The sequence below is a fragment of the Vigna unguiculata genome, chromosome 9 (genome assembly GCF_037176805.1).
Source record: "Vigna unguiculata cultivar grain cowpea cultivar isolate G323 ecotype 2 chromosome 9, ASM3717680v1, whole genome shotgun sequence".
NCBI classification, from domain to species: Eukaryota; Viridiplantae; Streptophyta; class Magnoliopsida; order Fabales; family Fabaceae; genus Vigna; species Vigna unguiculata.
The window spans coordinates 34,903,758-35,025,653 of record NC_140800.1 but is presented as its reverse complement, the minus strand read 5'-3'; the positions used below and the strand labels follow the sequence as shown (position 1 = coordinate 35,025,653).

At 31.4% G+C, this 121,896-nt stretch overlaps 12 protein-coding genes and 1 long non-coding RNA gene across 19 annotated transcripts; 8 read left to right on the top strand and 5 right to left on the bottom strand.

The window, feature by feature from the left end:
• The first annotated feature begins 1,091 nt into the window (after window positions 1-1,091).
• On the top strand, window positions 1,092-3,935 carry LOC114162650 (Thioredoxin superfamily protein). Its single transcript, XM_028046607.2, has 10 exons — window positions 1,092-1,436; window positions 1,556-1,621; window positions 2,073-2,153; window positions 2,241-2,294; window positions 2,376-2,444; window positions 2,931-2,993; window positions 3,117-3,199; window positions 3,290-3,355; window positions 3,450-3,532; window positions 3,624-3,935. Exons 1-9 carry the CDS (start codon window positions 1,206-1,208, stop codon window positions 3,490-3,492), a joined length of 756 nt encoding a protein of 251 aa, XP_027902408.1. The 5' UTR covers window positions 1,092-1,205; the 3' UTR covers window positions 3,493-3,532; window positions 3,624-3,935.
• A 3,158-nt stretch (window positions 3,936-7,093) lies between these two features.
• LOC114162241 (uncharacterized) lies at window positions 7,094-11,063 on the bottom strand. Its single transcript, XM_028046069.2, has 2 exons — window positions 8,126-11,063; window positions 7,094-7,763 (listed from the first exon to the last, which is right to left on the bottom strand). The coding sequence occupies exons 1-2, from the start codon at window positions 10,929-10,931 to the stop codon at window positions 7,300-7,302; spliced, it is 3,270 nt and encodes a 1,089-aa protein (XP_027901870.1). The 5' UTR covers window positions 10,932-11,063; the 3' UTR covers window positions 7,094-7,299.
• Window positions 11,064-17,719: 6,656 nt separating this feature from the next.
• On the top strand, window positions 17,720-20,654 carry LOC114164415 (uncharacterized). The gene is made up of 6 exons (XM_028049086.2): window positions 17,720-18,146; window positions 18,258-18,402; window positions 19,618-19,705; window positions 19,792-19,843; window positions 20,169-20,223; window positions 20,418-20,654. The coding sequence occupies exons 1-6, from the start codon at window positions 17,784-17,786 to the stop codon at window positions 20,450-20,452; spliced, it is 738 nt and encodes a 245-aa protein (XP_027904887.1). The 5' UTR covers window positions 17,720-17,783; the 3' UTR covers window positions 20,453-20,654.
• Window positions 20,655-23,363: 2,709 nt separating this feature from the next.
• On the bottom strand, window positions 23,364-24,631 carry LOC114162832 (uncharacterized). The gene has a single exon (XM_028046811.2). The coding sequence runs from the start codon at window positions 24,543-24,545 to the stop codon at window positions 23,685-23,687; it is 861 nt and encodes a 286-aa protein (XP_027902612.1). The 5' UTR covers window positions 24,546-24,631; the 3' UTR covers window positions 23,364-23,684.
• A 16,844-nt stretch (window positions 24,632-41,475) lies between these two features.
• LOC114196214 (protein MKS1) lies at window positions 41,476-43,022 on the top strand. The gene has a single exon (XM_028086779.2). It carries the CDS (start codon window positions 41,760-41,762, stop codon window positions 42,555-42,557), a length of 798 nt encoding a protein of 265 aa, XP_027942580.1. The 5' UTR covers window positions 41,476-41,759; the 3' UTR covers window positions 42,558-43,022.
• A 6,198-nt stretch (window positions 43,023-49,220) lies between these two features.
• Window positions 49,221-56,213, top strand: LOC114163857 (Galactosyltransferase family protein). Of its 2 annotated transcripts, XM_085666853.1 has the most exons (13): window positions 49,227-49,325; window positions 49,364-49,534; window positions 49,612-49,675; window positions 50,052-50,101; window positions 50,250-50,443; window positions 51,448-51,511; window positions 51,599-51,671; window positions 52,324-52,447; window positions 54,443-54,530; window positions 54,626-54,676; window positions 55,299-55,370; window positions 55,446-55,558; window positions 55,698-56,213. In XM_085666853.1, exons 2-13 carry the CDS (start codon window positions 49,419-49,421, stop codon window positions 55,718-55,720), a joined length of 1,032 nt encoding a protein of 343 aa, XP_085522979.1. In that variant the 5' UTR covers window positions 49,227-49,325; window positions 49,364-49,418; the 3' UTR covers window positions 55,721-56,213. The 2 variants fall into 2 exon arrangements, with proteins under 2 accessions (XP_027904020.1, XP_085522979.1); XM_028048219.2 differs by having other exon boundaries at window positions 49,221-49,534.
• Window positions 56,214-56,311: 98 nt separating this feature from the next.
• Window positions 56,312-59,270, bottom strand: LOC114163858 (uncharacterized). The gene is made up of 5 exons (XM_028048220.2): window positions 58,973-59,270; window positions 58,787-58,845; window positions 58,364-58,528; window positions 58,052-58,153; window positions 56,312-56,655 (listed from the first exon to the last, which is right to left on the bottom strand). The coding sequence occupies exons 1-5, from the start codon at window positions 59,085-59,087 to the stop codon at window positions 56,521-56,523; spliced, it is 576 nt and encodes a 191-aa protein (XP_027904021.1). The 5' UTR covers window positions 59,088-59,270; the 3' UTR covers window positions 56,312-56,520.
• A 109-nt stretch (window positions 59,271-59,379) lies between these two features.
• LOC114162295 (uncharacterized) lies at window positions 59,380-61,199 on the top strand. Its single transcript, XR_003599182.2, has 3 exons — window positions 59,380-59,795; window positions 59,909-59,972; window positions 60,989-61,199. It is a non-coding gene; the product is annotated as an uncharacterized LOC114162295 (long non-coding RNA).
• Window positions 61,200-62,392: 1,193 nt separating this feature from the next.
• LOC114163312 (hAT transposon superfamily) lies at window positions 62,393-66,918 on the bottom strand. Of its 4 annotated transcripts, XM_028047543.2 has the most exons (5): window positions 66,722-66,902; window positions 66,227-66,272; window positions 65,441-65,496; window positions 63,865-65,187; window positions 62,393-63,012 (listed from the first exon to the last, which is right to left on the bottom strand). In XM_028047543.2, exons 4-5 carry the CDS (start codon window positions 65,174-65,176, stop codon window positions 62,606-62,608), a joined length of 1,719 nt encoding a protein of 572 aa, XP_027903344.1. In that variant the 5' UTR covers window positions 65,177-65,187; window positions 65,441-65,496; window positions 66,227-66,272; window positions 66,722-66,902; the 3' UTR covers window positions 62,393-62,605. The 4 variants fall into 4 exon arrangements, with proteins under 4 accessions (XP_027903344.1, XP_027903341.1, XP_027903342.1 ...); XM_028047540.2 differs by having other exon boundaries at window positions 63,865-65,496; window positions 66,722-66,918; XM_028047541.2 differs by lacking the exon at window positions 66,722-66,902 and adding an exon at window positions 66,449-66,703 and having other exon boundaries at window positions 63,865-65,496.
• A 5,571-nt stretch (window positions 66,919-72,489) lies between these two features.
• Window positions 72,490-76,443, top strand: LOC114196066 (Leucine-rich repeat protein kinase family protein). Of its 3 annotated transcripts, none has more exons than XM_028086570.2 (3): window positions 72,490-72,812; window positions 73,427-74,688; window positions 75,415-76,443. In XM_028086570.2, the coding sequence occupies exons 2-3, from the start codon at window positions 73,470-73,472 to the stop codon at window positions 76,074-76,076; spliced, it is 1,881 nt and encodes a 626-aa protein (XP_027942371.1). In that variant the 5' UTR covers window positions 72,490-72,812; window positions 73,427-73,469; the 3' UTR covers window positions 76,077-76,443. The 3 variants fall into 3 exon arrangements, with proteins under 3 accessions (XP_027942371.1, XP_027942370.1, XP_085522571.1); XM_028086569.2 differs by having other exon boundaries at window positions 72,492-72,819; XM_085666445.1 differs by lacking the exon at window positions 72,490-72,812 and adding an exon at window positions 72,870-73,073.
• Window positions 76,444-76,986: 543 nt separating this feature from the next.
• Window positions 76,987-79,463, bottom strand: LOC114196067 (myosin heavy chain-like protein). The gene is made up of 4 exons (XM_028086571.2): window positions 79,168-79,463; window positions 78,632-78,932; window positions 77,465-77,523; window positions 76,987-77,302 (listed from the first exon to the last, which is right to left on the bottom strand). Exons 1-4 carry the CDS (start codon window positions 79,325-79,327, stop codon window positions 77,271-77,273), a joined length of 552 nt encoding a protein of 183 aa, XP_027942372.1. The 5' UTR covers window positions 79,328-79,463; the 3' UTR covers window positions 76,987-77,270.
• A 1,163-nt stretch (window positions 79,464-80,626) lies between these two features.
• Window positions 80,627-83,586, top strand: LOC114163067 (ubiquitin-conjugating enzyme E2 28-like). Its single transcript, XM_028047128.2, has 5 exons — window positions 80,627-80,835; window positions 80,935-81,013; window positions 81,998-82,125; window positions 82,500-82,604; window positions 83,166-83,586. The coding sequence occupies exons 2-5, from the start codon at window positions 80,944-80,946 to the stop codon at window positions 83,307-83,309; spliced, it is 447 nt and encodes a 148-aa protein (XP_027902929.1). The 5' UTR covers window positions 80,627-80,835; window positions 80,935-80,943; the 3' UTR covers window positions 83,310-83,586.
• A 22,077-nt stretch (window positions 83,587-105,663) lies between these two features.
• On the top strand, window positions 105,664-107,601 carry CRF3 (cytokinin response factor 3). Its single transcript, XM_028045949.2, has one exon. It carries the CDS (start codon window positions 106,229-106,231, stop codon window positions 107,246-107,248), a length of 1,020 nt encoding a protein of 339 aa, XP_027901750.1. The 5' UTR covers window positions 105,664-106,228; the 3' UTR covers window positions 107,249-107,601.
• The last annotated feature ends 14,295 nt before the right edge of the window (window positions 107,602-121,896 follow it).

The window sequence follows — 121,896 nt, the reverse complement described above, 5'->3', positions numbered from 1 at the left end:
TTTTCTTTTTTACATTTTTTTCTTACTAACTATAATTAATGCATTTTTTTTCTTATTTTTTGTTCTACCAAAATCTTAATTTCTTTTAACCTCAATATTTATTGACATTCTTTAAATTAATAGTTATTTAATTTTTCAAAAGATATAAAATATGAAAAGTGCAGAAAAAGGATGCAAATAGTAATCTGATAAGCCAGCGATGAAGAGGTCGTAAAAAATTACCCAAACGGATTCCACAATCCGTTTAGCAAAAAAACAAAAAAAAAGTTACCAAACGGATTTCACAATCCGTTTTTGAAAAAAAATAAATAAAAAGGAAACGGATTACAAAATCCGTTTCCTAAAAAAAAAAATAACCCAAACGGATTCCACAATCCGTTTAGAAAAAAAAAACAAAAAGCAGGGGAAACGGATTCCATAATCCGTTTCCTAAATAAAAAAAAAAACTCGAAAACCCTCTCTCAAATACACAGACATCAACACAACCCACCTTCCACATTATTTTCGAAACAGGTTTAAGACAAAACAACAACATTCAAAGCTACAACTAAAATCAATTAAAATCAACATACACACGTACCGTGAAAAATGGAGAACCGGCGGGAAGAGAAGAAACGCGCTTGCCGACGACGCTGGGGAGAACAATGGTGTGTGGAGAAGAGAAAAGGATGGCGTGGGTGTTGTTGTGTGGGAGAAGAGGGAGAAGGTGGGTGGTGTTGTGTGGGAGAAGAGGGAGAAGAAGGAGAAGGGGATGAAGAGTGTGTGGAGGGGGTGCAGAGAGTGCTGCGCAGAGAGTGCATAAAATAAAGGTCAAAGAGATTCCATGTGCAAGGGGTGCAGAGAGTGCAGAGAATCTGCTTTTGGGGGTGCAGTACGGTGAGGCACGAAATTTTGGGGGTGCACTGCGGTAAAAAGCATTAACTCAAATTTTAACCATGGACAAAGATAGAATTAAAGTAGATTTTAGGAGTACAGGAGAAATTATTGGAGGTGCAGGAAGAAGCCCCCATAATTTATTTATTTTATATAATGGCCCTTCTAATTGGGTTTCAGTGATGACCCATTACAATAAAGGCCCATTATGAGTGTGGAATAACGAAGACCAGAAAAGAACGAAGGGGTGACGAAAGAAGAGGACGATATTGATGATGATGATGATGGAGAATTGAGGTTGAGGTGAATGTTGGAGTAAGAGTAACACAGCAATGGCATTGAGACTGAGACCGAACATATTTTCTGTTGGGTCACCTTTTGTGCAGTTTGGTTCTTCTGCAACTGCCTTCTCATTATCACAAGCATGCTCTGTTCCAAACCTGGGTTTTCATCCCCTACGCTTGCAACGCAGAAAAAATCTATCCCCAACAACATTCTTTGTTCGGGCTTCTAGAACCGAGTCCAAAGGTGTTACCTTGGGATTCAGGGCACCGGAATTCGAGGTTTTTACCTTCCCCTCTGCACCATTTTTTTTTAGTTTTTGTTTTCTTTGGGGAACATGGAATGGAGTAATTATTATATGATTTATTTATTTATTTTGGATGGATTGAAATTGTATTAGCTTCCGGAGCCCCTTACTGGGAAGGTTTGGACATTAGAAGATTTTGAAGCATATCCAGCTCTACTGGTAAGATGCCACTATCTTCATTTTTTCTGCCTTTTGTCAACTTTGTTTGTTTTTCTCACTTCATTGATTGTTCATTCTTATGTTATGTTTGGAGTCTTTAATATATAATTGGGAAGAGTTTATTTAACTGTCCAAGTGTTAGCATTTTCATGCAACTTTTGTATTAAAGTAGATATTGCAGAATAATAGTTGCAAGTAAGTAATTCCCTTTTTGCTTATGGGATGCTTATGTCTTCGTTCGTACAAGCTAAAAGAAATTGAGGGAAACCATTTTCGTGGCTAAAATTTTGTGAAGTGTTATGGTTGTTCTTCCTTATGAATTACGATGCATAAATTAAGACCTTTCTCTAGTTCTTAATTTGGTGACATTTCGATATTCTCTAGTTGTTAAAGTAGTGACAATAGGCAAAGTAAGACCCTGCTCATCCTCCTATTTTTTGCGGTCATGCAGGTTATGTTTCTATGCAACCACTGTCCATTCGTTAAGCACCTGAAAAAAGACATTGTAAAGCTTACAAAATTCTTTATGGAGGTAGTCAAATCAATTACCCGGGAAGAAACATACTACTTTCTTCACAAGTAAAATATGTTATAAGAATATTCTTTCCTCTTTGTACAGAAAGGACTTGCTGTAGTTGCTATATCTTCAAATTCCGTAGCCACACACCCCCAGGTTCTAGTAACTTCATATCCTGGAATAAAGCTACATTGAAAGTATTGAATGACTTGTGCAACTTGGAATTGTGCCTCACAGGATGGTCCAGAATTCATGGCAGAAGATGCTAAACTGTTTAAATATCCTTTTCCATACCTATATGATGAGGTATGCTTTTACATTCTTCAGTAACATTATCTGAGTTGGACTCCTTTAGCCTACAGTTAATGACATGATCTTTTTCCATGTAAAGCAGTGGTGAATATCATGTTGATACTGGGATGATGAACCTAAATAACCAACTACTTAAAATAATATTAAACAGTTATCCAAACTCTGCCATTAAAACCTAAGACCATCTAGAAAAAGGAGGTCAATCAATTTTTTGTTTTTATTGAATTATTTAATTCACAAACTAATGTACGTATTTTTATGATGTGAATATCAGAACCACATATTGAAATGTCAATAATTTATTATTATTATCCATATGTTCAATTCAGAATGTCTTAAAAGTTCTGCATTTTCCAGATCACTATAGCATATTTATATTAAAACTGGAAAGTCTTTTCTGATAGCAATGACTCAAATTGAATAGAAGCTTTATCTGGAATGTGGTTAAACACTGATATTTGATGAATTTTTTTTATGCAGTCGCAGGATGTTGCACGGGATTTTGGAGCTGTTTGTACCCCAGAATTTTTCCTTTTCAAAAAGGCAATTACAATTACAACCATCATTATTCATTGTACTGCACATTGATCAGCATGATTTGATTAGGGGTTAAACTAAACCCTCAAGTGTCAGTGTATATATCATATTTCTATAAATTAATAACAGGCTGGTCGAAGGCCATTTGAGCTGGTTTATCATGGCCAATTTGATGATTCACGGCCAAGTAATAATGTACCAGTCACTGGAAGGTTGGTTTCTTATATTGAATTACCATTGAACAATTGTTCAAACATTTTTTATTTCTTGGCAGTAGTAACCATTTATATTTCTATATAAAGAGACTTGGGCTTGGCAATAGATCGTGTTCTTAGTGGCCAACCGGTACCATCAGTGCAAAAGCCCAGGTACTTTCTACATATTGTTGTCCTTTAAATTGTTTGAGAGTCTTTCAAGCTTAGGCCTATGTTACATTTACGTTGTTTTTCTACTTGTATAAAGTGTTGGATGCAGCATAAAGTGGCACCCAGGGAAGAAGTTTTGATCGATAAACCGTAATTATCCTGTTCAAAAGATACTATTCAGTGAGTTAAAGTTTCTTTTTCAGGCTTTTCTATGTTTTATGTAATGTCACAAACCATATTACAATCTTACACCTGCTTATTGTTTTCTCAGTGTTCCTCTCCACCTAGAATTTTGGTAAGTGTGGCATTCAAGGAAATGGTGTCATTTGTGGTTCTTATGGATACTGCTATCTCACTGAAGTTGTGTGCTACATTGAGCTGATCAAAATATTGAAACACCATTTGATCGCACGAGGTTCGGGTGTCATTGTTCTTTGTATCTTATGTTATAATTGTAATAATGTCATGAAATTTGTTTTGCAATCCTCCTGGAAATACAATCATATTTTCTTTTGTTATAAGCTATTTATGATATTTTCTAAGGGTACAATGTCCATGTACTATATATCCACTTACACAACAATCTGTGATGTCATACTGTTTTATACTGTAATGCTTAACATGTTTTCTCATTTTTAATATGTAGAACTTGAAATGGATTATTTACACTGTAATGTATAATAATATTAGCTTTTTATTTATTTTTTGCATTAATAATATAGGACAATAAAACTCTAAAAGTATACTCATAGAACCAAAGTAAACTTCATTAATATCATTTCATCTCATGTTTGGCCTCTCTTTCTGGGACGCATAATTGAGAAATCATGATGGGGTGTCCGTGTGATTTGTCTTATAATTGATACTTTCCAGTTTCCAAGTGTTGCGGTTGCTGAAGACCATCATAACATGGTCCAGTTCTTTCAATGTAAATTGCTTAACCGTTTTAATGAGGCGAAACAGGTAAACGAAGTAACTTTAAAGTACCAAGTTATGGACCCCAAAAAAGTACCAAGATATTCTGCTCCTTGTGTTTTATCTACAATTATTTACTTGTACTATCACACTCCACTACCCTTGCTTCCACCTTTTTTTATTGATCAAGCATTGTCTATTTGTCACCTGTACCCGAAACACTTTACCTATAATTAATATCTCTATATCTGCTGTTATTATTTTAGCACAGAAAGATTTGTGATGAAATTCACGAAAAGATATGATTGATTATTAAAACAATTATAGTGGTAATTAAGTTTTTAAGGTTTTCTTTATAGTAAGTTACTTTTTATGTAGGAATCTGTTATTAGTGCTGCTGTTTGTATTTTCTAAGGACGAAAATACTTTAGTAATTTTATCTTCTTACATTTTTAATTTAGATGATAATGGTTGTTAAACAAAACTGAAAGAAAAATGTCTACAAAAACTGGGAGAGAGAGAGAGAAACATACTTTAACAGAATTATTATTATAGAATTAACGGAATTAACTTGCTAACAAAATAAAACTTTATAAAAATAAATATCACTATATAAAATCTAAAAAATCAAATAAAATAACACTAATATGGGAATGATAATCCATTCGTATAGACTTTTCTAGTGAACAAAACCTTTACTTCTACGTTTTGTGGACTTTCCTAAATTCTTGCACCCTATTTCTATGGTTGTATTGTAAGTGGAGGAAAATAGAGAATGACTTTCACGTGCCATGTCTACTGCTGTTTTTTCCTACCTTTTCTTCTTTTCTTTCTGTGAATGTCCTATTTTTACCTTGAAATGGAGTGGATGAAACACAAAACAGACATCTCTAAACCTGTAATTTGTAATGTGCAGTAGATGTACAAGGGTGAAAGAGAAAATGTTATATATATATATATATATATATATATATATATATATATATATATATATATATATATATATATTAACCACAATTTTTTATCCATAGAGGAGAAAAACTCAAGATCTCTTATGTCTTCTATTATGAACTTATTAATCCAACCTTATAATTTTTAAATATTAATTGAAGAATTGAATTCACAAACTCTTTCATCTTTCTTTCTTTTTGCATATTTCCTATTTTTAAGTTCAAACACAATAAAATTAGAGAGAAAATGCTTTCCTTTGTACGATTTATTCTTTTTGTGTTTTTATCTCTCTTCATTATAATAAGTAATAAACATGAGGAAGAAGATATGCGCATAAAAATGTTGTTATATTACATGAAGTATTGTATAAATTACATTTCTTAAAATGAAATTTACACTTCTTTATTTCAAAAACCTAAGCTCACATAAAATAACACTTATAACTGATTTTTAAAATTGATTTCTGGTTCAGAACAGTTTCATACTACTTCAATAAATCCAAATCAGTTTTTATAGAAATGTATATTTAAATCCAAACAAGTTTTAATGATTTTGTTCAGAATTTTGATAAAAAAAAAAAAAAACAAACCATGCTCCAAAAGAATAAGAAAAAAAAAATCATAGACTTCTACTATTTAACACCTATTTTATATTTTCTAATGTAGTTTAGTATGAAATATTAATTAATCTACCATTATATATTTTTTTTAAATAATTAATGTCCAATATTATGCAAACATGAAACGAACATCATTGGCTGTTCCCACTGCCCCATTAGGGCACTTGAACAAAACCAGAAATTTTGTTTAGAAGCATTCACACCTTAACTTCTGAAAGTCCCTTGAATTCGAACTATAGTCATTATTACATCATTTGACTGTTTTCTAGTTCTTCAGCTCTTCTCCTGACACCAGTAGGGTTAATTTATATGTGTTTGTGTTTGTAAGAAACAAAAACACCAGTAGTTACTCCGTGCTGTCCTCTTGAATAGATTCATCTTTGTCTCCTGTTTTTGTTTCCTCCAAACGTGGTTTATTGTGCTCCATTTGTTCTCTTTGTTGCTGATGCACGCAGTTCTATATTTCCTCAAGTATATAAGGTACAAATGAAATGCTGTTCTACATAAACTGAACTACGTACAGTATTTTGTTACTGGGCAAAATAACTAGATATATTAAATATCTGATTACAGAGTTTAGTGTTGTAAGGGAAAACTAGTAGTTAATTGCTTGGTTTGTAACCAGGCATGCAGATAAGATGTATGAAACTATGTGTGGGCCAAGGATGGTCACCTATCACATGAATAAAAGCAAGGACTTCTTTTCACTGACATGGGCACGAGCTATCTCTATCTATACATAAATAATTGGTGGGAACATTTATGAAGGCTTGTGGTCCAGGTGCTTCTCTTCTCTATAATTTTGCGCTTTAGAGGTTTATGCCAGGAAAGAAGGCACTGTCAACTCTTGCTTTTCAATGGCCCATCTCTCCAGTCCCTTGAAAGCTTTGTTCGTATGCTAAGGCCCCTTCTCTAACAAGTCATTATTAGCAAGGTTAATTGAACCAAAGCTCTGAGCCACGGTACCACTATTAATTTGTTTACTTCTGCCACTGTTGTCGGCAAAAGCAGGTTCTTAGATTGTGTGAGAGGGACTAGTCCTACACCATTTTCTTCATGGATTTTAGTGCAATACAAGCAACAGTTTGATACTTTATTGCAACAACGCTCTTCTATTCTCATTGAAATGCAAGTTTCTGGCGTTATCTCACTTGTTTTTAACTCGAGTTTATCTACAGAAAGAACATAATTGTGTAGTGAGGAATTGCCATAAGATAACATATTGCTCTTGAGTAAAAAGATATCGACATGTGGTCTTTGTTGAATAGAGAGAGGCATAGTTTTTATTAAACAATTACCACCGTGGTTGTAGAATCCATCCACCAATTATGTTTTGTGCCTTTCTCTTTCTAACAACATCATATCTCCTAAAGAGAAGGATCCAAATCCATATAATACTAATCTATACAAATAATTTGTCACTTGAAAAAAAAATTAACAAATCTAGTAATCAAATTGGTGGCTAAGAAGAAGAAGAAGAAGATGTTGATTCTATTATTAATGGTTCACATGATCTGGAGAAACTTGAACAGTGAACTGCTGCTTTTGGATTCACAACCATGCCTTTATGGAGAAAATTTGGTTTTTCGAAGTCATCATTTTCAAGCCTGATCTCCTTGAGCATTGCTGTTACGTCTTTCATAGTAGGCCTTTCTTCTGGTGATGGATTCACACAGAGGAGAGCCACTCCTAGAACTTGAAGCATCTCAGAGGTTTTTGTTCCACTCTGCAATACTAGTTGCTGATCAAGGATGGATGTAAATTCCCTTCTTTTCTCTCGTATTTCGTTGCTAACCCATGTGACAATGTGGGCACCCTCTGGAATACTGTTATCAGTTGGTTCCATCCCCGTTAAGACCTCAAGAAGTACAACACCGAAACTGTATACATCACTCTTTTCTGTGATCCTTAAACTGTATCCATATTCTGCAGTTTGAGAGATAATAGGTGATTAGTCAGCAGTCACAATCCATTGGGATAATGACCCAAAATGGACAAAAATACGAAACAAGAATAAAAGAAGATTAAAGTAGGATATAGCTCTTAATTCTAATACGGTTTCAGGAACTATTATGGAAAGAACAACCTAATTTTAAAATAAAAAATCAATGTCTTAAAGTGTGCACGCGCAGGTTTTTTTTAATGTACCAAAAGAGAGAGTAAAGGAATGTCTTAAAGAATAGAAAGGCAGTGATTTTTTTAATGACTTTTTGACAAAACAATGATGTAGGACTGAGTTTTCTTAAACGGAACTTCTGTTTTAGAATGACAAAAACTTTTATACTCACCAGGAGCAATGTATCCATAAGAACCTGCAACTGTATGAGAGGCCCCTGAACACTCTGAGGAACTCACGAGCTTTGCAAGGCCAAAATCTGCAAGAAAGGCTTCAAATTGTGGACCTACTAAGATGTTGTTAGCCTTAATATCCCTGTGTACGATTGGAGGGATACAATCGTGATGAAGATATTCTAAACCATGAGCTGCTCCCAGTATGATCTTATACCTCGCATCCCAATCCAAGAACAATCTCTTTTCATGAAGCAGTCCGAACAAACTTCCATTACATATGTAATCAAACAAGAGCAATCTAGTTCTTCCATTGTCACAGCAACCTAAAAGTCTCACTATATTCTTGTGTCTTATTGATCCAAGGGTCTGAACTTCTGCAGTAAACAGATCTCTCTCTTGTGGCTCTTCCTTCTTTATTGGCCATAGTTTCTTCACTGCAATAATCTGTTTCATAGGAGTCTCTACGCGATAAACAATTCCTGAGCAACCCTTTCCGACAATGTTTGATTCTGACAACTTTGTTAAAATGTCATCAATGGAGAAGTTGACTTTCTGGAATGGAGTGAAAGCCCATTCCATTTCATCACTATCAAAATTCCTGCCAAAGTTTCCCCCATGAATACGGAGAGCTAAAATTACTCCACAAGTGACAAAAACAGAAGTTAAAACAACCCCAAGGAAAGTGTAGACAATAACATTTCTTATTGACTTGTTGAAGCCCTGGCCATTTTCACTTGTATAACATTTGCTGATGCAAAGGTCAGGGTTACCAGCAAATGCAGCGGAGGGTAGATCCCGGAAGAACTTCGTATCAGGAAGAGTACCAGAAAAGCTATTATAGGAGACATTTAAAGACACAAGATTGTCAAGACTAACCAATACAGTGAGTGTACCTGTGAGCTTGTTGTGAGAGAGGTCCAAGATGGATAGTTTTGAGAGATTTGAGAAGGTCCCTGGAATGGGGCCACTAAGTGAATTCCAACTCAAGTTCAAGAGGATATCTAATCCTTGCAAATGACCAATCTCATCTGGAATAGAACCAGTGATCCTATTGTTACTTATATCCAGCAACTGCAAATCCTTACACTGCCCCAGTGTCCCTGGGATCACACCAGAGATAAGGTTTCCACTTAAAATAAACTTATTTAGAGATTTCAGTTTGCCCAAATCCTCCGGAATGCTTCCCGTTATTCTGTTTGCAGAAAGATCTAACACATTGAGACCAACTAGGAATTTCAACGAGGAAGGAATGCTTCCTTCCAGCACATTGCAGTGCAAGTCAAGCAATTCTAGATGAGCACAGTTACCTATCTCAGAGGGAATATCTCCACTGAGTAGATTATTTGACAATTCAAGAAAGCTCAAACTTCTTAAATGACCTATTTCTGGTGGAATTTGACCAGTAAAGTTATTTGATCCCAGCCGTAACCTGATCAAACTAGTGCAACTGCCAATATCAGCTGGAATTTGACCTGAAAGTCTGTTTGATATCAGCAACAACTGAGTCAAATTCCCCAGATGAAAGAGTGCACTTGGAATAGAGCCAGTGAGGAAATTGTGCGAAAGATCAAGTGCTTCAAGTTTATCACAGTTGGAAAGTTCTGTTGGTATACTTCCATTCAGTTGATTCTGCCAAGCATAAAAGAGGGTGAGTTCCTTCAGTTGTCCCATAACAGGTGGAATCTGCCCGGAGAATTTGTTGTTGTCCAATTCAAGTTGCTTTAGCCTGGAAAAGTTGCCAACATAGGAAGGTATTTCGCCATAAATACTATTATCAGACAAAAGAAACTCCTCCAGAAAGAGTAGATTACTGAGAGTCCCAGGTATCTGACCCTCCAGAGAATTCAAAGAGAAATCTATAACCTTGAGATTTGTGCAGTTACCAAGACTTTCCGGAATGGTCCCAGTTAAATTGTTCTGCCACAGCAACACCCTCCTCAGGTTTTGCATGGAGCCCAATTCATAAGGAATGTTTCCAGAAAGCTGGTTTTCATACAGAAACAAATCCTCCAAGGCTGAGCAGTTCTGAATCTCTGCTGGGATATGACCTGAGAGATGCGCCGTGTAGACTGAAAGTGTCTTGAGATTTTTAAGCTCCCCTATACTCGGTGGAATCTCCCCAGAAACCCCAGTAACTGCAAGTCCCAGAAAAACAAGGGCCTTGCAGTCTGATATCTGCATTGGAATTTCTCCATGAATACCTGGATTTCCTCCTGCTCTAAGAGTTTCCAGATTACTCAACTGCCCTATTTCTCCAGGTATCATTCCAGATAGCTGGTTGTCGTAAAGTGCCAGATGCTGAAGCTTTGAACAGTTTCCAATTGTAGTTGGAATTCCACCCTTCAAGGAATTGGAATTCAACAATAACAACTGCAGCTTGGCTAGCATTCCTATTTCTTCTGGAATGCTTCCTGACAAAGCATTGAAGCTAAGATCCAAAGTGACCAAGGAGGACAAGTTTCCCACTGAACCTGGAATCTCACCCGTGAGATTCCCATTTGAGATCACAAGAGTGGTGAGGTGGCCAAAAGAAAGGACCTGCGTTGGGAAGCTGCTACGCATATCTATGGATGTTATTATGATCTCTGACACAAACCCTTCTTTGGAACATGTTATGTAATCCCATGTGCAAGGATCTTGGTCTGTTGGATCCCATGAAGAGAAGGCAGAGACAGAGTTGGAGGAGTTAAATGTTGAAAGCCATGACAGTAGAGAGAGGCCTTCCTGGTTCAGAGCAGAGATGGAAGGACACAAGGAGATATTAAGAAACAAGATAAAAAGAGTTAATGCATTTCTTGACATGATGAGGTGGTGTTCTGCTACTGTTGTATCTCATCCAAACATAGCAGCACTAGTCTCTAAGTTACTATGCCCTCTTTTGCACCATGGTTGGACATTGAAAGTCTCTTATCTCCATTTAAGTTTACTGATGAAGATGTAGACCGTTCCTTACTCTTTAAACACTGCTTCACTTTTATATTTGTGGTGAATTTACAGCAAAGCCCGAACAAAGAAACAGACAAATTAGAAGCATCATTAAGCAGACAGAAAGGTAGGGAAGACGAGGTACTACACGATTTTCTACTTCACTTGTCTCTGTATTATTTAACCCTTCCTAGCTGTAATCCTTATCGCTACATATTTACTGATAGCTTCTGTAGTGGGAGTGTTTTCATAAATTTAAAAGTCGTTTCTTTTAACTTGAGATAATTCTAATTTCTATTTTAAGCTCTTGAAGATTGAACACTTCGAAAGAAAACTCCTTAAAACTTTTAAATTTTATACGTCATTATTGGACGTGTTAAGAGTGTGTTAAGCAACTCTAATGATGGTTTATTTTTTACTATTCAAGCGTACACTAAGCAGTCTAAAAATTTATTTACCAGATTTCTATGAAATCTAAACATTTCTCTTGCAAGATTCTAGAGAGAGTAAGGGAGCAATATAGAAGATCTAATGCAGTAGAATATCCATTGGGAAAATGACTTGATTGCCTTTTATAGTGTCTAATGGGTCCTGTGCATCCGCTACTTGCAGAGAGATACAAATTTGGAAAATAGAATTATAGAAAAAGGGCAAGTATTGCTATAATTTGACACAACATTCTTATGGTGGATATACTTTGAAACCTAAATGTAACTGGCTATTCTGCAAGGTGGAGGTCCAAAATCTAATCTATTTTCCCTGTATGTAGTCAACATGCACAAAACAAAATGAAATCCATAAACTTGTATACCAAATTTGAATGGAAGTATAAGGAATATTACTGTTTATTCTGATTATCTAATACTTTTATCAACTCATCATTACAGAATTTCTAGTTTCACAACTTTTTACAGAAAATAAATTTCATTAATCCAACTGCTGACTTAAGAATTTTTATTCAAATTGTAAAGTTTCATATAATTTTATAGTCATTTGGTATATCATTAATTAACTTCATTTTTATGCATGGTTTATTTTTTAAATATCATTGAAGGAAATTTTCACTTAACTCCTCTAAAAGTACATGTTTAAAAATTAAAGAAATTTATTAAAAAAAGTAATCACAGTTTCTCTTACAATTAAATATGATCTATAAGATTGCATAATATACATACAAACTTTGACATAGCAGTAGTTATCAGAACATCCGTTTTTGGATTTGTCAAATTTATATGAACAGATAAATTAACTTTAATATGTGTAAGTCTTACTCTTCCAACATGTATATTGTTTTTTTTTTAAGTCTCAGATCGACTAGAGATAAAATAATTTTATAGTATATAAATAGGGTACAAACCTTACCATACAAGTTGATTTTGTGGGGTTGAATTAGGCTTAAACTCTACTTCTTAACATGGTATTAGAGCAATTTGTTAAGAAAAGTCTATCCTAGCAAGATTTCTTGGACATTACTTTTCAGATAAAGCAATTCCTCATAAATCAGTTTTGTAGTGTTGAGTTAATCTTAAACTTCACTTTTTAACATCTTTCATATATATATATATATATATAAAGGTAACTAGCAGACAGTCATCAGAAATTGCTGATACACATTTGAATGACATGACAGCAGTTCTATTTTCGATTCTTCTCCTCTTCTTTTAGGTGCAAGTGACAAGAGTTGCTGTGAATTTACCAAGTCACCACAATGATGGTTCATCTAATTTGACATAAGAATCCAAGTATTAAGATGGAGTAGCTCCACCTAATAGAAAATGAGAAACACAAAAGTAATTAAGAAGTGGTAGAAGAAGTCACATAACTACAACCTTTTCTGTTATACCTGCATGGAGAGATCTCAAATCATGTTCTATTTGATAAAGTTATTCCTTATCATGAAAGTCAGCATACGACTTTCCCAAAGAAAATATAGATACATTGTATGAATGCCTTTTTTCTAACACAAATATTCTTCTAAATCCAACTAACAGTGATGTGAATCCAGCTCTTCTTCACATACAATTGTTCCTTTAACAATAGCCTATGCTAGTAATCAGATCAATTCGTCATGAAAGTGAAAATTGTGCAGCTCATTTAATTATTTGTATTATCTTGATTGGTCTAAGAGAAGGGTTGAGTTGAGATAATGAATATAAATAATACTAAATTATTGTAGGTGAGGTTGTCTTAACTGTGTGTGATATGTTGGGAAATAATTGTTGAGAAACAGCAAAGAGAACTTGAATGTGAAGAAAGCAGACAGAGAGAAAAAATTGAAGGACAGAAAATGATATTTGAGTAACAGAGGACTTAAGGAGATGTGGAGTGATTTGGGGATGAAAACAAGTTGGTATCTGTTTAGGGATCATGTGGGCCTTAGGGTTAGGATAAGCTGGGATTTGGAAGGTGGGGACAAATGATTCCCTAACCACAACAACTAGAGATTAGTGACTAATTTCTTCGATAATTATTTTTTGTTTGCAATTACTGCTTCTACCTCTTCCTTTAATCTTTGACTTCTTTCATACCTTTCTTGGAATGTAATTGGAAATCATATGATTCTTACCTCTCTGAATTTGCTGAATCAAAGTTAAACTTAACAAACAGACTTATAAAAAAGAAAAGGACAAAATTCTTCAAGCAAAAAATAAGAAGTGGGCAGAAGATATTATAATCTCAACACTGTACATGGTTGAATACAGTTACAGTTAACTCGCTCTGGGTGGAAATAAGCTATTATGATAAATAAAATTTTGCTTAATAAATATGATTTAAATTTATCATGAACTTTTTTTTATTCGGTTTAACTTTTTTTAAGAAAAAATATCTGAGTTAATGAGATGTAAGCATGGACAACACAATTCAATCCATAATAATTTAAATTTATATTATTTAAGTCTATTAAAATGAATTTATTTTAAATCTAAATTTATATATTTGGATTTTATGTAGAATCCACCTAATTGATTTGGATCAGATTTAGACATGATATTTTTTAAATTTTGAAAATTCAAAATCAAAGTGCATCTAACTTAAATCAAGGTGGTTGAGGATAACGTCAAACCAAGTCGATCTAGGTTTAAGGTCGCAAAATTGACTCAGATTGAAGGTTGAGGTGACTTGGCTTAAGACGAAAATCAAGCCAAGTCAACCTCGATAGAGTTGACTGTGTCAGACCAAAAGGACAAGTTGAGTCGGTCCAAGTCGAAGATCAAGATATGTTTGCTCAGACCAAAGGCCAAGGTGAGTCAATTAGGACCAAAGATCAAGTTGAGTTTGCCCAGGTTAAAGGCCTAGACAAGTCGGGTTAGGCCAAAGGTCAATGTGAGTCAACCTAATCTGAAAATTAAGGCAAGTCAACTAGAGTCGAAAGGTAAAGTTGAGATGGCCTTGATCGAAGAATTGAACTGAGTCAGTCAAGGCCAAAGAATAGAGTCGAATCAACCCTAGTTGAAGAATCAAGCCAAGTAGGATAGGATGGAAGATCGAGCAGAGGTGAAGTGACCGAGACCTAAGTCAAACCGAGTGAACCAAATCCATGTCGACATTCAAATTGAGTCAAGTTAGTCTGACTCTGTCTAAGAAACCTAATAGTCAAATATATTATATCGATTTCATTATATTTAATCTAATTAACAGAGTAAATTTAATCTAAATGTAATTCAATTTAAATTGGATTAAAAAAATTCAAATCTAATTGATCTAATTAAAAGGAATCTGAATTATAAATGTAATCTGTTTTACTGAATTTAAATTATATTTTGAAAAAATCATCCGTGGCAAAGAAACAAGGTTTTATAGAAAATCATGTAAGATTTTAGAACAAGTAATAATTAGGTTTTTAGTTATAATATTATGTTTTTATAGGAGCAATCTTTTCAATTATACCTTAATCGTGTTTTCTTTTTTTAACATTCATACGGTTCGAATTTAAGATATTTATAAGGAATTGAGTGTATTATTACTTGGATCACTTGCTTACAGAAAAATAATATATTAATGAAGTAATTACAAAAAGTGTTGAAATTTCCATCTTCTGCACGTAATTGATTATTGACTGTGATAAGAAAATTTAAATTTACAGAGAATTTGCAATTAATAAAAATATTTCTTATACTTTTATCCAGCTCATTTATTCAGCAAAGTTTTCTTTAACAACGATTAATATTTGCTCAATCAAATCAAGTTTGAAATTAAACGATTTTTTTTAAAGTAGACACGATATCTTCTTGATAGTTAATTAATATATATTCTTAACGAGTATAAAGAGTATAAAAAATCTTCTATATAAATGATTTTGAAGTTGACCGTCTATCAAGTTTAATTGACAATAGAAGTAAATCAATTACATATTATCTTTTAAGATCATCAATAAAACGATTTTTTTATTATAAAATATGAGAATCTCCTATGTTTAAGTTTTGTGTTAACATATAACACTATAAGAATAAATATAAGTGAAGAAAAATGAAAGATGGAGTAAGAAGAGAGATGAGAACATGTCACTTTGATTTAGATTTGAGACATAGATTTAATTAAATTTAGTGGTGGTAGTGGTGGTGGTGGTGATAATGATGAATGGTTATGAAATAAAGGATGAGATTATATTGAACCAATTTAACTAAAACATGAACTAAATTTAATAAATTTAACTAGGATTTATTTGAATAAAACACAATCAGTCATAATGTGAACAGTGTCAACATGTACACTATGTCGTTTTCAATTTAAACAGCATCAACAAAAATGATCAAATTGAATATAATTTAACAAATCAGGGACTAAATTGAATGCAAGAAAAAAGGACCAAATTGAACAAACTGAATCAAATCAGGGACCACAATAATATTTAAACCTTTTTTTTAATGTCACATAAGTCAATCCAATTACAAACTTTCACAAACTTCACTCTCTAACGCACTCCAAAACCACCTCCAAATTCCATAAAAGAAACAACACCAACTTCAACCTCTAATTATTTTCCTCTCCCTCAAATCATTCTTCCTAAAAGAACACTGCCTAAGAAAAAAAGTGATTACCTCTCAACAAATAAACTCTCACCAAATTAAAAGAAAATATATTCGTTAAAAAAAAAATTGTTACAATGGGAACATAACTCTCTTATAAAGAGATGCTGAACAAAACCAAAGGATCTAGAACAATATTAATTGTGACACCATTTTTTTAATTTTAAAATAATATCTAAAAGTTTGTCTTTAATTCTACCACTAATTAAACTTCCTTTTTTTCTAGGTTACAAAATTTAAGAACTCAATGGCACCTAAACTTGAAAAGAATATAGAATATCTCTCTTAGTACCACATCCAAGTATGGCATATCCTATGCTTGTATCATGACTTTCCTTACTCTAAGTCACACTTCTCATGATTTGCTTGGTCCACCCCATTCTCTCCTTCACTCATCAACTCTTAATTGATTGATTATGTTTTAATTGAGGTCCAATTTAAAGTCCTAAATTAAAAAATTACAATCAAAGAATAACCTTACACAAAATTACAGACAAAGAACTTATATACTACCACTAATAATAATCTCTTGAATTAGAACATCGTTATACATATACTATTACTAATCATATAAAAACCTCATGGAAAATGAGAAGTATATATTTTAAATAAAATTTCAATTTAATATTTTTTATTTAGTTTTGATTAATATATTGAATTAGATGTGTATACTATTTTTGTACTTTTATTCTTTATATATATATATATATATATATATATATATATATATATATATATATATATATGGAATTGAAAACGATTAGAAATTTTTTAACATTAATTTATTAGATCAAATCTTAAGAATCACTTTCAAAAAAAATGTGTTAAATATATTATATCAATATTATACAACAAATTTAAGGAAGATATGATCGTTGAAAAAGATGTTAAAGGTTAATTTTATTCTATTTTTTAATTATATAGATGTAGAAAATGTTGATATGTATGTATAGTAATAATTAATGAGTGCGTGTGGAAGGGGCAGATTTGTTAAATGGGGAAGAAACAGAATAATGCAATAGTTAACATATCCCATCATGCATGTGTGTGCTTGCTGTTCTGCTGAAGGGTCATGCATACAAAAACTTGTTGTCCCTAGCATTTGAACTAATTAATTGAGTGTAGGTTTTAGTTTCCGAAAAACGAAGGTAGAGAATAAGCAAAGGTTCATTAAATGAAGAGGATGGAAAATGGGAAAGCAAACATTCTTGTGATGTGAGATCATAATTCATGATTGAGGGACCCTTGCTTGTCGTTGCATTATCTGCCACAACAATAATTTCTGTGCCCTTTCACATGTATAATCTTCCAATCACAAATGTTAACCTAAATCTAACCATTTACTCCTTTATGTCTTTCTATGTCTATCTATCTATCACACTCAACTTCTCAATTAATCATCTCAATCGCCTCAAATCACACCTTCCTTCTATAATATAACTCACAAAATGTCAATTAACTTTTGTCACTAACTCTCATTTAAGTTTAGTTCACAATTATCTCTTAATGTTTTATGTAAATGAAAAGGTTGTAAAAGATGTGGAACTTCACAAAAAGCGTGCCTCCAAATAGCATTCATTCCTTTCTTAAATGAAAAACTATGGACACTAGTTAGATGCAAAGACCACTTGGCAAGTAACTTAGAATAATGAAATAAGCGCCGAGTTGTTTCAATTCCCAAATTCGTTTTGTTTTGCTAGCCATGGCATCACTACCCCAAACGTGTGCCACATTAGGAACTTGCATAAGCTCAAAAATTAAGATCAGTGACGCACGACCATGCATTGCCCAAATAAACAACAACAACAAGAACAAGAGTACTCGTTTGAAGGGTGCGTTGTTTCCATTGACGTTGGTGGGAGAAAAGAGGCCCAAAATAGGGTTACGAAACTGGAAAGTGGGGGCAGGGGAAAGTGGTGAATTGGTGCCACGTTCGGTTATAGAGAGCGTTGTGAAAGATTTCCACCGTGCCTTGAATGATAAAAACATTGAGGAATTGCAACAGTTGATTTCAGATGATTGTGAATACCAGGACTACCTCTTCTACAGTCCCTACAAAGGCCAGGTTAGTTTCAATATTTTCTCTTCTTTTTCTCTTTACCTTCTTTCAATAATGTGCATTTCATGGTTTCGATTAACTCTAACAAATTACTCCCTGCGTTGCTTTTTGATTTAGGAGAATGTGATAAAGTTCTTGCAGAGCGTGATGGAAGCGATGGGTCCAAATGTAAAAATTGCTGTGCGAGATATCAATGTGGAAGATGTCAACGTGAAAGATGTGAGAGAGGCCAAACTCATGGCTACAGTGTTTTGGCACTTGGGTATCTCACTTCTTTTCCTTCTTTTTGTTTTCGTCTTTTTCTTCTTCCACTCCTACAATTTTTAGCTACGTCCTAATTCTCAAAATGATTATTTTATACTTTGTAAAATCTGTTTCAAGAATATCTGAAGATTTAAGTTTTCTGATATTTTTATCTTACGATTTTGAATTACCTTCTAATAAAAGAATTTTTAGAACAAGTTTTCTACAATGATAATCTTGGAAATTAATTTTTTTAAATAAGTTTTACATAATATATGAAATGAGGTTCTCTCTCCTCTTTTATTGTTATTTACAAATCTTAAAATGAGTTATAATGACTGAGTCAACCTTGTTCATAACCGTTTAGATTGAACAAATTTTATTTTGTGATTAAATTTATTCGACTCACTTAACTCATGAGTTAAAGTGGTTGATCCGCAACCTATCAATAACAATACTATTAATTTTTTTACAATATTTAATTTTTTTATTATAACTATTTACTGCTTCTAATTATATAAATTTACAATTTAATAAATGTTGCTCAATAATATTTGAATAGTTTGAAAGTTTAATTTATTTATTTGTCAAATTATATAAGTTGATATTTTAATTTTTAACTAATGTCTTTATAATAATATTTTGAGAATTGAGTGAACACTCTGATTCTACTATTATACAAAAATAAATTAAGTCAATTTACTTCCACGATTATGAAATAAATATATAAAATAAATTACAAAAAAAAAAATTATAAGTAGGTCAACTCACTAATTCAACATTTATGATTCAAAAACGAAGTTAAACTCACTCATTTTTAACTAAACTCGTGTTGAGCCAATCCATGTGAGTCGGTCGACTCACATTGACATCCTTGAACAACAGTGGTGATGTAATGTGGTGAGAGAATATTTTAATCTTATAATCAGTATGGGGTGTGTTTAGTAATAATGGACATACAGAAAGAAAACAGTCTTATTTTTTATATCAACTTTGAATCAGCATCTCTCACAACAATATCCAAATACTCTGGGTTTGTGTGGCCTTATCACTTCCTATTGGAAATTGGGTTCGTCATAAACAACGGGTGGGCTAAATCCGGACACAGTTTTAGCAAGTTTATTTCTTCTCTGACCCTACAAATCATTTACCTTTTTTAAATTGGTAATCTGCATTGTAAAACTTTAAACTTCTTTTTTTAATAAAAGAGAACACTTGTTAATGTTGTTTGCAGAGTGGGGAAACGACAAAAAGAAGCTACCCTTCTCAAAAGGATGCAGATTCTTTTGGTTTGAAGAAGTTGAAGGAAGATTGGTTATTAGGTAAATCCATGATATCTGTTCTCTAATTTCTAAACATTTTTTTTTTCTTATAAAAGGCAGATATAACTATGTGTAGCTATTTGCAGCAAGATAACGGGCTTGGAGGAACTTCCAATAAAACCGGGTGAACTAGTACTGGTATCTTCCTCATTCAAAATTTAATTTCTTTTTTTTTTCAACACAAGTATTGTTAAAGTATTTTTAAACTTAAATTATTATTTTTAGAATAGAGTGATGATATCAACGAGTAATAGCATAATTCAATTAAAAAAAATTGTGATTTTTTTTCTACTTTGTGACAAAACGAGCATTATTTATATTTTGTATGTCGGTCTATTTTAATACAATGATGATTTTGCTTTTAATTTTCTAATATTAATTTTTAAAAATAAAAAAAATTATTTTTGTGGTGAAAAAGAAGAATCAATACTTTTAGATTAACTGGGAGCTCTAATCTCTGCAGAATGCCTTGAAAGCAATTAGTACATTTTTGGACAGCTATCCACCCATGGCTTCAGGTACATATATCCATCCCTTTCTTAATTATTTCTTCTATTCATTATTATTATTAAAAATATTACTGAATAAATTTTAGGCATCATCATTTATTTTCAATTTATATTGACAATAAATACTTATATTTAATACCGTAAGAAGTTGGTATGGTATGGTATGATTCTAACAAAATACGATTCAATTTGGTGCCTAACAGCGTTGCTTAACTATCCTGCCTTTCGCGATGATTGATGACACACATGCGTGATTGGGTCGGTGAAGTCCATCACATGCTTTTAACACTTCAAATGTCCTATTTATGAAGAAACAATATTTATTTTTAAAATTTGAATTTTTTTATTGTATTTTTGGTATTGTATTGTATCTTTAAAATATTACTTTTAATATTTTTAAATATATTTTAAAGACACCATGTATGTGTCTTCTTTCTCAAGTTCGAATATTTTAATATCCAACCAGGCGTATATGGTAATTAAAAGCTTAATAAAAGAAAAGCGTTAAAATGCACAACTTTATATCAATTTATAACTTAATAGGTTAGGTATGACGCTTGTATAGGTTAAATTTCATTTGTAGTTAAAAAATTGTACATTTCTTTTATAAGCAAACAAATAATGCTTATCCAAACTTACATATACCATCAAGTCAGAAAGAAAAAAAAAAAAAGATAGAGAGTAATTATACAAATATAAATATTAGACAATCATCCTAAACAAAAACATAATCAGAAAAAAAGCAAGAAACATTAATATTTGCACCGTCTAAAACTTCTCATTGTCAAAACCTAAACCAGTTTGTTCAAAAATTATATCGCACTAGACCACACTTGATAGCAACAAATCCCTTATACATTATTTTCATAGAAGTATATCGTTAAAATAGCATGTTTTTTATTGTAAGTATCTCAAACTCTTTCGGGTTACAAATATTTTTCCATCTCTATGAATCAATCTTCCTACTTTCTTGTCCTTTACCTCACACAAAAGTACTCTGCATTTAAATCAATTTTCTAGCAACCTTTTTAGGAATTCTGAAGAAGGATAGAAAGAACAACATTAGAAATTAAAGCAACATATCTTCCGCTTCTTACGAACCTTCTCTACAATCGATTTTCACCCCTCTTCCTTTCTCTGATAACACAAAAGGGAGAAACAATTTAATATTATGTCTGCAAAAATAAATTTTACTTTCTTACATTCCAAATAACATCTTAGCAATATTGTAGTATACTAATTTCCATTTTTAGTGCTTCTCCACTTGTAATAATATATTTAAATTTTAAATAACAAATATACAGATTTTATTTTTCACAATATATATAGTGGGTGGTGTACAGCTGCAAAACCAGAAATAAAGCGAGGACATAATTGATATTAAAGTGTAAGGTGATTCCATCTGTAAATTTTCCTATAGAAGAGAGAAAACGATGGAAGGAAGCAAACTAAGTTGGAATATGGGTGGGACTCTTTTCCCTATCGTCTTTTACTTTATTACATGCATATGGACTATAACTAATTCATTAATTCTATCCCACCACCTCAACATTTTCCCTTCCAAACTGTTACCTAGAACCTACTCGTGTACCACGACTACATTTGTCGTCACCTAAAATAATCAAATCTTTCATGCCACACTCAAATCGAAATCTAAGAAATTTCATATCGAAAAATATTAAAAAATATTTTTTGACAACTAAATTTTGACAATATTTTTTTATAATACGATGATATTTTATAAGTGACTATTTATTTTTTTCATTTTCTAATTTCTTTATATTTCAAAATCACTTACAAAATGATATTTTAAGTTGTAAGAGAAAGTTATTAAAATTTAGTAGTCAAAATATCATTATTTTTTCATATTCTTCCCGGAATGCATAAGTATCTCGTGTTTGAATAACTTCTTTTAGATGTGAATAACAAGATACAAAATCCACCATCTTAGACTTTTCAGATAACAACTTGGACCACACAATTTTTTTTTCCGAATTATTATATATATATATATATATATATATATATGTATGTCGGGATTAGCACTTAATTAAGTCAGAATAATTTCAACAATTCATTCCTACGTTCGTTCCACAATAAAAAATGTTCACTTTAAAATATAGCAAATAAACTATCAAATCTTAAGTTTCACTTTAACTTGAAAAAAAAAATACATTATTTATGGTAAAGAAGTTCAAAATAGAACTGTTAGACGTACCCTCCCCACTTTCTCTCTAGATTATATGTATATATATCATGCCTGGGAACCCACACTTATCATATTTTTTATTAAGTCAAACACTGTAGTATATAAACTTAGCATAAGGTATGCGAAGTTGTAGAAATAACCAAAGCCATATTAACTCGTGAGATATTTATTCAGAACCAACAATTACATAGAAGAAAAAGTGAGACATATTAACGAACCCCATATCCATTTGTTGGTGGATGGAAGAGGAGATAGTTACAAAATCTGACTCACAAAAGGGACACCAAGACTGAGAAAAATCGCTTGAAAGGAGGATGAAGGGTTCTGAAAGATATAGTTCGTTATAAGGTAATAGTGTTTGTGTGTGTGTGTCTCCTACTCCAGTATTAGGGTTCTTCCTCATCATTGGTGTAAAGTCCACTTATGAAACACTCCTACGCAACTATTATAGGGGTCTTTCTCGTCATTGGGTGGAGTCAATCTATGAAATATACTCCATCCTAATATCAATTGCATGCACCACTCGTGGGTATGAAGAAGGTGAAGGAAACCTTACCCCAAAAATGACTAGGGTTTTGGAACAGGCGTGTGAAAAAATTGGAATTGATTAGTCAAGAGAAATTATTAGTACATGGATCTGAAAAAAAAAATAGAATCCATCACTCTGAATCCCACGACATGCATAAACCTTTGTTATCCATCTAGAAACGACTAAAACTGTTGTCGTTCGTCTAAAAACAATTAAAACACAGTTTTTACTCATTAACGTCAATAATATACAATTTTTAAATATGATAAACATACTTTTTTATATTTGTAATACGAATTAATATATTGTCGTGTTGAATACATATTAGATTGAGATGTAACTATAAAACTTTGACTGAAATCAACGGCTACAAGAATTAATGTATGATATGAAGAGTGAAGAGATTGCATAGAAAATTCAAGTTTATAGTATCTATATGATTAGTATGTATATATTCCAAAAGGTACAGATGGGCTGCGTGAACCGAGTTTCAGATCCGAGGGTATATATAGCTTTCTCAACTGCATTTCCACGACCCCAAATACAACTTTATTCTACATCCACTAAACACAAACAATTTCTATAAGATTCTACCTTTTTAGAAATATAGGAACACATGTGAGGTATTCGTAGCGTAATTAATTAACTCTCTCTGCTTCTTCTCTTCTTTTCAAATAATAAGAAGAAGATCAGATCTTATGAAGTTCATGTAAAATCATCAGATCGAATTGATCAAGGAGTTGATGAGAACACTTCCATGGCTGAAAGATCTAAGGAACCCCAACTGCTCCAGCAAGTGTCACTCATTGAATGCACGGTAGAAGAAGCAGAAGTGATGGGTAATAATTGGGCATCGTTTTCACTCAACGGCATCGAGCATTCCAATTCCTTCACGGGTGGTTCCCAAGTAACGGAAGAGGACAAGGTAGCATCACACCAGAGACCGTCTTCATCACCACACACACCCAGAAGCCTCTCCAAGTCGTCAATCTCACCCAAACTCAATTCCTCCCCACCGAAATTCTCAATTGCCACCACCGCGTCGGAGTCGGATTCAACAATGGCAGGATCCGACGACAAACCCTTGTTCGGCGACTGAACAACTGCAGTATCATTCTCGGTTTGAACGGTGTCGGGTGTGAAGTAATTGTTGGAAGAAGAGGAGGCATTGTTATCCTCTCCAACGTTTTGTTTGGGGTTCAAGAATTTGGCGAAGACAAGGGCCATGTCTATTTCACGAGAGGCGTTGTTGTTTGGATGGGTTTGATGAGAGGTGAAAGAGCGTTGGGTTTGGTTGTGGCGCGAGGAGGACTTGGCGCGGCGGTTCTTGCGGCAGCCGCCGCCGACGGGGACGTTGCGGAGAGAGCCGCCTTTGGTCCAGTAGCGTCTGCAGGCTTTGCAGAAATAGCGGGGCTGCGACAAGCTGTAGTTGTTGTAGTAACAGAATTTGGTGTTGGTGGAAGCGCAACGAGGACAATTGGGCGCGACCTCGATGTTGGGTTTCCACCTCGAACGTTGTTCCATTGGGGTGGGAAAGTGATGATGCAACATGCGTTGAAGGGCAGCCGCGGTAATAAGGGTATGTGGGAACATTTATTTGGGAGAGGTGTGATATAAGAAGGGTGGGTGGGGATGGAGTGAGAGTGAGATTGGAGAGGGATTTGTTGGTGTGTGTGAATATATGTGTGGTGGAAGCGTTGGGAGGAACGTGGGCGGTTGGGGAATCGTTAAAATTAAGGAAGGGTGTGCATGTGTTTGTGTGAGTCTTTGATGTTGATGTCAATTTCATGTTATGCTGTGCTGTTTCATAGGCGGATGGGGCGTGTCTCCTTCGACACTGGATTTTTCTTCATTGCCCTTACTTTCTGATACTGATTCAGCTTCATAAGTCAAACACTTGCTTCTCCACTCATTCTTTAACAAGCCGCGTGCCCAAAAATCATCATCCAGCTTAAAACTATGAATTGACCCACACTAGTTTGAGAATCAGAGACGTTTTATGTGTTTAAGGAAAGTTCAATATTGATTTGATGATGTAGTTCCAGAGGCAGGGTTAAATTCAGGTAGTTCTGCATTACCAAATAGATATATAAATTATTAATGTGTGAAACAATGCAGTGTACTGGATGCAGAGCAGGGAATTAAGGTTTATAGAATACTATATACAGTAATGTATTCACATCATATGGAAGCCTAGCGTTACGGGTATGGAAACCACCACCACGTGCTTAACGGGGATACGTGGCACATTTCCCATCCTTTCGTTTCCTAATGCTATAACTAAATCCATTCTTCTTTTCTTTATTTCACCGCTCACTTCATTCAATTCCACACTTCCCACAATACATTAATCTTTCTTCCCCTTATAAACTAAACTAAACAAATGACAGTAATTATATTCCTAAAATAAAAAAGCTGGGTACTCTGAAACGGAGTCCAAGTGAAGTTGGAGTGGAGAAGTTTGCAATGGTATGTGGGATTAAAATAGAAATGAGTTGGAAAGGAATTGATGTTACATGGAAGGAAGAGAAAGAGAGAAGGGTTGCGATGGTAGCATTGGAGGAGATTCGATCCAAAGAGAACATTCGAGGCACGTGGGGGTTTAACGTTGCTTTCACGAAAGATGCTATCATACGTATTCATACTTCGGGATCAGTGGCTTCCACGTCTCAAACTCCTTCCGCTATTTCTTTTCTTATGCATTATGCATGTTTCGCTAAACTTTTATTATCATTAAATCTAGCATGGTTAACGATGTTCCAACAAATCAAATTGCACTTAGTTCCTACGTACTTCACTCCCTCTAACATTAACGTACTCAATATTTCAATCTACGTATGTTTCAACTAACAATGCATCTATGAGGAATGCGTGCATGCATCAACCAAATAATTATATAGTAGCATATATAATACACACCACATGTGCTTGAAGCTTCATCAGTATTGAATTTCAGAAATCAGAAGTAGAAATAAAGGCACCATGATGGTGGACTAGACCGATAATAAGTCCCAATGACCTATTCATGCTCCACAACACCTTGTGCTCCTATCTGCTCCAAAACCGCTGTTTCATCTTTTAAGTTCAAATTTTATTTATTTAAATCATTTAGTATATAAATATTATCGCATGGGTTGTAATATATATGTATCTCAAAATTTGTTCTCTAGATTTAAAAAGTTCAACAAAGTTATCTTAAATTTAAAAAGAAAAAGCATTTTCCTCCTTAGCTAATTAATGTCTCTGTATATCAACTCCTCTGGAATTTTGTTCTGCGTGAGTGATTACTTGGCTTTTTCGGTCTGTTGCTGCCATATTAACATAAAATATCTATCAGTTTTCTCATACATTTAAAATTGACCATGAAATAAAAGAATCATTTAAGGTGTTATAAAATAGTAGTATAAATTATTTTTCCAATTTGAACTGCACGAGGAGAAGAACACCGCCAGCTGAAATTGATTCTTAGTTTATATTGAAAAATATGATTATAGATCGACCACTGTCCTAATTGCTACCTGTTACACCTTATTTTTCCCAAATAATAATCATAATACCAATCTTAATAATTAATATATATTATTCTTGTATGAAATCGAGTTGTCTCAAAAATGTTAGATCTTTTGTTTCTTTTTGGCAAGGCTTCCCTGGACTACTACTTAGCAATGTTTATGGAGGTTGGATACCTGTAACACTCCGACACTTAAGTCAATAATACTTTTAGTTTAAGTGTGAGTAAAATATGAATACAAAGATATATTCTTTACCTTGAATATTGAACCCTTTTTTATATTATTTAATCTAATCATGACTTCCTTATTTTTGTAACCGATTTTATTCTTTTTGTAAATATCAATAAAACCCATCAATGTTATGTTGTAATCATAATTGTTGTACATTTCTTTACGTTCACCATATTCTTAAATACACTCTTATAGTTCTGTATGACCCCATATGTACGGGAACATACATCTATACAGTGGTGGATTATAGGAAGAGCAGGCGGGTGGCCTGACCTCCCTATTTTTTTTTAAATTTTTTTTTAGTTATATATTTTATTTAAAAAAAGTTTAAAGTTATATATTTTATTTTAAAATGTTTTAAACTATGGATTATATATATTGAAAATGTTGAAAATTTATGAAAATTTAATTGAATATATTTTTATTTATTTTATAAAGTATAATATTTAATATTAATAAATAATAAAACATAAATTAAATATAATAAAGAATTAAAAAATATTTTTTAATTTTTTAATTTTTTAATTTTTTTCCAATTATTTTTTAATTTTTTATATATTGTAGTGATTTTTCACACTTATTTGTGTGTGTTTTTCTTTTGTTTATGAACAAAAAAATGAAATTAGACATAAACTCGTTATTTTTGTTCTCATCTCTCTCTTCACTCGTGTTTCTTTCGTTTGTTTATGAAAAAAAAAATAATTAGACACAAACTCGTTATTTTTGTTCTTATTTCCCTCCTTTATTCTCTTCCATTATCGAAGAAAAAAAAGAAGGTAAGTGTATTGTCTCACTTGAAGAAATATAAGTCTTTGGTTTATTCATTGTTTATAATATAGAAGAAAAAAATAATGTATTATATGTTTTTTCATAACCGATTTTTATTTGTAACTTGATTATCATATATTTTGTTTCTGGGAATTACGTATTTTAATTTTTATTAGTTTATGATAAATTATTTTTCAGTCTTAAGTTTATATATATATATATATATATATATATATATATATATATATATATATTGTAAAATAAAATGAAAGATGAATTTATTGTAGACCATTTTAGCTCTGATTCAATTACTTTTAGTTTTGTTTTAATTATTGATGAAAGATCTTAAGAAACTTAACTATTGGTTAAGGATCTTAAGAAACTAAGGACAATCATTTATATACTTATATATTTTACGTATGTGTGTGAATTCTTTTATAGTTACAATTATACTCATGTTTTTATTGTATTAATAATACAAATTTTGAATGTATTATTTTGACTTCCATAAAGATATAGGTTAAGATCCGCCACTGCGTCTATATGCATGAACTCATATACACTGAGGTGTACGTTTGTATTCCTAAGTTCAGATATGGATTAGGTCGAGATTTATTTGTCCCTTGTTGAGATGGGATGTACCCATCCCTATATGATCTAAGATTACATGGCTCGTGTGTATATATATATATATATATATATATATATATATATATATATATATATATATATATATATATATATATATATATATATGTGACTCATATATTTTTTTGTAAATATTTTCTTTCTTTACGAGAATCTGTTGGAGATAACCTTCGTAGATAGGGATGGCAACGGGGCGGGGCGGGGACGGGTTTCACTATCCCATACCCATCCCCGCATAAAAAATTCATCCTCATCCCCATACCCAAACTCAACGGGTATCAAACTTTTTTCCCATCCCCATCCCCACCGGGTAACGGGTATAATCTCGTACCCATACCCATACCCATGTTCTAACTACTTCAATATTAATTTTTATAAAAGAAAAAAAATTACGGTAAAGAAAACATAATATTATGAAATATTCAATATTAGGAGGATTTTCTTCGATGCCAAATACATTAAAATAAATTATAATTGTTTATATTTTATATTAGAATACCAAATAAAATTTCATGTGAACCAAAACATTTATTAAATTTGCAAACTACAACATTAATGAACTTAGTTGATAAAATTAAAAAATATTTCAAAAAAGTATAAAAGGAAAACAAATATTCAAATTAAAATATATTTTAAATATTGGTTTCCTTCAATTTTTTAAATTCTAATGAATCTCTTTTTTATACACTAATAAAAGTTATAATATATCACTTGATCAAAATGACACAAAGAACAAATATTCAAATTAAAATATATTTTAAATATTTGTTTACTTCAATTTTTTAAATTATAATGAATCTCTTTTTTATACACTAATAAAAAGTTATAATACATCACTTGATCAAAATAACACAAAAAACAAATAATAAACATAATAATAAAATTTTGACATAGATTTTGTATCTTTTGAACTTCAATATATGTTGCATAGTGACAAAAAAATATTCATAGAAATTACATTAAATTTTTATATTGTAGTAAATAAAAGTTATTTATACAATTAAAGTAAAAAAAATTACAGTATGATTAATAGTGAGTTATAAAATAACAAATAATTAGATAGAATATATCGAAATATTTTATTCTACATGATGAAAATAAACAATAAATAAAAATATTAAAAAACTAACAAATGTGTGTTTTAGAAATAATTTGAGAGACTATCGAAAGAAATCGCACAAAGGAAATCAAATGTATAATTAAGGTATGATAAAATGAAAAAAACCTTAGAGAACTAATTATTAAATTATGTTTGAAGTGGTTAAAAATAAATAGAAATATCATTAGTGACCAAAAAATTTATCATTAAATTACAAATAAATTAGTAATTAAATTGGTCACTAAATCAAGTACCGATTCGATCATTGAATCAGTCACTAATTTAGACAATAAATCAACTACTACCACCAATGACGAAAAATAGTGACTGATATGGGTTACTGACTAAATCAGTCACCATTTCATTTTTTCTTGTAGTGAATTATCATATACTATTCCTAAATATCATTATATATATATATATATATATATATATATATATATATATATATATATATATATATATAATTTTAACCACTTCAAACAGAATTTAAAGTGAAACAATTACATTATGATATATTATTCTACATGATGAAAATAAAAACAATAAATAAAAATATTAAAAAACTAACAAATGTGTGTTTTAGAAATAATTTGAGAGACTATCGAAAAAAATCACACAAAGGAAATCAAATGTATAACTAAGGTATGATAAGACGAAAAATATCTCAGAGAACTAAGAAAACTTTTCAAATATCAACATATATACTTAATGGTTGAAAAATAACGAAAATTACTTTAATGAAACAAAAGAGTTCTTCAAATTAAACAAAAATTAATAATAATAATAATAAGTAAAGAATTTTTTTTATATTACCTTAAATTGAGAGTATAAACATTCTCATGTGAAAGGAAAATTTATAATAAATAAAAATATTAAAAAATAATATAAATATTCAAATGTAAGGCATAATTTTTTTTATTAACATACATTATTTTAACATAATTACATAAAGGTTATGATAAGATAAAAAATATATTGGAGATGAGAATGAGTTTAATGACAAATGAAATAATTAAAAGAAATAAAAAATAGAATATATATATATATATATATATATATATATATATATGGGTTACTTGATTAATTGTGAATATTTTAATAATTTAAACGAGAATGAAGATATGGCAGGGACGGGTATTATGGCGGGTATATGTACATCCCCATACCCATCCCCATACTCAACTGAAAAAGTCGGGGATTCCCCATACCCATACCCATACCCAGTCAATGCGGGGATTTCCCGTCAAAACGGGGACGGGTTCGGGCAATACCCACGGAGACGAGTTTATTTGCCATCTCTATTCATAGATCATAGGGATAAGCTCGCGCTGAAGAATTTGAATAGCCTGTTTTGATAAAACAACAAAACGAAACCCACTGTAATAATTTTAAATTCCTATTATTGGATGGGATTCAATCCTAATATATTGGATTTTCTAAATTCGTAAAGATTAACTAATCAAAATCGTAAATTATGACCGAAGTCAATATCGTCAATTAAGCGGTGCAGTGACATGTAAAAAGAAAAAAGATGAAAGAAATGAAAAGAATATAATGTTAAGACTTAATAGTATATTATTTGTCTTTGTTATATTAATATTTTATTCATATGATATTAATGTATATTTAGTGAACAATTTTGATAATTCTATTAAAATATTTAAATTACTTTTAATAATATTAAGAAGAACATATCTACTGATAATTAATTATCAAAGAGTGTCTTTTATCAAGACAAATACGAATATAACCTCTTGACTTTAGAGAACACTCAGGTCTAAATGGTTAGTGGCGAGAGTTAGTGTTTTGTTAGGCAAATCCATTACAAAGTGTTTTTCTTTTCCAAGAAGAACAGGGAGTATAAAAATCTTTCAAAAATAATAACAAAATAAAAATAATAACCTCATGTTAGGACTCAACCGATTAATAAAAAATATATTAAATGGAAATACTCGAAGTATTTCAACCCTTTTACAAAAATATCAGAAAAAAAAAATTCAAAGACTAAGATTTTACAAAGAAGATTGGGAAGGAGAGAAGAAAAAAACATATAATCACACTATGATAAAAATCAAACAAAATTGGATCTTCAACACAAAAACTATAATTGATTTATGAATTAGAGTATAAATTAGTTTCTAACATTAATTATCAAAATTTTAGTTACTATTATTATTAATTTTAAATTAGTCTCTAATTAAATAATTTTGTTATCTAAAATAGTCTCAATAAAAAATTATAACTGATTTATGAAATATAGTTTAAATTAATTCTTAATATTAACTATCAAAATTTTAATTATTTATTAATTTTTAATTAATTTAGAGACTAATTATAATTATTTATTATTTAATAATTTTGTTGCGGTGTAAGTAATTATATAAGTCTTTTACGATAAAATACAATATTGACATTTTTCAATGATATTTATGAATACACAATATAATTTTTTTTCTTAAAATATAATTTTACACGTACAAGGGATTTTGTAAGAAAATAGTGCTAATAAATTTTCGTTGTATGTAAAATTGAAATGGTGAAGGGGACAGAGGTGCTCGAGAACATATGTATTTATTTAGATAAAAAAAACAACTTAAAAGTGGGAGGGGTGCTAGAAGTAAATTGTGGGATTATAGATAGAAATAGCTACTATGAATGAAAAGTTTCAGGCTTGGTACACATATTGGGCCATTATAGGATTTCACCCAAAATCCGTACAGACTGCTTTAAAATTAATATTACAGATATTAGTTTTTTTTTTTAATATACTCTCTCAAAAGGTCCGTTTTTTTTAGAGCTTTTGCTAAAGCCCTTACAATAAAATAAATAAATAAAGGAACGTTTCTTAAGGAGTAATAATAATAATTATTAGGATAAACCTTTAATTCATAAACTTTTTTATCATTCTTTTTCATTCTGAAATAATACTTTTTTCCAAAATAAAAAGGAACGATGGAATTTTCTTTATAAGGTATTCATAAAATTATTTTATCATTCTTTGCATTCTGAAATCGTACTTTTTCCAAAATAAAAAGGAACGATAGAATTTTCCTTATAAGATATATACATACAAAGAAATACCTTCATAATTACCCAAAACCCACTGTGATTTTGTTCATTTTCAGTACTTTTTCTGACTTTTAGTCAAACACGAAAACAAACATATTCCAATTTTCCTTTTCTATTCAAGTAGAGAAAAAAAAATTCATATGTTTTTAGTATGTCTCACGAACAACAATTTTTTAAAATATATGGAAAAAATTTATTGTTCACAATTCAATGAAAGCCACGTATTTGGAAGCACACGCAGCCTTTTTGAAGTATCCAAACATAATTGTTAACATCCATATGTGGTTTAATTAAGATTATCGTTCCCTCCATCATATTCATTTACGTTCTCTAATGTGCTTTCTTTGTTATTAAAAACAAGGTTGAATTCTGCCACAATTTCATAATGATTTTAATTAAGTAACAATTTCATTGACATTCATCCTTTGGACCGAAGTTAAAGTCAAATTAAAGTTTTTTGGAAGCTAGCTACCACTGCTTGTTTCCTTTCACATGTGATTACATGTTGATTAGTTCTATTCATTGAAAACTTCAAAAAGGTAAAATATAAATACGAGGTTTGGTTAGAAAATAGGATGCCAAACATATCTATATCACCACTAAATTTAATTACAATATTCATAGAGTAGGATTAATTGTACACAACTTCCTATCATTACGAATTCAAATGTTACTCTCTTTTTTTAAATATATTTTTTGTCCTTTAACTTATAGTAAAAATTGAAATTAGTCCTTCTTGAAAATTTTAAATCAATTTAGTCTTTTGTATCTTGATAAATATGTGAATTTAGTCACTTAAACTAAATTTTTTTAAATTTATTTTACTTTTCAAACGCATTTTTCAGATAACATTGAAACGAACATGTGTAAAACGATGTAAACAAACTAAAATACTGTAGTGAAATATGTTTGAAACGTCAAATAAACTTAATAAAATTTGATTAAAAAGATTAAATTTATGTATTTACATAATTGATGGACTAAATTGATTTGAGTTTCCAAAAAATACTAATTTCAATTCTCACTAAAAATTAAACGAAAAAATATATATTTAACTTTTTCTTTATCAAATCAAGCATATGAAATTAGGACCGTTTCAGCAAAGTGCTCATGACCATGTCCTTTCTAAATGTTCTTGTTTTTGGCCCCACAAATCACCCTTCAGATTCTATTTGATGGAGGGTACTACTTTGACTGAAGGAGTATAAGACCTTTAAATTCTTTTTATCACTATTTTGTGATGCAGGGTAGTTACTAATTTCTAATTACTGTTCTTTTCTTATTAAATGGATCATCTAGAAGCGTAAATCACTAAGTCCTACCTAATTAGGTGCTTCTTAAACTAATCTAAATCCAAATTCCACTCACACGATTACTTTTTATTACATAATTTTATCTTAAAAATTATAGTTGAATTGAAGTTTTGTTATTATATAAATTATGCATGTACAAGTTAAAGTCTTCCGTTGTGTATAAATAAGTAATTTGAACATCATATAAGTTAAAAGTATATTAAAACTTTTTATTTAAAGTCTTAAAATGAGTTGAGTTGAGATTAAATTATAGTCTTATACGGGTATAAATAAATTTAACACTACATTGTTCATATGGTTATTTTTGTTTGATGGTTTTATATTTATTTTATGAGAATTTATCCTCTAGCTAGCATATCAATGATACCAAAAGTTGACATGTTAAAACTTTTGATCCCTTTATGATAGACATTAATCAAGTGGACCGATATTGAACATTTATGAAAAATTAAACACGATTTCAACGTCACTTTTCATGCATATACAAGAGTTTTATCTTCCTTTTTTATTACGAAATTAATAACTTCATTAGTTGATTGAGTTGTTGCTTTCAACAAAAGATGGTTACAAAAACGCTTTCATACACTTTGATTAGATCTCCTCCTTCACTAAGTTACCACAATCAATTAAAAAACATGCATCCTTGCCTATTACGCCAAGTATAAGAAAATTCTTTTAAAAAGTGTTTTTCTAAAATATATTTTCCATAAGTTTTGTTAAATAATTAATTAGCTCTATATTGGTAAAATAAAAATGAAGTCCCCAGAACAAGATATTAATTTAGGGTTTTATGATTATTAAATATATTGGTGAAGGTATTTAAGAAATTTGAATAAAGTCATAGGCAAAACGTGTAGACTAGTGAGTAGTATTATTAGATGTATTATATATATGTGTGTAATAAATGCAAAGTCAAGCATGAATGCTATTTCAACTTTAAAGTAAAGCCGTCAAAAGAAGACTTTTCTGAGAGTCATAAGGGTTCCTAAAGGGCTGCCAAATACACATTGCTTGTTCAAATGATTAGTTTTGGATTTCTTGGAAACAAAAAGGGACAACACAATACATACTATATCATGTTTAATCGCAAACTTAATCATTACATTTCCTTTTATAGTGCATATTATTTGTACATTTATTTATAATTTCATTTTAAAATACAGTTATTTAGATGAATTTCCAGATCAAACAAATTATTATGTTTTAATGAATATTTAGAGTTCACATTTCAATTGCTCTTGTTCAATTATGTATAGCAAAACACTTCTATTGAATACTTTTTTTAAATACTAAATGTAATATTTTAGAGTTGGTAATTATAGGCTTTATTCCATGTTTAATAATCTAATCGCAAATAAAGAAAGTAAATAAATTAGTATTTTTAATGTTGTAAAATATTGTTAGTAAAAGTAATATAAAATTATAAAGGTTGTGATTAAAATCTATAAATTAATATAAATTATTAAATCGTATATTTTACAAGACGAAAATTAATGATATTTGAGAAAGTAATTATGATATGAAGTACATACTTTTAATTTAGGGTTGAATATGTTTTTTGTTTTCTAACTTTCATTTAAAATTAAAATTAGTTTTTATTTAAAACTTTGACCGGTTAATCTCCTAATTTTATAGATGTATGAATTTATTCATTTTAATCAAATTTTGTTAAATTGATGTGACGTTTCAGACGCATAATCTCAATAGACATTGAGGGTGAAATATGTATCAAACGGTGTAAACAATTCAAAGACTATTGTGAAACATGTTTGAAACATCAAATAAATTTATTAAAATTTGGTTAAAAAAACTAAATTCAAGCATTTTTAAAGTTGGAAACTAAATCAGACTAAAATTAAAAAAAAAAACTAATTCCAATTTTCACTTAAAATTGAACTAAAAATATATTTAATCCTTTAATTTACCTTCAAAATAATTTAAATTAAATTAAAAAATTAAAATTAAAAAGAACGGGTTGTAAACACTTTTTACAAAAGAAGAAAAGAAAATCACTATTTTTAACTATTTCTCAAGTGTTTCAATTTGTCTAGAGTTATTACCTAACTTGGACTAATTCTTAAATGTTGTAATTTTTTGAGTTGGTAAACCTATTAACAAATCAGTTTTTCATTAAATAAGTTTAACTGGCCTTCGTCGATTGAATCATTTTGATATTATTTTATACCTTAGATTTGATCCACTTAAGTAACATGAGTTCAATTTCATGAATCTCAATTTAAAGTGAAATACAATTGTTCAAAATATATTCAAACTTATTTTAACATGTGTAACTATTAATTAAAATCTAATGAAAATAAAAAATAATAAGTATTTTTTTATCAACAAAATACTAAATTATGATTAATTCGGTGTACAATGTACCAATTCCTGTACACGATCACAAAGAGAAAAGGAATTAAAATAATATAGAGGGTTATAATATATTTACTGATAAACTCTAAATAAATAAGGATATAATCAAGAGGTTTACATTGAAAAAAAAAAAATTCTAATACTTGTATTCTTAGCCAATAAACAGATAAAGTGTATTTGTTAACTTCTTCGTCCTTATCTAACTTAACTAAACAATTCAACTGCAAGAGAGATATTTAATTCTTATCCCATAGAGAGAAACTCAAACAGTTATAAGGGTTTAATCTATCAGTCTAAGTCCAGCAGTGATATTTAATGTTTGATGATTTTTTTTTTCATCAAAGTTTAAATTGAAAAATGCAAGTGTTTTTTCTTGTTTTAAATACTCCAGGTAATTAATGATAAATCATAAAATTATTCATTCTATCCTTTTTCTAGAGCTGTTAAAATGGATAATCCGGTCTGATTTGACTCGATCAACCACGGGTTGATTACTTAGTGAGTCAACCCAACTTGGTTCACTTATTAGCGAGCCAAAAAAATTCGAACCTGCGCCCCGATCCATCTCGGATTGATGTGTTAAACGGGTTAGCTCACATATTCACTTAATTAAAAAAAAATACAATTTGTTTAATTTTTTTCAATCAAAACTAAATTCTAATTCTAATTAAAATATAAATAAATTTTAATACAATCTAAATACAAATTAAAATCACAAAAATACAAATTATCTATGTGTTGGCTAAAAAAATAACCTAACATGACCCAAATACAAAATCCAACTTAATAAAAAATATTGTGTGACCATTTATTTGTGGGTTGATAAGCCAACCCGGCTCACCACGGGTTCAACCCGAGTGAGTCGGGTTCTAGGTGAGCCAGGTAAAAAATCAACCCGTATTAAAATTTATAAAAAAATTTTAATTCAATCCGATCCGAACTCGTGATAAGACAGGTTGACGTCGTGGGTTCCAACCCATTTTGAGAATTCTATTTTTTCAGCTTTCTTGTGCCTTGTGTTTGGTATAGATAATTTACTATTTATGAGGAATTAAATATTTTAGTGGATTGGAAACAGATTGGAGTGAGAAAATGTGTGTAAGATGAGAAAAGAGTGGAGGATTTGTCGGTATTATGTGTATAATGACTAGTTTGCTCCATCTTCATGCACCTGGATGTTTTAAAATATTGAATGTATTACTACAACACCATCTTTTTTACTATGCTTGAATAATAATATTTAAAGCTAAACCACATTTGTGTTTGCACGTAAAATAGACAAAAAGCATTCAAACATGTGAACAAAGACAGAGACAAGAAACTTCTATGGTCAGGAAAAATAAAATTTGTGGCTTCAATCCAGCAACTTGTGGTGACCATAGGTTGAGTAAGGCACCGATGTATTTCCTCCGCCCTTTGAAGTGCTACAAGTGTGGTAAAAGGGTTTGTGCTCAGGCGTGAGAAACTTTGTTAATACTCTAATTTCGAATAATTTCAAGTAAGTGTCTGATGGTTGATTTATGTGTTCACATGGTTTTTGAAGTGATTGTTGAAGTATATGGGGCCAATGATGACGTTTATGGTGGAAAAAAAATGTAAACACATATATGATGTCATTAATTATAGATGAGAGTTAATAGATTATGTTGAAGTTGGTTTACGTATTTGATTAGGGGATAAAAATAATAAATTAAGTTCGACCTTAATTATCATTGTTGCAGAATAGATATACTTGTTTGGTTTGTAAAATCAATTTAAAAATTAATTCACGTTTTTAAAAAAAAAAAACTAATTATAACTTATTTGTCATGAATCCATTCAAGTAAAATTAATTATGTAACATATAACTAAATATACTAATTGCATGTTTGGTTTCACTTTGAAAACACCCAAATCAATACCTAAAATTAATTCATGCTAATAAATTGTTTGGAGGCACCCAAATCAATTTTTAAAATCAATTGTAGATGGAAAACTCACATAAAAGAGAAACAATTCTTTCTACTTCTCCATTAACCAAAATTGATTTTTCCACATCAAATAAAATCAATTTTATCAAAGTGTTTCCAAACACACTCTAAATTGATTTCGCAATAAGCTTGTTATAATCGATTATGAGCAATTCATTATCAATTACGAAGAATTTTATTTTGTATTAATATTGATACAAACAAAATCATATTATTTGTTTTCAATTTTTCCTTTTTTTTTTGTGGATAACAAATTATGTGTTTGTTTTTGACTATACTAATTTGTGATTATTTCATATTACAATATGATATTAATTGAGGGAAATATTTAATACAATTTAAAAAATAAATAATTAAAAATAAAATTTCATTGTTAATAATATTTTTATACAATATTAATTTTAGAGGTAAATGTCTTTATGAATAAAGGATTTTTTACATTAAGTTTATTGGTTACAAACTATTTTATTATAAAATCATTTATTATAATCTACTCCTAGGTCTTTTTCTTCTATTTATAAGTGTCACTTATTTACATGAAAAAAATACACAACAAACACATCAACTTATAAAAACTGTGTTTTTAGTCTTCTTCTCCATGTTGTGTTGTAAGATAATAGTGTTTATAAGGTTCATAAATTCTTCACTACACTCAGTTGATCTAACGGGTTATTGTCTTGAAAATGATAAAGATATTATATATCTTCTGCTTTTATTTATATTGATAAAAATATCATATATTTGATTCTCTTTTATTATTATCAAATATTATGTTTTATTAGGTTTTAATTTTATTTTACATGATGAGACATTGTACTCTATATATTGAACAAGGTTCTAATAAATTAGTAAGCAAACTCTCTTGTGCATATTTTTCCTTCTCATTGCTTATACATATCTGACATGGTATCAGATTTAAATTACATTTCACATTTACTCCTTTCTTGTTGATCTCTTACCATAATGAAATAATTCTCTTTGATTCTTCAACAAGAACGTAAATTTAAGGCTATTTTTTATTCTACTTCTCAAGACTCTATATATTGCTAATCTTGCTTTTCACGAAGACATGGTAAACATTTTCGTGGTGTTTTATCTGACAATCATGGATAGGGACACTTTCCTTAGTCTAGTCCCAAATATTATGACCATAGTCATTGAACCAATCATGCTTCTGATAACTGTTGGATTAAGCATGACCTTGCCAAAACGCCAAAGTCGATTCTCCTCCCTCCAATCCCTCTACTAGTATGGTTGATATTGACTCATCTCCTGCCGATCTTTGTGCCAAGAATGATGACAAAGCTGAAGCTCAGTTTGGTTTCTTTAAAGAGCAATATAAAGTTCTTCTCGCCTTGACCTAACAATCTCAAAATTATTTTTCTCCCACAAGTGTTGTTTATCAATGTACTACCAAACCCACATGTTTTGTTTTTTCTTTTTCTTCTCGAATTTTAGATACTGACCATATATGTCCTTTTAAATTTTTATTTCAAAATCTCAAATTTGTATCTTGAGAGAGAAACACATGTAACTTTATTTTATCTTGTGCAACAGCGAGAATAATGAGAGACATTTTTTCTCTAAAGACACCATTATGCATGCCTCATGCTATTTTTACTCATTTTCTCATTTATTTTTATCTTGTATTTTTTTTTCTTTATTATAAGAATGGTTGAGTTTAATTAATATTCTTTTATCTATACCCATAAATAATTAAAATTATAAAATTCATCGATAAAATTTATTAATAAATTATGTTTTACAACAAATTTTTTTCTCAATAAAATTATGTCGATAAAGTATTTTTTTTTATATAGTATTACAAAACTTTCAATTATTGTACAACAATAATTTTAACGTATTTATATCGTCTTTCTTTAAAATTCTTCATGTTCAAAGGTTATGATTCAACTTGACTTTTTTACTTAACTTGACATTATCGTTATCAATTACCCCTTTTTTTCCTCTATCTAATATTTCATTTTTTTTAAATAATTTTACTTTCTTGTTTTCTTTTACTTTTTAATATTATTATCAATTATAAAAAAATATTAATGATTATTATTTATAAAGTAATTTATATATTTTCGTTTTTCCAACTAATATTTCTGACAAAAATATTTATAATTTAATATATATATATATATATATATATATATATATATATATATATATATATATATATATATATATATATAAAAGCAACCTATCAACATTTATAATAAATAAAATCAATCATACATAACTATTAACTTTGTAAAATTCATTATCTTTCCATTATATCAAACACTTCACTTTCTATTCACTTTACAATTCATCTTCACACACAAACAAAGGTTAAAATTTCTTACTCCATTGATGAATAACATTAAGTTACTATTAATAGTTAATAACCAAAGTACACTAATACATAGATTATTATTTTTTTAAAATATTTAAAACACGGCCAAACATCAATTTAAAGGAATATAAACCTATAGGGGTGGATGAATTAAGTTTTTAACAATTACACGAGAGAAATCACAATCACATGTCTTGGCTAAAATAAAATGCCGTGCTGACCGAAATACAATCTAAAATCTGAATAGACTGTATCCAGACCTATTTTGTCCAAACAACGTCCATCTCAAAAATTTACTATGCATGCACGCAAGTGTTCATTTTAATAGTTTTTTAAAACCTTTTCATTTCCTGATCTTATAATAAAATTGGTAAATATCAGAGGTGACACAAGTGCCTTTGTGTTAAAGGAAAATGATTTTTTTAATAATTAAATTTTGATAATTTTATTTTGCCATTCAAGATAATATCTTTTAATTGATTTTTTATTTTTTTATATTTTCAATTATTTATATTTCAAAACTACTTAAAAGATATCAGTTTAAATTCGTAAAAAAAGTTGTTAAAATTTAATTAAAAAATTATCATCATCCTTGTATTAAAAGGCATATTGTGGAACAGGTTATTTATTTTTTAGCAAAATAATAAACCTTATATATACCTGAACTTAATAAACTGTTATTTCTTTCATTGCTACTGTCTACTATTATTAACATTACTGCAAATAGAAGTTGCAATATGAAATCGATAGACTGAACAAGTAAAAGGGTATTAAAGTGGATCCCACCATGAGACTCACGCCCTTCTTCTACCTACATATCATTCAACTGGTCATCACACCAGGGTCATCCACAAATCAAACCTCGTAACCTTCTCCTACACTACCAACCAATTCCTAAAAAAGAAAAACACGGTGACAATTAGAAATTTGAAATGCATCAATATAACTTGGTTGCGGAAAGGAAGCATTGGTAACCTAAATTAACCATAAAAAAAGAAACGAATTACACATAGATGACTAAATGTAACCGAAAGAAGAAAGAAATATAGGTGAAGGACGGGTTCTCCCTTAGATTCACTGCATAGCCATGTTGCACTCAAAAGTCTTAAATTGTCATTGAATGATAGGAAATAGAAACCACACAGAGCGTTACATGGGCCAGTGTCAAGTTGTCAACACTGATCCACTTGCGTTCGAACTCTCTCACACACACCTCTCCAACCACGTCATCACATCCTACAATGACATGCCAAAGGAAGAAGAGACCTTTTCCAACTCTCCCCAGACGCGTTCAGACAACCACAATCTCACGAAACCGGCCGTAGCTCTGAAAAAACCCTTAAAAATTACCTCACAACAAGCCAAACTTTACCAATAACCTGTAATCTCTCATTAAAATAATCCCTCTTCACCATTGACCAGATCTCTTTATATGTGCCCTTATATTCCATCCCCAGATTAAAATCACAACACAACTATGCTTCACCACTCCTCAACAACATTCTCACCACTCACACCTTTCCCCTCCTCTCACAACAACATGGATCAATTCTCACACATTCCCACGGAAAGATCGCCCAGGAGAGAACTGCAACTCCAAGGTCCACGCCCCACACCGCTCAGAATAAACAAAGACTCTCATAAAATCAAGAAACCACCCTTGCCACCACAACCTTCACACCCCCAACCACCACCGCGCCAACCCATAATAATCTACACGGTTTCCCCCAAGGTTATCCACACCACACCAAGTGACTTCATGAACCTCGTTCAACGCCTCACCGGCTCCACTTCTTCCTCCTCCAACTCCAACTCCAACTCCGACCCGCTTCCCGGCATCATTAACAACGACCCTTTTAACAGCGGCGGCGGAATGGTGTCACCGGCGGCGCGTTACGCCACCGTGGAGAAGGCCTTGTCGCCTATGGGGAAGAAATCGGTGATGGGTCACGGGGATATGAATATCATAAACGCTGTGGAAGGGATAGAGATTATGGGTGATGGGGTAGTGGAGAGATCGCAACAAAACATGTTTCAAGGGATTTTGTCTCCGGGGCCGGCTTCACTCTCTCCCATTCCTTCAAATTTTTTCTCTCCTCCGTCTTCGGATCCATCCATGGTTAGCTTCCTTCACGATTTGAGTCCCGTGTTTCAAAGTGGAAGAAATTTTACGGAGGGAGCTGCTGCGTTCGTCTTGCCAAGCCCTTCTTCAAACTTCAGCTTTGTTTCACCTCATACACCTTCCATAGACCTGTTCAACTATTTCTTAGATTAGTTAGGAACTTCTTCTTATTGTTGAATTTAGTGTTCGATTTCGTTCATACAGAAGACCGGATCAAATCCAAACCGAGATCGATAGGGATTGGTTTGTGGAGTTATTGTGTAGTTCGAAAAGAGGGGGCAAAGTTGAATTTTGTTGCTCTCTCGGTCACTACATAGCTGCAACAATTTGGAAACTTCTTTGTTGGATTTCTTTTTCCTTTTTCTTTTGAGCAGTTTCTGCTCCAATTTCTTATGACCTACGCCGTTGACATCATTCTTTGGCATGTACTGTACATTGCGTTTAGTTTAGTTTGCTGATGTATGTCGGCACTAAATATATTCAATCCCATTATTCTTTGTATGATCAGAATCACATGGATGCTACTCTGGCAACCTTTGATCATTGAAACTTTGAAAGCATCTACTGTATTTCTATGGAGGTGATGACAATCTACCATACTTTTTCTTTTTTTTTAAACTTATATTTAAATTCAGTATTCTGATGCAGTAGTTAATATTAATGGCCGGCGTAATTAGGTGCGTCATTAATACGTGTTCTGCAATATTAATTGGGTTTGAAAGAGTAGTGTGTGGAGAGGTGTTACTGTGTTAACTCCTAAAAACTAAAACTATACTCTAACAACAAAAATACATGTCTGTTACTTTTTTTAATTTTTCTACTGATTCTCATTTGATATAGGTAGGAAAATTAATCTCTTTAGGTGTATAATCAAATGCTAGAACAATGTCTTCTTTTAAAAGAAAAATAAAAGTATACCCGTAAATTCCATTAGGAGATCCAAGACTATATATGCTTAAATAATTCGAAATACTCAACACAAAGTAAACCAAAATTAAAATCTCGGAAAAGCAAAAAAATATTCTTTAAAACAAGATAAATATGAAAGTGGTCATTATTGAATTTGTCCATCTAGGTCAAAACGTTGTTTAATAGAAATGGAACTAATAGTATATTTATCTCATAGGTCTATGTATTATATATATAATAGTGATGAAGGTCTATGATAAAACTTCCATTATTGGGCATCAAGATTTTATAGTAGGATTCCTTATATATGTTTATTTTTAGTCAGAAAAAAACAATGTTTATATTAACATTTGACCTGCTTATAAAATAAAGGTTGTATTATACAGTGGGAGCAAACTTTATAATTAAACAGTTAATAATTACTATATATGAAATATTCTTTCAGTGGTATATGTGTTTATAAAGAAATCTTATGTGGTTCCTTGAATCATTAATCTCAAATCCCAAACATTTAAATAATTGATAAGTTTTATCAATGTGGAATTAATACCGTTGAAATAAACTATTACTTGTCTATATTTTAATTAAAGAGATGTTATTGCTAGATAAAAAGACAACGACAAAGTAATCCGAATGATAGAGGTTACGTCTTACATATAAGTCTACTAAAAATAATTAAATGACCAATCTATAATAAATTCCAAATAATAGATTTTTCAAATTTAAAAACATCCCTTAAAAATAGTATTCATAAGATTCAAGTCATCAATAAATGGTATTGAATTTCTTTTATTTCATATAATAAAAAACATGATTTAATTGGCCATATGATCGGAAGCGTTTAAAACTTGGTTTCTGAAGGTTTAAAAGAGAATAAAATCAAATTCTATTTCTAATTATTATCTCTAATATAACGACTTTTCATAATAGAAATGGTAGATTAGCATAAATTTACCATCTTAATAAGAAGCCCCAGTATCTTATAACTTTGTCTCTTCGGACTTAAAGTCTGAACAGGAAGAAAGTAATTTATATAATTTTAGTCCAGTTGCCCTAACAGCTTACTTTTCATCTCACTTTACATTGATTTTTAAAATATATATTAGGTAATACATATTTTTCATACTTCTACTTGCGAACTTATTACGAAACTTCCTCCTTCTCTTGAAAAAAATAAAATAAAATAAAACGAGTAATTCTCCTACTTAATTTTCATTCTCACGAACAGAACCAAACGAAGTGCATAATTCTCTTTCGTCTCATTTAAACAACATACAAATGATCAATTAACAAATAAATAAGGTACTGAATATGAAAATGAAAAAGAAAAAATGAATATCTTAGATAAGAAAACAAGAACGTTGCTATTAATCCTCATGCATTTCATGCAGTGCAGGAGCCCCTTAAACTGTTACACAGAGTTGTTACACATCCCTTAGGATTCATACACGATCCCTTTAATCAATCATGTAGACTTATATATAGACATTAAAATGGAAACTTTAATTACTAATCATTTAACATGCATATGCAGAAGAGTTTTCAGCCATTGAAGTTGAACTGTTCTAATTCTGGCTATAACTCTCTCGACATGTGGTGTTGAAATATCCTCAACAACAACAACCTTTCTTCTAGAGTAGTTAATTTTCAAAGAGTAGTTTCACTTTCACACACACATTGGACTGGTTTCTACAATCAGAGTTTACAACGGAAAAAATGGAGTTATCTTTAGTACTCGACTTCTAGAAATACAAATAGAGGAACATTTTCAAGCAGGAAAAAAAACATACGTTCCTTCTTCCATACTAGACGCATATTCATGCACTATCAACATTTGGAACCGCAAAGTCAAAAGTTTAACACAAAACTCAACCAAAATTTGTTGATATCTGTGTATTTTATAATTATTTGACAGCAAGATATGGGAGCAGTTAGAGATAAAAAAACATGTTATATTATCAGTACGTAAATAAACCCTAGTCATCAAAGATGAAATATGCATTATAATAATAACTAGTGCTTGAGAAAGAGAAAATAATGGAATACAGATGTAGGATTTTGGTTGGCATCGGTTAGAAACTGGCTGGATCAGTGTGTGACTAGTTACATACATACATACATATATATATATATATATATATATATATATATATATATATATATATATATATATAATTTAAACATAGTTAGAGTGTAAGACACTTTAGTTCAAATATAAATTATTATATAGTAAACTATTGATCTTTATAATATTTATTTAAATTATATTATTATTATGGGATATTTTTTAATTAATTATTAGTTGATACTATGTGGATTCATAAATTAAACTATATTTTTTTTATTTACTTTACGTGATAAACTCTAATTTAGCATGTGCAATCATGTATAGATCATCTAAATAAAAAGTTAGTTACTACAAGGTTGTTGAAAAGATAATGGTATTTAAAAATGGATATAACGATATATGATTGGTTAAGTTACTGTGTGTTGATCTCACATTTATCTATTTATAGTATCTTAATAAATTTAGACACTTTGAATAGGAAAGAAATAATGTGTTGCATGTGGATGGATATTGTATGAAAAAAAGAATTATCTTCAAAAAGGAAAGTACGAAAATTGAGGAAATCTTCATAACCCAACCCAACATAAGGTTTGAGTCTAGGTAACAGACAGAGTTAAAAATAGTTTTGTTTTTTATCCAATCATATGTCTAAAATCCACATGGGATAAATATGATGATATAGGGTTACAAAACATGTATAATGGATAACAAAATATGATAAGGGACAGCTGCACTTAATGAAACTGTGGAGTCTATATAAAAATATTGTTCGAATTAGTGATTATAACTTCAATTGGAAACTTAAATTTATCGATAGATTTCATATTTGAATTTTTTAATAAATATTTTTGTTGATAACTTATTATAATTATTATTGATACTAAAGGTTATTATAATTGTTCATCCATAAGTTACGACTTTTATTATCGATGAATATTTTTTTATTACCTTGTCATTATATTTAATGACGGTTTCATTTCGTCAATACTTTAGATTGCAAATTTTCCAATCTAATTTGATGTAGTTTTTATCTTTTTGGCTTAAATACCTTTTTGTCTTGATTTTCGTAGTATTTGTTGCGGATGGTCCTCATAATGTTCCGTTAATAATTTAAACGGCATTACAGAAAATGACCAAATAAATCACAAATTGTAAAAATGAGGATGATTTTAAACATTCGGTAAAAATGAGGACCATTTTAAACATTTTGTCAAAATGAGGACCATCCGCAACAAACACTACGAAAATGAGGACCAAAAAGATATTTAAGCCTATCTTTTTTTAAACAAGATGAGTTAAAAGAAAAAGAGAAGAAGAGTGTGTTACGTGTACTGGTACATGTGTAATAATAAATTGAAAATAAATTGAACAATACTCCGTTAATAATTTAAATGGCATTACAGAAAATGACCAAATAAATCACAAATTGTAAAAATGAGGATGATTTTAAACATTCGGTACAAATGAGAACCATTTTAAACATTTTGTCAAAATGAGGACCATCCACAACAAACACTACGAAAATGAGGATCAAAAAGGTATTTAAGCCTATCTTTTTTTAGAGGAGATGAGTTAAAAGAAAAAGAGAAGAAGAAAATGAAGGTATGAATGACACGGTGACACGGGGTAATGTTGTTAACCTGCACGTGGAAGACACCTATGAAAATGACAATGATTATCAGAATTAGAGAATATGGTGAATAAAGAAAAAGATAAAAGACTTGATGACGAATAAGAGAAAGATGAAAGATCTTATGACAAATAAGAGAAAGATGAGACCCAAATCATAAAAATAATCTAAAGGTGGCGGCATAATAAAAATTAAAAGGAAAAAGATGAACTAATAAAGAAAAAAGAAAAGAAAGAAAATGAGGAAGAAGAAGATTTATTCGTGTATTATTAACAATTACTTTATCAAGAATTTATGTTTGTTGATGGTTCATTGATGAGCATAAATTATTGATATTTTTTTTTTATTATTGACAAATTGTGTCTATCTATGGTATGTGATTTAATGTATAGTTTTAATTAGAATAAATAATTTGAGCCCAATTTCATAGCTGATTTTGCAATACCACTCACTACCTATACATATAAGGCCTGCTGGGTTAGTAATTTGTAATTGTGTGTAATTGTGATGCAATTGTGACGCTGGAGTTAGAATATTCAAGTACTCTGTTTATAATTAATAAAAAAGTAATGGTTTATCAATTTTATTATTATAATTTCTTTTAGTAAACTGTTTCATGTAAGTAATTTTTAAACAATTTAATTATAACTCAAATGAACACAAAAATCCGTTAATAAAAACGAAAATTCATCAATAAATTATCACAGTACATATTTGTTAGTTTTTTATGAAATAAGTTCTACTGATTTTTAATCGATAAGAAGTAAAACCATCACATAAAATGTTTGAGATGTTGTTAGTATTGAATTTTCACCTAATTGGGCAAGAAAATAAAAATTCTCATATTTTTTTGTTTTGGTTTAGTCCTCTCTTTTTCTTTTTTACTTTTTCTTTATTACCAAATAGGCTGATGTTTTTCCTTCTATTCGAACTTATGGACTTTTCTTCATTTACACAAACCTTAACTGCCCCTTGTTTAGTGTAAGAACAAAATTTTCGTTTATAAAATAGAAATTCACATTCTTTTAATGTTTTTAAATTACTATTTTGAAATTTTTCTTTAAATTAATTAAGGAATAAGAAAAGTTGTATTTGTTCTGGAAGTTTTTTTTAGAGAAGCAACAAACTTGTTAAAATTTTAATGTCTTTTATCACATTTTCAATATCAGTTTAATGTCATACGAATTTAATTTCAGCTTTAGAAGTTTTCATTTCTTTTCAAATGGATTTCATGTAAAATTCACACAAAATAATAATATATTAAAAAAAACAACTAACTCGATCCAAAACCATACAAATCAAACTAATCCTAGGGATTGAAAAACATTTCTAACTGTGGGTATGTTTCGTAACGAATAATTGATATATGTGAGTATTTATTACATACGGTAATGTATATTTTAATATTTATTTATAAATTGGTTGAATGCGGAAGTATTATACTATTTGTATATATGTTATTAATAAAAAATTAAAATTAAAATTAAAATTAAAATTTAATTTATAATTTTTTTTTAATTTTTTTAATTTATAAAGTATTTTTTAAATATTTGTAAATATTCACGTGTATTTGCCAATTTTAAAATATTTATAAATATTTTTTAAATAAATATTTGACGAATAAATGAAGGTAATGGGTGAATTTTTTTGACAGGGTCCTTATCCAATCCATCAACTCAATCCAAATAAAAGAAGACAATATCCAATCTAAACAATAATAAATTAAGGAAACTCTTTCTTAAGGTTAGAATAAATATTCAAATCATGATATAATACTAAAACAGCAAGACAAAAACTCCTATTTGTTTTATGAAAGATAAAATCCTCGTTAAAAAAAAATACAAAAATAATATATCCAATTTAAATATTATTATAGATAATAGAAAAAATGAGATTCTAAAACATAATTAATAACATTATTTTTATTGAATATTGACGTATTCCATTAGCAACAAATTTCATTAGAAGTACACTTTATAGTATAGCTCAATAAATTATTCTATCAACTACTGTATTCAATGTAACTTATTTTTGATAATAACTTCATCTAAGAGGTTATAATTAAAACTATTAACTTTAATAAGAAAATATTATTTAAAAAACATTTATGGTAAATTATTTATAATTAGTTATAGTAGTTGAATAAAATATTGATTTGATTAACATTTTTCTTTTCACTCAAATAAATCCGCTTCTGGCAAGAATAACAAGGCAGAAGGAAAAGGAGTGAATCAGTGGTGACTTACTTGACCAGCAACAAGAACCCACCACACCACACCACAACACCAAATTGTCTTCTCATCCTTTTCTCTGCATCTATCGAGTTCTGAATTATAATCCAATTCTCTCTGCGTCTACATATATAACACCATTGTCGTGCATAGGTTTGCATTGAATTGAATTCAAAATGCAGAGCAGGGGATCGAGTCACAGACTCTCAAGTATGGGTAACAATCGATCCCGCATTCCCGCACTCCTCATCTCCATGTTCGCCACTTTCGCTTCTATCTACGTCGCTGGAAGGTTCTTCTCTTTCTCTTCCTCTTCCTTCTTCCGTTGTCGTTGCGCTTAATTTCATTTTGCTCAATTTTCCTTTTCAGGCTTTGGCAGGATGCAGAGAATCGCGTTTACCTCATCAAAGAGCTCGACAGGATCACTGGTCAGGTCGGTTAGTTACTGCTACTCACTCCTCACACACTCTATTTTTCATTGATCTGTAATCCTCTAAATTCTTTCCCTGCAATTTCAATTACGTCGTTATCGCGATTCCTGGACGAATCGCGACCTATTGCACTGGATTTTAATTTTTGCGATTGCGGATTCAATTAATGCGTTTCAATTTGATCTGACACTGTCAATTTTCTGAATTCGAGAACTGGTTGATGGCGTCTGTATTATTAGTTATTATTAAGGAATTAGGATTCAGTATGTGTCGTAGATCAACTGTGTGATAATATTGTATTATAAAATTCGATGCATTAGGAGATGGACACTGTTTCTACTTGTTCTGGCTAAATTAACCGCGAGGTTTTCATTCTAGGGACAATCTGCTATATCTGTGGATGATACATTGAAGATCATAGCCTGCAGGTGAGTTAAATTTACTTGAACGCGTTGCTTAAAAAATTACCATGCTTTTTTATAGATTGCTATTGGATTTTATTCATGATGTCCTTTAGACTTTGAAGGTTTGCTAATTTATTTTTGTGACTGGTACCGTTGAATTATGTGGTTGTAGAGAACAACATAAGAAGCTTGATGCCCTTGAGACGGAACTTTCTGCGGCTAGACAAGAGGGTTTTGTTTCGAAACCCTTGATAGAGACAAATGGAACTTTTTCCAGGAGAAGGCCGTTGGTTGTGATAGGTATACTGACAAAGTTTGGCCGCCAAAAGAATAGAGATGCAATCCGCAAGGCGTGGATGGGAAGTGGTATTTATTTCTTTGCCATCTCTTCCTCACACCCACATGTCTTGAGTATATATTCGTCTGTTTTCGATTCAAAATGAATAGAAGAGCAGTAAATATGAAACGTGATGTAAAGAATTTATGTGAAGCCTGAACTCTATGGTTATCGTAATTTTGATTAATGTCATGTATTGCGAAGCTATATCTTCAATCCTGAATTGTAATTTTGTATTGAATCCTAAGATTCAATTATAAAGAAAACAGTACTTAGAATATATCATATAGATAATTTATAGTTTTCATTATAAACTATCAAATTAGAAATAGATAAAATAACATAAGAAGTCATATACAACAAAATTATCAGTTAAATGTAAGTTTGTGAAGACTTTATTTTAGGAGAATGGAAATGAAACAGTTAAACAGCTAGATAGTGTATATGCATTGAATGGTGAGTACAAAAAAAGGTGAAATAATCAAATAGGATGTGCTCACTAGTGTTCTTTAAGTTCTACGAGTTTCATAGATTCAATCATGTGTCTTAAGATATAAAGTCATTTAAGATTCATCTTGGAATATGAATGGTTACAAGTCAAAATGCATTGAGTCATAAGATTCAAATAGTGAATCTTAAGATTCTGAAAAGTATGTCAAAACATAAAATTGTGGTTTTAATTCACTGTTGCTGCATGTTGATAAGGATTTTCAATATAATATCTGTTTGTTAAAAAATCCATTTCCCTTTGCTCCTCTCTTCATTTCCACACTTGAAAGAAGACTCGGTATCCTCTTATTGATGTATTTTAATTCCTTTAATATCTGTTATTGATCATGAATCATAAGAAAACTCTATAATGGAAACTCTGTTTTTTATTATATTATACCTCATGTATTGATTTTGAATGGAGTTATTTTCAGAAATCATGAAAATTTGTTTTCAAATGTATCTTTCTTGGATAGTTTGTTTACAGCTTCCTGTACTAAGATTATCATTTAGATGTGATTTTCTTAAAGCACTATCTATGTAGGTCCATCTTTGAAGAAAATTGAAGATGGAAAGGGCATCATTGTGCGATTTGTTATTGGTAGAAGGTTCAAATTCTTTCTTTTAGACTTGTATGGGTTGGGGTGTGTGGGAGAAATTGGAACATCGCTTATATCTTACATATACTTTTGCAGTGAAAATCGTGGAGACAATCTGGATAAAGACATTGATCGTGAGAATAGGCTGACTAATGACTTCATAATTCTTGTATGTTCAATTAAATTCCGGATTTTTATCTCTTCATGTGCTTCTAAACTTTTTATTTTCTTAGAATTGCAAATTGACAGGCTAGGTTTATTATTTGGCATTTGCTTTTCTGCAAAAATCATTGCTAGTTGTCTCATTCTGAATTTGGAAATAGATTCTCCAGGCTCCTGAGTATAATTTTTAGATTACATATAACGTCCTCCACATGCCAAAATTGAATCTACCTGATTGCTAAAAGTTAGAACTGTGAAAATTTCACCACAGAATTCTGATGCAAAGAATTGGTCACCAGTTGTACCGGACCCGGCATAACTGGTGCCAGTCAGGAAAAACCTGTTTAATAACTTGTCTTTTTGGCTTAGTTATTTGACTGTGCATTTTGTTATTTGATTGTGCTGTTTCCAATGGTTAAAATCTCTCTTTTTTTTTCTTCTAAATGAAACTATATTTGAGTTGGCATCAATCTTGCGTTGACATCATTATATGATGCCACAATAATTTTTTTTCAGACTGTAGTTTAGATAAGTAAGCAGATGTGGGATTAAAAAGTAATACATCTGCTGTTGCTTAACTTGGTGCTTGTAACGCATGTTGAGACTTTTTTTGAGTGGGGATAAGGTAGTTAGCTCACCTTTAAAACTTATGCTGACAGGATAATCACGTGGAAACAAATGATGCACTCCCAAAGAAGGCTAAATTGTTCTTTGCTCATGCTGCAGACAAATGGGATGCTGAGTTTTATGCTAAAGTCAATGATGATGTTTATGTAAATATTGGTAAGTTTTCCTTTGATTGAATGAAGTGATTATTGTTAATCATGTAATTTACTTAATACTTCTCTTAGAAAGTAAATTTGGACACAATTCAATGTTACAAAATGAGTTTTGTACTTATTTATATACTATAGTTGGTCATATCTCTAGTTCGACAATAAAGTATATGGGTTCCTTTTATCTCTTAATTGAACTCCTCAATTAAATCCTTCCGTGCATTAGGGAGCTTCGTTGTTACAGATAGGAGTATGATCTTATGACCTCAAGTTTGTGGGAGTCATCATATGGTTGGACATTTCCTGTAAGTGGAAATGCTATTTTATCATTAAAACGGTGCTTTTCATGAACTCAAGGAGTGGTTGGATGGGGTTTTCGAAAAAAGGAAAAAGGCACTAAAAATCTTAAAGCTCCATTTATAGCTTCTTAATATTATCCTTGATTTTTGTGTAATTACAAAATAACCATTATCCTCATCTCCATCTCCCTCCTTTCTGTGACCATTCCATGGCATGTCTGTGTCTCTTCTCTCAACTTTCCTCATGGCTTGATTTCTCTGAATCTTTAATTGGACTTGTGGCTTCTCGGACTATTGTTGTTCAATCTTGGTATGCCCCTCTTTTATTTTTCTAGTCACTTAGGTTTGATCTGATTTATAATTTCTCGTTCCTATTTGTTGCAAAAAAAAAAATGGAAAAATGGAGAAGCTATACCTTTGATTTTGAGAAACCTCTTTTTTGTTTCAGCAAATAATTTAAGTATTGAATTTTTTGTTGACTGTTCAAGAGATGGACTTGCAGTGCCCACTAGCCTCGTAAGGAGACGTTCACTATAAGTAGTGACAGTAGCTAATAATCAGGCATACGCTTGGTCTATAAGCATACTAAGGGTCATGTTTAATCTAAGTAGTGACAGTAGCTAATACTCAGCCATAGACTTGGTCTAAAACCATACTAAGGACTCGTTTGTTTACACTTTTTATTAAAAGAAAAGAAAAAGTTTTTATTAGGAAGCGAGTTTACGCCAAACTCATTCTTACCAAATCAGTAAGGTGAGGATTGTTCCTAACATATAAATTATAAATTGACCTTGTCTCTTGTTGATGTGAGATCTTCAACATTTTTAATTAAATAAATGTGTTTAAAAACTTATAACAAATATGAGGTTTATTTTTTCCATTTTGAAAGGCTTTATTACTGTTTTGCTTGGAAGTGAAAAATAATAGCTTCTGCGTAAAATTATATCATAGAATCACTGCTTTAGCCTTGAGATTTTCGTCCTTACTTGAAATTGCAGATTGCATTACATATGCAGCTGTATGTTAAGAAAATTTGATATTATAGTGTACTTTTCTGTCATCTTTATAAGTTCATCTTAAAAACAGTTTTGGAAAAATTATCAATCTTTCGGCAGAAGGTTAATACTTGTCCAATGTAGTAGTGATCTATCCTTTTCTATTTTTCTTAACCTGCAAATTCAAATCTATATTCCTTCTTTTATATATGTCAAGAACTTCATGCCTTGTGATACCAAGAACTTCGTACTTGATGAATTTTAAAACATTAAAAGTTCATGTTAAATAATATATAATAGCTTAATTCAAACATTCTCATCGTAGATGGTTGCATGCTTCCGATGAAAACTTCAACCTATTAGAGAAATATCGGAAGAAAAAAGTATTCCTCTTGATAGCAACTGATGTTCTTGTGGAGTAATTTTCAAGTTTCATCTTTATTAGACATCTATTATCCAAGATTGTATTATTAGGCTACAACTCATTACCAAGTTCTACATATATAAAGCACCAGCAAGAATAGAGGAAATATATTAAAGAAAACAAAGAAGAAAAGAATTATATAAATTGTTCTTTTAATGATTGTATGATAACATTTTATTGTGTGCTCGCCCTCCTCCCCCACACCCTATCTAATAAAATTCCAGAGAACTTGTTAACCTTTTTAGATGTACATGTGTCTTACCACTTGGTATTTCCTTGCACAGATGCCTTGGGAGCTACACTTGCTGCTCACTTGGACAAACCACGTGTTTACTTGGGGTGCATGAAATCAGGCGAAGTTTTCTCTGAGCTGTGAGCCCCTTTAAGTTGCTTAAAATGCTTTATTTTATGCGCTCTAGAGAGAATATATGTTGTGATTCTCATGCTGGTATCTTGTAATATGACAGGAACCATAAATGGTATGAACCAGAATGGTGGAAATTTGGTGACAAAAAATCGTAAGTCAAGCAACCTGCTATTTCATGACAGAAAAAGTGCATTAATTTTACTGCATGTCAAACTTGTATAATAAATTAGTCACCAGTTATGCACCCAGCTTTTCATAACTGAAAGTGTATCTTTGGTGAAACAGTTTTTTTTTTTCACGATATTCTGCAACTGAGTTTGTTGATCCAGTATGTAAAACTGCAATACATTTTTTAAAACAATATTTTTGGGATAAGCCCATTATGGGACATCGTTGATTATATAACTGTTGGAACTAATTAGCAACAAATTTTTTTAGATTATGTTGTTTTATTTTAAATAAAACTCATTGACTGATAGGATAAATTTGTTGTTAACTTTTTTCTAGACAATATATTTGAGGCAGTTTATTAATTGATAGTTTTTCTGTTTTACTCATGTTCCATAAATAAGTTGACTTAATGACTAAAATTTTGTTTCCTGCACATACAATTCCTAATAAAAAATAATCCATGTGAGTTGAATATTTCATGTTTTTATTTAGTGTTATGGTGCAAAACACCGAATGCCTTGAGGTGCACTAACCATCATAAATATTTTTCTTCGTGTCATCTATCTCCTCTTTAAATGATGATCAAATCTCCTGCTCAACAGATACTTTCGCCATGCATCAGGAGAGATGTATGTTATATCACGAGCTTTGGCCAAATTTATATCAATAAACAGGTCAGATATACTCCTATCTGCACATACAGTGTTGTTTCCGTTTATGCATTGATCTTGAATCTGTTGACTTGACAGATCTATTCTTCGTACATATGCCCACGATGATGTGAGCGCTGGATCCTGGTTTATTGGACTTGATGTGAAGCATGTTCATGACGCAAAATTTTGTTGTTCATCTTGGTCGACAGGTCTCCCTCTCTATCCACGTGTATTTCATGTGCATGTGTGCTAGTTTAAAGTATACAAGAAATTTATATAGAAAATCTACTTACCGTAATAATGGTTGACGTCGTCAAATTTTGAAGTATACATGATAATGTTTTTCAGGAGCAATCTGTGCCGGTGTTTGAATTCATTCCAGTGCATTCTTGTGAGAAGACCACAAACGTAATACATGGGAGTCATGTTACAAGGTTTGCTTCCTAATATATTTTTGTTTAATTTCTATTGGAAGAGGAGGATTCGTAGAGATGTCTTTGGAAAAGTTGTTTGATGATCGAACAACAGTTTCATCTTACTTACGAGCACAGTTGGCAAGTTGAACGGTAGAAGGTTTACTTGCAGTTATAACTGAGGCATGCAACATCGTACAGCAAATAAAACTTCAGCTTCCAGCCGCCTTTTTTTTTTTTTTTAATACAAGAGCTTGCTCCCTATAAATTGGTTTCTCAGTCTTTTCGTAGGCGTTGGGAAAGAGGACTCTTATTCGTTAAATAACTTCCAAAAATGTACTTACTGGAAAGGATTTATAGGAATGACATGGTGGCTCATAATCTCATTTGCAGTTAAGGGAACTTTGTTTTTGTACATGAAATAGGCAATGTGAATTTTGATTCATGATTATGTTTTATTCATATAAGTTAACTATTTATCATTAGAATCTGAAGATTCACAATAGAATAATGTAATTCATCGTTTGACATCCAAAGCAAAACATAACATGGGGAGGAAATCAGATCTATTTGTTATGATGTTATCTCTAAAAATTACCAATCCTTTCAAACCAAAACCAATTCCACAAAGTCACCAACATATGTGTATGTAAAACTAAGGACACCACCACCAACAGATTGCCCATGTCTCAACCTATATCTGACAATTATTTATCATTGTACAAAGAAATTAACATATTCCTCAGTCATTAACAGTCTCACGATGAACCGTTAAGGAAATGCGCTAGTGCCCTGTCGGTACGGTTGTCATTCATAACCAGAGCTTCAGCAACGCTATTTGATGAAAACCCCATTTCACGTAGAAGTGTGTAGCCTTTCACAAATTCTTGAACCTTCAAATGAGAAATACATTAAGTCAGAAAAACGAATTAATCTTACGGATCTTATGAGTGCTACTGTGACAGCTGGCAACACAAATAAAAGGATTTTAGCAATAGTCTAAATAAGAAAAGCATCAAGCCATCAGATGGTATTCAACAAACAGAAAATACAAATAAGGATTACTTCCAAAATCATAAATATGCATCCAATGTGGTCAGTGCCAAAAATAAAAAAACCCACGTGATGTAATTTACGGATGCACCCCTTCAAGACAGGTTTAGTCCTGGCCATCATCCGAAGAATGACAAAGCAAAACACTTAGAAATAAGATCCAAGCGGGGTAAGCTCTTCAAATTCTCTAATGCTAAGAAAGGCCAATAATTATATTCGATTTGGACGCAGGCTCCAAAATAAGCTGGAAAAGCTTTTAACAGAATGCAAACAAGAAGACAACTAGTCAACTTTAAATCAATGTTTTAGAAACTAGATCTACAACTAAACCAGAGAAGCCATTGGTTCACAATTTATGTTGAACCTCGATCAAACTGGTAGAAATAAAGTTTATATTTTTAGATTTATTTAATATTTTAAGTGATGAAATAGTATATAATCATAAAATTCATGATATAGAAAATTGCATATTAATATAAAAAACTAAATCGTATGTTCTATAACATAAAAAATTAATAACAATTGGCAATAATGCATAACTATGTGCAAACATATGTTTTTATTCACCTCAATATTTCAGATTAAATTCAAAAGATAAAAAAGGTTTAAAATTTTAAAATTTTGAAATACCGGTTCAAATTGATTTACAACACCAGTTCCGCACAGTTCTTTACCAGTTTGGAATTAGCTGGTTTTTTTTGGTTTAACTGACCCGTCACTAGACCAGTTCCTATGCTAAACTGATCAAACTAGTTAGTTCGGTCTAGTTCTGAAAACTGAATTGAATAGAAACTTAGGGTAAAAATTCTTCCATTTCGGCTTAAAGCATAACATGTAAGGATACCAAAGCAACCCTCCTTAATGACCATTGAGGTTCGTAAATAAAAGGAACTAATAGACTCACAGAATACCAATGCTACTCTCCTTACCAAGACTGAGAGACGTGGTAAGAAGAAGACAATCAATCAAGCGACACATCCAAAGATGTACACATTGTTTAGCTAACTATCTCTATTAAACTGATCACTTTATCATTCTTGCGAAAGCAATCAACTCCATGATTGGAAGTAAGTTCACAGAAATAATCTGGAGATAAAGTTCAGTATCAAGGGAAGAACCATTTGGGTTACAAACAATTATGTAATCAACATGGTCATTTCAGAATCATAATCATACTTTTCACTAATGTTATTAACTGAAACATGACAATGATGAGTGTCAGTGATCATAACTTACTTTGGTTGGATTATCACCATAATTTTCAACAGCAATTGGAACAGCTTCTTGGCTGAGCCCCATGGCAATAAATTTGCTCACAATGGAATCCACAGCAGTATCCTAAACAAAAAAAGTTTCATTTTATACTTGAGAATTGGACCTTGGAAACAGTAAATGATTTATACACACACAGAAAAACAGTGTTCCAAATTAATTACAAATTAAGAAATAGTAATCTATCACCTCTGCATAATAAATACAGGAAAGAAATTTATTAAACCCGTCACAACAGCATAACCTGTAACTCCTTGCTCTAAATCAAGAACAAACCTTTGCTGTTGAGGGATCAGAAACTTTGGTCGGGATATTTTCTGATCCAAATTTGCTCCAATCTGGGTTATCCTTAGCTGCTTCGGCTAAAACTTTTCTCTCTAACTCAAAATCAAATTGGAAGTTGCTCATTGGACTATCTCCAGCATAAGACGATAAATGAGGCTGCAAAATTGCCAAAACAATCAAAAGATCTTATTCAACCATCGAAACGGACCAAGTCAATTATGCAAAGCTTTAGAATTTTCAGACTTGGCATGGGAAGAACAGCCTCAAAATTCGTCCTGCTTCACCAACATCCAAAATGTACTTCACAAAGTAATTGTATCCGTTCAAATTACAAATCATTCTCACAAGCATTAAAACGTAGAGTAATTTATAAATTCTCTCAATCCACAAAAATAATAACAAAGCAAATCTTACCGGCGGTCTGATCCTATATTCTGGCCTTATAGCAACCCTAACGCCAAATCCTAATCCTGCTGCACATTCAATTCAATACGAAAAGTCAACTTTACCGGCGATGTGATCTCTTTCATTCCTGCAAATTTCAAGAAAGAACAGAAAACAAACGAAAACTTAAACCCTCAATCAGAGAGAGAGGGTTACATGAAGGAGTGTGATTCTGCTCATTCGGCGTCCGACGGTGCATCGGTGACGGTGGCGGTGGCGGACGGTACATCGGAGCTTGTAGGCCCAACCTGCTTCTGAAATCGTAGTCCATCGAACAAGCGTGTGCCGTGCCACTTCGAACTGGAGCCCGATTCTAACTTTGCCTTGTAAGTTTTGTTTTCTTTGTCAGATCAAACAAAATGTTTAATCAGATAATTATTTGAAATTTTGACTATATATCAGCTGAAGGAATTGACTAATCAAAGCTGAACCGAGTTCTAAAATGTAAAATTGTTGATACCTAAATTTGTTCAGTTAGTCAATAAACAATACATGTCCATGCACGCTAATTAATACCAGGGTAAAGTTGAAGGATTTTGTTTTTACTTTCTCTTTAATTATATTTTTATATTATCTTTTGTTTACTTAGTTTAAGTTTTATGATATCAAGTCACTCAATTAAAAAAAAATCAAACAAAAGGTTGAACTAACATTTTCAATTCTTTGAAATGCAACCATATGATTATTTGTTCAAATAAAGAGGGGGAAATAAGTTTATTATGAAGCATGAGCCGGAAAAATCAATAAAATAGACTAAGAGAGACTAAATTTAAGAACCCACTAACTACCCATTTCCACACACTCTCTTCTACCACAGAAAACACACTCCACTCTCTGTGTTTCTTCTCTCTAAAACCCCCTCACAACCTCCCTTTGAAGCAAGCTCATTCTTCTTTCTAATCACTTTCACTCTGTTGTAGTTGTTGAAACCCGGAACCAGGAGAGGAACTCCTCCTCAAGCTGAGCCATCCCCCTTCCGGTAAGACAAATTTAGTTTCTCCCAATTCTCTTCAATTCTGGGATTTTTGGGAGTTTGATACCTACCAAGACCGAATTAGAGTCTTGTACTCACCCAAAATTTTTGAATTTCAGCCCCTTAGGTTGAGAATTGAGGTGCCCTTGTGCTAGCGCCTTGCTTGTGGTGTTTTGTTAAAAGGTAAGGGAAGCTAACCGATACTTTGTTCATTTGAGCTGTAAATTATGTTTTGTATGAGATTGGTGTGTTGAATTGACTTCTTGAAAGGCTTGTGTGTGTGTATGATCATGTTGGCTTCGAATTTGCGTTATTGCATGTGAAAACAGTGAGATGATCTGTTATTTTCGCTTAGGCGGGCGGGTCTCGCCTAAGCGAGACTATCAGAAAGGCTCACCTCTGAAACTAAGCGAAATCTTGCCTAGGCGAGCTGGAGTCGCTTAAGCAAGACATACTCTCGTCTAAGCGAACCAGTTTAGCCTGAGCGAGAGTTCGCTCAGTTTTAATCTTTGCCACTGTTTGATGTCTCGCCTAAGCGAGATAGCTTCTCGCCTGGGCTAGATTACCTAGCTTAAGCGAGATTCACTGCAGTGGAGTACACCAACTTCTGTTTTAATGGAAAAACGACATGTTTTACTATGATTCTATGCAAGGAAGCTTTCATGTGTTGTTAGGTCAGTAATTTTTGTATTATGTGATGAGATTTGAAGAGTATGAGTATGTAGTGTGATGGTTGGAATGGAATTTCAAGGGAAATTCATGTGAATTGTTAGAGTGTAAGGACGTGTGGAATCCTTAATTGGTTGGTATCCTGAAACTCCAATAATCATTCACGCTTAGATAGAGTAGAATGGATTATGTCGTGAGGAGTAGCAGGAGGTCCTAGTCCTTGGACTTGACCCAGTCCTAGACGCGAAGGGGACTTACCCTGGGAACGGTCGGGTGATAACCCCTTGTGTCCAGACTCTGCAGAGTCTGGGAACCGTTGCAGGTGCAAGCCACCAAGAGCTCCAATGTCGCTTACACAATCCGGATATCGAGTCTAGAATTTTAATTATTGATCTGTGTTGTGAGTGATGCAAATGATGTTCTGTGTTATCTTTCTTTTCTCTCAGTTAGCTTACCCTTTCTTTTGTTCATGTGGTTTTTGCGCTCGCGGCTTCTCCTTTGCTATGATCGCCTATTGTTGGTGTGAGCAGAGCCTAGCCCAGATGATGATGCCCCCCTTCAGAGCAGGAACCGATCCCTCTTACTTGTTGCTGTAGTAGTTTTGAACTGTACTTTTGAAGAGTCTTAGCTTGGCAAGTTGTTAAGCCCCCTTCTTATACTTTTGGATGACTGTACCAAACGCTTATACCGTATATATATATATATATATATATATATATATGCGTATATATATATGCAACTGCTAACTCCACTATCTGCTATGCCTGATCATGAATTAATGTTTTGTTTGATAGTGTGAAAGACTATTAAATGGGATGTTACACTAAAACTGTGACGAATTAATTTTAATATTTTGATCTGATCAGTTTAGGGCTCGATCTAAATTAACTTAGTTTAACTAATATAGGTTAATGAATGGGTTGGTTTTATAAAATAATAATTATATTTAAAAAATAGTGAAAATATTACATAAATATTTTATTAAAACAATATCAACATTATAATTATTAAATTATTATGTCTAAATTTAAGATTATTTTATTAATATAACTTTAGATTCTAAAATATATATTTTACTTAGTTTTTTAACTTTTAAATGGGTCAAAATAACATGTTGACTTAACAAGATAAAAAATTTACATGATTACCTTTTGGGTCAAACTGAACTAATTTGATAATTTTAAGTTAATGTTGTTAGTTTTATAAATTGTACTATACATAATTATCAGTTGTATTGTGCATAATTTAAATTCATCAATTTAGTTGCTAAATATTTCAAAGTTAATATCGGATGAAAAAGTAGTTACATTGAAATTGAAATTTTTGAAGGATTTGATTGAATTTGGACCAAGATAAAATAAATAAACAATTACAATAAAAGAAGTAAGTCAGTTTAGTGAGAAGTGTGATATAGGTTTCTGCTTTCCTCTTCAAAAATAGCTGCACTGCATTGAATCAAATTTGAACTTGGTTTTATTATCCACAGATGCTTACTTTTATATAATTAATGATTTTATTCTTTTAAAATGAGTGAATACATAATGGAAAAGACAAGGTTTAATCAAGCCAGCGAAAACTAGTTGAAAGAGAAAAATTATATATATATATATATATATATATATATATATACTCTTCATATTTTTTCATCAAATAACAATTTGATTCTCAAACTTAATAAAAATGTAAATTTATTGTTCGATCATTTTCATATATGTGACGACTAATTTTAAAAGATTAAGACTTTAATTACATTTGATTGAAAATATATAAATAAAAATACGTTTTATTAAAAGAAAAAAATAATTATTTTTCTGAAAACCTTGACTAAACATGTGCTATAATGTAAATTTTTTATTCTTATGTAATAGTACTGTATACTTTCCACTAAGAATTAACATATTCATGTGAGACTAAATACATAAATTCAGATACAATTGTTGTGACTCCAAAATCAAATGTGATTGTTGAATTTCTATATTTTGATAAAGAAAAATTACAATTCATTAATCAACAATCCTATGCTCCCACGAGTTGGCAGAGGGAGACAAATAATAGAGTCCTGTCTTTACATCACTTTCGAATACACTCCTACAAGAAAAACTGAGAACTAGAAAGAACACCCGCTATGGTACATAATGGATACAAAATTACAATCCAAATATGGGGTCATTTGCACCAAATATAGAAGAACCAAACTGTCTCGTATTCAAATCATTGCTATCCAAGGCTGGACCAAAACGATCCAGCCACTGTGTTGGACTTGCAGTTTCGTTCTCCTCCACCCACTCAGAAGTCATGTCAATATCATCAAATTGAAGCAGATCAACTTCTGAAGACTTAGCATTCATCTGTCTAGCTAACTTCAGGTTGTAGTTTATATAAACCAGGTCATTCAATGTTTCTCTATCAATCTTGTTCCGCTTCTCGGAGTGAATTTGTCTGAAGGTACTCCACTGCCTGTGAAATGAGAAGGTGCTACAAACTTGACTTAATATTCTAATGGCAACTCGTTGCAACCCTGGAGCAGAATCACCATACTGCTCCCACCAAAGCCCTACAACGAAAAAACGATGAGTTTGCAGAATAACTAACGTACAGAGTAACGGTATCAGCACAGTTGCAAATAAATAAAATTAGTTGAAAAAAGTAGATAGAAAACAACAAAATCACGTTCTTATGAAACATGCTGTTCAAAATCCATTGCACAAGATAAACAGCAGATTAAAATAATCAGCATCCTTGCCACTGCTCATTAATACGATTATAATGATGCTTGTCAATCAAAGCATGGTCTGGCATTCGCTAACAATAGACATGTCAGAAACATTTTGTTTTGTTGTTCTCTAATGAGCAATTACAAATACCAAAAGCTCAAAGCAAAGAGCAGACACATTTCAGCTTGATGTGGACATCATCCCCCCAAGAGAAAAAATGGCATATAGATAAGAATTAAACCAAATGAAACGAGATGTTGTTCCTGGAGGCTAGGACTATCTAAGTTTCTCATATTACGACTGAAGGAGAAATCAGATGCTAAAAGTTGTACAGTGAACGAAACAAAAAAAAAGTCTTATTAATAAAAAATGAACTGAAAAAAGTCCTACAGTTAGTTTCGCATGACCTATCTTTTCAAATACATTCCATTCATTTATGATTTAACCAACTATCCTTCCACAAGTCCCCTCACACAAAAAATAAAACCCAACTTTGTCCACACTGGAACATCATAAATCCTGGAATTAGGCTCAATTACTCGATGTGCATGTTTTCTTTACCTAAAACCCAATGTTGGAGTTGGTCACTAATATTCACAAAAGTTGTTGGACTGAACAAAGCAACTTAAAATGAACCTCATCACAAAATTGACTCAGTGAAAATGTATCAAGGGGAACTATTTAAAACTTACAGGGTGCAACTGTATGCCTTGCCTCCTTTGCTAGGCTACAGCCAAACATGCCATGTGCCTTCGTAAAAGTATAGATTTGATTGGTGATGTCACGCCTCATATCTGGTACAGGAAGCAATTTCTCCAGAACATTAAAGAAGTCTTCTTTTATGGAAGAAATAAATTTTATTTCAGGATTGTATTGAATACTGGGGTTCAAAAAAGCAGCAGCAGCATGTAGAGGTGAATGGAGTTGGTCTCGCCACTTTTTATCAACTATATCTAGGAATGTCTTACACTTGTTCTCATCCATTATGTAGTATGTCCTGATTGATTCTTTGGCCCTTGTCATTAGCTCATATATGGAACCTACAGTTGGTTTCCCTTCTGATACTTCCCTCAATACTTTTAAAAAGGGCTCAGAGATGGCCACACACTCTTCCACTGTCCTCCAGAAATCACCATCTTCAGCAATTGCAACACAAGAAATACTTTGTGGTTTATTTGCATAAGAAGTGTTTGAGGCATATTCGTGGCTGTGAAACATATTCTTCAATCTTGTTCTCAACCTCAACATAGACTGTAAAGACATAAAGGTGGATACAGACTTTGTGATCCCAGTCCTGATAAGTTCCTGGCCTCCACTGTACTTCTTCATAAGATCAAGCAATGAGGCATTATTGTATATTAACTTTGAAATCGTTTGTGCTTGTAAAATACATCTAGTAACCCAATCAACCTTGGAGAATTCCTCCAAGATTAGGTTTAAACATTGAGAGGCACAAGGAGATACAAATATAGTTCCATAGCTCTGCACAATATGATTTGCAATACCAGTATAGTTAACACTGCTGTCCATAATAATTTGAACAACGTTTTCTACGCCAAATTCTTGAATTACAGAATCAAAAAGATCAGCCAGCCACTTCGTGTTCTTGAAATATGGAGAGGCATCCACAGATTTATGGAAAAAGGTCCTGGATGGTGAAGAGACTAAGAAATTAATTATGGCCTTTGATTTATAATCAGTCCATGTGTCTGCAATGATGGTACAACCTGTAGTTGCCCACTCTTTCTCAACATCTTTTGACTGTAAGCCCACTTCTGATTTTACCCTTTCCAACCATGTGGTTTTCAGGATTTCTGCTGATGGACCAGCAAATCCAGGACCACACTTTGCAATGGCATCAATCATCAACTGATACGATGAAGACCTTGCAACACTGAAGTCCAACTTATTCTCAAAAAAGAATAGAGCAATATTTCTCTCTGCATTCTCTTGGTTGTTTGTAGAGGAAGGGGTCATAGGATTACCGGTGGGGAAAATCTTCATAAGAGGGGATGCTGCATCCAAAGATACAAGAGCTTTAGTTGCCGAAAGATTACTGGGTGACTTGACTTCTGCTAGTTTTTGTTTCTTCACGCAAGAGGTTTCTTTGACCTCTTCCTTTGATGCTATTATACCCCTTACTCTATCTGTAACATCATCTCTGACCTTGCTACAAGGATTTACCCCTTTACTTGGGAATCGAGATAAATGATGTTTCAACCTACTTATGCCACCATTCAAAACTCTTTGGCAAAACTTACATCTTACCTTGTTTCCATCTAATTTCTCAGCATATTCCCAACAGACATCTTTTTCTCGAACCACTGCCGAGTTCAAATAAGAAAAGTAAATCAGCACATTATATGATAAGCTGTCTATGATTCTGTTAATTTATTATATCTACATCAGAGTAACCAAGAGTAAGTTAACAAAATATTTAGATTATAAATGAAAGTTTAGCAAAAAGAAAAATAAAATTTGTTATCTAAACCCCCTGAAGAAAATGGTATTGATATGGTAAGAAGAATATTAAAGTAAAAGCTAATGAATTCATTGGGTAATAAATAATTACTCAATACCGGGTTCCACGGTTTCAAATTATGGTTGAAGTTACAAATGTGGTCACAATTGCAGCCACTGTGATTGTGTTTGCTGTTATGCTTATTATGGCCATTGTAGCGTGAATTTATTTCATGTTTGCACCAAATATAATTCTTCGAGAATCATATTAAACATTCTACATCTCTTGTTCTTCTCCCTTCTGAATTCCACCTCTCCCTCGTTACAAGCTCTTTATCATTTTACTATATATGTAACACATAAAAAATCCCTATAAATCTAACAAAAGAGGAAGAATGAAAAATTAATTATGAGGACTATGAAGCAAGTTGCGGTCCTATGCAGCCATTTCACCGACTGTGAAGTGCATTTTCCTGTGATTACCAAAAACAGTTCAAGTGTGGTGTGATACTACATGCTAGGTCCATTAATGATACAATCAGCTTCCGTGTTGTTTTAAAAGACAGGCATAGCAAAACAAAAGCTTCAACTTACTTTACGACGCAGTAACGTAGCTCCTGGAGAATAAGTATATGACAACCTACACAATAAGATCAAACCAGAAAATAGGGTAAGCATCTCATCAGAAACGCAGCACACTGACATAAACCACGATCATTCAAGCACAAAGTGATAATTCAATGATTGAAGAAATGAACACGAATAAAAACTAAAGTGGTTCAGTGAATTTTTTCAAGAGACAGAGTAATCCATCACATAATTTAACTCTTCAGTTGCTTGTAAAAGCATTAAGTGATGTCAAGCATCAAATTCAAATCGTCTTTCATTTTACTCATTTTGCAAACACGTGAAGATATTCCAATCTTTCAAAGTAATTGAATAATTTTCCTTCCAATCACCCAGTGATCTGAATCTATTTTGCGAAAATGGATCAAATTTCATAGATACAGAAAATCAATTGCATTTAAAACAAATAAAAATGATGAAGATGAGAAGAAATAATGAGATAGCGAGAAATTTGGAGCTTACGGAGTATGAGAGATTGGTCAATCCCGACGGAGAGATAAACGGAGGTCTCGGATTTCAATAATTTTTTCGATTTATCGCGATATTTTCGAGCTAGGGTTTATGCTGCTGTGTATCCTCGCTCTTATCTTTTCCTCTCTCTCCTCCCTTGTCACTAACTTTTTTTATCTTCTCTTGTATTTTCTCGTTTTTTCGATTTTAATTTTGTTTTATTTTTGTTCTGCTTAGTAGCATCTCTTGTGCTATTGGGTCTCCTTTCGGCGATATCTCGCGCATATTTAACCAATGGTAAAGAACCAGATGGGATTTGGTGAGAGGAAGATTACGAAGTGACAAATAATCACATCAGATTAATTCGTATGAAGTAAGTATAAGTGAAGTAAGAGAATATAAAGAAGTTAAAATTAATTACGATTAATTTAAAATCACTTAATACGGTAAATTTCACAATCACTTATTGCTATTATTAAAAAAATGGAAATTTATTATTGAAAATAAATAACTTTTATTTTCACCAGTGAGTAAGAGGTAATACCTTTTAAGAAAAAGGAATAATATCTGTAAGGGGATTATACGAAAAGAAATAGTGAATAGTAATGCGAAGACATGGCTGAGTTATACTGTGGTATAATGTTGAAGTGTATAGTTACTTTTAATATTTTGATAAAACATTTATATATTTTTTTCTTTTAAAAAATTTAAAATATAATTATTTGAGTTGAGAGTGAATTCAATAATTTGATCAAGTAATAAAGAAAGATGGTACACAACCTTTTAGTTTGAACTCTAAGAAATAAATAGGCTACACGAAAATTTACTCTAATATGATTGGTACTAAAATTAAATAGTACATGTTCAGATAAAAAAGTAAAATAGGAAATACATAATTATGTAAATCTCTTTAAAAAAAATCAGGATGAAAAATATCACAACACATAAATATGTGAAAAATCACCTCCATACACCAACCATCAAATGAATGATATAAGAAAGTGGATGTGTGTAACCATTTTGTGACTCAAGGTGAAATTTAAGATAGGAATATCGTGTGAATATACATCAACACTATCTTATTTAATTTTAGATTTTTTAAGCGGCAAAGTTATTTATTAAATTTTTATTATTAAACAATTTTAAATATGGAGTTTAGTTTATTTCAAATATTATTTAATCAATTTTTATTTTGAAAAACTCCATCAATAGTTACTAGTAAGGTTATGATATTTTATAAACAATGTATGCATTTGAAAAAAAAAAACTAATATTTGTATATAATTCTCCAACTTGACAAAATGATAATGACAATAAACAATACAAAAAAAATGACATCCAAAACAAAAAATGTAAGAGTGAAATGGTCAATCTTTATAAGAAGTTAATGATTTAAACTTAAACAAGTGAAATGAATGGGTGAAGTATTGCGCAATGTGTGAGAATGTAATATTGATTAGTATATCAATGGTCAATTCTCACTTATGATATGTATGGTACTGAAAACTCCTTTATATTATTACATTAATACTAACAAATCGGACTTGTAATTTTCATGAAGCCTTTTATATATATATATATATATATATATATATATATATATATATATATATATGTATGTATGTATTTTTTGTGTAATTAAATGTATTATCTAGAGGCTCATCATTTATTTGACTAGAATTCCGAAACTCTCCCTACAATGATGTTTTTATAATTCTTTAAAATGTCCAAAGAGTCCAAACAAAATATACCAATTCAAATAAATGTTACATCTCAGTGGTTAGAAAGGAAAAAAGGGTAGAGAAGGGGAATGTTTATCCTAAAGAAAAGTAGGTAAATAAGGTTAAGTTGGAAGAAGAAAAAGAGTGTACCAGTAAATAATGGGGTGAAAACAACAACCTCCCAAATTTCGAAGCCTAAAACCGATTGTTTGATGGGCTAGTGTTATGTGGTACGGTTTGATGTTGGGCTCCCTGCAACTCTACATAAATTAAATTTTATTTTTATTTTTTTTTGAATTATACAATCTCAAAAGTATTTTTAGAAGTTAAAAATGACTTTTGCATTACAATGATTTCAAAGTAATTTTTCTTGCAAAAACCTTTTCGATTATAATAGTCAAAAGTGAAAATAATATTCGAATATGCTATAAAAAATACAAAAATTATATTTTTATTATACACTAACACAAGAAAAAATTTTATGCCTAATATTTTATATTTGACTTAGGTTAAACATAATTGTGAAAGACATAAATTTACGTATGATAAAATATTAGACATAAATTTACCTTTGGTGCTTATACAATATACATAAATTTACAATTTACGTACGAGATAGAAGCGAATATAATCCTATGTCTTTTTCCTTTATTTTTTTTGTCGATATTTACCTTTGGTAATGCATTAATGAACATAGATTTTGGAGTTTTTTTTTTCTTTTAAAAAAACTGAATTGGTTTTGGCATGAAATCAATTAAGTTGCCATTTATTCACTAATATTATATGTAAATTTATTTTTTTATGTATGAGCATGATGTACTAAACTTAAAATTTTGATTATATATATCATGTCTAAGTTTGGTACACCTTACTCAATTATAAAAGAGTATATTTACATCTAATGCTAAGGGATAAAATTTGACCATTTATTTATAAAAATACTATGGGTTATTTTTGTGTCTCATGCTTATATGTGAAATATAAATTTTGCGACATAATAAATTGTTTTTGTGTTATTGATAAATGGAAAATTTATGGAGGTATTCAGGAAACAACTGCTTTCACTTTGTTCCAAAACAAGAGAAGAAAAGTCCAGTGCTTTCTCATTAATTTTGAGCTATGTCGTGATCTACTTGCTCATCTCATTCCTCGTGTCTTATTGTGCCACCCTTACTTTTTCTTTTGAAGAATGATGTTTCGCTCACAGCAATGGCTACGATGACGAAAGAAATAATAAAAGTGCAATAATACTAGAAATTGTCATTCTGTGGTGTAAACCAGCTTTATTTATTCATAAACCAACCAACCAATTAATGCGTATTGTTGTGGATGGGGCATGCGATGGAGCCAAATTTCTTAAGAAATTTGTTTATTCCTTTTGAGATGTGAATGTGTAGGGAATGGTGCAGAGTGCAGAATGAGGAGTGCAGCATTTGACCTGTACCATGTCCCATGCATCACTCACGAGTCACCAATTCTATTATATTACAATAAATGGATGCATATTATTTTACTTCTCTAAATTACTACAACCCACCCTCTTCTTCTTTTTTAATTTTGGTTATCTACATGCATGAGAGTTATTGTTTTTGGTGGTTACAACGACAACCTATTTTTAGTCTCTTTCTTATTATTTTTATTATCTCTCTCGCCATTGGCAGGGGAAGGGTTGGTGCACGTGGCCAACAGTACAATTGCCATCAAGAAAACATTGGCTGACTTTTCATATTTCTCAATTTAAGTAAGGACAAAATTTAAGGATTATGTGTTCGTATGTTTAAAGTTTTTAAGTTTTAATTTTTTTCATAAATAAATTTAATTAGAATATTTTACTTGAGTTTTTATTAAATGTTTTTTATTTATTTGTATATGAAGATTTTATATTTTTCAATCGCATTTTTATTGTTTAATTTATTTTTGTTAATTGCAAGACATGATTGTTATATATATTCTGCTATCATTGTGTATTTAGAAAGTGAGATTTTTTTTATTAAGTTGTTATTTTGTTTTATTGTTTTTATTTCTTTTTTTTCATTGAAAAATGTGATGTTTCGTAATTAATTAAATAATTAATAATTAAAAAAATAAAAAAATAATATTATTTTATATTAATCACAAAATTTGAGATGTAAAAAATTAATGACACAACATAATAATCACTTCATTCAATTAATAAATAAATTAATCGAAAAAACTCAATTAAAAATTATAAATATTTTGAATACAATATATAAGGCTTAATTATAAGTACATAAATTTATTATTGACTTTAGTCCATTATAAACCTATTTTTCAATTAAAATTGTAATTTTATCCTAACAACTTTTATAAAAATGATGTTTAAAATCTTAATTTGTTTTTATAAATAAATTTATAACTCAATTAAAAATAATATTTTTTTCATAAGGTAGTAGCAATAAGATTGGGCGAAATACAAGCGGGTGCTTTACTGTATTTATTTATTTTAAATTTATGTATTATTTTTTATTACTTTAGTAACTAATATTTTTATACTCCGTTATTGCATGTGAAATACTGATTAAATAATTTCTTTATAAAAAGCCCACATTAAATAAAATATAATATTAAGTAATAGTTGTATAGTGAAAGAATAATTATTTAAATGAAAATAAATTAAAAAAGAAAAAGAAAATAAAAGATAAATTATTAAATTACATAATAAATTAGTGGTCTACGTGATTGAAGATGCAAGAGTACTTTGAAAAATTGAATAAACTTGATTATTGACTGAGTTGAGTTGAACAATTGAAACAAAAGAATGAAAAAATTGAAATGATTGGAAATATCCACCATAATGATAACGAGTATATATATACCATCGAAACAAGTTATTTCTACTTTTCTACTTTTGGTAAAACAAAAAGTCAATAATCATATTATATATACATGGTAAAAAAAAATCTAATTAAGAACTTTAGAAATAGATTACATTTTATTGTCAATAACCTCTCCAGTAAGAACGGTACAATACGTTACGATTTAATGGATAATAAATAGTGGTCAACGGATGCAATGCTAACAATAAAATGCAATTTGTCTAAAGAGATATGTTACACACATATATATAAAATGTGGAATAAACCCTGTCTTCCATGATGATCAACATAATGTCCATGGTGTCAATATCCAACCAGCCAATGTCAACGGGTTTCTGATACGTTTGTTGTAATATTTTTACTGTATATATACTGTGTATATGAACGTAACTTGTACAGTATCGTGTCGGTGGAATGGGTAATCCTTTAATATAAATATAATCATTAGAAAGTTTGGGAATTGATCACATTAGTTGATTATTTTGTTAACAATGAATATGGATAATTATTTTTTTATTCCGGATAAAATATCAGTACTTAAAGAAAGTACGTATTTTTATATTTTCTATAATATGCTACTTTATGGGACTTGTCCTGAAGAGATTATTTTCATTACTTCAATTTATTTCACAACGCTAAATTTGGTTACGAAATCAATTATAAATGGAATTTAAGCAGTTGCCAAAGTGGCTTACGGTATTTATTTTGGTTTATTAGAAATTATGTGTTTAAACAGTTTCTAAAGTGGCTTACTGTATTTACATGTTTTCTTTATGTTTTCTTTGTTTAAATAAGCTGAGAAGATCAAAATGTGTATCATTTTTTAACTATCAAACAGTAAAATCTTCTATATATGCATAAAGAAATGAACAGTAAAAATGATAAGAATTTTTCTGAAGTGGGTGGCATCTTCTTCTATCCATGCCTCTGCAATTTGCATTCTTCCCAACAAAGAATTCTGTAATAATTGATTCAAGTAATATCCGTACGTGAAATGCGATAAAACCAGCAGGTAGGTACACATTCCTTTTTATTTTAGCCTGAGAAGTTTCTCCGTGTGAGTTAGTGACTGAATTATTATTATTATTATTATTATATATATATATATATATATATATATATATTTGCATAAAAATATATAATTCTGCATATTTGTAGTTGTTTCATTAGTCTAAAACGCATATGCACACTGCAATTTGTGCGGCATAAAATAATATGTAATCTTTGGCTTCTAAATCATTACCGAATGAGTTTCTCTTACTTCAATTCAATTGCATGTGGCACTGCTGTTGTCGCAAGCGAATACAGCTCATCTACCATCACTACCGATACACCATCATTGCACTGACCCCAGTTTGGATTTCCTTCCTCTTAACTACTCCTGAACACAAGATGGACATGTATCTAATATGGCCCTGGACCCACTGCTTTTCTAGCTAACCCCCCAAATTCATCACTCTTTCTTTCTTCTTCAAGATTCCTGCCATGGTTTTCGAGGACACTGTGGATCTTTAACTATAGCTTGCTCAATTTTTGGATCAAGAAGTGAGTTGTAAGTATTCCATTTTTTTTTGTTCTCTATATGCTATCTGTCAACTGTCAACTGCTCTCTGCCTTCCACCTTTTTATCTGTGTTCACTTGGATTAGTTCCAAAATGCAAGGAAAGAATAAACCCCAAATTTTTAATATTTTTAATTCTTTTCTGGTGTGCACAAACGCGAAATGTTTCTGCTGTTCATGTTTCTGATTGGCTCCATATAATGGTGTGTTTGTCTGCTGTCAAAAGTCTTGGCCATCATCAGCAGGTTGCTATTGGCTGCCTGTTAAACTGACTTTTAGCTTCAAAGTTTAGGTTTGCATCGTTTTTTTTTGTAGTCATTAAGGAAAACAATCGAGTAGGTGAACAAAAAAATGCTATTAAGGTTAATTTCCTGGTCAAACATGAGCTGCTTATTTTGACCTAATAGATATACTTAGTATAGTAAAATGCACTGTGTATTCAACATGTCTTGTACACAACTGTCTTTGGTTCGGGTTTGCGTATATATTGAAAATACTCTGGTTTATTAATTCTCTAATTAAAGCTTCGATGTTACTCCAGTTTTGTTTCGTGTAAAGGTTACCAATATCCTGAGTATAGGTATTACTTTGCATCCAGGTTGTGTTGAACTGTTGATCTTCGTTTCTCACCAATCCAGAAAATGGACAAGAAGCTGCCCCTTCTGTACATTTTTTCAGCAGTGTTGATTAGTGTTGTGGCTGAACCAGTGGAGGATAAGCAGGCGCTGCTTGATTTCCTTGACAGCATGAATCACTCTCCTCATGTCAACTGGGATGAGAACACTTCTGTTTGCCAAAGCTGGAGAGGAGTGACTTGCAACTCTGACGAGTCTCGAGTCACAGCCCTTCGATTGCCAGGAGCTGGTTTGAGTGGTCCAATCCCACCCAACACTCTGAGTCGCCTCTCAGCACTTCAGATTGTGAGTCTCAGATCAAATGGTATATCAGGCCCTTTCCCTGATGGTTTCTCTGAGCTGAAAAATTTGACCAGCCTCTATCTTCAATCTAACAAGTTTTCCGGGCCACTACCAATGAATTTTTCAGTTTGGAATAATCTTAGTGTTGTCAATTTATCCAACAATTATTTTAATGGGAGTATCCCTTTTTCAATTTCAAATCTGACTCATCTCACTTCTTTAGTCCTTGCCAACAACTCCCTTACGGGTGAGATTCCTGATCTCAATATTCCTAGCCTGCAGGAACTGAATTTAGCAGACAATAACCTTAGTGGGGTTGTGCCTAAATCTCTTCTTAGATTTCCTAGTTCAGCCTTTGCTGGTAACAACCTTACATCAGGAACAGCACTTCCTCCGGCCTTTCCTGTGGAACCACCGGCTGTTCCTCCACGGGAAAAATCCAAAGGACTCAGTGAACCTGCATTGTTGGGTATCATCATTGGTGCTTCCGTGCTGGGGTTTGTGGTGATTGCAGGTTTCTTGATTGTGTGCTGCTATCGGAATGCAGATGTGGATGTGCAGCCAATGAAATCCCAGAAAAAACAAGCCTCTCTGAAAACAGAATCTTCCGGAAGTCAAGACAAAAACAACAAAATTGTCTTCTTTGAGGGTGGCAATCTTGCATTTGATCTAGAGGACCTGTTGAGAGCATCTGCTGAGATTCTTGGCAAAGGTACCTTTGGCATGACATATAAGGCTGCTCTAGAGGATGCAACCACTGTGGTGGTCAAGAGGTTGAAGGAGGTCGCTGTTGGAAAACGAGATTTTGAACAGCAGATGGAGGTGGTGGGGAGAATAAAGCACGACAATGTGGATGCAGTGAGGGCATATTACTACTCAAAGGAAGAGAAACTCATAGTATATGATTACTATCAACAAGGCAGCGTCTCTGCAATGTTACATGGTATATTGAACCCTTCTCTTATCTAAAACATTACAGATATATTATTATCTTCAGTTTCCCACACTTTTTCCAACAGGATTACTAAGGGGTAATTTAGCTTTCTGCAATCATATAATAGGAATTATTTTGTTCAGCTAGCCCAAGTCTGTACCAATAGGTGCCTGTTTGCATAAACAACATAATTGAGATCTTATTGAATAGGTACTTAGCAAGTAAGCAGTAATGTATAAGCTGGTTTAATAATTAAAACAGAAATCACACTGAATAGATTTTTGTAAGCTATTTTCATAATTTATCTTGGAGAACTTATTGAAATAAGCTGAACACAAGTTACTTAAGCTATTTTCATAAGCTTTTCTGAATAAGTTGTAAATAAGATCTTCCAAATAGAGTCATACTTGGACAAACTGTCATGTCATCCTAGTCTCTCTATCTACATGTCAACCCAAACAGTAGTAGTAGAATTAGACCCTAGAAGTATGTCGTTAGGGATGTTCTAAATTAAAATTTGTCCCTGACTGTGCATTAATGAATCAAGACTACTTCTAAATCGGTAAAACACTAAGTCTGTCAAATGGGTTGACTTTGGCTAATATCATTTGTTTTCCTAGTGCATTTTTCTTATAAGTTGTACTAAACGCTGAATTCAATAATTAGACCTCCTTCATACGTATAATTTTCTGGAAATGGCCAATGTGAACGTGTCGTTGCATGTCAATTATGCAGGCAAAGGAGGGGAAGGTAGAAGTGCTTTAGACTGGGATAGCCGTTTGAGAATTGCAATTGGTGCAGCGAGAGGCATTGCTCACGTCCACTCACAACATGGAGGGAAACTCGTTCATGGAAACGTAAAAGCCTCAAACATCTTCCTCAACTCACAAGGATACGGATGCATATCTGATATTGGCTTGGCAACATTGATGAGTCCAATACCTGTCCCAGCCATGAGAACAACTGGATACCGTGCACCAGAAGTAACTGACACGCGCAAAGCAACCCATGCATCTGATGTCTACAGTTTTGGGGTGCTACTTCTTGAGCTTCTGACTGGGAAATCGCCCATAAACAGCTCAGAAGGTGAACAGGTTATCCACTTGGTTAGATGGGTGAATTCTGTTGTTAGAGAGGAGTGGACTGCAGAAGTGTTTGATGTAGAGCTATTGAGGTATCCCAACATAGAGGAAGAAATGGTGGGGATGCTACAAATAGGGATGGCTTGTGCTGCAAGAATACCGGATCAGAGACCGAAGATGCCTGATGTGGTGAAAATGGTTGAAGAGATTCGCCGTGTAAATACGCCAAATTTACCATCTACAGAGTCTCGGTCAGAAGTTTCTACACCCACACCTCGTGCAGTGGACATACCTTCTACCTCTGTTCAACAATGATATTCTTTTGTTCTGATGAATAGTCGTTAAGATGTAATCAATTCAATTATATTCTTAACAGTAGAAATGATATCCATCGAAGGGACTTTTGGTCCTTGGGAGTTTGCAAAACATATTTGCTCTGAGTAGTTAAGCTACCAGTAACATCAAACCGGGTCCCTTTGCTAGTAATAATTGTGTGTATTATGCAGTCAGGGAATCTTTAGAGTCCGTTATGCTGTCAGTTCGTGATACCTACTATGAACTGCACACAGGACACCTAATACGGTGTTTAGTAATTATTCTCAGTCCACTTTGATTGTCGATGACAGATCTGTTCCACTAGTCAACATTAGAAAAATAAATAAATAATTTGTCCTACTTCGTACTTTCATTTTGTAATCGAGACTTTTATTATGTATTGTTTGTTAAAGCTCAACATGAAACTAATATTTACCAATTTACTTTCAGATGAATCAAAACTAAAAGGCAAATGTAATATACTTTTTATCACTGGTAGGAGAAAAAAATCTGCCAACTGCCAAAAGGGAGAAGAAATATAACATTGAAGACAACTGCCAAACGCTCATAATTCTCCGTTATACAAATATATACACTCAGTGTAAGTTTTCTCTATAGGTTGACGTCCATTGAACCTTCCATCAACAAACACTGGGAAAATCTATTAATTCCTGTAATTTCAGTGAAAGGAAGGGAGAGTGATACAGACTTTTGGGGCACGCAGATGAACCACGAGGTATAAGCCTTGTCCACTACAATAGAGAGTTCGTTAGGTCAAATCTTTTGCCACCGGGACACGAATTAGGATACAACTCACATCTGATTGTATGTTGCACTAATTCTTACGCACGTCCAACAGCAGCAACACAATTTTCCCTTAGACAACCGTAGTTTCAACTCAGTACCAAAGGAATCTAAAAGCATGGTTGTATTGCCGTTTGAAAGCTTCCAAAAATACATTTACCATTAAAAAAAAATACATAGTCTATCGTTCTTCTCCAAAAGTAAATTCAATATATAAGGAACAATAATCCAAACATGCCATAAACGATTAAAGCATATACGGTGGTAATTTCACCCGTGCAGTTTGCTTAAACTTGTAAGAAGAACCTTTTCGACACAATCGCTCAACAATCTTTTCCTGTACGTATATCCAGCAAGTTACAGACATTATCACAAAAATACAAAAGAAATTCACTTCCTCAAAATTCTTGTTTTGACACCGCCTGAAATATATTAAACAAAGTAAGATAAGACTAAAAACATGCAGCTGAAAGTACTATAATAAGAGAAATAAGAATGCAATGTCGACCTAGATCATTAATTCCCCTTCCAAGCACCCCGCCCCACCTTAAAAAAAATGGAGGAAAAAAGAATCCTCCACATACCTTCAATTTGCTCAAATTCAATCTGCTTAACCAAGTCGGATGATGCATTATACTCAAACCTAAAAAGGAATTACGAAGCATGTATTTAGTGCTAGATTAAAGTCAAGAGAATTTCGTAATAATGATTGAAAACAATACTCCACAGAATTTACAACAACGACATTGTAAAGAAGACCATACAAAACATTAATCAAACATGTTGGGTTAACGTAATATATTTGGTTTGGGAAAACCACATCTCATGAACACATTTTAGTCCTTGATTGTTAGCTTCGAAATACAGTATGGACCATGTCTATAAACAACAAACAACTCACTAGAAACAATTTAAAACTTGGGGTTAGAAAATGTTAAAGAAAGGGCATACGACATACACATAAAAAAACACATAACCAGGTTATAAACAGAAAAGAAAAACATGTCAACTGCTTATTGTCTTACATAACTAAAAGTGAGACACTCAACAGAAAAGTAAAACAGAGAGACAACAGAAAAGGGATCAGGGAATGCAGTCATGTTGCAGACATCTGCAATACAGGTCTACACTGCGTATACCCAGGGGTGACGTTTTCATGTTTATCGGGACCTATCTTGTGAGTATTAGGACTTCAGAAATGGGATACTGATCTTAATAGCAGTCAAGGGTCTAACGAATTACTTAGAATTCCCATTGGCAATGGACCATAATTCTCATACATAATCAATAAATTTATACAGCTGCCACAGACACACCAGATATCATCGTACATAACCAAGATAGACAAAGATGAAATACTGGGATGGTACAGAAAATGGATTAACTTCTTATAATCTCTAAGTGTTTTCAATGTTTTATAGTGTAAAACTTCAATCAGTAATCCACACAGAAGAATGCAGCTCAACTAAGTAGCATGAAATGTAACAAGATTTGCTGAAACAAGGAAAAAAATTCTTTTAACTTTCCAAAGCTAATTTGTAAGCATACCATCTCTATTTAGACCATGAATTTGAAAATGAAGGATCACCAACAAAGTCAATTGTTTGCTAGCATGTATATACAAAATTTCTAAACACATTCTGTAAAAATTCCCAGGGACCCACTGTAGATCGTGTAAACAATCACATACAAGTACAATTACAAAGGATGGAGCAATGTAAGAGCGAGCAATAGGTGTAAACTCCAAGTACCTATTGGAAGAAACGACCTCAGGTTCATAAGCTTCAACAAAGGCAGTGATGATTTCATTCTTTCTAGCGCTAGCTATGAGCAAATCATACTCTGTCGGAATTATAACTATAAGAAAGTTATCAGTTAACTCACTGACACAAATTTTCTCAACCGCCGCAAGGGCTATCCTCCGTCTGAGGGAATCAGTTGCAGGGTCAATTAGGTAAACCGCAAAATCCGTAATCATCAGATATCGATATTTCATCTTCCCAGAACCAGTGAACTTCAAAACTTTATCTGCAAATAGAACAATCTGATCACCTGAAAACAGAACGCCACACAACATTTAAGATTTTCACAAATTACTCTGTGTCTGTTTTTCTTCTATAACAATACATACGAGTTTCATGAATTGTAACGCGTTATTAACATTACAACAACCGCACTCTTCAATTTCATAAATAAGATGCATATTAAAATAACGGGTATAAGAGTGATAGAAATTATTTTTTATTTTGAAAAAAGAAAGTGAGGTTTATCACAGGGAAGCTTCAACCTTGCTTGTATAGAAGCTTCATCACGTTGGGGTGAGAACGGATGTCGATGTAGTCCCGTTTACGGATCTTCTCTTCCGGTTCCTCTTGTTGAACCTGAGAGGATTCATCCCCTGGAGCGTCTTCGTTTTTGGAATCGTCGATCTGATCCCCTTCCGACATCCTCCACCGTGTTAGCCAAATCAGAAAGAAAGGTTGAGATTGGAAGAGTGGTTACGAGTTATGAGTTGAGATCAATGAGTCAACTCGCCCGCGTTGAGCCGTGTGTTGGTCCAGTGGACCCCATCCAGCTGGCTCTCGTTCATTATTTCTAGCGTTCTCACCTTCGTATAGTCCAATTCCACTTTTTTTTTTTTTTTTATTTACCTTCATAATATTGATAATTAATTATTACTTTATTCTAGTTATAAAAATACAAACATCTCATTGCCAGAAAAAAATACCCAGTTTTCTCCTTGTCACCTTCCGCGGTTTGATTCTACTTCCTGTCCAAATCCACTGATTTGTGAGATAGAAGTTTCTAGAATAACATATCGATAAGGCAGAAAATTAGAGCACATGTTTTGTAATTATTCAACTATCATATATATAAAGAAAAGTAGACAATGATGTATGAAATTAATTGAATTAATTAACGTGTACCGTTTTATTGTACATAATGGAATTATAATAAAAGCATATCTTAATTATTTTAAAAGTATTAAATCATGTTTAATATTTTATTTTTAACCTAATGGTATTTATTCCTTACTTTTTCTATGGTACATGCATCTATTAACAAAATTCAATTATGCAGGCGCACACATAAACCTAATAATGCTTTAATAATTATGTGGAGTTGGTGGTATGGTAAAGTAGATTTCTTGCTCTAACTTTTGATTAATAACTAATGAAAAAAATAGGAATGCATTAAGAGGAAAAGGAACACGGTTAGAATATATTGATTGAGGAATAATAGGATAGGATCGGAAAGAAAGATGGTTTGTTTTAGGTGCCACTTTTTGACCTGGGTGGGAAAAAGGAGTGGATTTCGTACAAAAAACGCTAAGTAGGGACCCACGACCGTTCGCTTATGCTTCCTTCATGCGTCTTCGAATGACGAGATGGTCGAAAGGAGAAAAATATGGAAAAGAGGGTAATGGTTTGAGTAAAAGGAAAATTAAGGAAAGTGTTAATATTATTTTTGCTAATAAAAAAAAAGTTGTGAAGATGTCTGTCCATAATAACAAAATTATTTATGCATGTTTTTTGTAATAATAATAATTCTTTTTAATTTTAATTAAAAATAATCTTAATTATTAATAATCATAAAAACTTTTTATTTTAATTTTTCTTGTTACCTACTTTTTTCATTTTTCTTATGTCTTCGAAAGAGAAGATAGGATGGGAAAGTAAAATTAATAATAATTGAGAAAAAGAAAGAATAATTATAGCGATAAAAAGAAAAATAAGGGCGGGAGAGGAGAAAGAATTGTAAAAAGGAAAGGGGAAGGAAGAAGGCAAGAGGGAGTGGATCGATTCCTATCAGCTGCACCAGACATTTATAAAAGCACTTTTCCATCCCCAAATCCCTCACAATCTTCCATTTTTGCCTTTCTCTCTCCTTCGCCACACAAAAAATAATACAAAACAAAAAGAAAAGAAAAAACTAGAATAAGAATAAGGAGAAGGTAGAGTAATCACGTCTATCTACCGAGATCTATTCCTCTGTTTATGTTTTGTTGCGTTGTGGCTAATTAATTTCTCATCTGATTTTCGATTTCGGTTAGGTTTTCGTGATGGCGTCGAAGCGGATCTTGAAGGAACTTAAGGATCTCCAGAAGGATCCACCAACCTCTTGCAGCGCCGGTATTTTTTTTTATTTAATTTGTTTTTTCGTTTTGTTTTGTAAGTTTGGTTTCGATGAAAGAACTTTATACGATCGCTGATTCTATATCGTTGAATGATCGTGTGTGGTATTTTCGAAATTAGCATAGTAGTTTACCCGTTCGTAGATTGTTGTTACTGTATGGTAACAGTGATCTAGGCATGATTTGGGGCTTCTGACAATGAATCGATTGTGCTCATATTTTGGTATTAACTAAAATTTTTATACATGTATTTGGGACGCTTATGATGATCGGGTGGTGCTGTGTGGACGTTCAACAATTTTTTGTTATTGTTATAGTACATTTTAGGGATGTGTGATATTCTTTTTCGTTGGAACGGATTCTGTACGTGTTTTAAGCTTTAAAAAAAAATTACCTGATAAATGATGATATCATTTTCTGGACGATGCCTCTGTTACCCGATGCCTTGCTGTGTGTTTCATGGTTAAATTTGCAATAAGGAACTGGTTTACCTGCAGTTGAGGACAGCGATTGTACATGTTGTTCCTCTCTGAGTATTACCCAACAATTGGTGTGATCATAAGTATTCATGACCCTTATTCCTCGTTTTGGATCGCTGCTTGTGTTATTGTCCAACCTGATTGAAGGGGTGATCCAAACTAATTTCTCTGCTAGGTTACGTAAAATCTTTTTAAGATAGTCATATGACCTATACCTTTATTGCCAATTTGACGATTAATGGTATATTATTATGACGAGATTAATTGGTTTATTTCGAAGACGTGTAATTTTGCTGTTTCCTATTCACATGGAGTTATAAAATTAAATATAGTTGGATAAACCTGTTGGAAATTCGCTTTAGGACTTAGGAATCGATTGAACGCCTGAGATGTGCTTGTATATTGGGCCTTAGGGATGTGTTCAATCTAGCTATGTGTTGTTATCATTTAGAAAAACTTGGTGCTTATCCCACATTTGTCGTTTGTTTTTTAAAATATTGCAGGACCTGTTGCTGAAGACATGTTTCACTGGCAAGCAACAATTATGGGTCCTCCAGACAGTCCTTATGCTGGAGGTGTTTTCCTCGTGACTATTCATTTTCCTCCAGACTATCCCTTCAAGCCACCCAAGGTTTGTATATATGAGATGTCTATTTCTATAATATTTCTATATTTCCTTTAATTCTGTACCGGTTGTGTTTTAAATAATGCGATAGTACATTTTTCCCACTTGTTTAGCTTGTTTGGAGATTTTATGTTCTAAGGGAGCCTTTTTAACAGTGAATGCTTCCATGGAACTCTTATTTCTTACCAAGAATTAAATCTATTGCTTGTTCTCAATTTTCAAAATAGTACAAATTCTAGCGATTACATTGTTGAAAATTTTAATGAGAATTCTGTTTTGTGAATATAAAACATTCTGTGTTGTATAGCGTCATGAGTCCTGTGCGGTACAAGGCCTTCAGTTTATCTTGTGTATACTCATGGATTGTGAATGCCTTTCAGGTTGCATTCAGGACGAAGGTATTTCACCCAAATATTAATAGCAATGGAAGCATTTGCCTTGACATCTTGAAGGAACAGTGGAGCCCTGCCCTAACTATTTCCAAGGTTTGTTTCTTCTTGGTTTTACATAATAAGTTATTCCTTAAACTATGTTTTGATCATTCTTCCTACTTCGAAAAGTTGCTCATACTTAGATGTGTTCGCTGCTTTATTGGCACATGATCCTAATACTTGTATTCAATTTCTATATACAATATTAAAGTTGCTTTTAAGCTATGATCCTATATCTGTCTACGGTATCATTAAAGATGTTTGACCTCAATATTTGTTAATATTATAGTCATTTTTTGTGGAACGATGTAAACTAATTTTGCTAATGAAAAATTAAAATATTTGTATTTCTTTACAATGAAGTCCGAATAGACGTTTTAAGTTTGGAATTATGTTGTCAATTGAGTAATTCTCATGGAAGGAACGGCCATATATAGCTTGATGGTTGATTCTTTTAAGCAGCCAAGCAGTTGTTTGGCTCTTGTAGTTGGGGTTTTAAGCCGTCACCGTTCCAATTACTTGTTGTTTGGAAGAGACTATGTCCAATTACTTGTTTGGAAGAGACTATGTCCAATTACAACTAAGCATCGTTTACTTTGTCTTTGCCGTGTTTAGGTGTTGCTCTCAATTTGTTCCCTGTTGACGGACCCCAATCCTGATGACCCTTTGGTTCCCGAGATCGCCCACATGTACAAGACAGATAGGACTAAGTACGAGTCAACTGCGAGAAGCTGGACCCAGAAATATGCTATGGGTTAAGTGACCTGTGGTATGTGTGATGGAGAGAGCCTTTCTACTTCCAATGTTTAGGCCTCTCAGCCCTTGTATGAATATTTGTTGTTTTCGATTATGATTAAGGCCCCTCCATTTGAAGATGAAAGGGGGAAAACGTTTATACTACTCTTGGTTTTCAAATGGTAATTTAGAACAGTGAAATGTGGCCCAAATCAAATGTTATTCTCAAATTTATAAACCTTCTACTGGTGCCATTGCATGTTTATTATTTTTTCCCTTTCAATTGAAGAGTTTCTCATTACATGTTAGTTTTCTCATCTAGCGCAGATCGATGTAAAAAGTCTTAAGTGAGGAAGGTTTTTTTTAAAATAAAGTCAAAAATTACCATCGCTCAATAATGAGATCATCAGGAGGATAAATTATCGTAAGCTATGTATTATAACACCTTACTCCTATAATTATTTATTATACGAACTTGGTACTTCTCTTTCGAAAAATGAACATTAACTTGTCTTATTTTGTTGGGGGAAAAATGCATTTAGTGGCATTTATGATCATTGTAATTTTAAATAAACATTTATCTCCCTTATATTTTAATGAAATAATATTTCCATTCCCCTCATGATTAGATATGTAATCAACTTTTATTTATAGCAAATAATACTCCCATTTTAATTTTATATTTTTATTGAAGTGATATTTTTCTTATTTTATCTAAGGCTTTCGTATTGATTAAAATTTAAATTTAAATAAAATATTATGCAAAATATTTTTAAAAAAAATATAAAAGTGAAGTATTTAACAAATTTATACAAATATGAGAAATTAATAGGAAATTGTTTATTAAGAAAAATAAAGATGGATATTTATTTGAAAGTGATAGATATGTCATTAAGTGTGTCCGCTTATATATGACTGCACCTGGGTAAATTTTTCATTGTTACCTTGGCCGGAGTAAAAGTTTAAACCGGTTGGTTTATATACTAGCAATGGCAAAAGGCGTAATTTGGTGCCTATACATGATGTCTATTTCTCACGATGTTCTTACGATCTCCTTAGCTTTATATCACTTTTCTTTTAAACTTAAAAGAGGGTGTGGACGCTTTCTTTTTAGTTGGAGTATATGCATCAACTAATTATAGAAGAAGGATTCTTTCTAAGGAGTTCAATTATTTATCCATCATAAATCATATACTTGGCATCGACGACTTCAATGTGTTACGTTTTTATAGGGGTATAAAATAGCAGGTCAACCATATAGTAGATCTATAATTAAATTTAATGAATGATAGATGGTATGAACTACTACAATGCACAATTTAATTGAATCAACAAAAAAAAAAGTTGACATAAAATAAATGAGAGGCTTAATACAGTTCTTATAATACAAAATTATTTCATCTTTGATAGAGTCGTTTATAATGCAAAACTATTTAATTTTTGACAAAAAGTTACATGGTATGCTGGTCAAAACGCGTCTAAATTATTGTCATAATTTTTACGTTAGATATCTTTTAATTTTTTTTTTCTTTTGAGTTTCTCTCTATGTGGACAGAACATAGTAGATGAAGTTGAAAGTAATTTGAATCAAATCTAAGCTTATATTGAAAAATCAGATTACGGTGATGATATTACAATGAAAAAAAAAAAAACTAGTAATGATAGAGTTAAATACAATACACATCAGTCATATTAAGAGGAATTTTAATAGCGTGGAGGGAAATAAATATATCAAGTTCTTTCATCCTTGGGTTAGAATTAGGTCTAACATACACTTTTTTTTTTCTTAAAACATAATGATAATTTGTTTATTAATAAGGTTGAGATTGAGACATCGATAAAAAAAAATTCTATTTATTTATTTATTATTATTATTTTCTACAATATGCTTAAATTTAAAGGAAAAATTATACAATGATATCTAATTATAATTAAAATATATATATATATATATATATATATATATATATATATATATATTTATTTATTTACAGTTTCTCTCTCATATACTGGTTTTCAAATCGGTGGAGGAAAAATGTTATAGATAGGGTTCACTTGGACTGTTAGGGTAAATAGAATGTAACTCTGATTTGTTCTTCGATGACAATCGGCGCGTTTGGAGCAGAGAGAAAAATAATAGTAGAGTTTCTCATTCCCTGAAATGTTACAGAATTATTCACTACATTGGTTTGCCATGCATTCCCAGGGAAAACAACGTCGGCGAAGAAGGGATCACGCATGTTGGGAGCAACCATCTATGATAAGGTTATAAAATTTTGTTTTTCACACACAATCATAAAATAGGAAAGTGAGACAAATATCACATAAAAAATACAACATATCATAATAAGATAAAATGAAATAAAAATTCTCCCAAATCCATAAAACTGGATTTTATTATACTTTATAAAGATATTGATTAATTTTGTAGTGACTAGTCAAGATAAATGAGTTCATGGCCAACAAGGTAACTCAAGAACATATCATCTTGAGTAATATTAACTCGTTTAAATGCTCAAGGTCATACCTCCAACTACAATAGTCAAATCTTTATTTATCATAAATTTTATTTCAATATTAAACCATATAATTATATAAATAAATAAATAGATAAATATAATAAATGAATAATTAAAATAAATAAAAATAAATAAAAAGGACCAGTACGTAACTGGAGATAAATATAAATAAGTAAATGAGAGTAAATATAAATTGAGTAAATAGGATCAGTGCATAATTAAAGATGAATATAAATAAATAAAAATTAGGATAAGGATAGGGACATCTCACTTATAGAGATCAAAATAATTATGAACAGATAAAAATAATTAAAGTAAAAAAAATAAAATGATAAATGTCTCCTCCTTTTATGTTTCTCTTTTTTTTTTGTTCTCAATGTCTTTCTTCTCTTTCCTATTTCATTTACCTCATCCTATCTATACTATCATATGTAATCATTGCTTTAATTTAAATTGAACTCAATTTCTTTTGGTTTTGCTGCTTCCATTTGAAAGGAATTACTCGTTCCTGGATTTTTTTTTTCTCTTTATAGTGAAATGATAGAATTTCATTTAATGTTACTTTATCCTTTCATTTCCTTTTTTTATATAATAATAGTTTCTCTGACGTCATATGGTTACCATTTTTTTTTCTATCCTTTTGCTTTAATGTACAATAGAAAATACCTTTGTTTGAAATTTTTGTACGATAATAAGTACTTAAAAAGTGATTTTAATACTAATTCAATTGTATAAATCTTATAGCTCTTTTAATTTGAAAATTAGTCGTATCGAATATGAAAATATATATTTTATATATAAGTGATTTTTTCAAAAAATCTAATTAATCTTATTAGGATATATTTTAATTTTTTCTTAATAATTCTAACATTATACAAAAAAGAGAATTTTAATTAAATATAATTTCCTAACATAAAATATTCTTACTAATATATATATATATATATATATATATATATATATATATATTATTTTATTTGGATGTTACAAGACATGTGAAAAATCATCTCTAACATGCTTTTTTTTCCATTACCATATGCTCTATTGTGCACAATATCACTAATCTTCTTAACTTATTGGTTGAAAATTATGATAATTGTAACATCCTTACTTTTAATAAACTATATTATTTGTTTTAAATAAAACACTTACAAAATCTTCTATTTTTACTAATGTTTTGTATTTTATTATGATTTAATTTAAACATTAAAAATATATTTTATCATGGTGCAGTTTTTACTTATTGAAAATAACAATAACAATAAGAAGAAAATAAAACTAATAAAAAAAATATATTAGGTAAAAATATATTAATTAAAATATTATTAAATAGGTGTGTATTAAAAAATCTTCTAAAGAGATAAGATATGGAGAGAAGATAAGAAGAAAAGAAATAAAAAAAATAAAAACAAAGAAATAAAGAAAAAGAAAGAAAAAGAAAGAAGATAATGAGATTTAAAGGAGTTTTATCTTAATACATGGAACATAAGAATAATTAGAAGTGATAACCTTCCATTTAATGCATCCATTCATTACTTGCACAAGTTGGCACATGCATGACTTGTAAATGGATGAAAGAAATGGATGATGAAAGAAAGATGACCTAAAATTACTTCATTCACATGTATTACATGGATTACTTTGGAAGGTTTTGGCTAACCTTTCATTAATGAAATAAATCTTATCCTAACCTATAAATACATGGAAGAAATGTAGAAAGAGTGAAGGTGAGTTACCTAAGAAAGTAAGAAAGTAAGAAAGTGAGAAAGTGAGAAAAAAAGGAGAGAAAGAAAGAAAAGAGAGGAAGAGAAAGAAAAAATAGAGAGAAAGTTTAGAGTAAAAGATTCAAAGAGATCTTAGTTCTTCTCTTCAAATATTATTAGTGTGCCCTTTAATAAGGTAAGTGGGGAGTGAGGTTAAACTCTTTTTATATTAATCTTGATAAACTCATAGGTGTTATATTAATTTTTTACTTATTTTGAATCATATATTATTTTATTTACTTTCATTTAACTTATTTTCATTTACTATCCTCTTTATATTTTATTTAATTTATCTCCAGTTATGTACTGATTTGTTCCTTTATTTTATTTAATTTATCTTTAGTTATGCATTGATCCTGTTTGTTTAATTTATCTCCAGTTATTTACTAGTTCTGGTCCTGTTTATTTATCTTATTTAATTTCCAGTCATGCACTAGTCCTATTTATTTATTTTCTTTAATTCATCTTTAGTTATGCACTGATCCTATTTATTTATTTTATTTAATTGGTCTTATTTAACAAGATGAATACAATTTTATTTTTGCAGTTTTTTTCACATATAAATAGATGATTTCTAGTTATGAATCCAAACAAATTATTATAATTCATAAGGATTATAGTGCAAATAAAATTGAAAATTTTAGATTTGTTGTTTTAACTAACTTTAAATATATGATTATTTCTAAGATTTTAACTGATGTATTAACTACTGTCATACGGAGGCTTGTATATCCTCTCCAAAAAGATATCATTCCTATGAGAAACTTGATCGATAACATTGACACATTTTCATTAGTTATAAATCTTTTTGACAAAAAGTGTCATTTTAACAACATAACATAACACTTGAAATTGATATTAACAAAGCTTTTAACGTTATTGATTAAACATTTCTCAATTATATGTTGAAAGCATATGTTTGTAGTTGATGATAAGTATACCTATAGGGTGATATGACCAAAGAAATATAAATTTTCTTTGCATATATTGACCAAACTGATATTGATGTTATAGCGGCAATATGAAGACTCAAATCTAGGGATGAAAATGCAGGACGGATTAGGTGGACCGGTCCGCAGGCCTACAATGAAAAGCGAGGGACAAACTGAGTATTTGAACTTTCTGACCTGTATAAGCCCGCCCCACATAACTCATAGTTGGCACGGGCTTGGGATGAGGTGGGGTGGGTTAGCCTACACACTATATTAATTTTCCTCTTTTGATTCTACGATCCTTAACCTAAAGCTAAAAATATTAATAAAATGAAGCAAATACTTGTGAAGGAAGAAACGTCAAAAGTAAGAATGGTGATGACAACACATTTGTGAAGAGATTTAAAGTAGACATTGCTACAATATGCACCGGTGAGTGACTTAAGATCAAGCCTTTAAGATAATTTATCTTTGTGATATTACATCATTTATTCACTAATATGTATGAAGATCAATCACAATAATTTCAAACCAATATTAAATATATTTCTACCCATTAATATTTCAATTCTCTTTTTCTTTTAGTATGTATGAATTTCTTTATAGTCTTAGTCAAAATTTCTCTATCTTACTTTTTTCCTTTATCTTAATATATATATATATATATATATATATATATATATATATATATATATATATATATATATTACATGTGGAAGTTTGTTACTTTAAATGGATGTCGAATTATGAAAGTACGAAAGTTGAAATTTGGAAGTAATTTTGGAAGTGTGATCTTTGTTACTTTATTCAAATGGTTAAAGCATAATTTTGGAATTTGAAAATTTTTTAGAAATGTAAAAGTAATCTTGGCGATGAAGAAAGAAATAAAAAAGAAAATAAAACAATTGATTCCTTATCCTCGTCAAATTTCTTCTTGTAAAAATGATTAGATTATTAATTTGGGAACAGGATTTCTGAAACAGGAATAACATTTCTTCCACAAAATTTTACGGAACAGAATTTCATGAATGAAATTTTCAAAATAAAATTTCCAAAACGTGTGAAATATATTTCGAAATACATTTTTGGGAATATATATATGGAAAACACAACGCATATAATATCTTCTGAAATGAATTTTTCAGAATATTTCTACATGAAATACGTCTTGAAAAGAATTTTCTGAGACATGAAATATTTTTTGGAAATGAGTTATTTTAGCATTTTCTCTCTTCTTCTTCCTCTGCATTAGAGATTTGGTAACAGTGGCGACAGCAGTTATGACAAGGACAATGGTGGTGTGGTGTGGTGTAAGGGTTAATGGTATTTGAGTAATTTTCTTCTTGGATTATGGGGTGCAAGGAGTCATTGCCCAGAAAAAACAATCTAATCAAATATGATCCAAAGACTTAAAAGAACCAATTTCTAATTAAGGCCCATCTCGTGGCACCAACTCCAATGAACTATTGCTTCATGCGTTTTGAAAATTCTATTCCGAAAATCATATTATGTAAATCTTGTCCTCAAAAATTTATTTCAAAAATCCTCTTTCGAAAATTTTGTTACAAAAATCACATTTTGGAAATCTTATTCCAGAAAGTTTCGAGGTGTAATCCGAAAATCACTTTTACGGAAAATGAAATGGTCATTTAGAAAAGAAAATGAGGAGGTGCAAACATTAAAAGGCTGAGTACAAAAATTAGTCTAAAATTAAAAAAAAAAAAATTTTTAATTAAAGAAGATAGGAGACAAAAACATATATTATCCTTTTTATTATTATTATTATTATGAAAAACTGTGAAATTATATTGAAAGAACGTACCTAACAGAGAGGACAATTAGTCCACAGCGCCCGTATTGAACTCTAGACATTTTACATTTTGTTTTTTTGGGCTGAACCTTTACATCTGCAGCAGGAAAAAGGCCATTGCTGCATGCACCCCATCAATTTCTTCCTGCTCTCCATTAATTTTTTTTAAAATAAAACATTTTACACTGTAAAAATCACTTCTGGATTATTAATTTGGGAAGAGGATTTCCGAAATTTCAGGAATAAGCAACAAAATTTTTCGAAACAGAATATCAGAAATAAAATTTTCCAAACAAAATTTCCGCGAAATATATTTTGTAACACATTTTTTGGAATATATTTATGGAATAAACTTTTCGCAACAACAATGCCAATGGAGGTCTGGGCAACAGTGAAGGGTATTTTAGTATTTTAGTTGTATTGTGGGGTGTAAGAAGCAATTTTCTAGAAAATAAAGTCCAATCCAAGATCATCCAAAAAGACTTAGAGAATCAAGCTCTAATTAAAGTCCATCTTGTACTATTAACTTCAACGGCGTTGGGACTATTGCTTCTTGCAACTCTACAATTTCTAACTGCATCACCACAGTAAGATGAAAGAAATCAAATGGCCTTCACTAGTGCATAACATTACTTTTGTTGCTACGGCTGCCGCTACAGACACCTCATTGTCACCATCACTTCCATCATCACCGCTGCTGGAGAGGAAGAAAAGAAGAGGAAAAATGCTACAAAGAAAGAAGAAGAGAAAAAATGTTAAAAATAATCTGTTTTAAATCTGAGTTTAATCACATAAGGCATCGACATCATTCTTAATCTTAAACCTTAAGACAATGAGTTATGAGTCTTTATTCTTATATAGTGCTCTACTTTCTCATTTTTATTTAATGTGAAACTTAAACTCACAATTAGATTCCTAACGTGTATTTAATGTATTGCGACACAAAATTCTTTCTAAAACACATTTCATACGGAGGTGTTTAGAAAATTTATTTCAAATAATATTATATATGTTTCGGGAAGTTTGTTCTGAAAATTCTATTCCAAAGCAACACTTTTCGGTCTATATTTCCTGCATTTTGAAAATTCTATTCCCATTCATGTTCTGAAAATTTTATTTCAGAAATCCACTTTCGGAAATTTCGCTACAAGAATCTCATTTTGAAAATCTTATTCCCGAAAGCTTCTGAAATATGAATCCGAAAGTCAGTTTTGGGAAAGATGAAGTAGTCATTTTAAAAACATTGAGGAGGTGCAAACAGTAAAAGGGTGGGTTTGACTGGTTAGTATAACACCGACTTTGGGTCCTAATCCAATAGTGAGATGTTTTGAATTTTGGAAGAAAATTCAAAACTTTCCTTGGAATTTTTCTGCTTATTACAGATTTGTCAAACATATCAATTACTCCCTCACCTGCATTACCTGTCACTGTCGGGTGAGAGTTATTATGAAAACTGAACCACCACTCAACAATTATAAACTTCTGCAATACATTGCTATAATATTAAATACCTCTTTTCGCTCTTATTTATTCAATCTTCATATCAATGTTGCTAAACTAAAGTGATGTAGTTCTGAGTACTTATGTGGTACGTGTATGTAAACTTAAGAACCGTTGTTTGTACGTGTATGTAAACTTAACCAAAACACGTCTAAAAAAATCTACGAGAATTAGACAACTTCTTAATCACTTAAAAACCGTACTCCCAAAAAAAAAAATAGACATTCAGAAAAGATATGTGCAATAATTTACTTAAAATGTCTTATTAATCAGTGAGATAAAGATACAAATTCTAATTTTTTTTTGACATGCAAATAAGAAAATTGTCTTTTAATTTAACTTATATTAATTTTGTTCTTGAAAGATTGTTGACTAACAGCAGGCAAGTGGCATGCATGTGATTTAAATGGTGAAAGAAGAAATAGGGAGAATGAAGCTTATTTAAAGTTTGAAAGGACTAAGAACATAATTAATAAGTGGCATAATCATGTAATAGTACACGTAGTAGTGGAAAAAATAATGAGAAATATGAGATATATAGCTACATTCATTCTGGCGGCGACATCAAACGACAACCGTCACATTAGGCGGAATCCCTCCAACCACTCAACCACTCATACATAGAATTTCTGTTAATCAGAAAACATCACATCTTCAGACCAAATAATATTTCTTTCTTGTTTCCTTTCAACATTTTATAAATTTTTAAAATATATGAAACTCAACTTTTATATTATATATTATTCAATATTAATGTTCTACGTACTGAACTATATGTGTAAACTTTTTAAAGTTATAATTAACTTTTTAATGTTCAACGTTTCTGTTTGTATTTTAGTCTTTTTCAAGAAAAAAAGTTATAATTAACTTTTTAAAGATTAACCTAACCCAATGACTGGCTTGGTATTGAAGAAATGTGTAAACTGAGTCAGTGTGCATAATAGTAAAACAAGAAAAGTGTAGAAATATGAAACTAGAAACTAAACACGTTTTTCGCCATTTATTTAGAAACATATATATGTCATATCAATCTAAACATATTATCATAGACTATGTAAAGTATATTTATTTAAATTAAATAATTGCATTACCATTGATCTTCTGGCATATTTAGCTTATATAGGTGTCTCAGTTTGATTATTTTAGCTTTAATATCAACCCTGTCGTCTTTGTCTTTATTAGTCTGCCACTTGAAGCTTTGCGTGAATATATATGGTGTGGACTGATGATAAAATACAATAACTACAAATTTCTTTCGTAAATAATATTTGTTGAACAAAAATAAAGTGATTAGGAAATAACAATTGTTTCCGTAAGCACATAACTTACCCTTTTTATAGTGTATAGTGAAATCTTATGGAAATGTTTTAAAATACTTAACCACACATAAAAAGATCTTGAGACACACGTACACCACACCCTTGAAAAACCAACTTAAAAAACATATAGTTAAAGTTATATATACTTTAAAACATTAGTTACTCGAATAAAGTCATTAATTACTCCGCATATGTTCTTTTCGAAATTCATTTGTTGAAGCATATATAAATGTTAAATTTCATTCTTAAATGAGAATATGTATGGGTTGTTGTGTTATATTTGATGCGTTTATGAGCAATTAAAAATAAAGAGTGCTATTTTAATATTTAAATCATCAACTAAAATGCATATACTATTCTATGTATAACTTATAAATGGGTTATTGTGTTATATTTAATGTGAGATTAAAAACAGGGGATGTTATTTTAATATTTAAAGGGCTTTAGTATGTTTGGATGCATATGATTGGCCAAGGTACTAATAATAAATAGTTGCATTTGAATTGATTTTACCATGATTTACTAATCATACAGTAATTTCTACCAAAACAAGCATGATATTTTGGTGGATCCATGTTCGTTGATATGTACATACATCACATAATGTTTAGTGTTATATATACGGTAGGAATTCAAAGTCGAATTTTTGTGTTGTTATATTTGATACGGTGTTGAGAAAAGGCCAAGACATAAGAAATGAAGTATGAAGAATTTGAATGTTTAAATATGTAGGGACATCGTGACCCATGTCGTGTGTGTTTTTATAGATTGTTTAAGGAGAGTGGTACTTGTATCTGAGTTTTATATTCACAAGTATACGTGCCCAACATGAAGGTGTTTGATACTAGTTTTAAAATAGAGGAGCATTAATTTAGAAGAAAAAAATATTAAAAAAAGGTGTTGCAAATGGGTCGTGCCCACGAGTGGGTTTGGAGAGAACAAGGCCCCTGAAAACCCGGATGATTAATTAGAAAACCCAAATACCTAATCTTAGTTCCATGTACTGCTCATGGCCTTGTCTCTTTCTGAGGACAGGCCCACAATGCAGGGTTGAATTTTGGTGCCAAAAATATCTCTAATCACTGCGATTTCACTTATCATTTCAACTCACCACTTTGAGTCAATGCATGCAGTTCCTTAGCTGGAGCTGTCGACAATTATATAATGATAATAATAATATTATGAATGCACTTACATAATCTAATAATATGATCCTTCTTATTACCGTGGGTACACATTATTATTCATGAAAACTCATGCAGCGCACTCAAAAATCCTAATAATAATGCTCACTAATTAAATGGGGTGCGAGGAGTTTGAAGTGGGAGCCAACTTTTTTGCCCAGACTAGACAAGAAAAGGAAAATCACATGTCTTGCAGTTTATAAACGCGAATAAAGCTTGCTTCAGTTTGGCAATTAATTCCCAAACATAAAACCAGAAACCGTGAAGAAAAGCACGAGCAGTTATGCTTTTGCAGGACAGGGTTTTTGGACTTCACCTTCATCTCTACCAAATCCCCTTATTCTCTCCTTTCACTTTGTCTTTCTTTCGGTTTCTTCTTTTTTAGTTCCACTCTACCACTCTCTCTTTTTTTCATTTCAATTTTTTCGATCATATCCGTTCTTCTTATTATTCAATCATTATGGGATTAAAGTTTAATGAAAACAAAAGCATGTTCCTTCCACCACCCCCATTTTGAGGCAGAAAATTTTGTCTTCCCACCAAATCCTCGCCATTCTGCATATTTTTCAGAGCAGATTGGGATTCCAAATTCCAAACCAATCAGAACACGGTGCAAATCAACGCCGCAGATAAAAAAGAAACAAACTACAAAACCCAAAGCCACTCCTTTCTCTTCCAGACTTTCTTGGAATTTATGTGACTTCTATAATAATTGATTATTATAGAAGTCACATAGTGTCCACTTTGAGCAGGGTACAGGTGCCACTCAGAAACGGTGGCGATAACTGGTAATAAACGGTGAAATATACAAGTGGGACCAGAGAGGCTCAACGTTCACCCCTCTGTGTCTTGTAATTTCGAGACAAATTCCCCATGCGACCATGTTTCTCTACTTCCACACTTTGCACTTCCAGCCTTTACTGCACTCCATACTTCACATCACTCCTTTGTGTCTACACTATTTAAAACAAGATATCGTTATTGCAAACCTATTACTATGCAATGCACTGCATGTTACATATTAATTGCAACCATTGTTTTTGTTTTAAAAACATTTACTAAGTACTGAATCAAATCTTCCTAAGATCACTTACATGTCATACGTGCATGTCAAACTCTCTCTACCATTTTTTTTATGGGAACCAATTACTATCAACCGGACGCGATCTTTTCTAGATCAGACAAAAAAAATACTACTGCTTTTTCGAGCCCATTTTCTTCAATTTCAACAATAGAATAAACATTCGTATAGGCATTAGAGTTTGAATCAAAAAAAGTAAACAGAAATTATGCTGAAATATATATATATATTTGTGTGTGAGGCTAATTATGTGGGACTGAAAGAAAGTCTGATAACTTGGTCTCCACACATTCATGCGCACGTCCGATACACGTCTCTTTTGCAATAGTAAATTTGGATTTTGGAATAATCCTGCAAGATATTTTTATTTAAGTAATAACTCAAATTCGATAGAGGGCACGTGATCTGCTTCAATATTACCTAATCTTCTTCCTCAGTCAATAATATTTAAAAAATATATATTCAAACCCAACCTATAAAACAACCAGCTGTGGCTGTCTGTAAAACACCACCTGCAATACAAATTGTGGAGGTAACCTCTATTTCTTTTTTTTACATTTTTACTTTTATAAATGATTAATTGATGTAAGTTTAAACACTCCACACACTCTGATAATTGATTAATTAGTTATCAGATAAATTTTTATATTGTTTTCTCTAAACCTATCTCGTTTTAATTATGTAAAATTTTATATTTAACTGAAAATGAAAAACTTCAACCAAAAAAAAAACATTTTTTTAATCAAGGATTAAATTTATATTTTGTTATGTTTAAACACTAAATATATCCATTTAAAAAGTATAAAGCTTTACCATATTTGTGTATGAAAACTAAAAGACAATTCTTTTAGTAAAAATAAAAGTATTCTACTAATCATAATTCGGCTATAAATCTGGGTAGTTCTATAAATGACAAGTCAAATATCCAATATAACCACTCTTTTGGAATGATGAATGATTAGCTTACGAGAAATAAATAGTATTCCCCATTTGTGTTTGTGACCGGAAACATAAATGAAGTTACAATTCAGAAATACCTCTAGAAAGAGTAACTCTTTTGGTGTCTTTAAACTCATAAATTGTGATTTTTTTACTCCTCTAAAGGGTAAAGTATACTTTTAAAAGTAAAGTGTGATTTTTACCATTTTTAATTAAAACGGTTAAGCCGTTGAACATGTCATGCACGGTGAATAGCAAGGAAAGAGAGAGAGAGAATGTGATGGACAGCTAAGATTTGAAAAGTGAAAAGCCCTTAATCTATTATTTTTGTTTGTTATTTTTAAAAAAACTAGTGTATTTTTATTCCCCACTAAATTAAGTTTGAGTTGAATGAGATTATTTTGTAGGGACAGCAGGTGAATGCTGAGTAAGTGTTGGAATTTAATACGCATTAGATCTTGGTCATGGTTTTCTTTAAAGTTGGTTTTTGTTCTCTCTGTGGATTCACAATCCTTTTTCATGTTTAAAATTGTGTGTGTAATGAGTTTTCAACCTTTTCTAACTCTTTTGCTTTGTAAGTTAGAGTACCTCCCGTACTCTTTATTATTAACAAAACTTTATGCTCATAAAAAATTGCAGTAGAAACTCTTCCAAATAGTAGTTTAAGAACAATTTTTTTTTTTTGCAACATTTATAAATTTAGTTCACTTTCCCTCACGTTTGCGGTTGGAGAACTACTTTACATGAGAAAGAAAAAGCTTAGCAAGGCAAATCTGATTCTTTTTTTATCTCCTAGAGAAAACTGCATAATGTAGGTCTTTTACTTTTTTGCTCTTCTTTTGGTTTGGTTTACTTTTGGGAATTATATTCATTGCAATATGTCATCAGGGCAGCATCTTTTGATTCGGAGAGCAAAAACTTACTTTCTATGAAGGGGATTTTTATTTACAAGTAATTTTTTCAAAAAACAAAGTGATTGTTCTCCAGTTTAACTGTAGTTGTGAAACGTGGAAAGAGTCACGTGATGTGTAGAAGAAGTGTGAGAGTGTGGTAAGAAAGGAAGTCTGTTATGTGATTTGTTGTGATATGGTTGAAAATTATGACACACACAAAACCAACATCTCTTGCTTCGGGGAGAAGCTTATGGGCGCGTTCTTAGTGAAGATAACATTTAATATCATTCCATTCTGTAATAATATTATTACCAATATCATTTAAAATTCACAGCTCTGAAGCCTTCCCACCGTTACTGTCTTTTTTCTTACATGGAAGTACGAGCTACGTTGTTCCATCTCAAACAGAGAAACAAAAATTAATACCGACAACATACTAATTAAAGCTTCAAATTATGCGGCAATTGGCCCATCTTTTTAGAATAGGTCTTATAATTCACTAGTTTATGTTTTGGGAGTTATTACGGTAACGTGACCTGCTCAACAAAAAAATTAACTATTTCTAAATTAATTAAAAACACTACTTATGTTTATTTACCATTTTTATTTTTATAATATTTTTCAATATCAATTTTACATTATGTTTTGCTCAAGATAAAATTGCATTTAATATTAAATCAAATAAGATTTAAGAAATGGAAACTTATGTATTATTAAAATTATTCGTACAACAAAAAGACTACTACATATCTTCTGTTTCCTTTTTAGAAATCTAATACTGTTTATTTCATTAGTCATCGTATTATAATAACTCATAAAAATGCCATACAGTAACACAAAAAATTATTTCTCTCGAGAAAAGAAATTGTCTAATGAAAATTAAATTGTCGATATATTTAACAATAGCTCTACTACAATACTAATATGGAGTATTATATGTCGGGTCTTTCGAGAGAGGAATATTGTATAAAGATAAAGACCCATAAACTCATCGTCTTAAGGTTTTGGGTTGAAAGTGATATCAATGTCTTATGTAATTGGGCTCAAGTCTGATTGGTGTTGTATCTTTCAGTGATCCCCTTCTGTAAACCTAACAAGTGGTATCAGAGCTTGGTTCGTGTGATGATCGGCTTAGACGAGTTCCTGTATTGAAAGTCTTCCTGATAGTAGGTAAAGTAAGCGAGTTCCGTTAAGAAGAATGACGGTACAGAAAAGGGGATACTTGGTTAGCTCGAGAGGAAAGTAGCAATGTGAAGGGACTCACCCTTGGGGCGAAGATTGTTAGGAATCCAAATGTGTCCACATTAGCTAGAAATGAGAAAGTAGAACACTATATAAAGACAAAGTGCCTTAAGGTTTTGGGTTAAGAGTGGTGTCAATTTCTTATGCGGTTGGGCTCAAGTCTCATTGGTGTTGTATCTCCCCAATGATCTCCTGGTAACCCTAACATTATATTGATGATAATCTATATATGTATTTTTAAAAACTATCAAACTATAGTTTATATTAATATGACACATAATGTTGTTAAAATAAGTTAATTGTTTTTATTAAAATTTTAATTTGTTCACGAAACGAAAATTACAATGATAAAAGTTGAAAATACTGGATAGAAATGTAGATTAAAAGTGTAAGTTTTGGTTTTGTCTACTGTCAGAAGTTGGCAAGTAATTTCTGTTTTATAAGAATTCAATTCAAAAAATTACTTTGTTTCAGAAATCTATCAAGTAATTAAACCTAATAAAAATAAAGTAACCAATTGTTATTATTGAATGTAATAACTTAAACTAAATCTATTGTTACACAAGGTATACCGGTAATGTTATTCGAAATTTATAATTGTTATACTTGGATTAATAATTATCTATTAGGAATTGAACTCATGATTTTGGGTATAATACTAATTGTTAAGATCAAACTCTATTACTAGACTAAAAATAGTCATTAATCAAGATACAACTTTTTTACTTAAAAGTATAACACAAGTCCAAACATCATGATTTGATTGTGAGTCAGTGCACTTAGCCTCCGCTATATGACAATTGAGACCAGCAGCAACACTAAAATTATACCAAATTTTGTATACACAATATAAAATTCAATAACTGAATTGGTTAAACTTTTGTACCTGAACTAAACATACATCTAGCTGGAAAATTAAAAAAATTGAGGAAAAACTATGTAGCAAAGGAATGAAATTGAAAAGCAAATAAGAGAAGGTGGCGAAGCAAATGAATTAAACCAATCTTAAATTATGTTTTATTTGCATGGAATTGAATTAGCTTGGTATCCTTGGAGAAATGGAAAAAAGTTTTATATAGAGAGGAGAAGAGTGCATGGTGGATGGCAGCTCAGTAATCAAGTTGCAGAACATAAGGTAGCTTAGCTAGCGTTGAATTCACTGAACCCAAAGGAGTGTGATGTGCCGGTCACACTCAATTCAAGGGCATCGAATCTCGTACGGACACACAAACAACGAAATACTTAAATTCATCACTCAATTTTTCATATAAATATTCACCATCTTCTTACTCCCAATATAACAGATTATGTTGAGTTAATTGAAGTCGCCTGTTTCTTTCAATTTTAATATAAATGAAAAAGTGGGACGCAACCCACCCAGTAATTTGTCGAATTCGGTGTTCTTGGCTGTGTGTCTGCCTTGGCTTCAACTTTTGTTTCACTTGGCTCAATGTCAATGCACCTACACACTCATCATAGGACCACTTTCCAAGGATTCATCACTCTTCACTCTCATTTTTTGTCTTTCAAGATCCATATATCTATATTTCTATTGCTGCCTCCTAAATCATGGGATCTTTCAAAAACACACAACATTGTTTCAATTTTCATCTCATCATTTTATGTCGACATAAAACCCCATTCACATACACCAAAAACCCAAGGTCAACATTTTTATTATTTTTTATTCCATTAATCAATAGAATTAAAATGATTTATCCTTGTATATATCGAATGCGTAAAATTTTACTAACTTGGCTACCAAATTAACAACGTATGATTTTATATTTTGGTAAATGTCAAATGTGTCCACTTGTCTAAACCAAGTTGCGTTAGATACCTCCTTATCCCATTCATTGATGCCAAGTATATATACTCATAGCGTCCCTTGTCTTTATAACACTCGAATTTTGTTTGCTTCTATCAACCAAACCAATAATATTCCACCTCCCAATTCTACTACTATAATTTATAAAACAGAATTCGGATACATTAAATTGGTTTATATGTGAAGCTGTCATTTTCACCACCTTTATAAATGCTTTTATTATCATTCTGCCATTTTTCCATTCAAAGGGATTTTTGTTTTCTCATAATGTAAAAACAATGTACACCTTTATGATTTATTAAATGATATATAGCTACACATGAGAATTATAACAAGTAAACAAGGTGTGAAATATCTAAAACTAGTGAATGGACGTTTCACTCTTAATGGTCACATGTTTTAGCCAAATTATTGGTCCATGAATTGAACCGCGTGAATTTGTACACAGAAAAAACCCACAAATAAACCATGCATATACATTATGGACTTGTAATTTAGAATGATAAATATATATGTTTTATGAATAAATCCAAGAACTAATATTCACACAATCAAGAGAAAACCAACCTCCCAAAATTAGCCACACGTACCCTTCAGTTTTTTCCTTACAGAGGTACACTTGCATTCTCACTACGCCAACATGCACGTCCAATGTATATTTATTATTAATTAATGCAATACAGGACACGTTTCGTTTAACTTGTCTAAAAAATTAATTACAAAAGTACTACCTTATTTTTTATCTTTTAAACAATTCAAAACACGTCATTATTTTTTAAAAAAAAAATAAGGAAAATACGCATATTATTTTCGTCTTGTATCTATTTATTATAGGACTTTACCTATATATGAATTAAAAAAATTGCAATAGTTTATATTAGAGACCAGTAAAGCAACACAACGTTAAAGAAAAATTAAACCTCATATTAAGTCTGATATTTGATGTTTTTAGGCGAAAAAAAAAAGTGATTTAGTACGTAATGCATATGCATGTAAATTTGATCAAGGTGAATATGTTTGAAATGTGGAGTAATGTCAACAAAAATAGCATTAGTGTATGATAGCACATGTATCTAACCACAAAGGATGGCGCAAAAACCAAAACTGGCTTTCAAGTCGAAAACGGCAAGGCAGTCCCTTTATTTTTAACAGAAATATTTAAATTAAATAAAATGTTGTTGCATTTATTTTTATTTTTAAATATTTGTCGAATTGTTATTGAGAGAGCATATCCACCAACAGGTTCCTACGTGACACATAAAGACGTATGCTTAGTTGCCTTATGAGAAGCCAGATCAGTAGTGTTTCACTAAACTCTACAAACTATAATTTTTTTGTTCTGTTTTTCTTTTATCTCGGTTTGGTTACTTCCTCGAAATAAAACCAAATTGTCGGCAATTTTGTTTTATCTACTGTTTTGCCTTTCACGTACTTCCATGTCTCTTCCATGGAGCCGGTCTTGGCTTCTAGCTACGCCCATAAATTTACCTTCCAAATTTTAAGCTCATTTTCTAATTTTTTTTCTAGAAAATTTGGAAAAAAAAAATGAAGGTCAAAATTTCAATTCTTAGCGGTGGTTGTCTTCTTTTACGGGTCAAAATTTCAATTTGTTGCTAAACTTAATTTTGTATCTTTCTAGCAGTTAGTTCCCAAGTTGGATTTTTCTCAAAAACAGCAAGTAAACCAAACACAATCAAGTAAGCCACTTGAATTATGCTCATTATTACTGATTTATAATTTCAACCATTCTTTATTTCGGCTTTAGAAAAACAGCAACAAAAAAACAAGTTGATCATTTTAAGAATTGTATGATGCATTTAAAAAAAATATATTTATTTGAGATTTTTCGTACATCCCCGTCAATCTAGCTGGGATTGTTGGCTCAACTGTAATGCCTCTGCATACTATTTTTATAGTTAAAAAAATAGCTAGTCTTACTTTCAATTTGTAGTTATAAGTTAAAATCCGAAGTAAATAAAATTATATAAAGATTTTAACTGATAAGAAAGATTTACCCTCTAAGTGGATGAGTTGTTGGAGCATAGTCAACCAAAAATTGTAATGGATAAAAATGAAAAGAGATCATTCGGTACATCTAATTTCACCACTTATTTGCATAAATTGATTGAAGAGTTCTGGTGGAGTCTTTTCCTTATAAAGTTGGTGAAAAAGAAGGAAAACACTCTTCTGTTGTTGCCTTGTGATAATGAAAGAAAGAGAAGAAGGAATCATCACATAGATAAACATGTAATATCATCGATTATATTATTAAAATAATAAGAATCTAAATTAATTATTTTTCAATATATAGTTTTTTTTCTTCTTTCGACTTCGTTCCTACTCTGTTTCTAACATGTGAAAGCTAAAATTATTTTCTTGAAATAACTTTTTTGTGATTTTAGCCAAATGAAAATGACAACGATTTTAATCAGTTATAAAAGATAATTGATTATTAAAATAATTTAATTTCAAAAATTTTCTCATACATATTCACAGTACCCAATTTATCAAAATTGAAATTCGGAAATAGTATTATGATTTTCTGTTTTTGAATAAATGATTAAATTTCTAACCAATGGTTTAGCTAAATTTAATACCCAGAATAAACGTCAAATTTCGTTTATGACCACTAATTAAATGAAATTAAAGTGAAATATCTTTTTAGTTATGATATATTATATATGAAGTATCACCTTCCTTTTATCAACGATTGATATTTGTTAATAAATATAATTATTATTTTATTCTAATTAAGTATTTTTTTTTTCTATTTATAAACTTAAACTTGACAGAATTTGAAATCTTACTTAAAACACAAAAACTTGAAGACACAAAATGCAATGAATATACGTAAAAATAATACTTTTAAATTGAAAGTATGGACGTATAAGAAAGAAAATAACTTCGAAATGTTAGATGGTTCAAACTTAAAGACATTCATACAACTTGAAACCACTTTGAAACATAAATACAAGAATGTAAAACAGTACGGAAGTTGTAAAATGGCAAAGAAATAAGTTGTCAAGGAAAACAAATAAACATGAAAAAAAAAAACAACTGAATGGTAAATGAAAAGAAGGGAAAAGAAAAGAAGATGAAGAAGAGCAAGAATTAAATGTTGAAAACGTAAAGAGTAAACAATAAGTCATAAGTGAAGAAACTGGTATCTAAAATTAGGTAAAAACTTAAATATTGTTTTCTGAACCAATAAATTCTGAATATTAATGTAGTGTGTTTCAACAAAACATGCATATCACTGACTCTATTCATAGATCTTTTATTGTAAAAATCTAACTATATCAAGAAAATTTAAATAACTGTTACTATCCACATGACTGGGTCTCCTTTCAAATACTTCCCTCAAAAACCTTCAGCTCTATCAGGTTACTTGAAAAGGAAATTAAACACGAGCAAACACATACACATTTCTATTGGAAATTTTGTTATGGGTTGTGGTGTACATATAGATTTTTAAATATTGAAGAACCCATGATTAAACAATACAGCAACGGCAACCTTATTTATTGGAAATTAATGATGACTATCTAGAAAGATTCGTACCTGTGTCTTTGACAAAATAAAACAGCTGTTGTTTTTGAAAAATAGCTTCTATAATTTGGCTACTACTTCATACTGAAAACACATTCTTTGATCACATCTTCATGTGGTATTTTGAAGTTGACTATTGAATAACTCTCAATTTTACGTTACATATCTTCCTTGTTGCATGTCTTCATCCCTTCAGAACAAATCATACTCAAATCACATGCTTCATAACGTTTGTCAATAACAAACATCTTAAGCAAAACATCTCTTGGTTTAAATGTTTTTGTAACCAATGTACCTTTCTATGATTCTAACACATTTATAGGAGGAGTATACTTTAGACATTCCATACGTTTTTATATTTTTAAAGAAAATTATTATTTTTAACATCAAGTGATCCTTTGCTGTTTTTGCATCATCATAATCAATTTTTGGGAACTTACATATTGAATTCTCTCTCATTTACTGTCATACGTAGCTTTCCTTGTTTCCCATTTTTTTTTTAAGCTTGCTAGTTATTCCCCTTGGTCCAAATCTTAAGATTATAAAGGAATTGTGCTCAAAGCACTTAAATAATACCAGGTAAATTCCATACGCCTATAAATTTATTGTAAAATTCACAAATGTAATCTTTACATGCACTTTCGGTTTAACCGATGTGTAGATATTTTTATGAGTGGTCGATTGATTTAATACAACAATCAAATCGATTCGATGAATGATTTTTTCTTTTACCTTATCTATAGTACTTAACTCAAATGATTTAATACAACAATTATATATTAAAAAAGAAATTATGATTAGTGGAATACAAATAAACTTTGCATTTGTGAAAATAATATTTTAAATAATGCACAGTTTTGAACTAAACACAAAGTGTGAAACGGTTATGGGTGAGTGATTAAGAAATCTTAGTCAGCGCGTCCAACATCATCGAGGAGTGTAGACGGCTCCGTAACTGAAGATATAGATATTTTAATAGTTTATGTAAAATTTAATGTTTGGTATTTTAATGAAAAGTGTTATTAAATTTGGTATGTGGTAAAAGAAAAAATGTTGTAGTATTTTGTAGGAGGTGGGAGAGTGGAGTGTAGTAAAGACGTGGTGTATAGCGCGTAGAGTTGGATCATCTCGAAATAACAGTGAGCAGAAAAAACCCAGAGACGTACAGAGTGGAATTGTAAATGGCCGCAAATTCTAGGTTGCCCGCCACGTTAACTTCTACCTCTAGCTGTAAAAAGTTAAATATAATAATGATTTAACATTTAACAAGAAAAATAAAAAAACATTGTGAGTGACTGCTTAAAAAAAAGTTAATGACCCACACATACATGACTCACCCACCTCTCTCTCTTCATTTGGCAGGGGAAAAGGTTGAATTAGGAAAAATAGGGGTTCATTAGTCAAAGCATTTTGACTCATGAAGGGCAAAGGGGCGGGTATCTTGGGCCTCACGTGACTCACATCACACCATACCCAACCATGTGCCATATGATTAATCATCACCGTTAGATGTTGTCTCATTGGTGTCCCGGGCTCATGTGGAACCGTATCTGCAACGTGTTTCAATCCCATGGATGCGGCGACCCGTATTCTTCCGCCTTCTCACACCACCTACACAACTCCCTCCCTCCCTCTACTCCACCCCTCCTTAAACATTTTTATTTTAAACAAATAAAAAAGACCGTATATACAGTAGTTGTAATAGTAGTAGTACATGTGATATTCATTTATTTTATTTTTTATTTAATTTAATAGAAGTGATATTGTAATCGTTCGGGTCTGGTCTGGGTGGTGGATCCTATAAAACAGGGAATTCAGTGTTACGGAGCTGAGAGCAGGAAGTGAAGTTTTGGTTCTTGTTTAACGATTGAACTAGAGCTCGCAGAGGCAGTAGTATCAGTACCCTTCAACCTGCACAATCTGCACTTCTCTACCCTTCTATTCTCCTTTCACTTTGAATCCCAATATATCCTTTTTCCATTCAAGAGCGGCACTAGAGGAAGAAGAAGTTTCAACGAAAGTCTCCGCCACCATCTCATCTCAGGAACAACAACACTATTGGAATCACCATCCTCTCAATAATTCCCTTTCTCTTTCTCTCAACCCCCATGATGTCAAAAGTTCTTCTTTTCTCTTTATTCCTATCACTCCCGACCATGTCGACTCCCTTCCGTTTTTAATATTTCTTGCTTTCCTCTTTTTTCCTTTTAACCTTCCCTTACCTTTTCCAACATTTCTCCCCCCACATAAAACCCCCAACCCTTCTCCTTCACGATTCATTCTCTTTTATTCCCACACCACGCCTATTTCTGTTTCCTGCTACAGTCATTACACTTCCACCACACACACACAATACTAACACTACCCATACACTACTATTACTAATGGAAGAGAGTATCCTATGTAAACACACACTGCATCACACCGTCACCAAGAAGCTCCTCTCACCCAAAAAATCCCAAACCAATTCAAACACAGACCGCAGAGTAGTCCGGATATCATACACTGATCCGGACGCCACCGACTCTTCCAGCGACGAAGAGTCCTTCCCCTTCACCCGCCAGAGAATCAAGCGTTATGTCAACCAGATTGAGATAGAAACAGCCACCACCGCCGCCCCCAACGTCCTCTCCAATGCCCGCAAGAGGCCCGCTGCCGAGCCATGCCGCCGCCAGGTCAAGCTCCACTCCGGCAAGAAGTTCCGCGGCGTCCGCCAGAGACCGTGGGGGAAATGGGCTGCCGAGATTCGAGATCCGGCCAGAAGGGTGCGTCTCTGGTTGGGAACTTACGACACTGCCGAGGAAGCGGCCATGGTCTACGACAATGCCGCTATCAGGCTTCGCGGCCCGGACGCCTTGACAAACTTCGTAACGCCGCCGCAGAAAGAAACTCCGCCGGTTGAGGCGGCGGAGGTTCCGGAATTGAAGGTGGGTGTGGCTGAAGAGGCCTCTGGGTCTGGGTACGACTCCGGCGACGATCATTGCCACCACAACCTCTCCTCCCCCACTTCGGTGCTCCACTTCCGAAGCAACTCGAGCGAAGAGAATTCAGAGAAAACCGAGGAGGGGTTGAGAGAGTGCCAGGGTGAGACCGAAACGAGTTGGTTTGACGAAAAGGGAGAGTTTATGGCGATGGAGAACTTGCCGGAGTGGGATGATGTGTTCAATTTCTCAGCCCCGGAGTACCCTCTTGTGTTTGAAGAAGAGCGTGTAGTAGATGAGTCCCATATGTTTGGCGAAAGCATGGCGTTTTCCCCGGAAGAAGTTCTGAGCGACACAAGTAGTATTTTGCTTGCGGATTCCCTCATAGATTTCGACAAAGCGTGCTCTCCATCCACCTTCTGCCAAGTAGACGATTACTTCCAAGACATTTTGCAAGCTTCTGATCCTCTCGTTCTGCTCTGAGATTTCTCTTCTCACTCACCATACGTCAATCGTTAATCCTTAATCCTTTCCGCCCTGCCTATTCACGGCAGATTTTGCTCCCGGTGGTAAAAATATTAAATAAATTACTTCATCTTTTCTTTTTCTTTTTCAAACCCTCCAAAAAAAAAAAGCTTTATTTTCGTATTTTATTTATTCAGTTGTTTTAGGTACTACTCCGTTACAAATAGCGAACGGGATGAGTTGAGTTGAGAGTGAAGTTTTGTTTAAATTTTAATCTGTAATACTTGTTCCTCTGCTTAATAAGTAGGATGAATGTTGTAATGTATATTTGTTCAGTAAGATGTGAATCCAAGTTGAATGGAGTTATTTTCTTTCTGTGTTGTTAAGTTTCGTTTTTCGAAGAAAATAAGGAAACATTGCATTGACGATTGTATGTGAACGGCGAAGGGGCGCTGATTGCGGTCGTGGCCGGTCAGTCGGTGGGTGGGGTGCGGTGAGGGGCAGAGAAGAGTAAGAGTTGTTGGTCGTTTTTTGTTTGTTATTATGCGATAATGTGAATTTGAGACTTGACTTTAGTTAAGTGGTTCTGTTTTGGTCTTAATGTTTTTGAAAGAAACAAAAAACAATGTTTAAAACGTTACCCAGCGCACGCGGGGCGAACATAAAATCTTTGGAGCCTTTAGGTGCAAGCGCCATGCCATGCTGCCGCAAAGAAAAAAGGTCCAAAGAGAAAACGAGTGCGTGTGTGTACATCAAAAGGTGGAACTCAATAGGACTCTATTAATTGTCGCGTTTACACTTTTTCACTTCAATTTTACCTCACCCAAACCAAAACACTATGTTAAAGCTCTTCAAATTCTACTACACCTTTTCATCTATTCACCCCTTTCCATTCAAATCCGCTTCATTACCATTTATTTCACCAATACTTTTACCTTCCCCTTCAAATTAACGTACATTCTCAATTATAATGACAAATAATTGCATTTAAATGTTTTTAAAACGTTTGTTTAATTTTTGTTTCCTTCTAATTCCTACACTCGATAACATAACACTTCTCGCAGAGTCGCTTCACTTTATTTTCTAACAACCTCTTCACCAGAATCGTAGAAGCATTAGGTTTGAAAGTAAGAACAGGTTCAATCTAAAAGTCCTTGCTAGATTATATTCTTTCAGTCAACCCATAAAATATGCAAAGGTGGGGCTGAAAAGTCAGGTTCAACAAGCTGCCCAAAGAATGATGGAGAGATGAATCCTAAATATATTTTTCTTCTTCTTTTTGAATTTTTATCCAATTGATATGACACAAAAATGAAACACGAGTTTAACTGATATGACACAACATCATTAATATGATACTGGCCAAAACATGAAAGCAAGGTGAAATTTGCGTCTCTATCTTTGTTTTTAAGATATTAATTATTACAAGAAAAACAAAAGTAATAATATTTAATACTGTAAAATCATCTTAAGGGTAGTCATTTGTAGAAAATAATATTATAATGCATTAATATTTGGAATACGAAAGATAGAGTATTTTTGTGGCGATAAAAAAAGTGAGATAAATTATTTGCACACGCGGAGGGAAGGAAAAAAAAACTTGGGTGCAGCCTGTGTGCCAGACAAAAGAGGAAGCTTAAAATTGACACAATTGAAGATTCCTAGTATCACTCTACTGTTGCTTTCAGTGGTTGAATTATTTCGTCTGCATTCACTTCATTAAACAAAAATACTATTTAATTGGATTTTATTTACTAAAAATGCATCTGTATTTTATGGATATTTTGGTGTTAAAGGATGACACCTCGCTAGTGTAAAGAGACCATATAAAGGCCTGAGAGAAAAATAGATGAGACAAGCTTTCTTCAAAATACTAATAACATTTATTAATTGTTAATTTCTTTATTAGTAGGAATTAATTCTAGGGAAATTTAAAATAATTTACACCTTCTATTTGACTAATTTCATTATATTTCCTTAACTAAATTTTAACAATATATTAGTAATTTAACTAAAAAAAATAAGGCAATTTTAGAAACCAACACAAATTTAAATATAAAAACAAACCGTAATTACCCGAGGATAAAACGATTTCAGTTCAATTTAAATTAAATTTTTGTTATACTTACATAATTATTAATATTAATATAACAATCATTAACATACATGCACAACTTTTGTTATTATATACTTTTTAAAAAATTTAATCAAAGTTGTCATGAAAGAAAACAATTTCTTCTCAATGAAAAAATGACAGAAGTCATCACTTACCAACACGACTTTAGTGTTTGTCTATTTTTACAAAAAAAATGCGTTATGCTTCCAAGGCTTTATCTTTATCCTATCTATGTTGAATTCGTGTGTCACTTGCACGACTTTGATTATGTATAAGTAACACTGATTAAGTTATGATGACTTTAAGTTTTTACAGAAGTTATAACGTGCTTCCACGACTTCACTTTGTGGTCAAAAGTTGTTTACGGGAATGACATCTTTTTCACAAGTTGTGTAAGTACGACTTGACCTGGTATATAATGTTTTTTGACAGCGAAATCATGTGTAATTTTAAAATGTAATTGATTAGTTCGGTAAAAAAGACTGAATTATTTTCATTCATTTTAACGAATGTTGATCAAATTCTATTTTTCACTATGATCTCCCATTAAAGCATTCATTTATTTTTCTCTATTTTTACGAAAATAGTATATATTTTATAAATTACCAAATACAATTTCTAAAAACTATGAAAATAGGCCATTTTCGTTTCAAATGATGACTTCAGTTTTATTACAATAATATTAAACAAAATAAATAAATAATAATTATAATTAATAGTGATTAATAATTAATAATAAAAGTATCCATACTAATAAAATTAATAAAAATATTAATATTATTAATGATTAAACTGAATAATAATTAATATTATTAATTATTAATTAATATTAATATTTCTAATTAGTGATTTTAATTATTAGTATTGTTTATAGTAATCTTATTAATATTAGTATAACAGTTATTAATATTAGAATAATGATATTAACAATTAATATTTATTTATTTTACTGTTAATTAATAATTGTTTATATTTATTTAATTATTATTTTATCGTTATTTAATTATGGTTAATATTATTATAATAATTAAACCGAAGTCAAGACTTCAATATTGAAGTCGTGTTTTTTTTCCCATACTTAAAAAAAAAAAAGACATGTTTGCAAGGATGAATTTTAAAATCGTATTTTAAAATATGATTTATCTAATTTCATAATTTTTTAAATTTAATCCATTTTAATAATTTGAAAAGCTACCCCGTTTTTATGAAACCCCTATCTTTCAGGTGAAAACTAAGGAGACAAAACCTAATTAAATAAAAAGAAACTAAATACACCATTTGACCATGCACATATTGATGAAAAAATTGCTATAAAATTTAATTCAAAATATTTGACTAACATAAACAAAATAGTACCGTTAACATTAATTGACAAAATTTATAAAAAAAAATTAATCGAGAAATAAATTTGTTTCATATAAATAATTTCAACACTATCAACTAGAAATAATTTTATATTGACATAGATTACAAAATGTTGACTTACTAAAGAAAGTCACGATAGTTGTTGATGAAAAAAAAAAAAAAACTTTAACTTTGTAATTAATGTGAGATTGGTAAAACAAATCATAAATAACGTCAAAATAAAGATAATATATATTAATGTTAACTCAAAATATCTTGGTTGACATAAGTAAAAAAAAAAACTACTAATGTTGACAAAAATTTTGTAATGATATGTATGGAAAAGAAAAAAAAAAGACAACGTGTTGAAGTTATAACACCCCAGTCTTAACTTAATTAACAATGTATCAATTTAAAATTAGTAAAAGAAATATAAAGAGAATAAAGTAATATAAAAATTTTGAAATCATAAAATACAAGTTAAAATTTTATAATTTTAAAAAATAAATTAGCTTCCTAAACTTAAAAAAAAAAAACTAAAATAGTATTATAAAAAGCAGTTCATGAATGATTTTAATTTTTTATAAAAAAAAAATGCTCCGAAAATTTCCAACCAAGTAAGTTTAACGTAGGCATTTGCTATGATGAGAATAATATGAGGAATTAATTAATGTTTGTGTTTTTTGGTGGAAATATTACATTGGCATTGAAAAGAAGGCATGTATGACAGAAAAACTATTAAATTGCTTCACTATTACTCCATCACATGTGTGTGTGTAGGGGGAGAGAACAGAATCAACACTAAAAGGGAATAAGGGATAAGCTCCACTGAATCATTATGTCGCAACTCCCAACCCTTATTACAATTACGTTTCTTCTCTTCTCTTCTCATCCCTACGCGCTCAATTCGCGACTCATAATTGTGTTTTCAACTTGTAATAACATCATAAACCTTCATTTCTTAATTCCTTTAACGTGTTTAACTATAATCTGCTGTCATCAGAGCTACTAATTGCTATCCCTCGCACGCACGCACGCACCTCAGAGTATGGTATGTGAGAACATAAAATAGGAAAGTGTTTTGGGAAAAGTGATAGTGAGAGTTTGAGTTTGATGAAATAAATGGCGAATGGGCTCCATATGCCATAGAGAGAGAGATGAGTTGGTGAAATTAAGATGATGCAGAAGTTGGGCTACGTTTGTGGTGATTGCCGGTTGGTAAAAGGGAAAATGAGGTTGTGTTTGTATCATAATATGAGTGCATAGTTATGTTGTTGCTTTGGTGTGGTCATCACAACTGTATCTTCTATATCAACACATTTTGGTCCCTAAAGTGCTGCTACCCAACATGGAGCCACACAGATATGTGAATGCTCCATCATTTACGTACCAAATTTCTCAAATATTGAATCATTCAAATCTTATACCAAATAAATCTTACAATTCCTTTCTCCTTCAAACTACAACTTAAGCATTTCAGACTCGTTGATTCAACAATACTTACATGTTTGAGTAATGAGATTTTACAATAACGCTCAATACCACTTCTTATCCTTACTTACATAAACAACTCATGCATAATAGAATAATGCAAGAAATTAAGATGAGTACCAAAACTAAAAGTTATGGATTCAAACCATTTGTACATCAATTTTAGTTGTAAGAAATAATTTAACATGGTTTACATTTTTAGTCTAGAAAACAACATTCAAAAATAGAATTTAATTTTCATTAATTAATTATTTTTATAGGACCACGTCATAAAAAATATGGTGATAATATTGTAACTATCACAAAGTATTTAATCACGGTTGACCGAGAAATCAAAGTTCAAAAAAATTGTTTTTTTTTTCGCACCTTCAAGTTTGTTGATCATTGTACCATTGGGGCTCTCTGGTTATCTTGCCATCAAGGTTGTTCTTTTTCGAGAGAAGTTCAACGGGAAAATACAACACCAAGTTATCTTCTCGTCAAGGTTTGTTCCTTTTTTGCGTGGGCTCAATTGGATTTTTTGAGAGAGGTTTACCGGAGATATATAACACTAATGAGACATTAGTCTAATCCACACATAAGGGATCGATACCATCTTTAACCAAAAACCTTAAGGCGATGAGTTTATGGGTCCCTAACACCACTGTTGGGTCTCTCGAAAGAGGTTCGTCGAGGAGATACAACAACCATAAGACATGAGTCAAATCAAACATAAGGGATTGATACTATTCTTAACCTAACACCTTAAGGTGATGGGTTTATAGGTCTTTATCCTTATATAGTGTTCAATAGTGTTCAATTTTTTATTTTATTTTCATTCAATTTGAGACTTAAACTCACACTTTCCAACAAACTAGTTCAACACTTGCATGAAGTGATTTTTTTTTTCTCTAATCTTTGTGTCATCGTAGTTGAAGTTCGTAGTCTCGCCCAGAGTTGTCTATCATCACGCCAAAATTACTTGGTTTGAGGTCATTATTATATTTTGAAGAGATGTTTTTGTGTTTTTCCTTCGATATGAACTCTAAAATCACTCAAAAGAATAATGGTTCGCTCAAAATTTTGACAAGATTTGATGACACTGTTTGAGATACAAAATTCTAAGAAATGACGTGGATAAGGGTGTCGGCATAGAGCTCGAAAGAGCTTTCAAAAGAACAAAATTCAGAATCAATTATTCCAGGAGAAAGTAATAATTACTTGGTGTGATTGCAAATTGTCAACTTGTAATTTGGAAGAGTAGTTCAATACTTTATATGATAAATATTCTATAATAATTATTTTTATCAATTAATCAATTAACCGATATTACCTATTGACAGTGTAATAAATTCTTTAATTGTAGGTAGAAATAGTTAATAACACAAAATTTATCAATGAAAAATAAATTCATCAATAAAATTTATCAATAAATTAAAATTTAAATTATTAATAAATATATTTGTCAATTCATCATTAAAATTCATAAATAATATAGAATTGTTATTACTTATATATTTTCATCAGTAAAACCTGACAGCAAGATGATTCAATATTTTCTACTTTAAATTTCATAAAATTTGTATGTAAAATAGTATTTTGATTACTTAGCGAAAAAATTATTTAATAAATTGGATGTCAAATTTGTTGTCCATTCCAACAAAATATTTTAATAAATTATTAATTGGAGATGTATGAGAAAAAGAAATAGATAGGATTAGCGCACTTGTGAAGTGATTTTAACAATAGTAAAACAATGATAATGGTGGAGGTGACGATGACGACAATGAAGCAGACAAGGAAGAGTGAGAAAACAAGAAGAGAAGAAGGAAGAGAGGAGGTAGAGTTAGAGTCAGACTCTAACTTGGCTCTGATACTATGTTAGAAGTAGATTTAAGGTCTTATTCAACCTTACAAAATTGGCTTGGAAGTTGAGGATTGCACTCACTTCTATATCATTCATAAAAAATATAGAATTGTTATTACTCATATATTTTCATCAGTAAAACCTGACAGCAAAATGATTCAATATTTTCTACTTTAAATTTCATAAAATTTGTATGTAAAATAGTATTTTGATTACTTAGCGAAAAAATTATTTAATAAATTGGATGTCAATTTTTTTGTCCATTCCAACAAAATATTTTAATAAATTATTAATTGGAGATGTATGAGAAAAAGAAATAGATAGGATTAGCGCACTTGTGAAGTGATTTTAACAATAGTAAAACAATGATAATGGTGGAGGTGGCGATGATGACAACTAAGCAGACTAGGAAGAGTGAGAAAACAAGGAAGAGAAGAAGGAAGAGAGGAGGTAGAGTTAGAGTCAGACTCTAACTTGACTCTGATATCATTGTAGAAGTAGATTTAAGGTCTTACTCAACCTTACAAAATTGGCTTGGAAGTTGAGAATTGCATTCACTTATATATTGTGAATTGGTCTTTCTAGTCGATGTGAGACTTCCAACAAAAAAGAAAAAAAAAGAAGAAAAATAAATAGAAGAAGAAGAATAAAGGAAGAGAAAGAAGAACCAAATCAAAATATAAATAAGCAATTTTATTAACGAAAAAAATTATCAACACATTTTTCCAATGTTTGAGCAAAATTATTGACGAATATCTTATCAATAATTTTTTTTGTCATTGACAGATCGTCTGTAATATTAATTTATTGATGAATTTTAATCGTTATCGACAGATTTTAACTATTATAATAATGTTATTTTTTTATTGTATGAATAGTTGTGGTATTTATATATTAATTTTAGTTATACAAGGTTCACAAATTTTTAAACCTTTTAATTGTATTTTGTAAAATGTTTCTAAATTTTCCAAAATAACTTTATGTTCAATCTTTTCAAGGCTTACTTTTGGCAAAAGCATTATCGATGATGAGATTCTAACAAAATCACCCAAGAGAAAAATTAACCCTTGCACTCTAGTTAAAACTTAAAAAGGACTATGAAATATTGAAAATTACAATATGATGAACGTACTGGATTCAAATTACTGTATATGCCTCTTTTTATTAAAATTCACATATTACATGTAATGAGAGAAAGTACATTTTTTCTAACGTTATATATTTTTTAATCTGTTAAATGAAATTCATTTAACTTTGATGTTAACATGTAATGAATATATTCTGACAATAAAAGGTGGTTATATTTTTTAAAAGATAAAAGAAAAACTAATACATACTTAAGGAAATTAAAAATATAAGTTAATGTATTAATAAGGAACAAAATTGGTAAACTTTTAATCTAAAATGACAATACTCTCAAATATGGACAAAACTAAATAATTTTTGAGCAGGTCAAATATAACAATGAATTTGTAATATTAATATTAACAAATTTAATTAATAACTAAAACATTATAATAATTAAAAACATAATACAGAAACCAAAAATAATATAAACTTTTCTGAAAGAAAAAAAAACACAAATGAAGACTATATAACGTGATGAAACACAAATTACAATTTCCGGTAGCCCTTAAAATCAAGAAAACTATTACTATATTCAGATATTATTTTTGAAATTTTAAAATATAAGTAGCATTTTTAATTTTTTAAAATACAGTTTTTGATTGGAGATATATATATATATATATATATATATATATATATATATATATATATATATATATATATATTATTAAAAGAAATTCATTAAATAAGAACTGATTCCAAGAAAAAAAAAGGTAATTATTATATCAATTTATTTAAAAACTATTTTTAAAATTGTGAATTGTTTATTTTTATTTCGTGTTATATTTTCATTGAACAACTTCCTAAACTAGTTATATTAATTTCTAAAAAATAGTAAGTTTGCACACCATTAATTCAATCTTTACAAACAATTTTACTGGTCTCCACTTTAAATAAGTAGGTTTATTTTTTATTTTTTTGTTACGAAATATTTAGAAAAGAAATACAATAACCTTAAAATTTTGTAGACGGTCGACATTGTATTTTTTTTTTTTCAAAAAAAAGAAAAAGAAAAATAGAGATGATCCACCTTAGTAACAAGAGAGATAGGAAAAACGAGAGAGACAAAAGTAAGAAATGTGAGATGTGTTAGGAAAGAAGAAAAAAATAGAGGAGTTCGAAAATTAAATTCTTATATTTTGTACACGTTGTGTATACATATTTTTACAATTTCTTTAAAATCATTATCATTATTTTTTTTTATGTGTAAAAATCTTTCGCCAATATTTCAAAGGAATCTAAAGTGATACTTACAAAATGGCTCCAAAAACACCAATTCCACGAAAATATTCATGGATTTTATGTTCATGCATTCTAATAATGTATTTGAACTAAATTGGCATGTGGTGTATATTAAACAATTTTTTGGAAAGAAATACTTCCATACACATTAATTGCCCTTCTCATTTTTTTAATTTCCTTTTTATCTTTCTGATTTTTATATAAAATTTTAAATTCTGACGAGATTCCAAATATTTATTCCATTAATTACCTCAACATATGTAATGTTCATTTTTGAAGGCTTTTCTGATAAAGTGCATCTTGCACTGTTACCTGTTTCATTTTCTTAAAGTATAACTTAGTCATATAACTTCATCGCTTCACCAATGTATCCAAATTTTTACTAATAACTACTTTTTATATATTTATTGACTATTGCTTTTCTCAGGCACAAAGCATGAGTACTGTAACCCTTACCTTATTAAATTTTATAATGTGTATTGGTTCCATATTTTTTACATTAAAAATTGAAATAATTAATTTTATTAATTAAAATAATATAAATATATATTTTTTGAAATTTCTACACAATAAGTGTATGATACAAAATAAGTATTTTGGAATATCAAAGATCTCTACAAGTTAAGAAAAAAATACATATCTGACATATATTGCTAGCTTTATGTATTTATAATTTATAAGTTCATATATTGAAATACTATTTGCTTCTTTTATCTAGAAAATTTTGTTAAGCTAAGAGAGGTTGCAAAATATCATCAAGAAGTCAGAGAAAGGAATCTTAATAAAATCTCAAATTGATACTTTAATTATTTTTTTTACTTTTTAGATGTTTAATACTATTTTTCTGTTGATTTTTCTGTTAATTTAAATTTTTTATTTTTAATTATACTTTTTAAAGACAGTTATTTAATTATTTTTTAATTTTACCGGTGAGTATTAAATAAGTAAAACAGATATGAACATTTTTGTTTTTTAAATAAAATAAAGTTGTATCGATGACTATTTGACTATTGGATCATATTTAATTTAATATCACAATAAACTTTGAATTTGTGTAAAATTTAATGTGAATTAATTATTTTTAACCGGTGTTCTCGAGATACAGGTCAACATTATCCAATTTTATATTGTTTTTATTTTTTATAATTCTCTTGATCATGTAAAAGATTATTTAAATATAATATCCCATTCAATTAATAACGCTAATTAAAGGAATGTCAGGTGGAATAGTATTAGAAACAAAGTCATGAAGTGTAGACACTACTCCTCACGATTATCCAAGAGAAAACCCGAATAAGAAAAGGGCACACTACGATGCCATAATAAAGTATAAAATATAAATCATCAACATTTAGAATTTTAAGCCTAAAGACCAGCGGTACACGGGTCATAGCCCTAATGGAAAGTCCAAGTAAACCTAGATCCAATCCAAGCAGACTATGCAGTGGAACCTCCATCACCCTGATAATTACGGGGAGTTCTCACCTCTGCTCACATCAACAAGTTGATGATCATTGCAAAAGAAAATACCACACCACAGAACATACAACAAACAAGAGAAGGGTAAGCTAGAGCCAAAATTAGTTTTATCATGCAATCAGATATACTTTCACAGTCCAATATACATACATCATCCAAGCATGTTATGACTTTCCAATCAATACACTGAGACTCGACTCGACTCATCCGGATACATATAATTTGGTCGGATTCAGTGGATGCTTGCACTTGTGGTGGATACCTCTGCTTACCCCCGAACTATGTGTTACAAGTGTTATAATGAATCAATCCCTCACACACAAGGTTAGCCCTTAGTGAGTTTCAGGCCTCCTACTACTCTCACCACAAGAGTCAATCCGTTATAAGTGAGACTAACTGACTCCTTAGAGTGTCTGGATGCAACCTTACCTTGAATCCTTACCAAATTATACAGATGGGGCACCACCATGGACATCCACTAATAGGGGCCATGGAATTACGTCCCGACCACTGAAGCACGACCCTGAAATCCCACCTAGAGATCTGAAGGAATCATGCTCAAACAATCGAATAATATTTGTCATGCAAATAATCTCATACCAACCTTTATTAACCATACTCATTCATATTCGAATGTAGAATCAATACCAACTCATCCTTCCCAAACCATGAATATAAAATTTCATCTCATACCAATACCATGCCACTTTAATTACCAACCATCTTATACATGCCACATGCCAAGGTCATGTTAAACTTATCAATCACAGACCATAAACCATACTACTCATACCCATTCGCCCAATTCACGCTTTTAAAAGTAATTGAATCAATCCACAAGTTCAAGTTAAAGTAAGGAATTAAAATTCTGTAGCAATTCTCGTTTAAGCTAGACTGATCTCGCTTGAGCTAAAAATTTTCGCTTAAGCTAGAAATTTTCGCTTAAGCTAGACTGATCTCGCTTAAGCTAAACTGTCAGCTTTTCACTAGTTTCAACATGTAAGAACACAAAACCCCAAACAACAAAAACTAAAGAAAACACAAACTCATTGCATAAAACGTTGGCCTCATATTTTCATGCTTTAAAAGGGTAAATAAATCAATCATGGGAGCATACAAGTATTTAAACAACTCTGCCGTCAATCTCGCTCAAGCTAAGGAGCTCTCGCTCAAGCAACAGGGGTCTCTCGCTCAAGCGAAAAGCTTTCGCTTAAGCGAGATTGAAAACAGAGAGCACTTCGAGTTCTTGCTCAAGCTAGCCCATCTCGCTCAAGCGAGAGGCCTTCGCTCAGGCGAGCACTCGAAACCAAAGGGGTGAGTTACTTCCATTCTCGCTTAGGCGTGAGCTCCTCGTTTAGGCAAGAGCTTTTCATTTGGGCGAAAAACAGCTCGCTTAGGCGAGCATAGCAGATCTCATATGCTCTCACACATGCCAAACCAAAAATCCATCCATAAACAATACACAAATTATTTTCACACCATCAAAAGCACATCAAATCATCAAGAGCACCCAACAGAACCAAAACAAGCACATTATTTAGAAAAGCATAACAAAAATCCTAGCATCCCTTACCTGGAAAGGAGCTAATATCGGGCTTCAACTCTTAAACCAACGGGACCGGTAGCTCCAAGAGCATATCTAAGAAGTGAAGACGAGCTGAGTTTAGAGCTAGCTTGACCAAGATTGAGGCTAAACCCTAGCAGAGCCTCTGTGGGATAAAGGAGGGTGTGAGAGTGTTGTTTCTGCAAGAATGACATAAGTGAGAGAGGGTTTGGCTGTCTTAGGAGCCTTGGACATCCTATGGCCCAGCCCTTAGGCCCATAAGATTAGGGACATCCCTTTAAAAATTAGTGCAGAATAGAAGAGAGTTTTACAGAAGTGACGGTGAAGAAAATAATAATAGTTTTCTTTACCTCTTTTATGACTTTTTAAAATATTTTCTGAAATTAATTCAATGATACGAACTCTACAAAGAAAGAGTTAAAAACGATATCAAATTATATTCAACTACAATGCTATAAATAACATCGAATAACGAGACTGCGCTAACTATTTGATTAACTTAATAGACATTATCATACAATTAATAAACACATGGCAAAAATAAAACTATTGAGTATATATTATCTGAGTAAATGAATGACTCTATATATAGGCTTCTTCTCATGGTAACTACTATAACATTCACTATCATCGTAACAAAATATATTCTGATGTCGCTATAGATAAGAATAAGCTTTGATGTTGAATTACATTTGTGTAACCAAACATGATTTTAGTTCTTAAAAGGAAACCCGTGAATCGGCAAAATCTTGTGTGATTAAAAATTAGAAGCTGCAAATAAAATAGTTTAAAAATGATAGTTTGTTTTTATTGTGATTGATGGGTGTCGGCTAAACTGGTGAACACTTTATAGACATGACTAAAAATATTAGAGTAAAAAAATAAGGAAAAATGCAAGGCTTACATAAGAGTGATGGAGGCAGATATATAGGTAGGAATAGATTAGAGACACTATGTTATGCTCGTTGAAAGCATGTCACCCACTCATCATATTACTACAACCCTTCTATTAATTAGCTTCACCCATGGTTGGGGAAAAGGACCTCCTTCATATTATTGCTTCATCATTGCAACACCTTCTCGCAAGATTAAATACTACTATTTTTGCAGCCACTCCGCTTATTTAACTATTCAATGCAATATTATTGTTGCCATTTTTACTTCTCAAAGATTCTTGCTATCTTATTTCACATGGCATTTAAATATCTTTACAACTTACTTTAAATTTACCAGGTTGGGGCAATTATTACCTTTTCTCCACCAGGTTTACAGAGCAGTAAAAGAACCCTGACCATGTAGGTTATACATTCATTTTTTCACAACCTTTTTTTTTTTCAAGTACATTCACACCCCCACTTTCTCCAGTAATAATATAGTTAAAAGTAATGCATTGTATTAATAACATCGCACATAGTAACAATCCTGACACTCTGTTATTTAACACGTGAGAGTTTTGTGTGAAGTTCACGTAATGGTATTTCAGTGTAATTTGATTGACCGGTGGATGATGTTGTTGACTCATCTGAAAGCAGATGAAAAGATTAAATTTGGTTTAATTTGAGAAGCGCATTATTATCTTCCTTGTTGGGTTCCGTTTGCGGCAGCAATAATGAGTGTTTGGAATTTGGGAAAGGTAACAACAAAAATACAGTATATGAAGGAAAGCAACAACTTATTGTCGGTCATTTAACAGCTAGCAGAGTACATGTCGCATTGAGGAGAAGATAGTAGTAAGTTGTAAGGCATCAGAGACTTAGGATTAGGCAACAACGTCACACAAAATCCAAACCCTACATTAACTCTCTTGGCAGTGTTACAATTTGCCACAGTATTGAACAAACACAGAGTCACAAGAGGGAGTGCCAGAGCACAGTGTTGAATTTGAACTTTGTGCTGTTTTATTTGCAATGCCGGGACAACATTGTTGATTGCGATGAACCACACGTTAGACAAGAACGAGGAATTTTACGTTAACTTCATCCCGTAAAAGGTTTTTAATTTGTAGGTGATGATGACTTGCTTGTGAGAAGAAAATATTTTGTGATGACATTGAGTAGTAATTGAAAGAAGAGGCAATGCAGTGAAGAAAATTAGAGAGGGTGGTTATGGGCGGTATAGGAAGTATTGATAAGGTATTTATTAGGGTTTAGAAATTTAGGTTTGTGAGAGAAAATAAAATGGTTTTGTTTGAGTGGAAGCCACTTGTTGGGTGGAGGGACAAGTGAGTGGTAACGTTGCAGGCTTTTAGTAAATTTACTAAAGAAAGGGTTCGTAATCTCTCCAACTTGCATGCTATGCGACACACTTTCTCTGATCTTCAATTTAATGAACAAAAGCATTCACCAGCTTTCATTTCACCCAGCTAGCGTATTTCACAATGGTTGGTCCCCCCTGTTACACACCATCATGCCTTCTCGTTAATTCCTCACTCTATGCTATCAAATCCACGAAATTAT

Bases quoted from the DNA above. Each gene is read 5' to 3' on its own strand.
- LOC114164415 (XM_028049086.2), top strand. From the start codon at position 17,784: ATGGCATCACTACCCCAAACGTGTGCCACATTAGGAACTTGCATAAGC. The intron at 18,147-18,257 runs GTTAGTTTCAAT...TTTTTGATTTAG, and splicing joins ACAGTCCCTACAAAGGCCAG to GAGAATGTGATAAAGTTCTT. The intron at 19,706-19,791 runs GTAAATCCATGA...AGCTATTTGCAG, and splicing joins GAAGGAAGATTGGTTATTAG to CAAGATAACGGGCTTGGAGG.
- LOC114163067 (XM_028047128.2), top strand. From the start codon at position 80,944: ATGGCGTCGAAGCGGATCTTGAAGGAACTTAAGGATCTCCAGAAGGAT. The intron at 82,126-82,499 runs GTTTGTATATAT...AATGCCTTTCAG, and splicing joins ATCCCTTCAAGCCACCCAAG to GTTGCATTCAGGACGAAGGT. The intron at 82,605-83,165 runs GTTTGTTTCTTC...TGCCGTGTTTAG, and splicing joins CTGCCCTAACTATTTCCAAG to GTGTTGCTCTCAATTTGTTC.
- LOC114196066 (XM_028086570.2), top strand. From the start codon at position 73,470: ATGGACAAGAAGCTGCCCCTTCTGTACATTTTTTCAGCAGTGTTGATT. The intron at 74,689-75,414 runs GTATATTGAACC...TCAATTATGCAG, and splicing joins CGTCTCTGCAATGTTACATG to GCAAAGGAGGGGAAGGTAGA.
- CRF3 (XM_028045949.2), top strand. From the start codon at position 106,229: ATGGAAGAGAGTATCCTATGTAAACACACACTGCATCACACCGTCACC.
- LOC114162832 (XM_028046811.2), bottom strand. From the start codon at position 24,545: ATGTTCCCACATACCCTTATTACCGCGGCTGCCCTTCAACGCATGTTG.
- LOC114196067 (XM_028086571.2), bottom strand. From the start codon at position 79,327: ATGTCGGAAGGGGATCAGATCGACGATTCCAAAAACGAAGACGCTCCA. The intron at 78,933-79,167 runs GTTGAAGCTTCC...TTCTGTTTTCAG, and splicing joins GAAGCTTCTATACAAGCAAG to GTGATCAGATTGTTCTATTT. The intron at 77,303-77,464 runs GTATGTGGAGGA...AATATATTTCAG, and splicing joins TGAATTTGAGCAAATTGAAG to GCGGTGTCAAAACAAGAATT.
- LOC114162650 (XM_028046607.2), top strand. From the start codon at position 1,206: ATGGCATTGAGACTGAGACCGAACATATTTTCTGTTGGGTCACCTTTT. The intron at 1,622-2,072 runs GTAAGATGCCAC...GCGGTCATGCAG, and splicing joins AAGCATATCCAGCTCTACTG to GTTATGTTTCTATGCAACCA. The intron at 3,356-3,449 runs GTACTTTCTACA...ACTTGTATAAAG, and splicing joins CCATCAGTGCAAAAGCCCAG to TGTTGGATGCAGCATAAAGT.
- LOC114163312 (XM_028047540.2), bottom strand. The intron at 63,013-63,864 runs GTAAGTTTTAAA...TTTTCGTTGTAG, and splicing joins AAGGCATACAGTTGCACCCT to GGCTTTGGTGGGAGCAGTAT.
- LOC114163858 (XM_028048220.2), bottom strand. From the start codon at position 59,087: ATGGACTACGATTTCAGAAGCAGGTTGGGCCTACAAGCTCCGATGTAC. The intron at 58,154-58,363 runs GTTTGTTCTTGA...TTTTTTGTTTAG, and splicing joins CTGATCCCTCAACAGCAAAG to GATACTGCTGTGGATTCCAT. The intron at 56,656-58,051 runs GTAAGTTATGAT...TCTCATTTGAAG, and splicing joins ATGGTGATAATCCAACCAAA to GTTCAAGAATTTGTGAAAGG.
- LOC114196214 (XM_028086779.2), top strand. From the start codon at position 41,760: ATGCTTCACCACTCCTCAACAACATTCTCACCACTCACACCTTTCCCC.
- LOC114162241 (XM_028046069.2), bottom strand. From the start codon at position 10,931: ATGTCAAGAAATGCATTAACTCTTTTTATCTTGTTTCTTAATATCTCC. The intron at 7,764-8,125 runs GTGAGTATAAAA...CTCAAACTGCAG, and splicing joins TTATGGATACATTGCTCCTG to AATATGGATACAGTTTAAGG.
- LOC114163857 (XM_028048219.2), top strand. From the start codon at position 49,419: ATGCAGAGCAGGGGATCGAGTCACAGACTCTCAAGTATGGGTAACAAT. The intron at 50,444-51,447 runs GTATTTATTTCT...CTATCTATGTAG, and splicing joins CAAGGCGTGGATGGGAAGTG to GTCCATCTTTGAAGAAAATT. The intron at 52,448-54,442 runs GTAAGTTTTCCT...TTCCTTGCACAG, and splicing joins TGATGTTTATGTAAATATTG to ATGCCTTGGGAGCTACACTT.